General features: G+C 42.6%; 3 protein-coding genes across 6 annotated transcripts in view; all 3 read right to left on the bottom strand.

Annotated features, from left to right (window-relative positions):
* LOC121871785 (PRELI domain-containing protein 2-like) overlaps window positions 1–31119 on the bottom strand; it is a 41655-nt gene extending 10536 nt beyond the window's left edge. Inside the window, exons 1-6 of one of the 3 annotated variants that reach the window (XR_006089947.1) lie at window positions 31007–31119; window positions 21988–22200; window positions 17536–17696; window positions 15325–15405; window positions 10149–10266; window positions 4375–4540 (exon numbers count right to left, since the gene is read on the bottom strand). Coding sequence is in view for 2 of the 3 variants with exons in the window: in XM_042374265.1 (XP_042230199.1) it covers window positions 10158–10266; window positions 15325–15405; window positions 17536–17696; window positions 21988–22191 (555 nt within the window). In the remaining variant the exon portion in view is untranslated. The remainder of the gene's footprint in view (window positions 1–4374; window positions 4541–10148; window positions 10267–15324; window positions 15406–17535; window positions 17697–21987; window positions 22201–31006) is intronic. The other 2 variants (XM_042374265.1, XM_042374266.1) reach the window with 2 other exon arrangements.
* An 11566-nt stretch (window positions 31120–42685) lies between these two features.
* LOC121871784 lies at window positions 42686–78416 on the bottom strand. The gene is made up of 6 exons (XM_042374263.1): window positions 78394–78416; window positions 61559–61697; window positions 60864–60947; window positions 53324–53447; window positions 44120–44231; window positions 42686–43084 (listed from the first exon to the last, which is right to left on the bottom strand). Coding segments are annotated over exons 1-6 (603 nt in total). The 5' UTR covers window positions 78396–78416; the 3' UTR covers window positions 42686–42942.
* A 15744-nt stretch (window positions 78417–94160) lies between these two features.
* LOC121871783 (bile acid-CoA:amino acid N-acyltransferase-like) lies at window positions 94161–119502 on the bottom strand. Of its 2 annotated transcripts, none has more exons than XM_042374261.1 (5): window positions 119405–119502; window positions 105088–105266; window positions 101862–102038; window positions 101408–101633; window positions 94161–95538 (listed from the first exon to the last, which is right to left on the bottom strand). In XM_042374261.1, the coding sequence occupies exons 2-5, from the start codon at window positions 105262–105264 to the stop codon at window positions 94730–94732; spliced, it is 1389 nt and encodes a 462-aa protein (XP_042230195.1). In that variant the 5' UTR covers window positions 105265–105266; window positions 119405–119502; the 3' UTR covers window positions 94161–94729. The 2 variants fall into 2 exon arrangements, with proteins under 2 accessions (XP_042230195.1, XP_042230196.1); XM_042374262.1 differs by lacking the exon at window positions 119405–119502 and adding an exon at window positions 114029–114152.
* Window positions 119503–120727: the final 1225 nt, after the last annotated feature.

Below are 120727 nucleotides of genomic sequence, written 5' to 3'. Positions count from 1 at the left end.
TAATTGACATACTAATTCCTTGTAAGACCAGGAAGATTTTGAATAAATGTCATATATTTTGCAAAAAGATAACATATTTTCTCAGAGTAAACATTATATCTAAAATTTGTATGTCTAATAAAAATCTATGATGTTTATATTCAAAATAGTCACCAAGAATCTGTCATACCACCTCCCCTCTTCCAACCATGCGGTCCGTCCCAACCCTCCCCCCCACCCCCCACCAATCCTCCCTTCAAGAGATGTTGGGTGAAAAAACTAAATTTTAACATTTAGTATTAAATAATACCTCAGATTAAAGTTAGGATAATACAATTGACATTGCTGGATTCCTTGTAAGACCAGGAATATTTTGAATATAAATGTCATATATTTTGCACAAAAGATAACATATTTACTCAGAGTAAACATTGCATCTAAAATTTGTGTCTAATGCAAAATCTATGATGTTTATATTCAAAATGATCATCAAATTATAAGAATTCCAGCAATGTAAATCATATTCTGACCGGGTAATTCGTATGAATTTTATGAGCTAAAACAAATATCTTCAGTTAATAAAAAAAATATATATATTCTTCACACGGTAACAGATGGTCGGTCGGTCCCTCCCTCCCCCTCACCCCCCACCAACCCTCCCTACCAGATGTGTGGGAAAACCAGAATATTTACCTTTTTAGTAATAAATAATACCTCAAACTAAAGTTAGGATAATATAATTGACATTGCTGGATTCCTTGTAAGACCAGGAATATTTTGAATACAAACGTTATATATTTTGCACAAAAAATAACATATTTACTCAGAGTAAACATTATATCTAAAATTTGTATGTCTTCCGTATATCTCGGCTTATAAGACGGAATTTGAACATTAAAAAAATCTGCCAAAAGTTAGGGGGTCGTCTAAACCACCAAGTATAAAATTCTTACCTCTTAAATATTGTGGTTTAGTGTGTCAAGAGTGGTGATGGAAACATCGTAAGCTACTCACAAGGTCTTACCACTAATTATTTTATACTGAAACTTACGTTTGGCAAGCTGGATTCAAATTAAGATTACCGGTATATTAAAATAATAAAAATGTATTATAAACCTGTCTAACATACCGTAAAAGAGAATTATACCCCTGTAATAAACACAGCTATCATCACACACCCCTCCCCACTCCCCCCCCTCATTTGCCAGTGAGGAGACAAGAAAGGGAAAGTGACCGCGAGATTGGGCTATTTTTAGCCGTGGAGGTGGTCAGTAATGCATATCGGTATATTTACTGATAATAATACTTATCTCCTATAAATAATTAATTTAAAATTTATTTTTTTACAAGGAATATTCAGTAAATGACTGCATTAATTCTTGAAACTACCGACAGTTAAATACAGACGCTTAAGTGACGTCACTAGTGTTTACACTACACCAGCTGGTAACATTTGATGCCATTACTTGAAGTGAATTGGCCTTATTTTAAAAAACCAAGGATGGTTGGTAAAGGACTACTGAGTCAGTGGGTAAGTGTCACATTTGGGGTACTGGTCTTATACAGCAAATAGAGCTCAAAAGCTACTTCTTAAATGGAAATTTGGGGGGGCCGTCTTATGCACCCCGACGCCTTATAGGCCGAGATATACGGTAATGCAAAATCTATGATGTTTATATTCAAAATGATCATCATGTTGTAAGAATTCCAGCAATGTAAATTATATTCTGGCCGGGTAATTTGTATGAATTTTATGAGCTAAAACAAGCAGGCAGGCAGTCAGGCAGGGTGGGGCGAATCTAAAAATAGCTCTCGAGCCGGACACTCTGCGCGTATATGTGGAAAAAACCCGCGTTAAGTGAAAGTTCAGCTCTGGCGAGGCACCGCGTATACGTGAAATCGCGCTAAGCGAAACCGTGTTAAGCGGGGTGTATATATATATATATATATATATATATATATATATATATATATATATATATATATATATATATATATATATATATATATATATGTATATATGTATGTATGTATGTATGTATGTATGTATGTATGTATGTATGTATGTATGTATGTATGTGGTGTAAGTGTGTATGTATGTATGTATGTATGTATGTATGTATGCATGTGTGTATGTATGTATGTATGTATGTATGTATGTATGTATGTATGTATGTATGAATGTATGTATGTAGATGTGGCATACATACATATATATATATATATATATATATATATATATATATACATAGTTGGGTCTCACATTACGCGGTTAATGTAACCCGGAGGGTACCGCGGAAAGTGAGGAACGCGTAAAGTGAACAACATAACATATGGGATTAATTGAAATGGAGTCCAGGCCGATCCCCAAACTCCACTTTTTGACGACACACAACTATGTTGTAGTAAAAATATTATCTTAACTTTATGATGGCATGCACACACAATTAATAATTAAGAGAAATATCAATAATATTAGGTTTTTTAACACTTACATTAGTAGAAAAGATGGCTGGGCACACGGGGATGGGGGGTTGGTTCCGAGGCAGAGGGCAGATTATTGGCCCTCACCTGTATCACTGGTATCAATTGTATCACTATCCACCACAGAGGCTTGCAGGGCCTCTTTGTTAAACCCCTCAAAGTCCATATAAGTCCATATCCTCACTATAATTATCACTATCACTGACTTGGGCCGGTTGTGGTGGGTGGCGGGTAAAGAACTCGGTAATGTTTTGATGACTGGGCGACCTTGTGCGCACCATTTTCGCGCCTCTTACACAACATGGCGGATGGCGGGAGGTTTGGATCCAAAAATGGCGCGGCTTGCCAGCCGCTCTCCGCGTAATGGGGTTCACGACTGCGGAATGTGAGCATGTTAGGTTCTGGCAAGGCACCGCGTTAACGGTGAAACGCGGAATGCGGGACCGCGTAATGTGAGGATTGACTGTGTGTATATATATATATATATATATATATATATATATATATATATATATATATATATATATATATATATATATATATATATATATATATACACACACACACACACACACACACACACACACAGCAACTCCCCGACTTACGACCTACTCAACCTACAACCCCCCGCACTTACGCCCAGCATAACCCCGCGCTAAGCGACAACACTGTACAGTACACTTTAAACGCTACGTATTTAGTTTTCTCTTTTATTTAAAATTTTACAATTTACATATATACATGTAAACTGTAATTTACATATTATTCATATTATGCTACAGCGCCCACAAAATATGAGAAACGTTTGAGTCCCCCAGTAGAGATGTCCGTTCTCTATCCATTTCAGGATGTCTTAGTCCTCCGTTTTCTTTTTGTGTACTCACTCAGGGACTCAAGTATTTCTGTATATAACACAGGATGATAGGGGAATTTGAAATTATGAGTGAATGAATTTATTATACAGTGATCAATTAACATAGCTTTGATGTGTTTAAGTAGTATTTAGGCGCCTTCAGCCTAGTAATGTTACGACATTCGTATCACACACTCTAAACCACGAATTCCATCCATACAGAGAGAGAGAGTGAGAAAGAGAGAGAGAGGCCAAGCGCTCTGTTTACATCACACACACATAAATATTACATAAATTATTTCTGCAATTCTTCACAAACAAAACACATAAATCAATTGAACATGAGATGTCGAATGTGAACTGTAAACTGGAAACACTGTGTGTGATGTAAACGGAGTGCAGGTGTAAAACGCTATGTAATTTGTTTTTCTCTTTTATTTAAAATTTTACAATTTGCATATACTGTACAGGTATACTGTACAGTATACATAAATATTACATAAATTATTTCTGCAATTCTTCACAAACAAAACACATAACTCAATTGAACATGTGATGTCGAACGTGAACTGTAAACAATGCATAACCCCGCACCAAGCCACAACAACCGTTTGAGTGGAATCGCGTTAGAGCAAACGCATTCGCGTTTTACAAATATTGTTCCTCTATTCATCAATCGCGTTAGAGCCAATTCGCGTTGTCAAAACACGCGTTATAGCAGAACTCACTGTACCCTAAAGCCTTCTAACCCTACAGGCTAAGGCAAGAAGCCTTTTCGAAAGCCTGAAGGAGCAGGCAGGAGATGAGTGCGACCAAACCTTCACAGCAAGTGGTTTAACAGATTTAAGAACCGCTACAGTTTACATAATGTAAAGGTGAGGGGAGAGGCAGCTAGTGCTGATGTTGGTGCTGCCGAAGCTTTTAAGGAGGAGTTAGATCGTATCATCGTGGAGGGAAATTTCGTTAACCGAATCCATTTTTTCAACGAGATATTGGGTAATTGGTTCCAGCTCACAGAAAAGTACATACAAAGTAAAAATGCAGTTAAGTACACTTACTTTGAGGTATGTATGTAGAAGGTTCCTGGTTGATGATGATGATGGGAATTAGAAGTGGGGGTGGAGGAGAAGGGAGAAGAGAAGGAAGTGGGGATGGAGGAGAAATCACCTTTCAGGAAACCCATGCTTGATGGAGTCATTTCACCAAAAAAAATTTCAGTTCACTCTGTAATTGAAGATTATTTTATTTAAATCAACACTGCACTGCGCTTTATATTATCAATATGTTAACTAAATATCAGAATGACCAATAATTTTAATGTATAAATGCAAAAATATATAAGACACCAATAAAATCGATGTTCATTCCACTGTAAGCAAAGCCAAACTGACGCCTGATGGGTGAGTCAAGCGACTGATGGGCGCACAAAAAAATAGTTCCCTGTACTGCATATATTACCAATATGTTAAAAAAAATTTAAAATGACTAATAATTTTAATATAAAAAATGCAAAAATATTAAAAAGCACAACTTTCTTGATATTTACTCCACTGGAAGCAAATGTATATATAGAACAAATTACTGAATTAGCAGACTAGCCCATCAGCTGATCAGCTCTTGCTCACAACAAAATGTGTTTGTCATAAGGGAGGTAATTCGTTAACCGAAATTTCGTTAAACGAACCGTTCATTAACCGAGGGACCACTTATATATATATATATATATATATATATATATATATATATATATATATATATATATATATATATATATATATATATATATATATATATATATATATATATATATATATATATATATATATAGGAACTACATACCAAGTTCTTGATTTGGCCATAAAATGAGATACAGGTACACCACCGATTTTCCGGCAAAGGATGTAGCACCTCTTTTAATCCGGACAAAATTCCCGCGACCTCCAGATTAGTTTAGTAGGCTTCTCACAGATGGCGATATGTGTTAACCATGCTTACTTTGTTTGTTTACTCTGCGGATTACCCCAGGGGTTAGGTTACAATTTCCAATGTCAAACTAAAAATTTTCAAAACGTTTATGTCTAGTGCAAACTATAGTATGTTTATATTCAAATTAATCACTATCTTATAAGAAACCAATAAATGTAAATTATATTCTCCCAGGTCAGTTCAGTGACATTCTATAAGAGAAAAACTTAAAATCCTCTCTATGACAAATACAGTCATCCTTTGGTTATAGCGCACTTGGTTATCACGCCTCCATCAAAATCTGCACAGCTGCTGTTATAGCGCATTTTTCAGGCCGAGAATTTGGTTATCACGCATTTGCCTCCAGGTGTAATGTTACCCCCCTTGCTTCACCTACATCTATTGAAGATAAAATCTTTCACCTACAAATTGACAATAACACATTTGCTGTAATCAGACATATCTAGTTGCCTCAACAATTGCAACCCCAGTTGCAATTGGGGTTGCAATTTCAAATTCTGTGTCGTTACTAAGGAATAACGAAGTCTCTGGTGCACTCTAAGATTGAGAGAAAACGGAGGACTCAGGCATCCTGAAGCGAGAGAAAACGGACTCGTATGATGGGGGACTCAAATAAAGAAAGCATAGCTACCTTTTTCATCACTTTGTAATAAACCTAGCCATGCCTATGTGTGATTCTGACTTACCATAGCATTATATATATCTTTAGGCCGAGAATTTAGTTATGACATAGTTGCCTCGAGGTATATTGTTACCCCCTTGCTTCACCTACATCTATTGAGGATAAAATGTTTCACCTACAAATTGACAAATTTGATGGATGAAAATGGATGGAGGTAACAAAACTTGAAAGCGGTTGTACACTCGCACCAAAAAGTACCGGTGCAGGGTGAGATCGACAAATTCCGAAACAATACGTATACACTGTGATATGTCGGGAAGGTTGGTAAGTGTATCCTCATAACCCCCCCCCCCCACCCCCTCCACTAGGTGTTGCCATATGGTTAACAATTAGTGTGTTTGTTTCCTCTTTTCGGATTGTTGCTTTGTGTCGACTGAATGATGAGCGAGGGTTCAGTCTCAGTGAACGTGGGTATAAAACAGAGGCAATATGAAGCAGTAGAGATCTACACATGCCAGACGACATGGAAACCTCAGAGGGAACATGAGGAGCTATTATTGCCCTTCATAGCGAAGGGTTCGCATCACAGATATTAGCCCGCGGGTTGGTGTCCACAGGAACACTGCTGCACGATGGATTCGGCGATACCTCGAAACTGGTGCTACAGACGACAGGTCTCGGAGCGGCCGTCCACGCTGCACCACCCCTCAGGACGACCAGGTTGAGTGGTTTATTTGGTAGCATAATTTAATGTGGCAATATTCACAAGTATCACAAATTATTTTGTTAACAGGGAGCTCCTCATATTTCATACTGTTTATTTATCACTTCCCAACCTTATTTATAATGGTTTGTTTCACTTGACCAGGCAATAGTAGTAGCTCAGCAGGATTACAGGGCTGCCAACATAGGGCTGGAACAACTCGCTTTTCCCAATACCTATCATCACTGGTCTCAAATTGTTCACACTACAGTATGCACCGATACTTTTGTTGCGAGTGTACAAACACAAGCACTCACACATGCCACTCATACTGACAGACTTGACACTCACTTACTTGACAAGTTTTACCAACCATAAATACAGTTGAAGCTTTCAACATCACTCACAATGGATCTTGAATGTTCCAACTATAATCAGACATATCTAAGTTGCCTCAACAATTGCAATCCCAGTTGCAATTTCAAATTCTGTGTCATTACTAAGGAATAACGAAGTCTCTGGTGCACTCTAAGATTGAAAGAAAACGGAGGACTCAGGCGTCCTGAAGCGAGAGAAAACGGACTGCTATGATGGGGGACTCGAATAAAGAAGGCATAGCTACATGTTTTGTGGACTACAGTATTGAGCATACCCTTTTCATCACTTTGTAATAAACCTAGCCATGCCTATGTGTGTTTATGATATTTACTATAACATTATATATATATTTAGTGGGACTAAATGGTCGTAAAATGGGAAATTTGGGGTTGGGTCTTGGGTGCCTGGAACCAATTACAGTCAACCCTCAATTTACGCGGTTAATGTAACCCACAGGGTACCGCGGAAAGTGAGAAACGCGTTAAGTGAATAACATAACATATGGGATTAAATGAAATAGAGACCAGCTGACCCCCAAACTCCACTTTTTCCAACACAATACCTATGTTCTAGTAAAAATAACATCTTAATTTTATGATGGTACATGCACACAATTAATACTTAAGAGAAATAGAGAAATACAGTCGCCAAGTTAATGTCCATTCAAATAATGGACTCAACTCCCTCCCCCTCTTCTCACACTACACTTGCTGGCTCTTCCCTCTCAGAAATTTTGGGGGGAAAACCAGGTATAGTAATAAATAATACCTCAAACTAAAGTTAGGATAATATAATTGACATTGCTGGATTCCTTGTAAGACCAGGAATATTTTGAATATAAATGTCATATATTTTGCACAAAAGATAACATATTTACTCAGAGTAAACATTATATCTAAAATTTGTATGTCTAATGCAAAATCTATGATGTTTATATTCAAAATGATCATCAAATTGTAAGAATTCCAGCAATGTAAATTATATTCTGGCCGGGTAATTTGTATGAATTTTATGAGCTAAAACAAATATCTTCAGTTAATAAAAAAAAAATATTCTTCACGACACTATCTGTCAATCAAAGTACCCCACCTTGCCTCCCCCCTCTTCCAACCGGGCCAGATGGTCGGTCCGTCCCAACCCTCCCCCCACCCCCCACCAATCCTCCCTTCAAGAGAAAGTTGGGTGAAAAAACTAGATTTTAACATTTAGTATTAAATAATACCTCAGATTAAAGTTAGGATAATATAATTGACATTGCTGGATTCCTTGTAAAACCAGGAATATTTTGAATATAAATGTCATATATTTTGCACAAAAGATAACATATTTACTCAGAGTACACATTATATCTAAAATTTGTATGTCTAATGCAAAATATATGATGTTTACATTCAAAATGATCATCAAATTGTAAGAATTCCAGCAATGTAAATTATATTCTGGTCGGGTAATTTGTATGAATTTTATGAGCTAAAACAAATATCTTCAGTTAATAAAAAAAAATATATTCTTCACACTGCCAGGTGGTCGGTCGCCGGTCCCTTCCTCCCTCCCACCCCCCACCAACCCTCCCTACCAGATGAATGTGTGGGAATACCAGACTGTTTACCTTTTTAGTAATAAATAATAAATCAGACTAAAGTTAGGATAATATAATTGACATTGCTGGATTCCTTGTAAGACCAGGAATATTTTGAATATAAATGTCATATATTTTGCACAAAAGATAACATATTTACTCAGAGTAAACATTATATCTAAAATTTGTATGTCTAATGCAAAATCTATGATGTTTATATTCAAAATGATCATCAAATTGTAAGAATTCCAGCAATGTAAATTATATTCTGGCCGGATAATTTGTATGAATTTTATGAGCTAAATAAAAAATTATACTTCACCCGCGTAAAGAGGTACACTCACCGCGGAATGTGAGCATCCTGGGTTCTGGCAGGGCACCGTGTAAACATGGAAACGCGGAATGTGGGACCGCGTAAAGTGAGGGTTGACTGTACAATAAATCCCATAGGTTCTGCACTTTCATTATCGCATTTTTCGTTATCACGCACTCGGCGTGGTCCCAATTAGTCGTGATAACCAAGGGATGACTGTAAATAAATACGCACTGGGTAAACCTTGGCGCCGACTGTCAAAACACCTCACGTCTCCTCCACCTCCCGCCTCCCCAACCTCCCGGCTCCTGCCTCCACCATCCTCACAGAGAGAGGGTTTGGTGGTTTTAGCTTAAAGTTTTATCTTATATAATATCACAGACTAAAGTTAGGCGAACATAATTTGCATTGCTAGAATCCTTGCAGCACAGCGAATAATTTGAATATTGACATATATTTTGCACAAGAGATAAAAATTTATCACCTGTATCACATTACAGGAGTGATTTGTGAGTTCTAGTGTATGTATATATATATATGTATATATATATATATATATATGTATATATATATATATATATATATATATATGTATATATATATATATATATATATATATATATATATATATATATATATATATATATATATATATATATATATATATATATATATATATATATATATATATATATATATATATATATATATTGACTTAAAGGCGATTTATGAGTGGTGTAAAGCGTAAACAACAGTCCATATCGATACAAGATAAGGTGGAACTGTTGAGAAAACTTGACCGTGATGTTTCGGTGTGACAGGTGTGTGATCAGTAGGGTATTGGTTCGTCAACTGTGTATGATATAAAGAAGAAATGAGAAAAAGTACTGAGATTCTATGAAGAAAGTGATTCCAAGAAGCAAATGTGCATTAGAAAAACATTGAAAGACGGTAAGAGTACAGAACATATTTGTTTTTTCAAGCAGCCATGGTGCTTTAAAGATACCAGGAGGTGTATAGCTAGTGGGTCAGAGATGTATTGCTTAATTATTATATATGACCTTTGTTAATCCGGCAAAATGGATGGTATGGCAAGGCTCAGGAACCAAAGGTGCCGGAAATTCGGTGGTGAACCTACATCAGAATAAATTCTTCCTTTTTAAAAAAGGTATCAAGAAGTTAATTGAAGTAGACAATAAAATCAACTTACAGAAGATAGAACCTACAGTTTCTCATTTTCAGTTACAGTACCTGTCTCTGTTATGCAAAGAGGAATTCCGAATACCAAAACGATGTAATTCTTTTAGATCTTTCAGCCATGAGTTTTTCAGTAATGGTAATGCTACGCTGAGCTCCAACACTTAAAAATCTGTAAAAGACATATACATTACTAAAAATAGTAGTGCCTAGTAAAAATTACTTCTGTACAGATATACTCGTACACATACTGTACAGTACCAGTAGATTAGAAACTAATTTAATAGCAAGAAATAAAAAAGAAGATTTTTTGAAGCATATACTGCCAAGATGCATGGCAGCCAGAATCTGAAGCAAAAACACTCACTATTCACCAACCATTTATTCATTGTTACTCCTACAAATGAACTGTGTTCTTTGTGGGCAAGGGATCACTTACTCAAGGTTTCACATACTATGTTACATTAAAATATACAGAGCTGTCGAGAAATCAGTTTTAGCATTGTTAATGTTAAGAAGTAAATATTCATAGCCTTGATGGTTGAATGAGTGGTGAGAATTGTTTGACTAAACATTAACTAGATCCTTCAGGAAATGAAGATTCCTGTACAGTAATCTTAAAATTTTGCATTTCAATCCGTAGTGGACAAAATCCTAAAGAGAGTGTTAACTACATCTAAGAACATAAGAAAGTGGAGTTTGGAAAGACTTGCTCCTTATGCCCTGCAAAGATGATATTACATGCCAACATGATACAGTAAGCTTTCATCCTAAACTGTAATGCCTGGGTTTAAGATAAGGAAACATATTTGCTGATGAATCTACAGAAAACTAATTAAGGTACAGTAAACCCTCGCACTTCCAGACCTATCAGTCCGGATTTCAGTTGGTCCGGACCGACATCTGGAAGTGGTAAATTCCTATCCCATCTCTTTCTGTCAGTCCATATGCCTTGTTTACTCCCCTGCTGCTAAAACAAACCCAGTCCACATCATTTGCTGGGTCAAGTGTTATGGTTGTTTTTCAACTCGTATTTTCAGGTCGATATACGTAACTATCTTCATTTACTTTTATTCAGTTACACGTACACAACATCCGACATACATATTGTGAAAAAAGTAAAAAAATATAATTGTCCTAAGGGCAAGCACCTAAAAGGAATTTACATTTCTTTGCAGACGAGTTAGGGAGGGAGGGAGGGAAAGATGGTCACAGAGTGTAGGGAGGGGGGAGGCTTGCTAGGGAGTCAGCGTCCCAGCTGATCTTCATTACTATAGTGAAACAGGGAGTGCCTGCAAATAGCGACTGTGTTAAACTTTCATTTTGCTTTTATTTACTGGTTTGGTATTTTTTATTGTAACTTATTCATCACAATTAAAGTTAATTCAAAATAAAAAAAATAATAAAAATTTGCCTTCTGATGAAATATCCGCGTTAACGTGCGGGACACAGGTTCCCGAGAATTATCAATTGTTGTTTTGGGGAATATTATTTCATTCACTCTAGTAATGATACAATGTTTTTTATTATGTTATCGTAGGTAATTGCATGGTTTATATAATTTGTTTATCACTGTGCCTGTCACCGTTTTCAAATTAGACCACAAGATACTGCATGTATTTCTCCGATACGTACTGCATTTCGATTGTATGCCTGGCACTTGGAGCCTGGGAGCGTGTGAGTAACCACTAGTTACAGAGTCTCCTGTAGTTGTAACTCTCCTCCCCCTCTGCCATATTTCATTGGCTTTACTGTTATTATTAGTGTTTACTGATATAATAGTGCTTAATAGTGATTAATCATGGCATCGTAGCCAGGTTAAACTCGTCACTGGAACCACCAGGTTACTGGGCCAAGCTGCGGTTTTCTGGTTGTTTTTCAACTCCTATTTTTGGGTCGATATTCATAACTTTCTTCAATTATTTTTACTCATTTACATGCACACACTATCCATATTTTGCGGCAGAGAAGAAGTACTTTTTATTACAAAAATATACCTTGAAAATTACCATGCGTCTTCCACGACGCTAATTGATGGGTTGTAGCGGAGGGTTTCTTAGGGTCAACTGAAATCAGCCCCTTACAAAGACTGTTACCTCATTACTATAAAACAATTGTTTTAACTAATATTGTTGATATACTGTATAATACTGCGAAAAATACGATCATTTACTTACTCAGTTGGTAAAAAAAAAAAAACGGATGCAGCTACACAACCCTTGCTGGTTTACTAATGGCAGTGATGAGGCAGTGCCATCTATTGAGGAATTGCGAAAGGTTGTCTGCTGGTCTCAAAGCGCAGGAATTTTTGTTTCTTCACACTTAAGTGTCTAGAACTTTGTTCAATCACTACCAGGCCTTCACTGATGTCACAAGCTATTTTCATTCCTGCAAATTATCTCCCTCATCTATGGCAGGTGTATCAAGGAGACATAAATGTAATATTGCATTTAAACTTGAAGTAGTGCGATATGCCAAAGAACATGGAAACAGGGTAACAGAGAGAAACTTCAGACCACCACCTACTGAGAAGATGATTTGCCAGTGGAGGAAGCAGAAGGAAGAATTAAAAAAAGCGAATAAACAGAAGCATAATCTTCGTACAGTACCAGCAAAATGGCTATACGTAGAAGAAAACTTGAAAACATGGATATTAGACCAAAGAAACTTGGGTTTGGCGGTGACTACGAAACAAGAAGGTATGCAGCAAACACAGGGGTGGATGACTTCAAAGGAACTGCTTGATGGTGTTTTCGCTTCATGAAATGAAATGGCTTAAGTTTGCGAACAGGAACAAAGTTAGTAAGTATAAAAAGTTTTTTCCTAGAATTACGATACATTTCCAAAATCAGGGTGTGTCTTCCACGATGCAGTGTCTTCTACGCCGCAAAATACGGTGCATATTGTGAAAAAAGTAAGAGAAATAATTGTCCTAAGGGCAAACACATAATGGGATGAGAGCACAGAGTGAAGGAAGGCTGATCTTCATTACAATGGGGAAGCAGGGAATGTATGCAAATGGCAACTGTATTAAACTTTCATTTGGCTTTTATTTACTGGTTTGGCAACACAGTATTTTTTGTTGTAACTTATTTATTGGTATCATTTTTATTTATTCCTCGCATTTCCTGGTGCTGTATATATTATTTTAAGAAAACTATGGTTACAGTAGGAAAATGCATAAATATATTTTTTCCCTAAATACTCCCTGCTGTAAAATCCAGTACGTATTGCACTGTATTTTTGGTTTTCCTGTATTAACACCAAACTCCTATATAAATGATGTGTGTGTGTATGTGATGTCACAATAAGGGAGGGAGAGTTGGAGGTAGAGGGAGGGAGAGTTCCTCATGTCCTCAGTTATCAAGTGGCTCACATTACACCCACTCACACACAGCCATGTTCTTTATTTTTTCTTATTTTATAGTTTTATATTATATAATCTTTATTTCTAAGCCACATTAGAGTATTTTAATGCTTTTTCTACAACTTTTATAGCATTAATGCTCCAGAAATGGTTGTGAAATGTGGCACAGTGTGTGTGTGTGTGTCTACTGCGCTATATGTGATGTCACGAGACGCGACTGGAGTGGCGAGTCAGCCACTCACACAAACACCCATGTTCTTCATATGACTCAGTTTATAGTTTTATATAATATTTTATATTTCTTTAATATACAGTAAAAGTCCAAAAATCCGGATGCCAGGAATCCGGACCACCCGAGAATCCGGACTTTTCGAAAACTCAAACTTTTTAAATTTAGCGGGCTTTTGTGGGTTATGTGAATGAATGGAGTTGCTTTAAAAAATTAATTTACATAATTCTAATAATAAAAGTAATTGTAAATTATAGGTAGCTAATTTTGTTAGTTTTGTAATTAGCTTGAACTGAAATGTAAAATTTGAGGCACTATAAATCTTTTGTGTGTATGTGTGCATGCGTGAATGCCACAGCTGCACAGCGACAACAAACGACCACACGATCGCCACTTTAAAACAAGCAATCAAACTGTGACAACGTATGTAATTTTGAGTCCTACTCTTTCCATGTACAGAGTACAAGCCCATAATAATGGCCCCTAAAGTAGATAAACTTCGTTGTGTGAAGAGAAAGAAGAACACATTGAAATTTAGTGACAAACTTGAAATAATTAAGAAACTAGAATGTAATGTGAGCAATGCTGTTCTAATGGAAACATACAACATTGGAAAGTCTACAATTTATGATATAAAAAAGGCAAAGAATAAAATTCTAGAATTCACAGCTTCTTCTGAGCTTTACATTAAAATTGCTGAAAGAAAAAGTTTACATTGGCCCAAATTAGAAAATCTTGATGAAGTGTTGCACGAATGGTTTTTGTTAAAACGATCAGAAGGTATGGCAATTTCTGGGCCGATGCTTATTGCCAAAGCAAAGTATTTTAAGGAGCAAATGAACATTGAATCAGAGTGCGCATTTAGTGATGGATGGCTTAGGAATTTCAAGATTCGTCATGGTATTAGACAGTTTGTTTACATTTTTGTCTAGTGTTGACTTTATTTTTCTTTAAAACTGCTCGTTTTGATAAATGAAGCATGCTTTATTTGCTAATGAATAAACTATCAAAATGTACCTGTTCATCTCTTCTTAATTCCTCCTTAAATTTTAATTTTACAAGTACTGCCTGAGAATCCGGAAAATCCGAAAATCCGGACAGACCCAATCCCCAAGCAGTCCGGATTTTTGGACTTCTACTGTATTATCTTTATTTCTAACCCACATAAGAATATTGTAATGATTTTTCCAAAGCTTTTATAGCATTACTGTTGACTTTTAGTAGTTGTGGAACATATCCCAATTTTTCCCATAAGATTAAGTAAATGAGCATTTGTTCCCCGGTTCATCCGCACATTAGCGCTCATCCAGACACCCTTTCCCCCCCTAATCGTCCGGAAGTGCGAGGGTTTACTGTATAAGTGAACTGTGTGTGAAAGTAAAATACTATAACATGGAAATGAGAAATTTTCAGGCAAATCAAGCTGTGTAAAGAATTTACATAATTTTTTTTTACACTTTGTTACACTCATCATAAATTCAGAATAAATTGACAAACACAAACTCAAGTTTTACATTCTTTTTCTGACTGATAACTTGTTTATTAATTTAAACACTTGATTTTTAATCATGAGGCTTTTTGAAGCTGTTCCTCAACATGAATATGTAGATAGTGAAAATAAAACAGAACATTACCTCTTGCCAAACATCTCAATAAGGCAGCCAAGTCTTCCTAATCCATGAACAGTGATGGTTCCTTCCTGCTCAAAGTTTGTCCTGAAAAGTTAATCATTGTAAATTGTATCTTCTTGTGTTGATTACCCGGTAGTATTTTAAGATATTTTAATATGTATGTCTCTTCCTTGGCAAATGGCATAGTGTTGATACAAAAATTACTATTCCCATAATTGGTTACTAAACAATTCTATACATTTGAACCACTTTATGGGAGAGAGTACACATTAATAAGATGCTGCATTTCCAGGGAAGTAATTAACACAATCAATCAATCAATTAATAAAATGCTGTTTGGGTTCATGTCAGATTGGGGGACAACAGAGCCAATATCTATGGCCAGGCAACTACAAGAGAAATATCTAGGGAAGGAGAGAGATCTGTAATTTGTATTTGTAGACTTAGAGAAGGCATTTGACAGGGTGCCACATGAGCAATGAGAAAGTTAGGGATCAAGGAGTGTCCTGTTCAAATGGTTATGGCACTGTATGAGGGCCCAAGAATTGCTGTGAGAGTAAGCTAAGAATCTGAGGTAAAAGTAAGAGGTTCATCAAGGGTCTGTCTTGAGTCCCTTCAGTTTATCATGGTGCTTGTGGCACTATCATGGGAATGTGGAAGGTAGACACATAAAAGGTGCAGTGGTGTAAATGGCAGATAACAGAATGTTGCTGACTTTAGGTGCACTGTCTACACAGGCATTCATGTGGCCTTAGCAGGGCTGGAGAAACTCAACACTGGGGATACATCCCTGGACTGTGATGATGAGTTCTGCTATCTGGGTGATATGATCAATGCTGTAGGTGGTGATGAAGCTGGTAGTTCAATTGTAAAAGTCAGAAGTAACTGGGGGAAGTTTAGGGAGCTGCTGCCTTCATTGAAGGCAAATGGAAAGTGTCTTTGTGTGAAAGGAAAGGGCATGCATCCAACGTGAGAAATTTTGATGTTGTAAGGTAGTGGAATGTGGGTAGTTAAAGAGGATGCCATATGCAGGCTTGAGCAATCTGAAATGAGAATGCTGAGGTGGATGTGCATTATGACACTGAAAGAAAGGAAACCCTGTTCAGAGCTAAGGGGGTGGCTGGGTATTGATAGTACTGTACTGTGTTGGTGAAGCTTTGCGTAGAGACAGATTGACATAGTTCGGACAAGTGGAGAACTTGGGAGACCAATGGGGTAAAGAGATGCATGAGTTTGAATATGGAGGGGAGGAGAGTGAGAATAAGAATGACATGGGAAGAGGTTATAAGAAATGACCACAGAGATATGAACCTGATGAGAGAGGTTGCAAGACACTCATTTATCATGAGTTGGTTGAATCTTAAGTTAAGGAGGTAGTTGAGGCAGGTGATTGTAAGACACTCACAAAGTACATCACTAAAGATGAAGTAAAGATTATGTTTTCACTGCTAATTTCATTGATTGTCTATACTGTACACTATTTACATTTCTTAGACACTTCACTTAGGTGCTCCTCAGCAACTACCTCCAATTGCCTTGTCAGAGGCAGCTGTCGAGTTACCCTCCTGTGTTCCATCACAGTGGCAGCTCCAGCTTAAGCAAAATTTCTCCTATACTAACCAGATTTGGGTTGTGTTTTGCGGGAAGGGGATCCATGTGTCCGGAGCTGGACCCTAGTAATGTTTGCAAAGGAACCCAAAGTTAAAGGGAGTTTACTGTAACTGTATTTTTCTACAGCAAAAAATTTTAGGTCCATTATTTTTTATGCATATGGATGATGCAAGTTCTACACAATCTGTGGCAAACAGACTGAAGATGGACACTCATCCCATTTATGGACATTTCTGCCATGACTACCGATATAGTGCAATACAATACTGTATAGATATTTTGGGTCCTCTATATGGAAGAAAGTAATGGCAGACCCATTATGACCCAGTTGAGAGGAACAGCTGGAGTGAGAGCAATTCTATAATCCCATAATCCCACTCAATGATTGGTTTTGTCAAGTGGAAAGCAGAGACTGTGCATTACTGTGTAGCTCCATGGCTCCTTAACCCTTAGCTTTCAGTGGTACTGTAATTGTATTTACTCTTCAGATTAGCCTCAGCCATCTTTGCTTAGGTTTCCCTGAGTTCATTACAAAAAGACTATCAGGCATATACACCAGTTACTCTTGAAAGAAGTTAGGTCATAAAATTATAACACTCTTACCAATTTGGGTTCTGTTGATGAGGTGTATAAACAGAAGCTTCTCTCATGGTGATCCAATCAGAAACAGAAATGTTATGAGATCGAACACTTAATTTCCTGAGTCTTCTGTCGTACCAACTTTCCTCTTGCAATTCAAAATGATCTACTTGCAAACTTTTTACCTGAAAAACAATATTAAATAAATTCCTAACATACTGCATATTCACCACTGTTCTTTATTAAGGGAACTAAACACAGAATATAATGTCCACTTTCTCCTTCAGTCCAAGAAGCATTTATTTTTTTGTTAATGATAATTGACGTGTCCTCAAACTAATATTATACTGTAATTCTTTCAATTCCATAAATACTCATTCTATCACATATACTCTATCTCTGGCTGTCCGCTGTGTGAGTTAACGGACCATGTAATCTTTAGCTACTGCTTTAATAGACAGGCAGGAAATCTTTAATTGCCTCAGGGAGTTGCAACCCTGTCTTGCCAGCTAAGAGGACACTTGGCAATCATACATAAAATGGCCTGTTCTCACTATGTAAAAGTGGGTTGGCAATAGGGAGGGTAGCCAGCCATATAACTTGTTCAAAATTTGTGTGACAGCAACCATTACATCATGGTTAACCCACAGAAGCATGGAAAATGGACATAAAATGGTGATAATGATACAGGCCCCCCCCCAAGTTTGCGGATTTTTACTTCGCGGTTCTTGGTTATTCGCGGATGACACCCTGGATGTACCAAGAATGTCTGTGCGTAGTTTTAAAGTTGCTGGCATTTTCGCGGCTGGGACAGGGAGCCGTTCGTTCTAGAGACCGTAATTTTCTTTACCTTATTGTAAATATGTGTGTGTGTCTTAACATACACACACACACACACAAAATATATACAAATAAATAATACAGTAATGGGAAAATACTCTCACAAATAAACAGAAACAAATTTATTAAAAATGTGAGTCTACCCTCAAGTCCGTGCTCTATTACAGTACAGGTAACTCACGTTTTATGTGCATTTGATTTAAGCGTTTTTGGAACAACACGATTGTTCAATTAATACCAAAAGCTAATATACGCTCACCTATTTTCGAAATAACGCGCTCAAGACAGTTTAAATTTGCCGCTCGTATTCGCCAGGTCGCCTGGCAGTGGAGTCGCGTGTGATGCCTGGTGAGGTGCTTTTAAGTTATTACTATAAAGTCGCAGTCATATCAACATTAACGATTTTAATATTATTATTAATAATAATAATTATCATAATAATGTAATAATAAAGATTATAACTACTAATGATGAAGATAATGATGACACTGAAGTACTCTGTACAACAACTGTGACGACGTCCAGCAAGCTTCCTGCGTATCGCTTTCTAAGTTTACACCAGCACTACTTTCTTCTGTGCTCTCATTTGCATTGTGTGTTTATCACGTACCTCTTTAGTGTTAAACGCTGTTTTCCCCATTGAGCATGTCTGGAAAATGTCCTTCTGCCTCCTCTGGGGCGCCTAAAGCTAAAAAGGAACTAAAAACAATCGCAATGGACGTGAAATTAAATGTGATCACCCGCCTTCAGAGAGGAGAGCGTGTGTCAGAGGTTGGCCTCGTGCTTGGTGTAAGTGAGAGCACTGTTCATACCCTGTATGGTATATGATGGTTCCCCTAACCTGTACCATTTACATGTATTCTTATGGGAAAATTATGTTTTACACATTTTTTAATTAAGGGGTGGTTTTCAGGAACGAAACCCATGCGTAAAAGGAGAGGTGGGTGTACTTTACTAATAGGGCACAAACTTGAGGGTAGACTGCCACATTTTTTAAGAAATTTGTTTCTGATTAATTGTGAGAGGATTTTCCAATTATTATTTATTTGCATGTGTTTTGTATGTTTGTGTGTCTACACACACACATATACAATACTACAGGTAAAAGAAATAATTGTCATAAGGGCAAACACATAAACGGAATATACATTTATTTGTACTGTACACAAGTAAAAATGTACACCCCCCTCCCCCAGTCCGCAAATGTTATTGGCGGATTTGGAGATTCGCGGCCATTTTGAGAACCTAACCCCCGCGAATTTTGGGGGCCCCCTGTACTGATAATAAACCATGAGAATTACCAGCACATGAGGGTAAAACTACAAAGACTAACCCAGGGAATATTATAAGAAAGAAACAGATAGAGAAGAGTCATGGCAAAAATTTATAGAAATCCTTGAGGTAGCACTAATAGAATGTGTGCCTTAGATATCAGGAAGAGAGAAAGGAAGTACAGACCAGACGAATCACAAATCCAAGAAAGCCATCAAAAGAAAATACTGTTCACCACCGATTTTCCGGCACCCTTGGTTCCAAAGACTTGCCGGATTATCCGTTTTGCCGGACCAACTGAGGTCACGTAATAATAATTCAATAATACACCTCTGACCCACTAATTATACACCTCCTGTGCCTCTAAAGCACCATGGACTGCTAGAAACTTAAATTAAATAAATATTAAATCCAGGGTATAAATTAAATGTGAAAAAGCCATGATTTTGAGTAACATATTACTGTACTGTACACACTTTGTATTCAAATGTACAACACTAAAGGACCAAAGTTTTTATCTTTCGTGCAAACTATGTGAAGTTTATACTCAAATTAATCACTATCTTACAAGGATTCCAGCAATGCAAGTTATATGCTGCAGCTATGTTCTTTATACATTTCAAAATGTTGTAGTCCTTCCAAAACTCTCGGAGCGTTTTCTCACCTTCAGTAGCAGCAACAGCCTGAGAGAAGGTCGTACGTAAGTAATGCGCTTTAAAAGCAGCAATAGCACCTTGATCCATGGGTTGGATGATGGAGGTAGTGTTAGGTGGAATGTAGACTACCTTAACATCAGGGTGCAGGTCGTCCAGGTGTGGTAGGTGTCCCGGAGCATTATCCAAAATTAATAAAATCTTGAACGCAATCCCTTGTTGCAGACAATACTCCTTGGCTCGTGGAATGAAACAAGTCAGGAACCAATCCTCAAACAGTACGAGGGTCATCCATGCTTTCTTATTACTGCGATAAAACACTGGCAGTGTGTGCTTGCTGACATGTTTAAAAGCCCTTGGGTTCTCTGAATGATATATCATGAAGGGCTTTATATTGAAACCAGCTACATTCCCCCCCAACAGAAGTGTGATTCGGTCCTTGAAAGCCTTGAATCCCGGCATGGTTTTCTCCTCTTTGTGGATGTATGTCTGTTCTGGCATGCGCTTCCAGAATAAGCCAGTTTTATCCACATTAAATATTTGCTCAGGCAAATAATTTCCCTCCACGATGACACGATCTAGGTACTTGCTGCCTCTCCACTTACCTTTACACTATGCAAATTGTAATGGTTCTAAAACCTTTGGAACCACCCATGACTTGCTGTGAAGGTTTGGTCGCACTCATCTCCTGCCAGCACCTTCAGGCTTTCGAAAAGGCTTCTTGCCTTAGCCTGTATGGTAAGAAGGCTTAAGGGTACACGCTTTTGTATTTGATCTTCCATCCATATCACAAGTAATTTTTCCATCTCATGAATAGGATTGTGTCTTTTTTTCGTTATTATTGTACCCTTTATAGGTGCTGATCCTTTCACTACCTCACGAATTCGTTCCTTGTCCTTCAAAATTGTCGATATCGTCGAGTGAAAGAAGCCTAGGTCGCGTGAAATGGTTGCTACCGTTTTTCCATTTTCATATTGCATTATTATCTTCATTTTCATCTCAAAAGTAACTGACTGGCTCCTTTTCTTCTGAGCACCACCAGAACTCTCACTTCTATGCTTGCCAGTCATTCTAAAGTGAATTAGAAACGAAAATATTGTCAGTACACAGCGTGATCAATACCGACAACAACAACAGCCAAACACCAACTGAGCGCTCTACGGCGTGGATGCTGTAGCCACGAGGCGATCCAGCCCACGCGATGCTCTTGTACGGGACGGAAACGTTTCGTTCCTAGAAAATACGCACATCATTTGAAAAAATTTTGGTACTGACTGCAGCGGTCGTATGTGCGGGTGGTCATATGTCGAGTAGATTGGAAGTCGAGGAGTAGCTGTATACTGTACTTTCAAGATCAACTAGCTGGTAATTATTTAATCCACGTATCTCATGCATAGGGGAAAATTGAAATATACTAAGAATTTTATTGAAAATTTCATTATAAAGAAAAAAGGATGTGAATAGTATACAGTACAGGTAGATGTTTTTTATATGGCCTCACCACCCCTTACCAACCTTGCACCCCCCCCCCCCAATTTGGGAACCACTGGTATACAAACATGCTGAGCCGTGTGCCTGCATAGTTTATATGCTGTACATGGTAATCAAATTATAAACTTGCATGATGAATGTACTGAATATAATAGAAAATATATTAGAACATATTATCATCATCATCCATAACACTAAGGTTAAGTAAAATGGGACCTACCCTTCTAAAGATTGAAGGCAAAACATTTCGAACAGCAGCTACTCTCTTTGTGTATGTCTGTCCATCTCCGTCTATTTTTCTCTCTAAGACAGCACAGGAAAGGATATTTGGGTCATACTCATTTGGATATTTGCTAAGATGAGTAACTGCTACAACCTCCACTGGCTCCTGATACACATGTTCTGCTTTGACTGTCACTGTCATGACTCATCACTGAAACATTAAGAGAGTCATCAGTACAGTACAGCACACAGTGGTGGGTGGTCTATAGTAAACCTTTAACATAAATCTTTAAATAATCTAATAAAAGAGCCTGTTCTGTCAGTTAATATACCACTGTAGTCATATTAGTCACCAAACTTACCAAATCCATCATCAAACTCACTCTTTTAGTACAAAAACCTCTAATACATTACAGTATAGTCTCGTTTTACACTGTCAATTAAACCCATGGAGGTCCGCATAAAACGAGAAACGCGTAAACAAAATAACAGAACATATGGGATTAATTGAAATAGAGACTGAGCCGACCGCCATACTACCCTTTTTCCGACACAATACGTACGTTGTAGTAAAAATAACATCTTAATTTTATGATGGTATGCAAACAAAATTAATATTTAAGAGAAATATCAATAATATTAGGTTTTTTAACACTTACGTTAGTAGAAGTGGCTGGGCACACGGGGATGAGGGGTTGGTTTCGAGGCAGAGGGCAGATTATTGGCCCTCACCTGTATCACTATCCACCACAGAGGCTAGCAGGGCCTCTTTGTCAAACCCCTCAAAGTCCATATCCTCACTGTCACTATCACTGACTTGGGCTGGCTGTGGTGGGTGGCGGGTGAAGAACTCGGTAATGTTTTGTTGACTGGGTAACCTAGCGCGCACCCTGCCAGCGCCGCTTCCCGCGTAAATGATGGAATGTACCGCGTAACTAGTAATTGCCGCGTCTGACCAGGTGCCGCGTAAATGACCAACCGCGTAAAGGAAATCCGCGTAAATTGAGACTATACTGTATATATAAAATCCAAGACTGATTGGAGTCATTCCATTTTTCTGTACCAGACTTTGTTACTTAAGTGAAAGTATTGTTACATTAGCAAAATGTAACTGAAGTAGAAGTAGAAGTAAAAGTATCCAAAGTTCAATATACTCAATCAGAAGTAAAAAAAGCATCTCATTCATAAAGTACTCAGGTACTGAAAGTAAAATGAAACAACAAATTTTTTAATTGTCTCAAATACAGTGGTCCCTCGGTTAACGAACACAATTCGTTCCACAGAGTCGTTCGTCAACCAAAAATTTCGTTAACCGAATCCATTGTTTCAATGGGATATTGGGTACTGTAATTGGTTCCAGCTCACAGAAAAGTAAATACAAAGTAAAAAAAAAACGCAGTAAAGTACACTTACTTTGAGGTGTGTATGTAGAAGGTTCCTGGTTGATGATGATGAAGGGAATTAGAAGTGGGGGTGGAGGAGAAGGGAGAAGAGAAGGAAGTGGGAATGGAGGAGAAATCACCTTTCAGGGGACCCATGCTTGATGCAGTAATTTCACCAATAAAATTTTAAGTTCACTTGGTATAATTCAAGATTATTTTATTTAAATCAACACTGCACTGTGCTATATATTATCAATATGTTAACTAAATTTCAGAATGACCAATAATTTTAATGTAAAAATGCAAAATTATTCAAGACACCAACAAAATCGATGTTCACTCCACTGTAAACAAAGCCAAACTAACACCTAGTGGATGAGTCAAGGGGCTGATGGGGGCACAAAAAACTAGTTCCCTGTACTGCATATATTATGAATATGTTAACTAAATTTTAAAATGACTAATAATTTTAATATAAAAAATGCAAAAAATAATAAAAGAGTGCAACTTTCTTGATATTTACTCCACTGGAAACGAATGAAAACATAGAACAGATTACTGAATAGGCAGACTAGCCCATCAGCTGATGCTCACAACAAAACGTGTTTGTCGTAAGGATTACGTTAATCGAAGTTTTGTTCGTTAACCGAATTGAAGATCCTTATGGGAGGTAATTCGTTAACCGAAATTTTGTTAATCAAACCGTTCGTTAACCGAGGGACCACTGTATTAAAATAAATCCACAGTAAATTATAAAAAAAAACTATTTAACTAAAGATAAAAATAGAAGACACATATTTATTTGCAAATCTTTCTATTGAGATTAACACAGTATTACACATGTTTATTTACAAATCTTTCTATTGAGATTAACACAGTATTACACATGTTTATTTACAAATCTTTCTATTGAGATTAACACAGTATTACACATGTTTATTTACAAATCTTTCTATTGAGATTAACACAGTATTACACATGTTTATTTGCAAATCTTTCTATTGAGATTAACACAGTATTACACATGTTTATTTACAAATCCTTCTATTGAGATTAACACAGTATTACACATGTTTATTTACAAATCTTTCTATTGAGATTAACACATAGTATTACACATGTTTATTTGCAAATCTTTCTATTGAGATTAACACAGTATTACACATGTTTATTTACAAATCTTTCTATTGAGATTAACACAGTATTACACATGTTTATTTACAAATCTTTCTATTGAGATTAACACAGTATTACACATGTTTATTTACAAATCCTTCTATTGAGATTAACACAGTATTACACATGTTTATTTACAAATCTTTCTATTGAGATTAACACATAGTATTACACATGTTTATTTGCAAATCTTTCTATTGAGATTAACACAGTATTACACATGTTTATTTACAAATCTTTCTATTGAGATTAACACAGTATTACACATGTTTATTTACAAATCTTTCTATTGAGATTAACACAGTATTACACATGTTTATTTACAAATCCTTCTATTGAGATTAACACAGTATTACACATGTTTATTTACAAATCTTTCTATTGAGATGAATCAATAACTGATTCTCAAAATCATGGCTGTCCAATCAGGATCTTTTAGGTCTAAATATAAGGCCAGCATGACCTACCAGTAAAAGAATATGTTCAGCCGCTCTACTCCATACAATCCAATGCAGGGATAGTGAAAGGGCTGAAAATATATCCAACACTATGATCACTTTTTTCATTTTCCACACAAGCAGAGCCATCCCTAGGGTATGGAAACCGGTGCAACTGCCCCGGGCCCCACGCTACCCCGTTGCCCTTACCTCACCCAACACCAGAATTAGTGACAGCATTAAGCTGACCTCACCTTACCACCCAGATTCAGGAGACCACCTGAATGATTAATGACCAGCACAGTTAGGCAATGCATCTGGTGACTGAGAACAATGTCATTCTTTACTGTGTTCTCTGTCGAAGAGGAGTGAGGTCACCTGTCAGTGTTGTCCAAATTCTGAATCTCCAGTTGTCCGTGATTTGTGTTTTGTGAAATTGTTGATATACATTATTTTACTCTCGGACACAGCCTTCGTTTTTTATTATACCATGGCCAGCAGGGATAGAGACAGATACAGAAAATACATCTTGGGTGTAGAGGAAAATGCAGAAAAAAGGAAGAGAGAAGAAATCAAAATGTCAATGAAAGGTTCCCTAGAAAAATGTGTTTTCAGAAACACCAAAAACTAGTGCAAAAAAAGACCTGAGCGACTGTGATGGTGATAGTGTTGGTCATATTCAAGCCGAGGAAGAGGAAAGTACTAAAAAAATGCTAAGGCTTTTAAAATGGACAGTTCTACCTATGCTAACGGGCATGCTGATGAAGATCTATGTGATTCAGCCAACTGGCTACATTTACTGGACACCACGACAATCGATATTTTGGTAGAAAAGGGACCTGTTAAGGTATCTCGTGAAAATTATGTGTTTCCAAAAAATGGTGAAAACTGGCACATTTCAGAAGACTTTTACTTGCGAAGACTGCCAAATGGGGAAATATATGAAAGATGTTATAACATAGTAAATTACATAATACTTGGCATAGTAATACAGTTGTATGATTGGGGAATTAACAATACAGTATTTACTTCTTGATGATACCCAAATCTTTGTCTGGAAAGCAGAACACATTGGGCAAACCACTGAGGGATATTAAAACAAGGGTTTGTCCATACCTTGTCTCAAGCTTATGTATCAACCAGGAATAACTATATTCTGATTTACCATGTAAATATTGGTCCATTAACTTTTGAAGATCATACATAGAATACTGGCACACATTTTCTTGGTATACAGTATAGTTTTAGAACGGCTAGATTTTCCTCTCTATCTCCATAACTAAGATTAAGTTACCCCGGAACACATGGTAGATGCTGACCTTTTAAGAAATTTACACAACAATCTATGTGATATACAGCCACTGGCAGCAACACATACAGTAACACCCAAATAATTTGTACCCCCCAAATTCTAAATCACTAGTACTCAGGGGGTCCCCGGGTTACGAACAGGTTACATTCCTGAGGACGTTCTTGAGATGAAAATGTATGTTAGTCGAAACACCTTCTATGTGCATAATGTACTTAGAGAACAATGTTTAAAATCTCACTATATCATAGCGTAAGAATGGATAGAATTAGTTGTAGTGTGAAGTAAATCATTGATAAAAAGAAGGAAGAGAGTAGGTGAAAGAACAGAACCCTGTGGGACACCACTATTGGTAGAGAAAGAGAGAGAGAGAGATCCCTCGAAAACAACTGCCATGGATCGGTTCTCAAGGAAGCTAGAGATAAGGAAGCAAAGTGGGGGAGAGAAACCAAAAGCGGGAAGTTTAGAAAGCAAAAACTTGTGCCATACCCTGTCAAATGCTTTGGAGATGTCGAGGGCCACGACGTAAGTTTCCCCAGAATCCCTATGAGAGGATGACCAAAGATGCAGGGGTAGAAATTCACACACACCCGGCCACCTGAGGCGACCAAAATATCAGAAAGGTGAGTAGATCTTGGAAATTTACTGTTTTTTAATCGCCCGGCAGACGACTAGCATGTCAAATTTGCAGTGCCTAGGAGCTATGCAGTAGTTTTGAACAAAAATTTTTATTTTTGAGAATGCTTTACCATAAGGAAGTGTTTAGTGCCCAGTTTATAAAAAGCATTGCAAAAGCAAACATGTGTTGCAAGCGTGAAACCCGCGTATTTGGTCGTTGCGCCCACCTTGGTTGAGCCATTACTGCTCCCAGGAAGTCAGCGATCTCAGTGCAATTAATACCTCCATACAGTACTGACATGATGTTTAACTAACAGACATTATTATTAATCACCGTGAGTCGCCAAAGGGAATTGTTTGATATGTGGAAGAATATTAGTCCAACACCAAGCAAAAAACAAAAAAACAATGAAGAAAAGTTAGAGCAGCAGCGTCAATATGAACAATCAACAGTATATTAGATTCATATTATGGTGACACTTGGAGGAAGAAGCTTGTTGGTAGTGGTACAGATGGGGCCAGTGTTATTATGACAGGTTGCAAAAATGGCTTGAGAGCTCGGTTGAAAAGTGATTTAGAGCGGTCAGAGTTGGAAGGTATTCACCGCACTGCAAATAAACTTGAACTGGCTTACAAGGATGCAGTGAAGGATCTACCACTTGCCAAGAAGGTTGACCTACTGTTGCTAGGAATATACCTAATCTATGAAAATAGTTATCTCAACAGGAGCATGGTGAAGAGGGCTTGTGAAATATGTCAGCTACCATTTCTGGTTCCAACACGTGTGGGTGGTACAAGTTTTACAAAATTTACAAAAGAGTTACAAGGCTATTGTACTTCACATGCAGCAGATACAGAACCCTGCATACCACAAGGACTCATCCAGAAAAGCTAAGAACTATCCAATGCTTCTAACCAGTGCTGATGTAATCAAGTATATGTACATACACCTCCTCCTGGATATCTTGCGTTGCCTTGGGCGCCTTTCACAGCAGTTTCAACACAGACAAACAAATGTTTCTGCTATCATGAATGAAATTCAGGCCACAGTTGACTTACTCAATAAATATTTAACAAGCCCAGGAAGATTTTGGAAGGTGACACTACCATATTCCAAGGAGAAAAACTGGGTGATAGAAATAGTGCCTTCATGGCTGCAAGGCATGATATGCTGACATCTCTGATTTCAAGTTTAAAGAAAAAAATTATTGACATGGTCAGTACAGTTCTGCAAAATTCATGGATTCTGGATTTCAAGCTGTGGCCTGCAGAATACACAGGGAATGAAGGTTTCGGAGACACCGCTGTGGGAGAGCTGGCTCATACTCTTTGAGAAAACATAGAGGCAGAAGTGGATCCAACCAAGATGGAGGATGAATGGGCTGTACTCAAATGCTATCTCTACAAAATGAGTAAGATATCACCTGTTTCAAAACTGTCCTGGCAGCAAAGAAATGAATCATACAGAAAAAAGTGTGGCTCCTTTCTCCATTTCGTTGACCTGCTGTCCATTCCAACCAGTTCTGCTGATGCTGAACATGGCTTCAGTCAGGTCAAGCTCATCAAGATAGACTGGTGCAGTCGCCTCACCGATGACCACTTGAGAAATCTCCATGTGGTCCAGTTGCAGTCAGAATGTGTTAGCAACTTCAATCCAGAGCTAGCCATCAACAGATTTTTAACAACTTGGGCCACCCATGTTGATGGGTATAACCACACAGATGGCTGCAGCACAGAGGAAGTGCTGGACGATATCGAAGAATTGGACGAGGAGCATATACAGAAACTTATTGACCAAATCCAGTAAAGAAGAAAGCCCTCAATTACTTGCAGTTACATATACAAACAGTACAGTAGTGTTTTAAGAGGATCTAAAATTGTTTATAAATTTCAGCTAATGATACAAAGTAAACAAGAAAACAGATTATCCATATTATAATAATATGTTGTGCATGCCAGTACTGTATTTGCAATTTGAATTTAATTTACCTTTTGCTCTTAAGTTGAATAAAGAGTCAAAGTAAACAACTTTCTAGGAGGCCTACCCAGTATATGTCAACTATTGAAATTTGAATGTTTTTTAATGTCTCGTAAAATTTTGGAAGGGCTAGTAACTATACGGTTCTATTAGTCCGGCTGGATACCTGAAAAAAAGGCGAATTTCTACCCCTGAAGATGGGTGCAATAGGAGAGCAGATCACCAGTAAATCTCACCTGGCGAAAGCCATACTGGAGATCCGACAAAAGAGAATGACGTTCTATGATATTTTTGTCAGAAATTAAGGTTAGGTTAGGATGAATTAAGTTAGGTTGGGTTGGTTTTTGGTAATTTTCTATGATTGTTTGTTTTTTGCACAGAAAAGGGGTAGGTTAAGTTACTTCATAATACGTTACGTTGCATTTCTTTCGGTATTAGAAATATCATAGAAGAAAAATGTCTTAGAATTGTCTAAACATTAGGAAAAACATTTCTAACACTGAAGGAATGAACGGCGCCCTAATATAAAAAGACAGAAAGAACGGTGCACTACTATAAATTGACTTTTACAAGAGGCAACAACTTTTTATTTAAATTATAAGAATTTTTTTCTCTATCTACAATCATAAATCACCTATAGTGGGCTGGGCATGAAGGATGAGGGAAATTGTGGGGTAAAACAGTGCAAAACTGATCATATGACACTAAATAATCTCTATGTGCTTGGTACGTGAGGAAATTAATTATTTACTGTAAATACTTCTCCCCAAAATCTGCCATGTCATCGCTCGTTGTCGTCTGCTCAGTTTGTTTACAACCGATCCACTCGGTCCGAACATACTATAATGTCCACAAAAAATGTAAAATCACACCATGACACTTCAACAAAGTTGTTTTCATTTCTAACAGATATCAAGATACGTACTTTCTGATTAATATGGCAGGGGGTCTGCCCCCCACCCCCCCCAGTTAGAAAGTTAGGTAAAGTTATGTTGGTTTCTTTGGTTGGTTCTCAGGTTCTATTAGGTTCTAGTAAATGTTGCCTCTTTTAAAATACTGTACGGTACTGGTACTTTATGAAGAAAACTCTATCACCAGAAGATTAGTTCAATGTCGTTCATTTTTTTTCCACAGATGTTCTTACCATCATGGTAAGTATTTTAAGAGGCAACAACTTTTCATTTAATTATAAGTACTTTTTAATTTATTTGAATTTTTCTCAATCAACGATCATAAATCACCTGTAGTGAGCAGTGCATGAAGGATGAAGGAAATTGTGGGGTTACTATTTAGTAGTTGCTAACACCTACCCGGTACTTATATATTGAGTCTTATGTAAGGAGAAAGAGGAAAAACTAAAAATAATTTATTCCATAGCATTTCCATCGAAAATTAATATTCTTAGAGTATTTTAAAGAACAAAATTACCAACAATATTAGGTATTATTGCAGTTTCAGCTCCAACTCGGTTAGGTTAGGTTGGATTGGCTGTCTATTAGCCTCCGTTTTTGCTCTCCCCCACCCAAAACCCACGATATCCCACAGATCCGCAAAGATTGTTGGAGGGGATGGGGGAGGGGTGACAACTCAGTAACCACTCATTTAGGAAGGAAAGAAGGTCCAATTCGTATGAATCAGCCCAAATACCTTGGCAAAAACAAGAATTTATGGTGAAACAGTAGTTGGGGCTGAAAATGCAAATTTAACCAATATTAGTTGTTCAAAGTGGACAGGACTTTGGGTAATATTGCAGTAAACAGCAACCACAGAATTCCGGCAATTCACTACACTCAATCGATAGTTAGGTTAGGTTAGGTAACATCTTTTTATCAGATTCTTTGGTTGTTGTAATCTGCAATTTTACGGGCTTTGAAGTAAAGGGAAAATGTGGAGTAAAATTACTGTCGCCTCTTTTAAAATACTTACTATAATAATATGAACACGTGGAAAAAATGAACGAAGTCGAACCACTCCTGCTAGTGATTGTGGTGTTATCATACAAAAATACTTAACATAATGATGAGAATATGAGGAAAAAAATTCAGGAAATCGAATAACTACTTCCGGTGGCAGTACTGTTCATAGACAAGTGTTCAAGCATTACAACTCATACTTACAGAGACAGATAATTATGTTAAAATGTACTGGCTCCCTTTCAGCCGACCCGAGTACGTGCAGAGTATCACTACTGTACTGGCGAGAGTCATGCATGTCAGTGTTTACATTTGGCGTCCTAGCTCTCGGTTGTTCTCGCCTGAGTGTGAAAGTGCAAGAATTTTTTTAATGGATTTAATTTTGAATTTAGACTTCGACTAATTATTTCACATCTTTACAGTTTACTGGACATTCTGGCGGTTGGTCTGTTCTTTGTTATTTTTTTTATGAAATATATTGCCCAGTAATCACTTTACAAGTTGAATCGAAGTTATATACCTGAATTTCCCAGGCAAGACCTGTACACTCATTAAATAGATAAGACAGAGGTTATTTTCATCAACACCGGTGGAACGATGATGGATGAGTCTTATACTAGAAAAGTTAGAATTAAGAAACTTATTGTGTGGCTCTGTAAAACGTCCAATGTTTCTCCGGGTACATGTACTGTACTTCGTACTAACACTGGAAATGAAGGCTGTTAACAAAGCAAAAAAGAACAGACGAGTAAGGCGAGTAAGCTGATAAGTGGTGGAAATGATAAATAGTGATGTAAAATAAATATTGTATGTCGGAGTACTTAGATTTTACCAAGGCTTTTGACAGTGTACCCCATTAAAGGCTGAAAATTAAACTGGAAGGGTACGGGATTCCGTGAAATGTCCGAGCATGGGTAGAAGACTTTCTACATGACCGCAAGCAATGTGTGGTGGTACACCCAAATTGCTACCAAAGTACTTCCAATCCTAATCCCTGCCCTCCCACTCAGCATTACAAGCAATAGTTCTCTACCTTATCCACAGACTTCAAGTCAAGTCAAGAGGGCAGACAACATCAAGTTCTTAAGCAGAGAAGACCTCCTCTAAAGAAGCCCCTGTAGGGTTTCGTGATATAATGTTGTCTAGCACTCAGGATGGATGGAAACTCTAAGGTGGTGGTTTTCTTATATAATATAAGTTATATGGTAGACAGTCTGGTGCTGGAGATGCCGTGTGGTGAGGAGCTGCTCAGTAGACACGTTCGGTGAGTAGCGTGTTGAAGGAGGTAGATGTGCAGGAGCTTCGTTAGAGAAGATGTTGCCTGTTGCTGGCCTCCAGGTTGAATGAGAACGGGACAGCGAGGAGCTTGCTTGGAGGAGGTGTTGCGTGTTCAGGAACCGAGAGCAGAATAAGAGAGCTGGTTGGTGAGGACGCTCAGAGAAGGACAGCTGGTGGGTCGCCATGCTCGCCGGCGGGAGCGAGGACCGCCAGGCAGGCGGAGGAGAAGCGAGGGCCAGAATGAATCTCAATGGAGAGACAGAGTTTATATACACAGCAGCCGTGAGTCACCCGTGAGTCAACCGTGGGAAGCCGCCGGTCTTTTGACTCCGTTGCTAGGATACTGTGGCATCTGGTGACGCCCCCCCCCTTGTGCCGCTCGTTTGGTTGCTAGGGAAGACGTAGCAGGTGGCATGCGGCTACGCAGTTGTAGGGGAGACGTCCACTACACCCCTCTATAGCAACTCCTCTACTACGCAGCAAATTCCCAGCACTTGACTGCTCTGTACATATAATATATATAAAGAAAACGCCATTGTGAGTTTCCTTTCTCACCTCCATCCTGAATGCGAGATCTCCCTTATTGTACGTGTGTATATGACCATAACAAAGAGAATTGACATGCACAAAGATAAATTAGACAACTGGCCACATACAGTACACTACCCTACAATTGGTGACCCACGGAGTGACGCCCTCACACAAGAACGGATGAGAAACGAATCTCGCTTTCAATCTTCAACCACAACATTGAGGACTGGTTAATTCATGTGGAGGCAGCTCTCACCGGCTAAACAGCTAAAGGCGAGCAAAAGTACGTCGCCCTGGTCTGTTTCTTGCCCTCAGAAGTCGTCACGCAAGTCTCAGAAGTCATCACCAACCCTCCAGCTGACAACAAATTTGTAGCTCTAAGCTCTACGAGATGCTCTGAAGAGGCGATACCAGCGGCCTGGCGCCAGTCTGCTGCAAGACCTATCAAGTCTTGTCTTTGCCAACTCAACGCCTGCACGTCTCTGGGACGAGATGCGTAGTCTGAACTCCCGCCACACAGACAGGCTTCCTGACACTGCCCTGCGCCAGTTTCGCGCCCAGAAGCTCCCCGCAGAAGTTCGCCTCACTCTGTCCGCACTGGACTACTCTACAACCCCGGCGACCTACGCAGCCACGGCAGACAGAGTATTCCATGAATACACTGCTGTGCGCCATGGTGCCACGGACAACTCAGCGGCCACACCGTCACTTACCTCCGATCTTGTCAACTGGATCAACGCTCCTCAGACGAGCAACACCTCACAAGACATGACGGACCTGCTACAGTCTCTACACCGCAGAATGGACACCCTCGAGCAGCTCTGTTCCTCCATGCCTGCTGCTGCTCCTGCCCCGCGCACTATGTCCTACCAACCCCGACGTTTTCGTCCTGCATCGGACACCGCCGCCAGCTCCCAGCAGAGTGCACCTACCCTCTGCTGGTACCATCAACACGTCGGTGCTAACACAAGAGGGTCCGACTAATTACCCAAATGTACCCAAATGTAGCCGCAATGAAGTCAAATAATGGTCCTACATGAATAAATCGGGTTACCAATCACTTCTCGACTAGTATTTGGTGTCACAAAGTAAAAAAAAATGGAAAACGTAATTTAATTTGAATTAATAGATCGAGTGCATGTACCGAACCTAACCTAACCTAACCTAACCTCGACTAGTATTTGGTGTCACGAAGTCACAAAAAATTGGTAAACTTAATTTAAACTGAGTTAATAGATCAAGTGCATGTACCTAACCTAACCTAATCTAACCTAACCTGGCTTAACACAACTCAGATTAAATTAAGTTTACCAATTTTTGTGACTTTATGACACCAAATAATAATTGAGAAGTGATTCACAGCCCGATTTACGCTTGTACGACCATCATTTGACTTCATTGCGGCTACATTTGGCTACATTTGGGTAATTACTCGTTCCCTCGGTACATGCACACGATCTATTAACTCAGATGAAAGTAAGTTTTCCAATTTTTTGTGACTTTGTGACACCAAATACTGGTCGAGAAGTGATTAGCAGTCCGATTTATTCATGTAGGACCATTATTTGACTTCAGTGCGGCTACATTTTGCTACATTTGGGTAATTAGTCAGACCGAACACAAGACGTTGTGAGGCTCCCTGCAACTACTCGGGAAACGGCATCGACGGGGATTGGTAGACGCCACAACCTCCGTCACTTCAGGCGTCTCACCGCTGCATATCACCAACTACATCTCCGGCAGGAAATTCCTCGCTGACACAGGGGCATCGGTCAGCATCATCCCTCCCTCACTGCGAGACACATCGAAGCAACCCTCATATGACCTGTTCGCCGCCAACGGTGCCCCCATCACCTCCTACGGCGCACACATCCTCGCCTTAGACTTTGGTCTTCCCAAGACTCTGCGCTGGTCCTTCGTGGTGACAGACGTCTCGCAACCCATCCTTGTCTTCGACTTCCTCACCTTCCACAAGCTCGTCGGTGACCCAAGCAACCTCTGCCTTATCCATGAGCCTACTGCACACACGATCCGGGTGGGCTGACACTATCACCTGCCTCTCACCCTCCAACGAGTTCTCCTCCCTGTTCAAGGAGTTCAAGGAACTTTTCTTACCCCGAGTCTCTCCACCACCACTTACGTCGGGAATCAGCACCAATCACAGTAAACAACGAAGACATACAATACTCAAATGAAGGAAAAATACTGGGGCTAACAATAACAAGAACAGGAATAAATAAACACATAACAGAACGTAATAGAGTAACCCAAATACAGCTTACAAAACTAAGAAGATTCAGTAAAATTAAGAAAAAATATAACTACACCTATTTAAAGCACTAGTCCGCCCCCATCTAGAATACCATTAAACACGATCAGCCATACCAACCAATTAAAACTCCAGGCAACACAGAGCCTCCAAACAACGTCCCCCATGCACAACCAAAATAAAAGAGCTTCACGAAAAATACATCATTTTGCCATTAAACATAAGAACATACAAACAAGCACAGAGAGTATGGTGTAGTATCTTACATGATTTAATTAAGACTCAGTATGTGGCTTCTCATTCTCCCATTGAATCATGTAAGATACTACACTGGCGACGAGGATGGGATTCACAAAGTGTTGGTGAAGTCCTTGAAGAGAAGATAGTGACCACTGAAGGGAAGGCTACTCTGAACATGGAGAATTTAAGTGAAGAGAGCAACCATGGCTGGCGTCAGTGGATACATCTGACAAGTGGGGGAGTATGATGCAGACAAGGAGAACTTCACATCGGAGGTGATGCTCAGAAGAAGAAAGTCCTTGAAGAGAAAAGGAAAGCAATCTTTTTGACAGAGGTAGGAGCTAATGTTTATTCTACTCTGGTCAATCTGCTTGTTCCAGACAAACCAAAAGACTTCTCACTGATTCAGATTACCAAGATTCTGAATCAACAATTTGATCCTGCTCCACTTGAGATCGTTGAAAGTTACAAATTTGGCACAAGAAGTTATCCATTCACTGTAACTTTGGACAGTTCTTGAACCGAGCTCTAAGAGACAGGTTTGTGATAGGTCTGAATTATGAAAAAAATACAATATAAGTTAATGAACACCACTAACTTAACTTTTTAAAAAGCATGTCAAATAGCTACAAGCATGGAATTAGCAGAGAAAAACACCAGACAATGTGTTCCCAATGCCGGTAGTGAAACAGTTGGCAGTAGTGGCTCAGTGTGTAAAGTAACTGGAGCTAAAAGAAAGAGTTATGCCACAAAACAAGGAACATATGCTGATTTGAAATGTAAGAGATGCCGAGGGAAACATGAAAGCTTTCAGTGTAAGTTAACAAATTCAAGATGTTACAATTGTCAGCGTATTGGATATATTGCTCCTGAATGTGAGAAAGAAATTACAGCCCCTGCCAGAAGTGATAAAGGTAGAGTATATGTCGTTGAAAGTGATTAGAAGGAAATGAAAAACAGTATTCATGAGAGTGCCCATGTGTTTACTATTTACACCAGTCATGAAAAGAAAGTTAAACATAGGTATAATGTGGACTTGTGCATTAATGACACAACTGTAACTATGGAAGTGGATACTGTATGTATATTCTGTATGCTGTATTCATATTATGTATGTATTTTATGTATGTGCTCCATTTATGTACTATTTATTCAGCCTAGCTAGTAGCGTGTGGCAATATATTTAAGATGTCCCACATGCCTAATTAATGTGCCTGGCGACGTATGGAAGCTGTTAATGTATCACTTGCCATACGTCGTCTATAGAGCAGTTGACCAGCAGACAGGTTGAAGAGTGCTACTTCCCTTGTGTACATATCTCTTATCCAGTAAATCGAACCTACAAATTATACAGGTGTTTGTGTTCGCTCCTGTATATAGAACTTATTACCCAGAACACGAACAGATACTGCAGCTGATTTCTCCATAATGAGTAGAGATATGTATGAGAAGCCACATGCTGAGTCTTACGCCCGGCGTTTCTTGTTGTTCTTATGTACCACGTGCCTAACACATTCGTGATTATACAGGCCTAAACACATTCTATCTTTGGTAAGAAGTAACATAATATATAACATATGGTACAAACTAGAAGTCATGGAAGACGAAATATATACTCAACTAAAAACCTAAAAGCCTTCTCTATAACCCTCAAGAGCCAGAACTACTGTACTGTAGTGGATCTCTCCCCTACAACTGCGTATCCGCATTCCAATGCGACAGTATCCTACCAACCAGCCAGCTGCTCACGGGGTGGTCACCACCTGCTACGTCTACCCTAGCAATGGAGTCAAGAAACCAGCGAGTACCCACGGGCTTACTTCCGGCTGCTGTGTATATAAGCTCTATCTCTCCATTGAGATTTATTCTACCCTGAACACGCAACACCTCCTCCAAGCAAGCTCCTCGCTGTCCAGCTCTCATTCAACCTGGAGGCCAGCAACATGCAACATCTCCTCTAACGAAGCTCCTGCACAGATACCTCCTCAAGCACGCTACTCACTGAACGTGTCTCTTGAGCAATCTTAACACCACACGGCATCTCCAGCACCAGAATGTCTTGTATATAATATATTTTATATAAGAAAACCACCACCTAGAGTTTCCATCAATCCCATCCTGAGTGCTAGACAACATAACATCACCAAACCCTACAGTACACTAAACAAAAAACAAATAACACATCCTTATCTACACCTCCTTTTGACCAACACTAACAAGCACCCAAGAACCAGATCCTTTATACACCACATCATAAATAACTTCTTAACGCCAGTCACGCCTTATTTCCAATCATAATATTAAAAATAAGAGATGAGTGTTCTACTAGTTACAAAAGGACCTAGTAGACCTCTCCAACTAACACAATAACAAATATCTCCTTGCTAGCTAACTTAGCCCCCCCCCCTCTCCCCTTTGAGCTCGGGTGACCTCTTGGTGCGGCCATCACCACAGCCAATCAAATCGTCTCAGCTAGGTGGATAGCCCACTTGCTCTTATTTTTTATTACCTACTTTACTTCCAGTTTTATAACTTTCTTTCTATCTTTCCTCTTCTCTCCCTTCCCATGGCAAACCATTGCCATTTTATCTCCATTATCATCATCATCAGGGGTAGTTAGTTGCTCGCCCCTGTTCCTAGTATAAATACTAATAAGCTTAGCAGAACAACTGAAGGCAATTGTTGTGAAAGTATTGTGGAATTGTTGTGATTAATATAAAGTGAGAAGACTAAGGAATCGTAAACTGGTAGTGTGCTGACTATATATTTGAAGTGCGGAGTTAAACTGTGAAGGAATATCCCATTCGGCACTCAGATTTTGGTGGTTTGTTGTTGGGTTGTTTATCCGCCCATCGTCGAGCTGCTCTTTGAAAGCATGTTCTACCCCTTGATCTTCCAGTCGCTTTGTGTTAAAACCACTTTGGAGGCTTGTTATCTTCACCGTTTTTGGGAGACGTGAAGGGAGAGTTTAGCTCTGATGAGCCGATGACATGTGTCACAGAGGTCTGAGCCATATATGTCTCTGGTAATGAGGACATCTCTGCGATCTGTTTCTCTGACAATGATGTAGTCAATGAGATGCCAATGTTTGGATCGTGGGTGTTCCCAAGAACCTTAGAACTTGTCGGCCTGCCTAAACAAGGTGTTGGTGATAATGAGGTTGTTGTTCAGCACACTTGATGAGGAGAAATAGACTGCTGGTATTACACTTGCCCACTCCGTTTCTCCCTATGGTTCCCTGCCAGAAGTCAGCTGCTAACTCTGGCATTGAAGTCACCTAGGAGCACAACCTTATCTTCTCTGGGATAGAGATTATCACTCGGTCAAGTTCGATGTAAAAAGCTTCCTTGATGTCATCCTCTACATCGAAGTGTCATGAAAACTGTGAGGGCAAACTTTTTCGGAGTGAGAGTTGTGAACTCTTGGAAGAATCTGCCAGAAAGTGTTGTGACGGCACATAAGATAAGCTCTTTCAATACCAGACTTGACCAACACTGCAGCAGGTTCAGGTACATTCAGGAGCTGGTACATGCCCAGGACTTGCCAACAGTGTGTAAGGCCGGGCATCCATTTGACCGTGATCTGTATCCGCATCCGTGTCAATGAAAAATCGAGTATATGAGAAAAGGTTGAGAAGCATCCATTGATCATTTCCGTGTCCGTGTCCACATCCGCGAGGAATTCGTGTAGAGCGATTTTTCACGGACACGTACGGAACACGGAAGCTGTTGTGGGGGCTACGTGACCTTTCTTAAACTCGCGAGACCTATTTTATAATTAGTTTACCACAGTATCCACCATGCCCAAAAGCAAGGACTCCAGTAGACTGAACAACCAAGAAGTTTGTGAGGCCTTGGTAAAACTGGTCAGACAAAACCCGGGCAGTTTACCTTCTATTGCTGTGACTTTCTGGGAAAAAAGCACACCTCACATACGTAGTTTTCACGGATATATGGATGTTTACCTCACGGATATACTGACAAGGATACGGATGCGGACACGGACCACGGACAAATGGATGCCCGGCCCAACAGAGACTTTTACTTACTTTTACTTTTATCCTCTTCGCCACTGATCGGCTCTTTAGCCGCTTGGGCGATCGGTCACGTCTCTGTTACTTTTCTTTTTCTTTTATCCTCTTCACCAAATGATCGGCTCGTTAGCAGCTTGAGCGATCGGTCACGTCTCTGCTACGCACTGTTGGCAAGTACTGGGCATGCACCGTCTCCTGAATGTACCTGAACCTGCTTCAGTGTTGGTCAAATCTGGTCTTGAAAGAGCTCACACTCGGTGCCGTCACAACACTTTCTGGTAGATTCTTCCAAGAGTTCACAACTCGCACTCCGAAAAAGTTTGTCCTCACAGTTTTCTGGACTTGCGGCTTCGTGACCGATCGCCCAAGCGGCTAACGAGCCGATCAGTGGTGAAGAGGATAAAAGAAAAAAGAATGAGTTGCTCGATAACCCAAACAGGCATCTCAGTTAGCCTATGCAGGATGGATTGGTGAATGGCAAAGCCAACTCCATAAATGAGGTTTCTCTCCGCAGCAGGCTTACCCTTCCAAAAGAAGGTATAGCCGGACCCCCGTTCTGTGAGTCGACCCTCGTCTGGGAGCCGGGACTAACTAATGGCTACTATGTCGATGTTATACATAGACAGCTCTTTTGCCAAAAAGGCGGTTCTTCTTTCAGGATGCTCATTTGTGCCAGTATCCAGATGGGACTTGACATTCCATGCAGTGACCATACGAGGTTGCATAGTTTGTTTTTGTTTTAGATTGTTAGGATGCTTTTTACTGCATTTGGATGATCTTCTTGGGTGCGGTTGCCTAGTCAAGTGAGTTTTTAGGCAGGCTATGTTTAGGGCACCCTTTCTCGCCCCCTCCCCTTGTGGGGTGAGCAGAATGATGTTTGGTAACTTGTTTCATTCATCCACTACTCTATTTCCAAACCAATGTTTACCTATATCGCGCTAAATCTAAATTTGTCTAATTTAAAGCCATTGTTACGAGTTCGCTCCTGGTTGGATAGTTTGGGTACTTTTGTTATATCACCTTCGTTAGCCCTGACTCCCAATTATACACCTCTATCATATCACCCCTCACTCTACGTCTCTCGAGGGAGTGCAAATTAAGATGCTTTAACCTGTCTCTATACTCAGGGTTCCTGATGCCCGGGATTATTCTTGATTCTATACCCATTCTGTAATACGGTGACCAGAATTGAACTGAGTAATCCAAGTGAGGTCTCACAAGCGCAAGATATAGTTTTAGGATAACCTCTCTAGTGTTGTAACTAACACTCCTTTGTATGAACCCAAGTACTTTATTAGCCTTGCTTCGAGCAAATACACATTGTTTATTTGGCTAAAGATTCCTACTTATCATTACTCCTAAATATTTCTCACATTTGGATTTCTCTATAACATCGTTGTTCATCTGATATCTGGTTTCTCTGTTTACATCTCCTAGACTAAGTACCTTACAGTACATTTGTCCACATTGAATTCATCTGCCATTTTTCAGACCATTCGAAAAATTTGTTTAGATCTTCCTGTAGTTTTGCGGATTCCTCGTCAGATTTAATTATACGGCCTATTTTAGTGTCATCAGCAAATTCACTTATGTTGCTGTCTATGCCGATATCTATGTCGTTTATGTACAGAATAAATAATAATGGTCCAAGTACTGAGCCTTGGGGTACTCCACTAGTGACGTTACTCCAATCGGATTTAGTGCCGTTTATGCTCACTCGGTGTTTCCAGTCCTGTGACCACGTACTAATCCATTTTAGAATATCTCCTCCAACGCCATGAGCCTCCACTTTTCTTATTAGTCTTTCGTGTGGGACTCTGTAACCGGATTACGCTGGGTGCTGCTTTTAGACGAGTCTTACCAGACCTTGCCATCCCACTGACTCCCCAGGCACAGTGTAAACTGATCACATCACAGCCTACACCCGTGTTTATCCTCCCTAGTTGGGAAGCCTGGATTAGTCCATTTCAGCGTTCTAGCTATGTACAGCTCGTAAACACAGAGTCTCTATGTATAACCATTGAGTAATAAGATAATAATTATTTTGTAAATATCATGTAGTGTAATTTATATTGAATTAGAAGGTAATGTATTTTATTCTCGGTTTCTGAATGAAATGAAAAATTATTTTAGGTCTCTTTTCATGCAATAATTGTTACAATTCATCATGATAGTCATTAATTTGATCAACATCATTATGTATATGTACCATATAGTGGATCTTTTCATCCTCAATATAGTCAGATAAACATAGGGTAAAAACAAACACGTCCATTAAATTTTTTCACTATATAATATATATATATATATATATATATATATATATATATATATATATATATATATATATATATATATATATATATTTCATGTAGATCCACAATGAAAACGTGGATAAGATAAATCTTGATAAAATCACACGGGAAAAGGGGTGCTCCGTTGTTTCCCTTTTCCCGTGTGATTTTATCAAGATATATATATATATATATATGCAAGTAAATCACTGTAGGTGCGCGTGATCTAGGTATATGCTGATAACCACAAGGAAAGAAGAAAACACGAAGTTCCCAAGCGCTTTCGTGTAATTCACATCTTCAGGGGTGAGTACAGACTAGAGAGAGTAATACAAATCAAGGTGTATATATACAGAGGAGGATGAGACCAGGTCCACAATGGTCAGGTATTAGGTAATGACCCTACTAATCTTTAAATAGCACACAACGGTTGGTGGTCAGGTCAGATGGTCAAGTGACCCGGCCTTCTCACCTGATCACAAATCTTCTTAATTACAAAATTGTCCAGCTTGTACATGCCGTTACTCAAATTCATGTTGAATGCTTCGGTATGTTTAATAAGACTAGATTCTATGATGTTCCTACTATCAATTGAATTACATGGTAATATTGAGGAGGCATTATCCCAGTCAATGCAATGCTTGTTATCCCTCAAATGAACAAACAGAGCATTGGATTCCTGGCCTGTCCTAACACTGTATTTGTGTTGTTTAATTCTAGTTGCAAGATCTTTACCTGTCTGGCCTAAGTAAAACATATTACATTCCTTGCAAGGAACTTTATAAATGCAACCAATTGTGTTGTTGGGGAGTTCTTGATTAACATTTGTTTAACAGTGCATGAGTTCTTTCCTTTGTGCATATATATATATATATATATATATATATATATATATATATATATATATATATATATATATATATATATATATATATATATATATATATATATATATATATATATATATATATATATGCGCGCAGATGTGTGTGTGTGTGTGGGGTAATGTTGTTACAGGGTAGACTACTAGAAGTTGGATCTTCCCGCCAGTTCGCCTCTTCCTACAAACCAACTACTGACGATGACAATTTTGCAATAATCAAATCTAGGTGTGTCACACACACACACACACACACACAAATATATATATATATATATATATATATATATATATATATATATATATATATATATATATATATATATATATATATATATATATATATATATATATATATATATATAGGAATTGCCTCTTTATAGCTGGCTTCGTCAGACTTTGTTAAATATGGTCAAAGTGAACCTTAAATAATCTACATTCTATAATTCCTCGTTTGCTTGAAGCCCAGTCACTGACGTGCGTGACCTTTTCTCTGTTTGAGTGTATCCTATTAAATGCTATTCATGTTTGGCGACTCCACAATTCTCCAGGCGTCTGACGGTCCTGGCGGGGCTGGAACCTTTCCCAGACGGTGCTCTCTACGTCCAGGGTTCTTCAAGCCAACACAGAGGTCACTGGGGCCGTGAGGGCATCACAGCCCTCGTGCTGGATCAGGGTCATAGCTTGACTGGTCCTTCGTACTTGGAAATGGTCGAGGACGACCCTCACGTCATCCTCGGGAATGCTGGGGACTGTTCTGGAGATGTGGAGATTATTGTTAGTGCGGTAACACTACAGACTGATAGTCATACGATAATTCATTTCTATGTCGTCTACTTCCATTATGTCTATTGTGCTCTCAGAATGGCTACTATTCCCATGGTGTCTACTCTGCACACAAAGTAGTAATACACCATAAAGGACAAGATTATAAATAAAATAAATGAAAAGCTTAAATCATAACTAAACAGAACATAACTACTAAAGAACAGTGTTCCTTACTTTATAATACCTTGTGTCTCTGACCCAGATGGAAGATACTGTCACTTGTATGTAATGTGTATATATATACCATTATTGTATATAAATTCAATATTATTGTATATGCTTACTATTACCGTATATTGTATACGGTATGTATACTATTGCTGGATATTGTGCATGTATACTATTATTCTATATTGTGTATTTTAAGCGCGCTCATGTCGATAAATAATGCAATACACATATACGAAGATTTAGAAAAAAAGTTAAGACTGACCTACCATGGGTGTGGGAACTTTGACCAAGCCATCCCAAGTCAACAATAACGTCAGAGTTCACTCTAGGGATGAGCAGGTCAGGATTGTGTCGACTTGTTTAAGAAAGTTTGAACACACTTTGCATTATGGGGTTATCTCTGTCTATTTGTCTTTCTCTCTGTTTTTTAGTATAGTCGATTACTATTGCAATGCTAACTAAAATAATTAACCAATTATGATAACTACTACTTCAACTAGTGCTATCGATGGTAATTGCAGATTACGGTTACCCCCATGTCTGGACAGTCGACAGTTAATGAATAGATAAATAGGGAATGGAGAAACTGGGCATAAACTGCTTTTATTGCTTTTGTTTCTCTATAATGATGCACACAACCTACTTTGCCGCATTCATGATATGACTGATGTGACTCATGGCGATTCAGGAAATACCTGTTTCCAGTATTGGTATATTTTCCTGTGGTAAATTAATGCTATGCTTGATTTGAATTATCTTCGTAGCTTCAACACACACACACACACATACATACCTGGCCAGGACGGTGATGAGGGGCACGGGTGCCCATAAAATCGGGTTACACTGCACCAGTAACAGTTTGTCGCCATTTACACCCACGTCCACACGTCCTCTATACAGCAATCCTGTGGGAACAAGTGACACTTACCCAATAGCATAAATACCATTTCATGATATCAGTGAAGGCGCTACTGGTCTTGGAATCAACCAACCAGACGGAGCGTGCACCCTCACTGAAGTATAGAGTTAAATATTTGGAATTCCTCCACAAGAATGGTTATTGTATAGATATGTACATACCAAGATATGTGAACACGCCTGACGCCAAGACTCTGTTACCATTCATTGTACCATTTATTCACATGTCTGTATTACTACATATTATTATAGCATGTCTGATATCTATGCTTATGTCTAATGCCTATGTTCATTTACTATGTCCCGATGTACTATGTCTGTACCGCGCTAGTCGAGTAATTAGAAGACCTCATTTATTGTCCTAGTAATGTCTAGCAACTCTCCTTGCCTAGCTAGCTAATTTCCCTCAGATCGGCTTCGGCCTGCCTACGACGAGGAGTTCCTTGTGCTGGCTCCTGTTCCTGTACCGGTTGGCTATCACGCCAAGTCTTGTACCACTTGTTGAATATATCTACTGCTCGTGCCCTGGAGTTTCAAGAACCTTGTCTAGGATTACATCCACTACATGGCGCAGTTTGAGTAGCTCCAACATGACAGTTTACAAGCCTCAAGAGCCGGCCCCGTCTGTTTCCCGCCCAGAAGATATACTCCACAGTGCCCCTGGATTTAAAGTGCTTTGTGACCTTGTGAAGTGCCCTAAGTGAAGTGCAGTGCCTTTTATGTCTCTTTGCTATGTTTCTGCGGCCCTACAGGTAGCAGACACGCCTTCAGCCCAGTTTCCAAGACAGCACTTCCGGCATACCTCCTCCATCTACGCCGGCCCACAGGCCACTGCCTGCGTCCCCCTTCGACTGAGCCACCGCCGCCAGCTCGCCCGCGCGCGGAGGAATACAGGGACCAGCACCGCCAGCCGCCAGCCGCCTCCTCTCACTTCACAAATATTACAGTCAGTACTCTTTTACTTGCCCGCCAGTTCCTGCACTTAAGCAAGTCCATTTTCGAAAACATAGCACTTCACCTTATTCTCCTTGTCTTTCCCATCGCAACCATACCAAACACGAGATGTCTGACCACGACGATTTGCCGGGAAATTTAGATGAGGATTATGAGGTAGACGAAGCCTCACAGACCCCCCCACCCCCCCTCACGCCTCACACGCCGGGCGCGCCAAATTCAAAGGATGGGAGCCAGGATATACGTCGGTTAATCCACTTCCTACAAGTTTCTCAAGAGAAGGAAGCCCAAAGACGTCAATTAGAGGAGGAAAAACGACGTCAAGAGGAATGGTCAAGACGTCAAGAGGAATTGTCAAGACAGTCAGAGGCATCAGCTTACCGCCTTCAACTTCAACAACAACACCAAGCTGATAACCACAAACTCCTGCGACTATTGGAATTGCTGGCAACGAGGACGACTTCACCAGCTGCCACAACCAATTCGCCAGCTTCAGCCTCTTCATCTATCCTTCAGACAACGCCCCCTCACACGTCACCTATCCCCCTTGGGTATACCTCAGTGCCCTCTCAACCACCTGCTCCAGTCTCAACTCTCGTCGACCTCTCCGTGCCTCCTCCACCGCCTGCCGTCTCGAGTAAAACCCCTGCACAGCAAGTCTTCAGTTCCCAGTCCCCCACCTCTTCAACCTGATGCAACATATCAACTATACCGTCAATGGCGACGTCGTTTCGAAGACTTTGCTGTCATGTCTGACCTCAACCGAATGCCCCCTCATAAACAACTCATCCAATTAAGATCGTGCATTTCCCTCGATGTTCAACGCCTCCTAGAGCACACGCTAGCCATCCCCCCTGACTCCCCCAGGTCAGTGACAGAGGTTTTAAACGCCTTGCAGAGTCATTTCCGTGGCCTCGGCAATGAAGCTCTGCGTCGTAGGGAACTGCTATCCTGCAAACAAGCTCCTGGGGAATCATTCTCAGACTTCTATGCACGACTTAAGGACCTAACAGCCGAGGTGGACCTATGTACAGGCGATCCTGTAACCTGTGCTGAGATCCAGCTCAAGATGATCTTGCTGATGGGTGTACGTGACGAGGACCTGCTTCAGAAACTCCTCACTCTCGACGCCGCCTCTTCCCTCACCGACTTCGTCACCTGTTGCAGGTCGTATGAGGCCACAAGAGAGGCTGCCTCAGCTATACACTCATCGCCATCTCAAGTCCACGCCGTCTCCACCTACAAGAGGAATCAACGCCAGATGCAGACGGCGTCCTCTCCACAGCCCCCGTCACAGTCACCAGTTTCTTCTCCCGAATCCTGCAGAAGCTGTCAGCGCCAGCACGGTCCAGGTAAGTGCCCTGCGGCTGATAGTACATGTCGAAACTGCGGGTTTCAAGGCCATTGGCCCCGCACACCTCGATGTCCTGCCAACAAGGTCTCATGCAACGCTTGCAACAAGCAAGGACACTTCGCCAAGTGTTGCAGGTCCACCAAGAAGCCTCCATCTCCAGGTCAAAACGTCTCTTCACAGCCCGACAGAACGTCCACACCACCGTCTCCCAAGAACAACAAAGGATGCCGACGCGTGGATGATACCTCGAGTGACAGGTCCCCCAAGCCCGTCAATGTTCGTCTGTCCTACGGTACCAACTCTTCCAACCTCCTGATGATACCTGACACGGGCGCGGACATCACGGTGATTGGACCAACACACCTGGACGCCCTCAACATTCCCAGGAGTAGCCTGTCACCCACAGCCATGAACGACGTGCTCACAGCGGACGGGTCCCCGATGTCTCCACCTTTGGGTTGCTTCAAGGCAACACTACAGCTCGGTCCCAAGTCTTGCCTTGCCACAGTCCACGTCCATGAGGGCATCCAAACCCCTCTCTTGTCATGTGGCCATTGTCAGGACTTGGCCATCGTCTCATCCGAGTTCCCAAAGCCCATCCTCGCCGTGACACACCTCAACAGGTGTGCAGAGATACCTGTTTCAGCCATGACCACACCTGCTGCCGCCCGGGAGTTCTTTTTTCGTCAGTTCAGCGACGTCCTTGTCTCCAAGCCCGACCTCCAGAAGACGCCGCTCAAGAAGATGACAGGCCCCCCGATGAGAATCCACCTCAAGCCTGGCGCGACGCCTTTCGCCATCCACACACCCAGGCCTATCCCCTTTGCCATACGGGACAAGGTGAAGGCGGAGCTCGATTCTCTGGTGCAGCAGGGGATCATCAGACACGCCGGTGAGGAGCCCTCCGAGTGGTGCCACCCTATGGTCTTGGCACCCAAGCCTGTAGGTGTTCGCATCACAGTGGACCTCACCCATCTCAACTCGCAGGTCTCCCGTCCCGCCCATCCATCGCCTACGCCCATCCAAGCAGTCCGCAGCGTCACCCCGTCTGCAAAGTTCTTTACCACGGCGGATGCACTACATGGGTACTGGCAAGTCGACCTGGCGGAAGAAGATCGCCACCTCACTACATTCATCACGCCCTACGGCCGCTTCCAACACTGCCGCGGACCCATGGGCTTCGCAGCAACGGGGGATGCGTACTGCCTCCGTGGGGATATGGCTCTGCAGGGTGTCACCAACTGCGTGAAGGTCGTAGATGACATCCTGCTCTTCGACGATGATCTCCCGGCCCACTTGAACCGAGTTCATCTGATGCTCACAAGATGTCGTGCCCATGGTATCACCCTGAACAAAGATAAATTTGTGGTCGCCGCCCCCCAAGTTAACTACTGCGGCTACAACATCTCGCCAGAGGGGATCTCAGCTGATGAGGAGAAGGTCAAGGCCATCAGGGACTTCCCTACTCCAGCGAACCTGACCGACCTTCGCTCATTCATGGGCCTGGTAAATCAGCTGGCCGACTTCTCCCCTAAAATCGCCACATCAGCCCAACCTCTACGCCCCCTCATGAGCCCCAAGCGCTCTTTCCTCTGGACTCCTGACCACGACCTAGCGTTCAGGAATGTTAAGAAGGCGTTGCTGTCACCACCAGTCCTGGCACCCTTCGACCCGTCCTTACCAGTGGTCCTCCAGACCGACGCCTCCCGTCTATACGGCCTCGGATATGCCCTCCTTCAAGACCACGGCCAGGGTAGACTGCGCTTAGTTCAGTGTGGCTCCAGGTTTTTGACGGACACGGAGACCAGATACGCCACCATCGAACTAGAGATGCTGGCAGTCGCCTGGGCTATGGCCAAGTGCCGCCTTTACCTGTTCGGCCTTGGGCATTTCACCCTCATGACGGACCATCGCCCGCTCATACCCATCCTCAATCACTACACGTTGGACGCCATCGAAAATCCTCGCCTCCAACGTCTCAAAGAGAAGACCGCCCCTTACGTCTTTACAGCTGTGTGGCGCGCCGGGAAGCTTCTGTGCATACCAGACGCCCTCTCCCGAGCCCCTGTTAGTCGCCCCACACCTGAAGATGAAGTCGACTGTACCACGGCCGCTGCTCACGTTCGGTCTTTAGTGACACACACAGCCACTTCTCTTGCTGACAAGACGACGACGACGCCCTCCATCGAAGACGATAGGACTCTCCAGGAGCTTCGCATCGCCGCCGCTCAAGACCCGGCATACGTCCAACTCCTCGACTACGTCTCCGCTGGATTCCCCACCAACCGCTACGACATTCACGCCTCCGCCCTCCCCTTCTGGAAGCTAAGGGATAGCCTCTATGCGGACGGAGAGCTGGTGTTGTACGGCCCCAGGATCGTCGTTCCCGCTGCCCTCCGCCGGCGCACCTTATCCCGCCTCCATGACAGCCACCGCGGCGTTGAAGCCACCAGGCGCAGAGCCCGTCAGACCGTCTTCTGGCCTGGTATTGACGCCGATATTAAGAGCACGGTTGAGGCCTGTGAGCCTTGCCAGCAACTCCAGCCCAGCCAGCAACAAGAGCCGTACCTGTGCAATGACCTCCCAAAGCGGCCCTTTGAGTCCGTGTCCGCCGACTTCTTTAATGTGGCCGGAAAGTCTTTCCTGGTGGTCGCCGACAGGCTCTCTGGATGGCCCGTGGTAGTTCCCTGTGGTCGGGACACCACCTCTTCCAGGGTCATCCGGATGTTTTGTTGCTTCTTCCGGGAAGTCGGAGTGCCTCTCCGCCTCCGAACCGACGGTGGGCCCCCGTTCAATAGCCACGAGTTCAAGAGCTTCGCCGAACGCTGGGGCGTCCACCACATCGTCACCTCCCCTCATTACCCGCAGGCGAATGGCCACGCCGAGGCAGCGGTAAAGTCCGTAAAATACCTCATCCTCAAGACAGCACCAATGGGAAACCTGGACTGCGAGGAGTTCGACAGGGGCCTACTGGAACTCCGTAACACCCCTACCCCTGCCGGACGCTCTCCTGCCCAGGTGTTGTATGGCCGCCCCCTTCGTACTTGTGTGCCTGCCCACCCCCAGTCCTTCTTAGATGAATGGCAGATCAAGGCGGACGAGTGTGACCGCCGTGAGGCTGCCCGGATGGCCCAAGTGACAAGCCACTATGACGCCCAAGCCCGCCCCCTTCCCAGGTTGGCCGTCGGCCAGCAAGTACGAATCCAGGACCCGACGTCACACCGCTGGGACAAGGTCGGGGTCGTCATGGGCCGTGGCGAGTCTCGTTCGTACCAAGTCCGCCTCCCCAGTGGTCGTGTGTGGTGGCGAAACAGACGCCACCTCCGCCCAGTGCCATCCTCTAGTGACGAACCTTCCTCCCCGTCCCCTGTGTCCCCTTGCCCAGACCAGGAACGAAGGTCGTCAGTTGATCCTCCCATTGTCCCTCGCCGCTCCCCCCGACTCATGGAAAAAGAGTCCGTAGCCGCTCGAGATTGCACTACGAGCGTAAAGGGGGAGGGAGGTGTATAGATATGTACATACCAAGATATGTGAACACGCCTGACGCCAAGACTCTGTTACCATTCATTGTACCATTTATTCACATGTCTGTATTACTACATATTATTATAGCATGTCTGATATCTATGCTTATGTCTAATGCCTATGTTCATTTACTATGTCCCGATGTACTATGTCTGTACCGCGCTAGTCGAGTAATTAGAAGACCTTATTTATTGTCCTAGTAATGTCTAGCAACTCTCCTTGCCTAGCTAGCTAATTTCCCTCAGATCGGCTTCGGCCTGCCTACGACGAGGAGTTCCTTGTGCTGGCTCCTGTTCCTGTACCGGTTGGCTATCACGCCAAGTCTTGTACCACTTGTTGAATATATCTACTGCTCGTGCCCTGGAGTTTCAAGAACCTTGTCTAGGATTACATCCACTACAGTTATCACTTGCTCTGAAGTTATTAAATAAAGTAGTTGTCATCACACTGCAATTCCGTAAATAGTTTTTACTTGCTGAAGATCTCGTAATAATTTGCAACTGATTTCGAAGGTCAGCCCGTCTGAGAGCTGTAGTGAATGATTCTTACCTGCTTTTTCAGAATGTTTCGATATGAAGACAAGACACGTTTGTTTATTACAAAAGTTTTTTGTGAGGCTATAAAGATTATTTTTTAAGGTGAGCCAACACCTTTCTACACCATTTGACCTTTGACTGACCGACTAACGCATTCACTGTCTCTCACGGATGACAAGTTTTTTCTCTCTATGACAGGCTGAGATCACCTCACCGATGGAGAAAAATATTATAATATTTTACTCTGGTCCAGCATTGCCCTCGTACATTCACTCTTGTTATTGATTACTTAATATCGTGTTATTAATACACTACTGCATGATATGGCCTCCTTGTCTAGCTGTCCATCCTTTCCTACATTAAAATTATCACCGTCCTTCTTAAGGGATTCTGTGCTGTACTTCCAAATTTTAACCAGACATGAAATTATTATGGCATACATGTTTATTGCAGACGCTTAACCTTGGCCTATTTCTCAAGGTCATATGGTTAGTTGATCCTAAGAATATCATCACAGTATTTCGTGAGATAAAGTGCCGAAAACAAGAGCACTTGTTTCTCAGCTCTTTCGTTTTCCAATTAACATCGATCGAAACTGGTTTACTGAATGTTTAGGCAAACCTCATAGTGATTTCTTGTCGTTTTACTTTAAATCTTATTCTAGTGAAGAATACAGTCGGGGCGATGCTTTGTACCCCATAATTTCAATTGATTTAATTTTGTTTTTATTCTTCACGTTCGTGGGATAAATAGCACGAAGCTACTATTAAAATGCAGGAAGAGGACCGATTTTTATCACAACACAGTTTGTCTTTGTGTGGTAAGTAACTTCTTTGTTGAATGCTGGCAAGTATTGTGTCAAGTAATCAAGATAAATAGACTATTAACTATTAAGAAACCTGATATATGTTAAAGCATTAGGTAAAAAAGTACGAGAGAAGATTATTTTGATGAAATTAAAAATTCATTATCCATTTTATATATTATATAATGTTGGAGGTTATATATGATATAGGAAACACTGTTGGAGGTTAAGTAGAAACCTATTTCATATTCAAAATTAGAGACCCACTCAGGAATTTTGACTAGCTGAGTGAGGAGAAAGATGTGGTGAAATAATGATAATGGTTGCCCCTCGTGTAACGAGGATGGCCGGCCCAAGGGCCACCTAGGCGTGACTTTGTTTAAGGTGTAGAAGTTGTCGCCACAACAACAACCACATCCTAAGTTAACGAGTTGCATGACTCAGTGTCAAGGAATAGTCCGAGAAGACCAGACAACTCGCCAACTGCACTGGCTAACCATTACCCCGGAACACGGTCCGCAAATCGATTAACATCCAGGTCCCCAATTACTGCTGGGTAGACAAAGGGGAATGGTGTAAAGAAACTTGCCCATAGTTTCACCCTGCATGCTGACCATTACACCACAGGTCACCATTGTGGTGAAATATTCCCCCTTCCACAACAAGCATATATCACCAACAAAAACCACTGTTGTGAGTTCAGGGGATTGAATGTTTTGAATATTGAAAGGAATGGTGAATAAGACACTAGGTTGTTATGCATGGCGTAATGCACAGTAATGCATTGGTGTTAGGGTTGGGATGTACAGTATGTATGTAAAATATTTTGAATAATTATTTATGAGCAAAACTGGTACTTGATACCTAAAAATTTTCCTAAAATGTATGCATGTAAGTTTAACTATTTTTGCAGCTTAATGTAGGAGTTGTTTTATATTAGTGCTGTTAGGATTGCAGTCCACCGGTACACAGTGTTTAGTCAGTCAACCGCTGGGCATTGCAAGTGAGTTTACGTCTGAGTTTGTCAGTGGTGGATACCCTTTCTAATATGGTTTAGTTGAGTATTATATATTCAGTGCTGCTCTATTATTATGTATTGTGTGTATAGTGCAATCAATTATTGTGTTGTAAGGTAGTTTACGGTTTATATACTGTGACACATTAGTTGTTTACTAAGGATGGCAAACCAAATGCAGTTTAACTTTGTAAGAAGTCATTGTCAAGATGTTTTGTCCTATGTTAAATATTTTCAAAGTCAGTGATCATATATATTATTTATTATCTTGATTTAATTTATCCGTTCATTATATAACCTACACATTTATTATGGTAAACTTGTTATTAAATTTTATTTAAATCTTTCGTGATGTGTATAATTCCAAACCTTCACTCCTGAACAGTTGTGATATAGTAAGAGGTTGTGATCGAAGCCATGACGCACAATTTCATCCTTATTCGTTTGTAACTTTTGCATTTAACATTGTTTGTCGTGTATTGAAGTAACATTAATTTTAAGTGATAAATATTGAGGACTAAGTTGTGCTGAATTGCCAATTTGTTTTCTTGTGCCATATGTGCCCTCATTATTATATTCATCTTTAACGTAATTCAAGTTACTTGGTTATGGCATAACAAGGTGCAAAATTGGACTTTAGAAAACGAAATGTAGAAACAACAGACGTGTTTGACAGTAAAGTGAGTTTGTAAAAGATATCAAAATGAAGTGAAGAAACGTGAGAAGTTATATTTAGAGCAAACTCGGAAGTTTTTGGAGCAGCAAAGACACCAGTATACAGTGCATACGAGATTTAATATGATTTATTGTCAGTGAGGCAGAAAATATATACAGCAAATGCAAAAAGGAAGAAGAGTACTGGGATAAGACTGAGATATCTGGCAGCTCACCGTCAAAGCCGTGCTGGATAACTTCCAAGTGATTCCCACTGACGACCACCCTGTCAGTGACACTGTAGTTCCACGCCTTTGTCGCCCAACCTGGCACCTTCCACTCTTCCTCCAGCCGCAATGTCTGTATCAAGCACGTAAAGCTTTAGTAAAACACAATTTAACGATGCTACTACTACTACTACTAATAATAATAATAACCCCCAGTACTTTTAAATAATTAATTAGCAATAGAAACACTGCAAAGTCAAGGACCAGAGTATAAAAAAATAAATACTCCAAAAAAGGTCACAAAAAGTGACAGCTCAACTTATATCATTCGGATATCCTTAAGTTGAAACACTTCCTAGACTATAATTCTCCATCACTTCTTCAAGATTATAAGCTCTTTAAAAAAAAGGTCTTAATGTGTTTCTTAAAGGCCTCCACAGAAGTCATCTGCTTCATGGATACAGGAAAAGAATCGGGCAGCAAAATAAAACATTCCCATACTGCTATAGGCTCCTCAAGGCATGAGAGATCTGTCAAAAATTAACATAGTAAATCGGAAAAAAAAATAATTAGTGAAACAATTTCACCCCACTGTAATTTTCCATAAGCTGTGAGCTGCCATGAGCTGTTCACGCGAGGGGAAATTCCTCTATCAGTAGGCCGACCTTGAGAATGTAGGGTTAGCCGGGCCTCTTTTCTTCAGAGGCAACTCTCCTCCCAGGACCAGTCCTCACTTGAAGCTCATGAGAATCGGTTGGGTGATCTAACTCAGTCAAGCTGAGCCCCCGTCCTTAACTAACACTCACAACTTACAGTGTTAATTACGGTGCATCTACTAATAGACTATGACCAATATAGTTTTACCAATAAAAGGAGAAAAGACCATTTTGGGTTTGTAACTTAACCCCTCAACTTATTAAATATATGAGCTAAATTAAAGGGAACTCTACCCAAAGCTTATATATGTTTCTTATCATTGGGTTTCGTTTTGTTTGGGGTTATATTATGTTAGTAATTTTCATTGTTCCCTTCACTTACTAGAATATTCTTTTGTTCTCTTCCAGATGCCATACTACCCTTGGTCAGTTATATGAACAGTAAAGCCTAGAAAAAGGTCGACTCCAGTCTTCTTTTGCCACAATTTATTGTTCATAACTGAAACTGAGTCATAATGGAGAAGTTCCTGAGGCCGGAACGACTGGATGCTACGCCGAACTCTCCCACCGCTTTAAAGGATTGGCGCCACTGGTTCCGGACCTTCAACACGTTCCTCACCTCCATTTCTGCTCTCGAGCCCGACAAGCTAGCCACTCTCTGCAACTTCGTCTCCCCATCTGTGTACGAATTCATAGCCAACCGTGTCTCGTACGACGCCGCCATCCAGATTCTGCAGGACTTGTACGTAAAGCCGAAGAACGAAGTGTTCGCCCATCATCTACATGCTACCAGGAGGCAACACTCGGGCGAGAGTTTGGACGAATATTTACAGGAACTTCATTAGCCCAGCAAGGACTGCAACTTCAAAGCTGTTACAGCAGAGGCGAACAGAGACGAGTATATCCGCGACGCTTTGATCAATGGTCTCTTAGAAAACAAGACTCTTGATTTGGCTACTGCGTTCGACCAGGCTCGCGCCCTCGATCTGGCTCAAAGAAACTCCGAGTTCTATCTTCGGTCTCAGGCGCCTGTGAACGCTGCCACTGTTCCTTCACCTGATAAAATCGACAGCTATGACTCTCCCCTCTTAGCTGCCACTCAACAACCGAAGTGTTTTTTCTGTGGTGGGGCACGGCATAACCGACCTCAGTGTCCTGCGTGCGATTCAGCTTGCCACAAATGCAAAAAGAAAGGCCATTTTGCGAAAGTATGCAGATCATTTCGTTATTAACCTTCTACTTCATCTTCCACTTGTGGGGTATTACACTCTCCTTCTTTGGCTACAATATCTGCGACATCCCCTGGTTGTCTCGCTCGATCTACCATGTATGTGTTTGTTAATGACGATACAACTACAGCCCTCGTTGATACAGGGAGCTAAAAATCGTTTATATCAAACCGCTATATCCAGCAGCATCTCTGAGATGTCATCCAGGGTCAGGTCACGTGTCTACGGCCTCGTCTTCCCTATCGTCGCCAGTACTAGGTCACTGTACTGTAGACATTACCCTCAAGGGTAAACTCTATCCAGTTACTTCAACAGACTGTTCTTCCCGACTTATGCAGTCACGTTATTCTTGGTCAAGATTTCATGAGCCTACATAGTGGCGTTACAATTGATTTCGGTGGGCCTAAAGAGCACCTCATCATGGAATATAATACAGCTGCTTGTAGCCTAACATTTGCTTTGGTCGATCCACCATATCACTTCTCTAATCTGACCTCCACCTGTAAACCTATTGCGACGAAGTCAAGACGATTTGGTCAAGCGGGCAGGGTTTTCATCTAAGGTGAAGTCGATAAGGTGTTGTCGGAAGGAATAATCGAACCCAGCACGTCACCGTGGAGGGCGCAAGTCCTCATCACTACTATTGAGCGGCAGAAAGAGCGGCTTGTTGTCGACTACAGCCAAACCATCAACAGGTACACCCAGCTGGATGCTTATCCCTTGCCTCGGTTAGACGACTTGGTGACTAACCTATCTCGTTACAAGATATTCAACACTCGAACTAAAGATTGCGTGCCATTCACTGCCTTTGAGGCGGACGGTAAATTGTACCAGTTCTGTAGGGTCCCATTCGGAGTGACGAACGGCGTGGCTTGTTTCCAACGAACCATCGATGAATTCATACGTAGAAACGAACTGCTGGGAACTTTCGCGTACATTGACACCACCATCGCCGGTTCGTCTCAACAGGAGCACGATAAAAATCTGTCCAGATTTCTTAAGGCAGCAAAGAAGTCAAAATTCACCCTCAATGAAAATAAATCCGTCTTCTCAGCAACGTCGATTGATTTGCTGGGCTACACCATATCGCAAGGCACTCTCAAGTCAGACACAGATCGCTTGCGTCCTCTGAAGGAATTATCACATTTGAAAGACTTACCTGCTCTACGACGCATGATAGGACTCTTTTCATACTACTCTCAGTGGATCTCGCACTTTTCCGATAAGGTCAGACCTTTGGTCAAGGCTCAGACATTCCCTTTCCAAGGGGAAGCAGAATCCGCCTTCGAAAATCTTAAAAAAGGAACTAGCAAGTGCGGTAGTCAGCTCGATTGACGAGACGATTCTATTCGTAGTAGAAACTGACGATTCCGACTCTTCTATCGCTGCTTCCCTGAACCAAGCCGGTAGACCAGTTGCATTCTTCTCGAGAACACTCTCAGACAGTGAGTTGGTTGGGGCAGGAGGTGTAGCGATGCCCGGTGTTTCCACACTTGGAGCACACATCCCCCTGAGCCTTGCACTTGGTGGTGGCGTGTTCGTAACGCTGGCATTTATAGCAGAAGGGCTTCACTGGCATGGCACGGTTGAGACGTTTTGAGTAACGTTTCATGGTGTCCTACAAGGGCAGTTGTTTCTGACAGCTTTTTCAGACAGCAGAGTTGTCCCTTGAGAAGTTCGCTGATTTCTTCTGAGTCCATAAATGCTATTTCAGGGTGGGAGATCACTCTCAGCTTCAAGTTGTCCCCCTGGTGGACAATCCTTTCCACTTGTATGCCGTTGATGTCGACGAATTGTGTCAGTTGAAGGAATTGGCCATATTCAGCGAAGGTGATTTTTAAGGTCACCGTTCACCTTGATGATTCCCTCGATCTCTTCAGAGTTAAAAAACTCTTTAAGGACGAGGAAGTTGAGTAGTTTTGGCCAGGTTTCTTCAACCGGGCGCTAACGGCTCACCTTGACGTCTTCGTAGAACACCATGGCTGTGGAGTATTCAACTTCCAACGCCGATCAGCCCGTGGTAGTTCGATGCCAACCTGGCTCTCCTCTCGTGAACCAGTCTTGCTACAAAGACACGTCAGGAATAGACCACTGGTATACACTGTAAACAGAAGTGGTCCCAAAACTTATCCCTGTGGGACTCCAAACTGCAAAGGGATCGGGTCTGGAATGGTTTCGCCAACACTCACACATCGAGATTGCTCTGACAAATAAGACTCAAGCAGTGAGAGAGCATTCTCATGACACTAAAAGACCAAAGATCTTGAAACAACAGATATGATCTACTGTGTCAAAAGCTGCAGACAGATCCAGAAAGACCAGGAGGGAAGACTTTCCTGTGCAAATGTTTATTACCAAATCGTTATGACTCTAACATAAGGCAGTTTCAGTTCAATGATGCTTTCTATAAGAAGAATCACTCCATTTCTCTCTTACAGAGGAAGCAATTGATTTAGCAAAGCACGCTCTATGATCTTTGATAAGATGAGAGATTAGAGAACGGACTATAATTTTAGCATATTTTCAGTATGAAGACCAGGTTTCTTAAAAAAAGTGGAAGCAATAAAGCCTGTTTCACAGATCGTACAAAATTGCCCTCTGCAAAGCAGTTATTTATGATTCTACGAATAAAGTCTGCCGCATGTTCATAAGCAAGTGGTATAGTTGCAGAAATGTGCTCCTATCCCCCCTGTGGTAACCTGTGTCTCCAAACGGCCAACCTATTTGACCTATAGCAAACCTATCCACCAATCACGTCCGTCGTTACACGACCAATACCAATTCATTCATAAACAGTGATACTACTACTGCTACATTGCCGTTTGGAGACATGGGTTACCACAGGGGGTGTAGGAACAGATTTCTGCAACTGTACCTTACATACATTTGCAGGATCAAGACGGCAAAATATCTCCGAGTCCTTGATATAACGCAGAATGTTGTTCACCCCTACAGGACAAAACGATGAAGGAGTGAGGACTGGCGTAACTCAGTTGAAATTCAACCGAAAATTCCTCATTTAAAGAAACACGATTATGTTCACTTCTTATATGTGATATCTGTCATAATAAAGAAGAAAAATATGAAGAAGGCATAGTAGTTCCAAACCTCTGGCCCAGCAGCCCATTCACAACTGCATAATATTTTTTTCTTATCACTACCATAAATGGCTATTTGAGTTCTGTAGTGTTCAACTTCTCATGACCTAGCTAAGCAAACAGCCCTACATGCAGCCATATGTACACTGATCTGGTACAGTCTGTTCACCACCTATGTCATTCTCATTCACGACTTCTACAATCCCTACGAAGAAAACTTATACGCGAGTCATACCATGGAGAGTCATCTCATAATGTAACACTCTTCGTGACCTCTGGAAAATAACGGCCTGAACTGGACTGGAGGACATTATTATATAACTTGACCATCTCCTCTGACTACAAAACAGAGATTGATCGACTTCCTGATCAATCATGGTCTGGTCAATATTTCTATAGTTCCTGAAAGTAATTGTTTTACAGTAAGAAGGGGGTCTTGGGACATTGAAACCAAAAGTAACCAAAGCATGGTGGATCGATCAGGTCAACTGTAACGTCTAATATACGATCAGAGTCAGCAGAAGATAAAACTAGGTCGAGAGTGTGCCCAGAAAGATACTGTATGTTCGACATGATTGACAAAATTGTTTAGATCGAGAATTTCAAAGAACGCAGAGGGTAAAGGGTTTCAGAGATGGTTTGTCAACCCAATAATCAAAGTCAGCACAGATCAACCATTGCTCAATCTTTCCTGAGAAAGTCTCAAGAAGCAAGCCAAATTCATCCTATGAACTCTGTATCTGCACCTGGGTGACCAGGTCGATACACAAAAGTAATTCTAATAACTTGGCAATTAAGATTTATTTATTCCTCCATAAATTCAAAGGAGGAAATCACAGTCACTACTAATCAGTTTAATGGTGAGCCCCAGGGCCACAGGATAGATCAGTGCCATTCCGCCTCCTGGAGCTTCGGCAGCAGGTGTGGGAACATGAACAAGAGAAGGAGTCTTGGGAAGAACATTACGGATAAAGTTAATTTCTCATTTATACAACCACGTTTCAGTTACACAGGGGATATCCAAACTAAATTCCCCCAGAAATTCATTAACGTGACACATTTTGTTTCGGATTGCACGAATATTAAGCAGACCCACTTTTTAATAGGCTCAAGGAGAGCACTAAGCGCTTTTTGAACAAGTAAAGTCAGTTTTTTCAATTACTTTTTTACGATGGGAAGTTATCATCGGGCAATATTTACTTGATGCAAAATGTCGATTGACTTGGGTGGCACTGTAAAAATGGAACAACAAGCACTGCAGGATGGGGTCTTATTTGAACATGTCCTGGACTCTTTAACAGCTTGCATAGAAGGTACAAACTGGAGAATCAGACAGAATCAGACTTCCTGGGACAGCCAAATTTTTGGCAGTGGTTGCATTGAGTAACCCAAAACCTGTCATAAGCTTTACATCTGTTCAGTCCAACTTAAACATACCCTGAAACTTCTCAATGGAATTTCGTACTTCATGTGACATCGTCATGACTGCGAGTTTACATTCTTTTATCTATGTGAAAACAAGGGTAACTTGGAGCCTTTATAATAAAGGCTGCAAGTTAAATAAAGGCTTTATCTAGCCGTTCTTGCAATTCATTATTCTTCTTTTCAGCAATGCCCGAGACTATTTCATCAGGAAATGTAGTAGGAATACTTACAATTGTCATTTTCGGCATAATCTTTCTTAGTTCGGACATCATGAAGTCTGAGTGTGTACCAAAGCAGGAACTAATTGCCCCACTAGCCTTCTAGTTTACCTTCTCGATCTAATAGCAAGGGGGCCGGTTCTTGTCTCCCTGCAGCTATCAACAGGAATGGACTACAGTGCTCTCTCAACACTTCCTCCAGCAGCAGCAGCAGCAGCAGCAGCAGCAACAGCAGTACCTGCTGGGTGTGGACTGTCTTATCCCTGCTCAAATCATTTATCTTGACACTCACCCCTTTAGTACTACCCTGATTTTTGTTTTAACTCCTTCAGTTCCTTAATGATTGAGGAGACACGTGGGAGGCCACTCCGAAGCATCGATCATGTCCTTTAATGATATCAGCCTCCCATTCACACCCTGCTCAAAAGTCCGTAGAGCACTTGTCATGAGCGACACTACCTTGTTAAATACTTCAACTTCCAGATTTGATTCGGACGCACTTCAGATGTTATTCATTACGTCTTCAAAACCTGCACAGTACCATCGGAAGCCAGGTTCTTTTTTGGATATACTGTTGTAATCCTCTTCGTCAAGGTTAACATAAGCAGTGTGGTAACAGGCACTGCAATACCAACACCTTAGAGCCTGATCTATCTTGGCTACTGTTTCCCTGCACAAAAATGAACAAGCAAAGGAAAATAAGGAAACACTAACAAACTGCGGCAACACCAAGAAACAAAACCAGTCAAAAGAAGACAGTTGAAAGAGATAGACCAGAAAAAAAAAACAAGAATAAGAGTTAGGGTAAGAAAAACCTTGTTTGTAGGCTATAAAAAAAAAACTATTATTGTCAACATTCTGTTGGTCTATCAATTTTAGTTTTATTAAAAGTTGATGAGGCAGTAGGAGGCAGTAGTACTCACAGAGTTAGATTCCATGTGGCCGTGTAGGATGTGGCAAGGCATCACCCTCCTGGTGCTGGCCAACGTCACCCACTTCCCGCTCAGCTGTCACAACAACACATACCAATTGTGATTAATGACATATTCTTTAATTCAGGGGTTTTAATCTAAACTATCCCCACCCCATGCCTCCCACATCCCCACCCTATACCTCCCATATGCTGGTTTCGTTAGTGTACATGTGTTGAAAAACATCGCTGGTAAATATACTGTCCAGTCACTGTTCAATTGTGTATGTGTTACAGTATGTGATCATGATGAGATAACGATGATGATTAGAAAGAGTTGATAGTGTATCAAAACAGAGTGATCACACCTCTATCACCACTGGATCGAATGTTGTTAGATCTCACCAATAGTTACCACCAGTGTGACCTCCTCACACCAGTTGTCACCAGTATTTCGCAGGTGTGGCCAGATCACACCAGCAGTTATCAGTACAATACTGTAACTTGTAAATTGTTATCATTCCTTGAAGTATATACTCCTTTATTATTATTGTTTATTCAAACAAGTACTTTCATCTAGCTAGCACTAGACTCCCATCCACACCAAACCCGTCCACACCACCATATCCTTACAATCCCTCACCACACCATACATTACATCACTATCCCACCACCACTAACATTGAATATGTTATTCATAATTCTCACCACAGAAAGATCAATCTCATTTGGAAAGTTGAAGTATTCGCTGCAGATGGCGTCGTTGAGATGCAGGTGCACAATTAGCAACAGGCTCACCAACCATGCCCACTCAGCCCATGACCGCGAAACCATCTTGGACACACGCCTGTAAGTAAAGGTAATGAATGGTCATGATGGTGTGTGGTACTAAAGGTGTGGTGGTGATGTTGTGAGGTACTGGAGGAGTGGTGATGATGGATGGTGTGTGGTACTGGAGGTGTTGTGGTGATGGTGTGTGGTACTGGAGGTTTGGTGGTGATGGTGTGTGGTACTAGAGGTGTGGTGATAATGCTGTGAGGTACTGGAGGAATGGTGATGATGGTGTGTGGTACTGGAGGTGTGGTGGTGATGGTGTGTGGTACTGGAGGTGTGGTGGTGATGGTGTGTGGTGCTGGAGGAGTGGTGATGATGGTGTGTGGTACTGGAGGTGTGGTGGTGATAGCAGCGGCTACTTTATTGTGCACCCCACTCTCATCCTGTGAGCGGTAGCGCAAAAGGATTACAGAGTAGGGTTTACAAAGGGTCATAATAATTAACCCCCGTTGTCAGGATATTATGGCACTGAATGTTACACAGTATTTCATTTACATTATTTGTTTAGTTCTATACATAAAGGGTAACTTATTCACAAATGCGTGAGTACAGGCGTGTGAGGCAGTATGTCTGGCCTCACACTTTGTTATTCACATTTACGTGAGAGGTATTCAAGCACATTGCGTATTTGGTTCTGTACATGAGAATTGATATAGTTACTAAGTGCAAAAAAGTGGATACAATCTTAATATGTCGGCTATCTTGCCATTAGAGATGAAGTGTTGTGCCATTTCACACACAGTGTGCTTGGACCTGTCCCTAAAAGGTTCTATCTTCACACAGTCGAGGACGTAGTGTTCAAGTGTGTGGCCATATGTATGGCCACACACTTTACATTTAGTTTTGTTTACATCTGCTTGAGGAACATACTGCCAAAGGTACTTATATCCTAACCTTAATCTAGCGGTTACAACATCTTGTAATCTAGTGATCTTGTTACTTGCTCCATATACATGTTTCACTTGATACATCTCATCATGGTAACCTATGGATCGACTAGTGCCTATTTGCACTTGTCTACTTGCGTCAAACTCATCAATAAGTTCTTTCCTAATTACAGTTTTAAGGGTTCTTTTTGACAGACCCAAATTGTATTCAACGGTGTCTTTGTTAGACGCGAGTTTGGCGAGGGCATCAACTCTGTCATGTTTTATGAGGCCTATGTGAGAGGGGATCCACAACAGTTTGACCCTGACACCCCGGTCAACAAGGCAAGCATATTTGTGTCTGGCTTCAGAGACAAGATAGTGTGGTACTGGAGGTGTGGTGGTGATAGTGTGACCTCAGTTACAAGGGTGTGGAGTGAATCACTGACCTGTGGAGATTAGATAGGTGTATGCCCTCTCTCTCCGCTGCTCTTAATATTACTCCCGAATGTGTTCTTCACTTGCAGTTCTTAAAGATTTTTTCAGTATCAAATATTATTTACGTGAACAATGTAATGTTGGCAATACAAGAATAACAAGAAAATGGTCATCTGCTGCTGGGGAAAACTTATGTACGCCAGTAAGTTAGTGACATTACTGACTAACGAAAGTAATAATACAGGATATAATTTGTACAAATACGCGTTGAGGAATCTTCATGCATAACTTTGATCGATAAAAAGGTAAATACTGTGTTCAGTAGAATCGTCATACAAATTTGCACCCGATTTATTTTTCATATTAACAATGCAGCTTTGACTATACAGGTGTTCAACCAGTGTACATTGAGTGTACACTCAATCGTGAACAGTAAGGCAACTATAGCAAGGATAGCCAACATTGTTTCAATATGTATTCACGTTATTGATAAAAAAAATACACAAAAAAACGAGGACATTTTCTTTTTGTTGATGGCCAAAAAAAAAGAAGAGTATATAATCACCGCTCAAGGTTACATCTGTAACTGAACAGTCATGTTCTGATCTAGGATCTTTTTCATTTTTCACTATTGTATTTCGTTCACTTCTTTCAGAATAATGAGAGTCGTAATCTTCCAATATTATTTTTCTTTATCATTATCTCCGTATTAGTAGTAGCCCAATAACAATTTTCTTTACATATACAGGTATTGCCAAAGTACCAAGTTCATATGCTGCACTTTTAAGTTTGCCGAATCATGGTCGCTTTATAATTCGTTAATAATCATACAAAACTGGTGGACTTTCATGTGGTATTTAAAGAAGATATTTCCTATTGTAAACATATTTTTAGGACCAACACTTGCTAACTTCTTCATTCACAGTGTTGATGACATACTGTGCAGTAGAAGAGTTTGAAAGACAACAGGTGACTTGTGGGCCTGGTGGCTTGCCGGTGACCCACTGAAAGATTTTCTGTAAAGAGCAGTCACTGGTGAAGGACTGTATTCCGGTGATAACAGGTCATGTTTGGAGACAAGGATGTTTACTGAAAATGAATCTGTCATTTACTGATTACCGCATCGTTGCAGTTATTGCCAGGGTAAAATATAGAATTCAATAAAAAAATATGGCCTGTTATCTTCGGAAATTTATCCCTCGCTATTGCAATAATAGGGCGTTCGTTACTGTTATGTTTTCAAGTTATCAACTTTGTTTTCCTAGAGTAATTCAAGAATGGAAAGAACAACCATGTTCTATTGATATTTGATACATAGATCCATTACAACAACCCCAAGAGCTGTTGTGATTTTGTAATAACAAGGTAAAGATTGAAAGTGTTACCTTCCTAGCATTGAAAAAGCTCCGCCTAACGTGAGTCGACCATTCGCTTCAGCGTAATCAATCGTGTAGTGGCGAGTGTTACACAGTGGCGCCTCTACACCGAGTGGCATTTTGAAGGATAACGAGAAGTTGTTGGGGAAAAGCCACTGTTTAAAGAATTTCACAGTACCACCAGCTGCATGACACACAACCTCGTACAACATAGAACCACCGCCCCACATCTAAATAGTGATATATATTTTTTAGAATCTATCATTTTTTAGAACGGTTGCGGTGGCTGTGTCCTAGTGGTCGCTGAATCTCATCCGAGGCAACTCCAGCTGTGAATGGCTGCATCACCGGCACACTGCCACCATGTGTACTCAAGGATTATTTTTAACGGGACGTCAAGCCTCTGGGAAAACCTTCACTTACTTCAAAGACACATCTAATATGGTGAGGAGTTTTGGATCATTTATCATTGAGCAACAAAGGGCAAATTAATATGCTTCCGTGAAGTGCATTTCTCGAAGGTAAACTAGTTTTTCATAAGTTTCTTGACATTACCCAATTCCCTGCAACTCAACCAGCCGCCAAAGTTGTTCTGTGTCTGTCTGTCTGTCTGTCTGTCTGTCTGTCTAAATATAACCCATTCCGTGTGTGAGCTCAGCCTCAATCTTTAGGTTTTACAGAATAACACTGATCTTAGAAATTTTGGTTGAGTGCTGGAATCCGAATATTGAAGGTGGTGTCACATTCCTTCGACATTTTTTTTACTATGATCCGGTTGCACTAAATTTAATTCACTCTTAATATCGGAAAAAAAAGTACACGTGAAGAAAAAAAATGTGATAAGCTTAGTTAGTGAGGAGTGCGTGACGTGTGTGGGTGAGAGGGCAGCAACAACTTATGCTGGGTATATTAGGAGCTAAGAGCGTGGTAGAAAAAATGTCTAGGTTGATAAGTTTGTCAGTTAATATACAACAACGTTCATAGAGTTGACTAAATCAGGTACAAACGTTTATAAGATATAATTTTTACTTATATCCAGAGCTCCAGAAAACTCGTAGTGACTAACTGTAAACAACGACAGGGCTTGTATTTAAGTATAATCTTGCATTTCCGTAGTGCAAGAGTCAATTCCGTTTGCGCTTTTTTTCCACACACTTCAAGAGATCTTTAATGGAAGTTTTTCCGTACTTAAGGTTCACGAGAAACTCGTTTTTTAGTCAAGGTTGCTCCATCCTAGACGAGCCAGTCTACAGTCCAAAGCACAACACTTTTTATAAAGCCTTATCTTAAGGTTGCATGATGAACGTAAAACTATACCAGAGGTAGAGGAACACATTCCTTGTCTTGATCCCGGTAGTGCTTTTTTTACACTTTGATGTGTTTGATGATTATGTTAAGGACTGGTGGTAAAATTGCAGTCTATGATTTGATATCCTTACAGTCTTACATCAAGCTGTATGTTGTTAATTTTTAAATGTTTGCATAATCATTTTTGCAGCCCCTTTCCTGTTAAATCTTAAGGTGGCTAGAATCAAGAGCAACACAGACTCTTCCCTCACTTACTGTTTTTCATCCTCTCTTGCAAGATGTTTTCTGCTCGGGGCTCTATGTCAATTCAATCCCTGGTCAACCCAACCTCTGTCAACTCAAAACCTGTCAACTCAACTCTGGTTAATTCGTTTCAAGATCAACTCAACCCCTGGCCAACTCAAAGTCCCAGTCAACTCGACCCCCGGTCAACTCATTCCCCAGTCAACTGAAAACATGTCAACTCAACCCCTTACAACTCAACCACTCATAAATTCAACTAATATGTATTTCTGTTTAACCGTAAATAAATTTATTTATATTACCAATTTCCTTGTATTGGATGCCACCAGCCCTTCAGTGCTTGGAGTCAGTGTGTTGCAAAGACTTTTTTAAGTCGTTGGGTTTGATTCCGTAGGTTAACGTGAGCACAGCTGGTGCCGTTCCGTGTTCATTATTCTCATGTTTCACAAATACTAACCTAACATAACCTATTATCAAAATCTTAAAAAGATATCCAGTACTACTTTACAAGAAGTGCACAGGTTAACTTTTCAATAGAATAAGACTTCTTTCTTTCTCAAGAACATCCCAAAAATGGCAGAGGAATAAATTTTTGCCAAACCTAACTTATTCATAAAAGAAAACAAAACAAAAGAACCTCATGAACCAAACCAAATGACTCTTATATAACAGGATACGTGACTTATCCAACCTAATATAACATCTCGCCTATGTAGCCTCTAGTCTGCCCAGCTGGGAATTTCCAGCTAAGTAGCAACTGCCAATTTTGCGTGGTATTTTTCATCTTTTTTTTATATTTTGTTATATGTCAAAAACCGCTTAAATTATTGCATACTAGCAGAATCGCCGCCCTCCGGGCGGCTCATCTGCTAGGCCACGGTAGGACGCCACCCTCCCGGAGGCTCCACATTGTCTCACTGTTCAGTCCCCAAAACTTCTTTTTCCATCAATAGTTCATTAACGGTGTATGTAAGTTCCACCATGTTTTTCACTACAACGGTACAGCAAAGTATAATTTTTTTAGCATTAAACTGTTATTATTTTATTGTCTAATCATCACTACACATAACACCACCCATTATCACTACATATAACATCATCCATCATCACTACATATAACATCATCCATCATCACTACGTATAACACCTTCCATCATCACTATATATAACAACATCCATCATCCCTACATATAACATCATCTATCATCACTACATATAACACCATCTATCATCACTACATATAACACCACGCATCATCACTACAGATCGGTAAAGTAGTTTTCGAGATTTTCGTGCTGACACACAAACAAATAAACAAACAAACAGACAGACTTCTTTGTTTTATATATATATATATATATATATATATATATATATATATATATATATATATATATATATATATATATATTGTTTCGAACCATGCCATCAATTGTCATGATCTACCTACCCAGCACTACGAACCACGCCATCTATTGTCATGATCTACCTACCCAACACCATGGGCAACGCCATCTAGGGACGAAACCCGAGTATGACTAGTCTTAGTTACCACTCCGGGGTTTCCCTTCTCCATATCCTGGTTGTTGCGTCACCTCCTCCAAGTCTTCCTCATCAGCTGCAGGTCGAGGAGAGTTCAGTTCACTCTGGGAAGTGACCACACTAGGATCACCTATCCTGGAAACCTACGGCACAGTGACTACCTACCATCTTTTTCAATACTCAGCCTTACTCGTCAGCCATCTCAGCTCCGCACTTAAGTAATTGTTATCCTATATTGCCTCCCCACGTCCACTTGCTTCAAAATGTTGTATGTTGTATAAATATGTATATACTGTTAAGCCAATGTTGCGTATGTTTAGGTTAAGTATGGTTAAGGGTAAATTATAGAAAGCTGTATATTTTGTTAAGGAATTTATGGTACTCTATTATACACAACAAAAACGCGCATCCTTTGTCTACCCTTTTATAGTCCGATTGTCTTTATATTTTTATTGTTGTTGCCTGTTGGGATCTGGGTAGACTTTTAACTATATTCTAAATCCCCAACTCTTAACAAATGGCGACCGTGACAGGACACGACCTTAAGTGCCATATTTCTTCCCCCCTTGTTACTCCTTGTTAATTATTATTCCTCCCAGTCACTTCTGTTCACAATTGCTTTACTGTGGTTTAAAGTTCCTTCATATGTGTGGGCCCATTACCAAAGACTAAGAAGGGAAATCAATTCCTGCTCACAGTTATGGATACCAGTACACGTTATCCTGAGGCTTTTCCCCTTAAAAGCATCACTTCAAAAAATGCAATCAAACCTCTTTTGCACCTTTTCACTTCAGTGGGCATTCCTAAAGAGATTCAATCCGATCAGGGCACCAATTTTACAAGCAATCTTTTCAAACAGGTGATGAAAGACCTCAGTGTGGACCATTGTACATCTTCGGCTTACCACCCACAATCCCAAGGTTGCTTGGAATGGTTCCATCAAACTGCTAAATAAACTATCTCCCCTCAACTATATAGTCCATACTCCTTGAAGGTTCCAAGTGTTCCCTGAAGAAAGCAGTGATGGGTAGGGAAACACCGGGTAACACTGAAGTCCATTTATTCGGATAGGAGAAATACAAGTGGTGACTAGTGTGTGCCATGCACGGCTCACGAAGTAGACTGAGACTGCCTTGCCATATGGCAGCCTCGGGGCAATGTTGCCACATAACACGTGCAGTGTTGCCACGTAATTATATACATAGATGCTACTCGGCACAGTAGCTTATATACAAGGTTGCTACTCGGCACAGTAGCTTAGATACATAACCTACATCTCCCTCACCCCCTCACGCTCATAGTCTTTGTCTTGAGCGGACTTCTTAGTCCTAAGTCGCTCCGAGCGTCGAGGTGTACTGTGGGACGGATCCTCGTGAGGTGTAGGGGACTCGTCCTCGGTCAGGGGGCCAGCAGCAGGGGGTGGGATTGGCTGGAGGAAGCGGCGGTCCCTCCACCAGACACGGCCGCTCGGCATCCTGACCTTGTAGTCCCGCGACCGGCCGACGCCCATCACTATGCCCACTTTGTCCCAACGTGTCGTCGTCGGTTCCTGGACACGGACAAGGGCACCAATCTCCAGTGGCTGAAGAGGGCGGGCACGGTCGTCATACCGAGCCTTGGCGTCCTGGGCACGTGTAGCGGCGCGGCGGTCGCAGCTCTCGGCTCTGGTCTGCCACTCCTTCGTGAAGGCCTTGGCGTGTGCAGGAACGCAAGAGCGGAGAGGGTGACCATACAGGATCTGGGCAGGGGAGCGTCCTGTGTGGGTGGGAGTGGACGCGGGTTCTGGGCAGCTCTGTGCGGTAGCGCCAGAAGCGTCGCTCGTTGACTCACGCACCCTGCTGGCGGTGTACCAAGCAGCTGGGATCTGCTCGGGAAAGTCTCTGAGCACCACACCTAACTCCTTGCAGTGCTCCCACGACAACAAGGATGTAGCGAGAGTAGACTGCACGTCGATCCATCCGTGACACGACCTGTCGCCGTAAGTGATCTCCGCTTGAAAGGACCCCACAGCGTCCGGCATCTGGGAACCGTCCGCATTGTAGTACTGCAGCTGCGGCGGTGGTCCCAGGCCGCGTTTGGTAGTATCAGCGCCGGTGTCCGGTATCACCTCGATGTGGCCCGACACATCACCGTGTGTGACGGCGACGCGGATGGTAGGGGAAGGGGTAGCCCTGGGGCGTGTGGTCGATTTCACCCTCCTGAAGTGACTCAGCTGCTGCTTGGGCCTGCGTGGGCCATCTGGAGGGGGCTGCGTGCGAACCACTCCGAGGGAAGTGCGCTGCTTTCCTCCTCGTCTCGGGCTTTTGGGTTTGGGTTGGCAGCAGCACTTGTCGTAGTGTCCATACCGACCGCAGGCCTGACACTTGTGGCCTCGTGCAGGTCACCTGTCTGTGTTAGACCAGTGGCCCTTACGGTCACATCCACGACACAGTGCGTCGGCGGCCGGGCATGTCTTGGGGCCATGCTGCTTTCCACAGCTGCCACAGGAAGCAGTAGGCGGAGGCATGTAAGAACGTGCGGCCGCCTTCTTACCCTTCTTGTCTTGTGAGATAGCTCTCACAGCAGGTGGGGTCCGTAAGGCAGAGGTGGCAGACTTGGTGGCCTCGTATGACCGACATTCAGTCACTACCACCTGGAGTGTGGAGGAAGCGTCCAGGGGAATGAGTCGCTGCACCAACTCTTCGTGCCTGACACCTGTCAAGATCCCGTGCTTGATCCAGGCTTCCTCACATTCCCGGCTGTGCGCCTTACAGACGTCGATCTCCTCTGACAAACTCTTTAAATGTACGAAAAAGTCGTCAAAGGATTCATTCTCCGCCTGCTTGCAGCTGGTGAAGGCGCGGCGACGCAAAGCCTCGTTATTCCGACCCTTAACGTGCTCCTGCAAAAGGTCGAGCACATCCGTCACTGAAGATGTAGAATCGGGAGGCACTTGCAACGTGTGCTCCAAAACTCTCTGGGTCTCCAGCGACAAACACATCCGCAGTTGGATGAGCTGTTTGTTTGGAGGCATGCTGTCAAGGTCCACCATCGTGAAGTAATCTGTCCAACGCCACCTCCACTCACGAAAAAGCTGAAACGTGACGTCTGGTGAGAGGGCGGGTGGGGGTTGAACAGATGCCTTGGGAGCTGTTGGAGTAGCAAGAGTACCTGGAGGACGCTGGTGTGGTGGAGGAGGGAGGGTACTGGCGCCTTGGTGCGCGAGTGAGGGAGGGTGGGTTAGCACCAGGGTCGCCAATATTGCATCAAAGCGCGCCTTTTCCTCCTCTCTTCGTGTCTCCTCCCTCTGAAGTTCCATCTCTCGGCGTCGCTCGTCTCTGTGATCCATCCACCTCAGAATTGTTGCAATGTTCGTCGCTGTAGGTGAAGGATGAGGGGCGGTGGGCGAAGCTCCATCTGTGCCCGGTTGAGGAGAAGATGGTGGGGAGTCGTGTCTCCCATCTTGACGTTGACCCTTCTTAAAGCCCATCTTTTTATGCGTGGACTGCGCTGTTTAGTATATAAAGTGGCGCCTCATCAGCTCGAACCACATATATATGATATAAACAGCGCAGAAATAATGCATAGAGTCCACTGTTCTGTCCGTGAGTGAGTGAGTGCATGTGTGTGTGTGTGTGTGTGTGTCTGAGACAGCAGATGCACTTCGTGGTAGCCTTAATGCCGGTGGCTAGAGCCGCCGCGGGGGTGAGAACGTTCGTGCCTCCCCGGATGTCACACGAGAAGGGTGTACATCTGCGTGCTCCGTGGGAACCACAAAAAATAGGCCAATTCTCAACTCTCAGCTCTAGCCACACTAATACACTGACACTAACACTGCCACCGTCACTAGAACGCACTGTGACGGCGCAACACTGCACATCGCTGCGAAACACAACACAACACACTAGTCGACGCACACATCGCCGGCAGTCGCACATCGCCGGCTAACTGTCCATTGTTCACACACTTGTAAGTCCACAGATCCTACTCACTGTGCCATGAAGGTTCCAAGTGTTCCCTGAAGAAAGCAGTGATGGGTAGGGAAACACCGGGTAACACTGAAGTCCATTTATTCGGATAGGAGAAATACAAGTGGTGACTAGCGTGTGCCATGCACGGCTCACGCAGTCAGACTGAGACTGCCTTGCCATATGGCAGCCTCGGGGCATTGTTGCCACATAACACGTGCAGTGTTGCCACATAATTATATACGTAGATGCTACTCGGCACAGTAGCTTAGATACATAACCTACACTCCTGATCGCAGAAAAGATTCACAACTTGTTCACATTACTCTCATGAAACTTTACCATTCCAGGCAGTCAGAGGAAGACATCCCAGAGGCTATAAGCCTACCTGTATTGCATACGGCTTTGTCAGGGCCGGAGCCGGAGACAGATGACATGGACCTATTGGAGAATTTAGACTTCCCTCTACATAAAGAAAACCTTGCTAACAGTCACATACTCAACAACTTGGATGAGTATCTTTCTGTTCTGAATTCATCTCAAGCAAAAGATCTCACTAAGTTATTATCAACATTTCCTAAAGTCACGTCAGACCTCCCAGGGTTTTGCAATATACTTAAACATGATATTAAGCTAATCTCAGATGATGTACAACCCATTAGGCAATCAGCATTTCGGTTAAATTCACAAAAAAGAGAGATTATGAAAAAGGAGGTAGATTTTTTGTTAAAACATAACTTAGCTGAGCTTAGTACCTCCCCCTGGGCTTCACCTTGCCTTCTCATTCCAAAACCCGATAGCAGTTTTCGTTTCTGTACCGATTATCGTAAAGTGAACCAGGTCACTGTCTCAGACTCCTACCCTTTACCTTTAATTGAAGATATAATAGACAGCATAGGCTGTGCAAAATTTATTACTATGGTGGACATGTTGAAAGGATATTATCAAGTGGGACTCACGGATAGGGCAAAAATAATCTCAGCATTTATAACTCCATTTGGTCTTTTTCAATATTTGGTTATGGCGTTTGGCTTTTCTAATGCTCCGGACACATTCCAGAGGGCAATCAATTACCTGATTCAGGACCTAGTTGGGACGTTCGCCTACCTCGTTGACCTGGTGGTGGTGTCGGACGGCTGGGACGAACATCTGGTGCGTTTGGAGATACTATTTGCACGACTGCAAGAGACTGGATTCACCATAAGCCTTGCTAAATCTGCTTTTGGCCTGGCCTCAGTGACTTACCTGGGACATATCGTTGGGCATGGTATGGTGAGACCCAAGGACGCAAACGTTAAAGCCATCTTGTCCTTCCCCACTCCAAGGACGAGGAAGGAACACATGCGCTTCCTGGGGATGTGCGGCTACTACCGTCGGTTCTGCAGTAACTTCTCTAGCGTGGCCGGACCCCTCACACACCTTACCAGTTCTGCGGTCTCTTACATCTGGAACCAGAGGTGCGACCAGTCTTTCCATCGCCGCAAAGCCTTCCTTGCCTCCAAGCCTGTAGTCCACCCCCCTGACTACACCTTGCCCTTCCATCTGCAAATCGACGCTAGCGGTGTCGGAGTGGGGGCTGTGCTCCTACAACCCAACCCAACCACTGATGTCCTTCACCCTGTGGCATACTATTCCGCCACGTTGAAAAAACATCAGACCAACTACCCGACCATAGAGAAGGAGGCCCTGGCTCTGGTGTTGGCAATAAAGAAGTTTGAATGTTACCTCCAATCTTGCCCACAAACCACCCTAGTCTTCATCGACCATAACCCGCTCACGTTCATCTAAACCAACAAGACCTCCAACCAGCGAATCCTCCGCTGGGCTCTCCTCACCCAGCCCTATAATCTACAAGCCCGGCACATAAAGGGGGTGGACAACCTGATTGCGGACTCCTTATCCCGAGCTCCAGTGGAAATGCAGCAGCTACTCTCCAGGCGCACCAGGTGATCACCTCCGTCGCGCCCGCGCTACGGAGGTCTTTGGAGGGGGGGTGTGTTACGAACCACGCCATCAATTGTCATGATCTACCTACCCAGCACTACGAACCACGCCATCTATTGTCATGATCTACCTACCCAGCACCATGAGCAACGCCATCTAGGGACGAAACCCGAGTATGACTAGTCTTAGTTACCACTCCGGGGTTTCCCTTCTCCATATCCTGGTTGTTGCGTCACCTCCTCCAAGTCTTCCTCATCAGCTCCAGATCGAGGAGGGTTCAGTTCACTCTCGGAAGTGACCACACTAGGATCACCTATCCTGGAAACCTACAGCATAGTGACTACCTACCATCTTCTTCAATACTCCGCCTTACTCATCAGCCATCTCAGCTCCGCACTTAAGTATTTGTTATCCTATATTGCCTCCCCACGTCCACTTGCTTCAAAATGTTGTATGTTGTATAAATATGTATATACTGTTAAGCCAATGTTGCGTATGTTTAGGTTAAGTATGGTTAAGGGTAAATTATAGAAAGCTGAATATTTTGTTAAGGAATTTATGGTACTTTATTATACACAACAAAAACTCGCATCCTTCGTCTACCCTTTTATAGTCCGATTGTCTTAGTTTTTTATTGTTGTTGCCTGTTGGGATCTGTGTAGACTTTTAACTATATTCTAAATCCCCAACTCGTAACAATATATATATATATATATATATATATATATATATATATATATATATATATATATATATATATATATATATATATATATATATATATATATATATATATAACCGGTCGGAATTTACTGGACTTTGACTTGGGGTTTATTAAAGATTATTAGATGGTAATGCAGTGGAAGCGCCCCTTTGAGAAAAATCCCGAACCAGCACAAGAACACTTAAATCTACTAAACAAAATGAATTGTCCGTGACCCGTGGAAGGATAGCGTCTGTGACTGGGATGAATGAGACACACTGTAAAATTTAGACACTTATATTCCCTCCAACACTACAAACACAATCAAATAATGGTACACCAATATGCACACCTCTTAACTTGAACTTAAAACACTACTCTGGGGAATAAAAGTTATACATGATATTGAAATTATTAGAAACTCAGGCAACAATAAATTTGAAGTATTAAGAAATGTTGCTTGCACACATGAAACAGGCCTTAAGGGCTTTCACAGAATAATATCCACCACTGCGGAAGTGGTATAAAAATAAGAAATTATTAATTCCACCATGAATAGGCCTAAAGGGCACTCAATATAATTATGTTACACCAACAGATGCAGGCCTTAAGGGTTTTCAACAAAATAATATGAGTCACTGAGGAAATGGTATTAAAAAATAAGAAATTAAATACTCTACAATGAATAGGCCTTAAGGGCACTCAATATAATTATGTTACACCAACAGATGCACACCTCCTAACCTAACTTAAACACTATTCTGGGGAACAAAGGTTATATCTGAGGTTGAAACTATAAAGAAATTTTAAATGCACACAGCATACATTAGTAACTGAAAAAATAGTATTAACTACACACAAAAATATTGTCACTATTATAAAGACGTTACTGAGTCCAATACCCGTGAACCATGCTCCCTAACCTAACACACACACAGATTCCACCTGCACTCCGTAGTCGTTTAAGGCACAACCAACAGGCACCCGTAGTTGAAGGCCCAAATCAGCCTTTCGCCACCTTGGAAAGTGTACCTCTAAACTCCACTGACTCTTGGCCCCAGTGTGCGACCCTGTATCACTCAGCTAGCTTCACTTTACCCCCGGTACATCCATAAAGCGGAAGGGAGTGAGCCAATCAGACCTTGTACAGTTGAGAGAAGCTTTAGCTTCCCGTTAGCAAGAGGGTTTCACTAAGCTGCTTGAAACATGTGGTATTGTGAGCCGAGGTAGAGGAGAGCTGATGACCCCAACGATCGTCCCGTCTTCAGCTGGGCACCCAGACGGCTAGATTCACTCAAGAGATTCTTTGATACCCCGCTAAACAGTGACAGGCCTACACTGATCGGTCAAATGGCGACAATCGCCACCCTCAATCATCAACGGCAGTCTCAAACGGCAGTCAATCTCTCGCAGTCAAGTGGGTTCTGACGGAAACCTTGTTATACTGCAATAGCGCAGCACAGGTGACTAGACCACGTGACCATTTCTGTGGACGGACTCGCAGGGACGTCCTGTAGGTCCAATCGCTTTCACGTGACTGAGGACCAGCCAGCGTCGCGTCTCTCCAAGGCGCTAGCTTAGGCCTACATGACATATTTTCCGCCAAACTAATAACTGCTTGGGACACCAGTGACATTATTCAGACTGATAAACGATCTATAATAATTTCAAATTCAATAATAGTCCCTTAACTTCATGAATCGCATCATTATTAATTCGGCAAATTACATTTAATATCACTTAGGCCTAGTTCCACAACCTCTCGCTATGTGCAGCGCTCTCTTCCCTCAGACGACCTTGAAAGCTCAGTATCGCCAATGGCGCGGCATTTGACATTACTCTGAAATTTCTGAATATTACAATCGACCCTCCTAAAAAATGACAGCACTGTCCTCATGTGCTGAGAAAAACATGCATACGACCCCCCTAAAAAATTGTTCTAAGAAACTGCATCTTACCCCTTTAACGTGCTAAACGCAGCATTCCCGTCTTCTCCACTTCTCTCTCCCGCTAACATATATATATATATATATATATATATATATATATATATATATATATATATATATATATATATATAGATATAGATGAGCAATTGCTCTAAGATATCGAAAGTTTTCTGGTTCATTATTATAGTTTACAAATTTTGCAGAAAGGCTATTGGATAGTTTATGTACTTGTTTCCAATGGCATGTATTTCTAAGAAGCAAGATAAGTATTCAATCAACCGAGTACCGTCCTCATATCTGAGGGTTGGTGACCAGTTCCTGCCGCTTGAAAAATTAAAATCTCTTCCTCCAGTACACAACATTCGATTTGCAATAGACTCTTCCACCCTCTTGCAGGGTAAAATAATATGCCACTGCCAGACACTTGTATATTAACCCAACTTTTTCTCAAATGTAAGTAAATAAGATTCAAATCGATCTAAAATGCAATGAAAAACACCCTGATGCTGGAATTTCCCCTCGATAATATTTGTTGTCATCACTGAGTAGAATTCCTTTTGTTAGAAATTTGGGTATCGGAAGCACAGTGTACTTCCCAGTTATCCCTCCTCAGCATTACCAAATCAATCATAATTATATTCATAACTGTAAATTCACAAGCCAGATTAAAAAAATCGAATGTTTCGAATAATCTAGATATTTCACGTTACTTTAGCCGTAACTCACACAAATTAATTTATTTCATTGGGAATAAATTTAAAAGAAGTTATAATGTACAGAGGGTTGCTAATTGTCTAACGAAAACTTGATCCAAATGCTTCATCCATGTCAGAAATGAAGGTTAAAGATGAACTGAAGTAACTATTATTTAATTATCGAACCCTTTTGTTGTTTCACAATTTTTGGCGCCACCACTTGTTTCTTTGTCTCCCAAAGTTCTGAACTTAAGCATTTTGTACTTAGAGTCTTTAGACAACTATATAGAGTGTACACAGGGGTTGATTAGACAAGGGTGAGTTGACAGGGGTTAAGTTCACAAGGGTTAAGTTGACAGGGGTTAGGTTGAGTTGGCAGGTGTTGAGTTAACCGGGGTTCAGTTGACAGGAGTCGAGTTGACCAGGGGATTGAGTTGACAGGAATTGAGTTGACCTGTGGTTTGAGTTGACCAGAGCATGAATTGACTGGAGGTTTAGTTTATAGGGGTTGAGTTGACAGAAGTTGATTTTACAGGGGTTGAATTGACAGGGGTTAAGTTGACAGGGGTTAAGTTGACAGGGGTTAGGTTGACGGGTTGAGTTGACCAGGGGTTGAGTTGACCAGGGGTTGAGTTGACCAGGGGTTGAGTTGACCAGGAGTTGGGTTTAACAGAGGTTGGGTTGACCAGGGGTTGAGTTTACCAGGGGTTGGGTTGACCAGGGGTTGGGTTGACCAGGGGTTGGGTTGACCAGGGGTTGGGTTGACCAGGGGTTGGGTTGACCAGGGGTTGAGTTGACCAAGGGTTGGGTTGACCAGGGGTTGGGTTTAACAGAGGTTGGGTTGACCAGGGGTTGAGTTTACCAGGGGTTGGGTTGACCAGGGGTTGGGTTGACCAGGGGTTGGGTTGACCAGGGGTTGAGTTGACCAAGGGTTGGGTTGACCAGGGGTTGGGTTGACCAGGGGTTGAGTTGACCGACCATCCTGCTGAGATCTTTCCCCTTCCACAACATTACCCTATCCATGTAGTACACACCCACAGCAACACAGCAATCACTAAAACCTCTCGACGTCATGCTCTCTGGATGACCTTTCTTAACACTTTATTCTTCTTTCAACCCATTTTCCACCTCCTTTGTTGGTTACTCCATCTTCCCTCGCGTACACATCACTTTTGAGCGCTAAACTACTTTTTTTTTCAAATCTCTTGCTTCCCCATCCCTCAATATTTAATAAAGTACTGTTGAATTATTTCGATATACAAACTTAATTGACGTGATCAAATATCTCTCATAAGTAGGTTATTCCTTTCTATGTTTATGTTGACAGTCAGTCAAATTATACATAATTCTTGCAATTCGAGTAGAAAATAACAGATAATAAATACCATAACTTGTAATGGTAGTATGAAAAAAAAGTAAAATTGAGTTGTATAAAAGTCTGGTGGCTCTATTCTTTCTCTGTTACAGCATCTTTTGAAGCACCTACTAAAAGCTCCTTACTTTTACGACCACTTACAAACTGACGACACTCTCTGTTATGTACGAATAACACTTAAAAACAGGCACAGTACATCCCGTAATAAACAGGTACAGTACATCAGCTAATATAGAGGTACAGTACATCCACTAATAACCAGGCACAGTACATCCCGTAATAAACAGGTACAGTACATCAGCTAATAAACATGTACTCCGTACATCGACAAATACAAATCAAAAGGGTCCAATATTCACACTGTCTGCTAAGCTGGAGGAGGAGAAATACTGGCAGTGGTCTAGCCGACACTGAGGCAACACACACACTCCTTCACAGCACTGCACTGGCCGTCTTCCTCGTTCGCCTCCTCCTCCTCACCTGCCCCCCTCCCCCAAGACCTAGTGGTGTCACCCTCACCCCTCCTTTAACTAGTCGTCCCTCCCACCTTAGCCCTGTATCCTCGCCGCCCGCATCTTGTCCCCCAAAAAACAATTTAATTCTTGTACAACCATCTTCTATCAATATTCACCCCCTCCCACTGTCCTCTCCCTTATTTGTTACTCCTTTCTGTCGTCCATTCACAGTTACCAACACTACGATCTGATGGAGTTTCTTTTTTCAGCAAGAGTAGCGATAATTTTATATTGAGATTCATACGGAAACAGTTTATTTAATCACAATTTTACAGACAAAAAGTGAAAAATAATAGTAATATTGACATGCCTGATATCTTAAGAGCTTCTTCTATATTGAGAGGCACCCTGTAAATAGAGATGCTTACCCCCCAAAATTAATGTGTTTAGATGGGCCTCTGCCTGAAACTGGAGACTTAGTCACACCTTTTGTGTCTCATTTATTTATCCGTTCTTACATTTGTTTTCCTTCTTTTAATTCCCTCCTCCTTCCCCTTCTTGCCTTTTCCTCTTTCTTTATTATCATCTTCTTGTCGTTCCTCCGCCAACATTTATTATAGAAGATACCGAGACACACAGGGACCTCCACACAGCTTCTTGGGGTACACAAAGGTAGCTGCAATGAACTGAATATATTTTCTCAATACGTCCCATGTTTCAGGCCACTATCGAGATTAAGGAGCACAATATTATAGTCTCAATGTTGACTCAGAATTCTTACAATAAGTACGGATTGAAATATAGAAGAGTGGAGGTACAATAACTCCAAGTATGGTGATAAATCATGAAGGGTATTTAGGATTGAATAGAGATCTATATAAAACCTACCCAACAGCTTTAGAACACAGTGAAGACGTTTTGTGTGTGTCTATTTCTATGTCCTTTCTATTTTTTATTTTCTCATTCTACCGTAATTGTTTAATTTTCCTTCTGATAGTGCTTTCCTTCTTCCTTGTTTCCTTCTATTTTCTTATCCCTATTCCATTTCTTTTTATATTTACTTTTTCTCTTCAATCATAGGCTTTTCTTTTTAGTTTTACCACTTTCTTACTTACTTTTTCTCTCATATCATTCTACTTCTTGTCCTGCTTTCCTCCTTTCTTCTTCCTTTCGCCTCCCCCCCCCCCCAACTTCTTTTATCTGTCATCCATGTATCATTCCTTTCTTCTTTTCCCTATTCTCTTCTTTTTGTCTCAACCTTACTGCCTTCTCTGCTTTATCAATTTTTTTCTTTTTCTTTATCTTTTTTTTTATTTTTTTCTTCATCATTTATATTTATATCATTCATATTCTCTTTTTCAACCATTTTCTGTCTCCTTACCTCGTTCCTGCATCTGCTTTCACTTCCTCTCTTTGACTGAATTACTCAGAATAGGCAAACTGTACTCCAAGCTTTGTCAATAAATTTGTTAAACTTAAAAAAAAACTCTTTCACGATGCTTTACTCCCTAGAAGGAAGGCGGATCACTGACTGCGGTTCTTGTTGCGGTGGTCGTGACGTTTTTCTGTTTTTGTTGACACAGTATTGAACAAAAACTTCCTTGTTCAGTTGTGTGGTCATCCGGGTGTGTGTATGTGTGTGTGCACGGGGTGGTGTAATGCATCTAGTGTGGCAGCATTATATTAGTGTTAAGGTATGAAGCAGGAAGCCCTCTGCTTACCAACCGTCTCCACTCTTTTCTGGAAAATATATAAGAAAAAGAGGAAATCCCCCCAATTCTTAAAGATGCCCCCATCGTCAATATTTATAAGAACAAGGGAGACCGGTCAGACTGAGACAACTATCGCAGGATCTCCCTGCTGTCCATAGCTGGCAGGATTATCGCCCAAGTTCACCTAAACAGACTTCTTCCTGAGGCGGAAAACTTCCTCCCAGAATCTCACTGTGGCTTTAGACCATCACGAAGCACCACTGACATGATCTTTGCTGCCCGCCAGATCCAGGAAAAGTGCAGAGAACAGCGTTGTGACCTGTACATGACCTTCCTCAACCTTACCAAGGCCTTTGACTCAGTCAGCAGGAAAGCCCTCTGGCGGACCCTAAGCCGTTTTGGCTGCCCACCATAATTCATGGCCATTATGAGTCAACTCCACGAAGGTATGAACCTCAGTGTCCTGTACAATGGCACCCAGTTTGAGTTCTTCCCCAACCAAACGGGGGTAAAGCAAGGATATGTACTACCAACTCCCCTTTCCATTTTCTTGGCTGCCTTCCTTACTCGTGTCAATGTCAATTTATCCGGCGGGGTGGACATCCAATACCGTATGGAGGGACTCAGGGACTCACCCTCGTCCCTCACACTGAACGCGACCTATAGAAGATCCTAAACGCCTACGGAAATGCGTATGCATGTCGGCCTTGAGGTGAATGTACTGGCACAAAATCTCTTTTCTATTTTCGTGGCTGCCTTCCTTACTAGTGCCAGTCCCAATTTAGCCAGCTGGGTGGACACCGAGTACCGGATGAAGGGTCTTTTTAACATAAGACGACTCGAGGCAGGAACAAAGGTATCGGCAAAGGTATCGGTAGCTTTCATGACTGAACTACATTATGCAGACTACCTCGCCCTTGTCGCTCACAATGAAAGCGACCTACAGGAGACCAAGAATACCTACGCAGATGCTTATGCACACTTCGGCCTTAAGGTGAATGTACACAAGACTCAAATTCTCTTTCAGCACGCCCTTGATTCAACCACACTTCCTCCATCCATCCACCTTAACGGTACTACCCTCGCTAATGTTACCCATTTTCTGTATCATGGCTCCCACCTGTCCACCACCACCATTGGATCAAATGTGCAGCTCAAGCCGTTGGCAGACTCCGTACCCGTGTCTTCAGTGACAAGGAGCTTAAATTATCTACAAAGTTGCGGGTATATCGAGCAGTGGTCCTCCTCATCCTCGTGTCTGGCAGCAAGACGTGGCTCACATACAGAAGGCACCTCAAGGCACTTGAAAACTTTTACCAACGTAGTTTACGTTCCATCCTCCGAGTTCGCTGGGAAGACAAGAAAACAAATGCCAGTATTCTCTCTGACACCAAATGTAGGAGCATTGAGGCTACCATTATCCATGCTGTTTAAAGTACTTAAACCTATAGTTCCCAGATGACCAAAACCAAAATAATACCAATATTGTTTGGAATGTTTACTATGAAATTTGTAGTAAGGGCAGCTAATATCCATTGAATTAGTTTATATGCTTTGTAATATTTATATATTCAAAATAGTATTACTGAGTTGCACAGTAAAGAAAAATTAATTATCTAATGATATTTATTTACAGAGCCGATCAGCCGTGGAGTGATGGTCCAGCAGGCATCACGGAAGCGTTGTGTGTGGGGACATCTTAGGAGGTAGTGGATAAGGGTGCGGCTGTCGGGTCTTCTGCATAATGCATAAGAGCGTTGCTCAGGGGATGCGGGGATACCAATCTCCCAAGCAAAGTCATACCAAATGATGATACGGGCAGCAATCACGTCCCTTTTCAGCGACCCTTTCCCATAGACATACGAGAGGTCAGGAAGTTTACGGAGGACATCGTACCAGGTGGGCGGGGAGTCCTAAGCTGTAAAAGTGTTCGAGGATCAACGTAGTCAGGTGTGGCCTTGATGCAGCCAGTCTTGGCAAGGCCATCTGCTGCCTCGTTCCCCAAGATACCGACATGACTGGGTATCCATAGGAATGTCACAGAACGGCCTGCATCCTGAAGTGTGGATGTTAACCCTCGTATTCGGAAGATGAGGTCCTTATTTTCCCCTGATCCAAATGCGATCCCGTTGAGAGCAGACCTGGAATCGCAGCAGACAAGCAAGGGGCAGAAACCATCTGCTTCTTCCTCAGCGAGAAGGGCAGCAAGGAGGGCTATTAGTTCAGCCTAAGTGGAGGATGCCCCGTCAGAAACTCTGAGAGACAGTTTGATAGGCTCAGGGGCATCGGGACGGGAGATGTAGACACCAGCCCCGGCCCGACCTGTAGCGGGGTCAACAGAACCATCAGTGTAGAGGACGACCCAGCCTGGGGACCAGTGGGCGATCTTGGAGAGGTGGTATTTGCAGAGAATAACGGGGTTCACGTGGGATTTCGGGAGCGGTCCACCGAGGGCAAACACTTCAGGTTGAAAATGCAGCCAGGGAGAAGGAGACGAACCAACAGCAGGGGTGACAACAATATCAGGCAGGAGGTCGTGTTCCTGAAGAGCTCGGATGAGTGACCCTCGCCACTGTCTTCTAAATGGAGGTCGGCCTCGGACAACAGGAGTCAAGTAGGCTTGGACATAGTTGCCCCGAGGATCCTGTAGAATGGAAACGGTAGTTTTTAGGTAAAACTCCTGGACACGATCCTGTAAGGGGGAAAGACCAAGTTCGGTATATAGAGAAGTAGAGCGTGTCCACTGAGGAGCCCCAAGGATGATACGAGCAGCTTTCCTCTGGATAACTTCGAGACAGTTGACAGCAGTCCGACTAATGTTGACGAGGGCATGGGCGGCGTAGTCGACACAGGAACGGACAAAGGACTTGTACATGATGAGAAGTACAGGGATGGTGGCACCAAGGGAATCCCTGCACATGGTAGAGAGGGGAGCGAGACGCCGAAAGCATATGTCTCGAAGATAGCGGACTTCAGGTATCTGACAACGTGTGCGAGTTACATACACACCCAGGTATTTTGTCTCATTAACCCAGTCCAAGAGCGTTCCTGATAAGAGAAGGGGTGGAGGTACAACACGACCGTGCCACATGGCTTTTGTTTTCGCAGTTGAAAGAAGGAAACCAAGTGAATCACACTCTCTGGAGATCAGATCAAGGGCTTCCTGCATGCTAAGGTAGTCAGGGGCTTGGAGGAGGACATCGTCTGCATAGCCTGAGTGGACAACTTCTGTCGGCCACGGGAGAGATGCAATGGAGTGCATGAGAGTGTTAAACAAGGTGGGACTCAGGACTCCATCTTGAAAGGTGCCGAGGTTCATTTCTTGAACAGGAGATATAGAGCCTTCAACGCGAACCTGGGCCTGACGTCCAGTGAGGTAAGAGGCGATCCATTGAAGAAGTCTCCTTTTAACCCCTAACCGCGCAAGTTCAGCTAAAATGAGGGCAGGCTGAGCCATATCAAAGGCTCCCTTGATATCAAGGAAGACGGAGACGCGGGCAGTCTGATTGCAATGAAAGGAAGCAATTGAGTGTGCTGTGCTGTGATGTTGTATGAAACCATTGAGGGAATTGTGGAAGCCGCCTATGGTGTGAAGAAGACGACGATGGAGTATCCTCTCCATCATCTTGCAAACACAGGAGGTAAGACTAGTGGGTGGATATTTCTCAGGATCTCCCGGCTTAGGGATGGCGATAATAGTGACATTTTTCCAGTTACACGGGAGAGCCCTATGTTCATAAGACATATTGTTGAGAGCAAGCAAGGGGCCGTTAGGAATATTTGTACAGGCGTTGAGGACGGAGTAGGTTATCTGATCATCCCCAGGAGAGGTGTCTTTTCTAGAGCGACGAGCACTGTCAAGCTCGAACTGTGTGATGGGATGATCAGTGGGGGCAGGGGAGGTAAGAGCAGCACGAACAACAGGCTCAGACGCATCGATGCGAGCCTGCACTGCCTCCTGCATTGGATCTGGAAGTGCCTCAAGGGAGGAAGCTCGTGCCGAGTCCTGAATTAAAGAGCAGGCAAGGGAGGCGGGGTCAGGGTGGGGAGGAGGCCTCCGTCGAGTACCCCGTATAGCATTAATCCGATTCCATACATAAGAGGGTGACGACTGGAACGATAGAGACCCCGTGAAGGATGGATAGCCAGTCCGCCTCACGAATCCGACGACGCTCCTGAATTGCAAAGGAGCACCAATTTTTGAAGTCTTCCCCGTCCTCTGGAGAGCGAGACCTCCGTATGGCAGAGTGGAGATCACGGGTTACCTGCCGGAGATGTCTCTTGGCAGGGATACGATACCAGTAGTTGGTGGCACTTCTGGGGTGACGGGGAGGGCGTGGAGGGGTAGCGCGATTGACAGAGTCATACACGGCATCAACAAAATCAGCGCTGTAAGAGTCAAGGGACTGGGGGACAAAATAGGAATCCGCCCAGGTAGAAAGTTATTGGGTAAAGGAAGGAACAGCATCTTGTGTGAGACGAAGGCAAGGGGATCGATAAGGAGCTGATATCGGGGCAGAGAAGGAGAGCCCGAGATGGGTAGTAACGGCAAGATGGTCACTATACAGAGCAGGCTCGGTGCAGACGGTAGGATGAAAGGAGGTATGACCGTTCAATAGTAAGCCAACATCAAAGAAACTTTGGGGGAGGCGAGTAGGATCGTCAGGACAAAGAAAGCGAATATCATCAACCCCATTACGAACTGTGAGAGATGTGATCCGTTAAGGGTACATAGCGTGGGATGATCCGGAGTAAGAGTGGGATGGCGGGCATTAAAGTCGCCAAGAACAATAGTGAGAACCCCATCATGGAGGTCGTGAAGAACCTGGGGGTCCAGAGAATCACTTTTGAAATGAACATTGACTACACGAAGGGTCCGGTCACCAAGAGTAAGGGAGACAGAAAGTAATTCAGACGGGGGTCCATGTGAGTCAGGTGAAGAGAGACGAACAGATGGAATGGTGTTACGCACAAGGGTGAGGAGGCCACGAGCTTGCACCACGGTACCGAGGCAGGGTGTAAACAGTATAGCCAGAAAGGCTGAGTGGAGTAACATCATCTGTGATGGTTTCCTAAAGTAGAGCAACATCTACTTGATGGGAGAGCACAAACTGGGCGAGGTCTGTCCAGCGAGGTCTAAGTCCCTGGATGTTCCATTGTAAGAAGAGGCGGGAACGGCCTCCGGTGTGAGATGAGTCGGTGGGGCTAGACAGGGCTCCAGAGGAGGTACCAAATTCTGTTGAGAAAAATGGAGAGGGAGGAGTGGGAGAGCGAGGGATGGACCCTCCATCTCGGGAGACGGAAGGAGGCGGGCCACCAGGGCTTGCAAAGTGCGCCCCTGTTGGGTCAGGGTGTCCAGAATGAGTTGTTATTGCCTCTGCAATATTGCAATTGTTTTCACAAACGAGTCGAGTTGGGCAGAGAGAAGGTTGATTTGCTTGGAGTGGCGATCCAGACGGAGAGTGATTGTTTCCATAGAACCAACTTGGTGTACCTGTGCAGGAGCTGGAGGTGGCGGCGAGGATTGCCGAGGGCCCGACTGGGCAGGTGGTGGTGGTAGGGACGGAGAGGGACGGTGAGGGTTCAGGTGAGTAAGAGGTGGTGGTGCTGGTGAGAGACAGCGGGGGTCCAGGTGGGCAGGAGGCTGGTGGTGACGGGGAGGAAAGGTGAGGGCTCAGGTGAGCAAGAGGTGGTGGTGCTGGTGGAGGACAGCGGGGGTTCAGGTGGGCAGGAGGTGGTGGTGACTGTGTGGCAGGGCCGGCAATGACCTTGTTCCAAGAACGGTAGAGAGAGAGGGGGAGGGGAGAAAGGATGGGTGGTAGGGGTGATAGGGGGATGGTCGAGGAAAGGAGATCAATGGGAAATCCTTGGTGGATGGAAGAGGCGGTGGTGGATAGGAGTGAGGTTTGGTTGAGAGGGGCTTCGTCAGAGACGAGGGCAGTGGTACAAGGTAAGTTTTCCCCGGGCGAGTGCCAGGATGCTGTAGGCAATTGGCATTCCAGGCGTGGTGACTGCCATGGCAATTGACACACCGTGGAATAACTGGGATTTTGTTCTGAATTTTCGATTCGCATTCCACTGTGTCGTGAGGACCTGCACAGAAACCGCAGGCGACCATCCTCGTGCACTCCCAGGTGCGGTGTTTCCACGATTGGCAACTACCACAGATTTTCGGGGTTCCGATAAATCGGTCGAGAGGACAGTTGTGAATTGGTCCTACATTCAGCTTCGGAGGGAGGGAGCCCACTCACCAGCCGATGAGTTCGTTGGATAGACGTTTGGAGACCGGGTTGATGCGGAGTTCCATGTCCAGTAGTTGTGGGAGAAGAGGGCGAAGATCGTCGATAGGGATCTCCCAGGGTACGTGGCGAACCATTACCTTGGTACGACGAGTTTCTGGGGTGATGGTGGTGAACTTCGCATCACCTCCCCCTGGGGAGCAGGAAAGCCCACCTGAGTGAGCAGGCTTACCGTCTCGTCCATTTGTGTGGTGACTATTACGGCTGTAGGACCTCGGCGGAGGCGAAGTGTTGAGTCCCGAAGTGGAGAGCAGTGACGGAAGAACTAGGTCGCCCTTGTGCTCAGAGGCAAGTCCTGAGGAAAGGCGAGTCGACGAAGGTGCAACGGGGCAGGGAGACAAAGGGAATCCCCTATGTCCCACTCTACTCCACGCTCCTGAACCAAGAAGACCTCTCAACAAGCTCTACTGCTGGACCCGAAACTGTGAAGACCGCCCTCTCTCTGCTGCCATTGTTGGCCATCTTTCCTGACCGGACCATCCACCACTGACATCGTGGACAACATCTTACGAGCGTTTTCGGTTTATCGAGCATTAGCTTGCCCTCCCCACTGGTGGTGTGAGTAACCCACACTCCAGCTGGAGAGCAGCTGTAGCGTGACATTCCCGACGTGGTTTGAGCTCTTTTCCTTCTACTGCTATTTTTCCTTTTTTCGCTCTGGCCTAGGGACCTGCACCCTCAAAAGTGTATTCGTCCTGCGGTCCCCCCTTGTAACTGTTCACCTCCCTCCCAGGAGATTGTGAACACGAAAGGGGGTTGGAGCAAGAACCCATCCCAGCTGAGTCTTTCCAAGAAAACCGTGATCGTGCGGGTCCACCTGGAAAGAGGGTAGCAATCCTCATCCTTCCCCAATAGGCACACTTAGCTCACGTCTATAAGTGAGCAGTCACATACATTAGGTAGTAGGTTTCCCCAACGGGGCTCCGGGAGAGATACTCAGGAACCACTCTACGACCACCCGGCCATCAAGTGCCTGTGGGGAGTGTTGAAATTCCTCTGCTACTTACTCAACCGGAATAGGTAGGCTCTGAAAAAAAAAAAACGCCACCACCTAACCACAGGTTATGGAGTGCGTACGCCCTCCTAACCGCGACCCCCTCCTGAACCGCCAACCCAACGACCCGAACCACGACAGGCTCCGCACAGAGAAAGCGGGCCAGCTGCGGGCCTTCCACGAAGCCCTAAAAAGCAAGAACAACGTCATCCACTCCACTGCCACCGCCTCCAACAACTCCACCACCACTGTTACCGCCACTGAGGACGACAACTGGACGAAGGTTGAAAACAAAAAATGCCGACATGCTTTTTCGGGAAACGAATGTCGTCAAGCAGCCCAAAAGGCACCCATCACCACCACCAGCTCACCCCCAACGACACTGCCAAAATTACGGATCTCGAAAACGGACACGAAAACGACATATGCCACCATCACAGAGATGGAGAAACTAAATCCACTGGCCAACTTCTCAGTGCGGCCCAACCTAAAGGGGGAGATGATTATTCACCCCAAAGACAAGGACTCCGCCACCACCCTCGACACTTACCTGAAAAACACCACCACCGTTGCATCAACCAAGCTGGACCCCGCCCAGAAACTGATGAAGTCGGTAGTCCTCCGGTACCCAAAGGAACTACCTCTCGAACCCCTGGAGAACCACCCGAAGATCTTAAAAGCGGAGAGATGCTCTCCCCCGTCTGACAAGACGGCCACCACAAAACAGGTGCTCATAACGCACTACGGTCCACCCCCCAGCACCATAGACCTCAAAACCTGGGGGATCTACGAAGTGAGGCCCTTCGTCCCGGAGCCCCTGCAGTGCTTCAGATACCAGAAATACGGGCACCATCAGACGAGGTGCACGTACAAGGAAATCTGCGCAGTCTGCGCGCAGAAGCACGGCACACACTCCTGCCTCACCAAGTTGAAAAATGGGGAAAAAATTGCCCCCAAGTGTGTCAACTGCGGGGGCAAACACCACGCCTGGAACCCTGGATGCTGTGAGAGGACAAAGAGGGTCCAGGCAAACCGACCAGCAGCAAGACCGGCCCCCACCGCCTGCACACCAGCCCCACCAAGTACCTTCTTGTGGGGATCCCAAAGGCAAAAACAACAAAGCCAACCTCCTCAGCCGGTCAACACCCAAAGTGCAGCCCAGTTTCCTGGCCTCACTACGGCCACACTTCAGCCACCCAAGCAGCAGACAACGACATCTACGAAAAAGACAAAACAAGCACACACCAAGGCACCAGAAGGAATGATACATGTATCAGACCTAGCCAAGGTACTGACAACCTTCGCGGAGGGCCTAGCCGGACTACTGGGCTACAAGATCTAGCCCACACAGCTCCAAATACTCATGGGGAGCGTCCACAGGCAAGTCGCCAGCTCCAGCCACCTCAGTGGAGGACGCCATGCCGGTCCCCACACGAGTGACAGCCGAGGTACACTCTACACCGAAAAAAGCCACCTGGGAACCAAAGATACCGACAGCTCCCAGAAAGAAATTGGACGTTTCAACTCCCCTGAACCGAACCACGGCCCAGAAGGCAAAAACAACCACAGAACAAGAATATATGAACCTGATCCAGTCGGAATCGGACCTGAACATATCTATCGAGGACCACCAGAAGTCCCCGATGAAACAGTGGTGGAAAACATCAGCACCCTGAACATCCTTACATGGAATGGTCAGGGCATCAAAAACAAGAAACACTTCCTGCAAGAAGCAGCAGCCAAGTACAAGCTTGACATTATACTGCTACAAGAAACACTTCTACAAGAACACCACTGTTTCAAATTCAGTGGTTACAAGACATACAGGAGGCATTTCAAGAAGGCGTCAACAAGAGGATGTATGATCTTGGTCAAGTCGAGCATACCCTCCTCCGAGGTCATGCAGCAATTTCCATGTGGGGACAACATTGAGACACAGGCCGTCAAAGTAACCCTCCAAGAACGAGAATTAACTGTTCACAACATCTACAAGAACCCAAGGGGCTCACTGTAGGTTACTCAATTATTCGCTTCAGCCGCTGACCACGCCACACACATAGGAGGGGATTTCAATGCACATCATCCCTTCCTAAGCTCGGTAAGCCCACAAATGAAGACGGCCTACACCTATACACCACCTTTCAAGACACACCCGAGATCAGCCTCCTGAACACCGGAGAGCCCACCAAAATTAGGGGAGGAAGGCTAGATCTAACCTTCGTCTCCAGTGCACTACAGCCTTCGGCCTCCTGGCAGCTACACCCCACGCTGACTAATGACCACTTTGCCACCCTAACAACACTGAAGGTGAACAAACTGGGAATTCTACAAGAAACACCTGTCTAAGTGGCGCGCAAAATCACAGCCGGCCGGTGCAGTACCCGTGGACGAGACAACCCTCCACCAACAATTGGTCGAGGCGTTTCACCAAGCGGCAGAAGAGGCTATTCCAAAAACAAAACCCACATCAAGACAGTGCAAGGACTACTGGTACTACTGTCCTAGAGTGAAAGAACTCAACCACAGAGTGAACATGGCCCGAAGAAACTACAGGAGACATCCCACGGAAACAAACAGACATCTCGTGCAAGTCATGGTTAAGGATACCAGGGAAGAGAAGGAAGAAATCGAAAGCGTAAGCTGGCTCAAGTGGTGCTCCGAACTGAACGAGCACACCTCCCTCGGCAAAATGTGGGCCCAGATCCGAAGGGCATCTGGGAAGGCAACACCACCACCACCAACCCATCCCAACCCAGAAGAGGTAGCCGAGAGACTTCCAAAACTGTTCTCTGACCGAGCAGCAACGAAAAACCTCCCGAGACATGCGGAGGAGACACAACGGCGTCTGCGACAGGCCAGACTCCAGATGATCGAAGAGGCCTGCAACAGTGAAGATGACACCGATAGACCTTTCAACCAGCAAGAACTCCAGAAGTCGATAAAACGAAGCAAGGACACAGCACCAGGGGCCGACAGGATAACCTACTCCATGCTTTCCCATGCCGGAAAAGCCGGGCACGAGGCTTTGCTACAAGTCATCAATGCCTCGTGGACAGCACAAACACTTCCACCGGAATGGAAGAAGGCAGATATACAGCCCATTCCGAAGCCCAGAGAACCAGACAAACCGAGACCCATCTCCCTTTTCAGCTGCATAGCAAAGACGGGAGAAAGAATGGCTCTCAACAGACTCAAGTGGAAAGTAGGCAGCCCACACCCTCACATTTTTGCACAGGCAACAACATCGCCGAGATACTCAGCACAGTGGACAATAAACCAGCTTTGGTGGTCTTCCTCGACCTAGAGAAGGCCTTCGAACTAGCAAATCCACTGGCCATTATAACGACGCTCGCTGAAAAAGGCGTCAAAGGAAGGTTGCTGGGGTGGATCCAAAACTACCTCACACAGAGAGAAGCAAGAGTACGCTTTCAGGGAGCAACCTCAAGCTACAGGGTCCATGAAAACGGAACCCCACAAGGAGGCATCCTCAGTCCAACGCTGTTCAATGTCCTGATGAAAAATCTTGTCAGACTTCCTTTCAGACAAACAGCCATGCTCCTATGCTATGCAGACGACTTACAGCTCATAGTAAGAAGAGCAAACAGACTAGCCAACACGCAACACGCACTCCAACTTATAGAAGAGGAGTGCAACAGACTTGGACTCAAGATAAATCCAGCCAAGTCGAAAGCGATGGCCATCTGCACAGACACACCAGACAAGATAATCTCCATACAAAACACGCCGGTCGTCTGGACCAACACCGACCAGTGTCTTGGAATCTGGTTCGACCAGAAACTCACTTTCAAGCCGCCACTCGAGTTTCTCAGGCACAGGACGAAGAGCAGACACAATATAATGAGGTCGCTCACCAGCACAACCGCAGGAGCGAACATACATGTGCTCAAAGCCTACTACACGGCCGCCATCAGATCGCTGGTAGATTACAGTGCTCCAGCACTCACTGGACTGAGAGAAGACCAGATAGCTAAGCTAGAAGTTATCCAAAATAATGCTCTCAGGACCATGCTTGGAGCATCCAGTGGACCAGAATTTGCAATTTGCAAATGGAAACTGAACTACCACCCCTGGCAGGATGAGTCAAGCAGGTGACAGCCGGTCTCCTCGCCAAAATCTGTAGATCAGATAAGCCCACAGCTGCCAAAACGCGAATCAGTGCCTCCCTCCACCTCAACCACAGAGTGCGAGGGGCCACCTGGTCGCACGAGGCAAGCGAGGTCATCCGACACCTGCCAGCAAAAACACTCGTCAAGAACAATCAAGACATACGAGACAATGTTTACGTAGTTCCTCCACTATGGAGCCCTCCTTCAGCCACATTCAAAATTACCGAACTAGGTGATAGCAAAGCCAACCTCCAGAAGGAGGACCTCAAAAGAATAACTCTGGAAGCCATAGCCACCGAGACACCGGCTGATGCAGCATCATACTTCACAGACGGCTCGGTGGACCCAAAACATCATACATCCGGAGCGGCCTTCTACACCCAAGGTCAGACCCTCCGATGGAGACTTTCTAATAAATGCTCCACCCTACAAACAGAGTTGGTAGCAATCTCAAAGGCCTTGCAACACGCTGCAACACAACACAACAAGTCCATCATAATTCACACGGACTCGAAAACGGCCATGCAGGCGCTGCAACACAGTCAACCAAGAGACAACGTCCACATCATAACCTCGATCCTCACACAGCTACAGGACTTCCAAAGACAAAACCGCCCAGTCGTCTTACACTGGATTCCCAGTTATGTAGGGATCCGGGGAAACGACGTAGCAGACGAAGCAGCCAAGGCAGCCACACGTTCTAGAAGCGTACACATTCAAGTTCCAGCAAGCGTGCAACAGATCAAGAATCACCTCAGAAAGACTACCAAGCTCCACATCCAAAAGAACTTCCTTCGCGCATTCAACGCTGGTTCCCAATCAGCCAAATGGTACCTGGCGGCTACAAGAGGGGAACCACCTTTCGGGGACAAGAAAACACCAAGACAAACCCAAGTTAGCCTTCATCGACTACGACTAGGGTACAAGTGCTCTTGGCAGACGATCGGAAATGTCGTCATGGAATGCACCTACTGTCAGGAGCCAACAGCCAACCCACTTGAACACTATCTCCTCGACTGCGAAGTCACACAAAGTCTCCGAAACAGAATTGAAAACTTCCAAGAACACACAACACCAGCGGCCACTCAAACCCGAAAGACCCAAACAAACCACATTCACCACCTTCTCCGGGTCATCACACGTTCCCACCACCCAGATAGCTTAGGAAGTATCCTCCCTCAGCAAGTGCGGACCCCAGTTCGGGGGGCGCGCCACTCCTAAACTGACCACGTCCAACAGTGGGGGTTGGTGGTAAGCGTCCACTGATCGAGGGTCCGTTCACACTTGCAACCTGCAGTATCCTTTCATATCTGCAGGTAGGACAACCTCCAATCCCAAATCCGGTCTGGCTGCTCCAGGAGCTCCAGCCGGAACCACCAAACGGGCCGCCTATAGGCAAAGGCCCGTGTCGGACTACGGTCCGACAATCTCAACAACAAAACAACCCTATGTCCATCGTCGGCAGAGGGTCGGTCATTGAGCCACATGTAAGCTCACTTGGGGACCCCCGATTACAGGAGGAGGCCACCCTCTACAGCCCCAGCCGGGGTGCGAGGTGGAGCCGTAGCCTCTGCTGGAGACCCTGACTTCTGAGGTTTCTGCTTCTTTGACTTGTCTTCAAGAAGAAAGTCGTCAGCATCACTGTCACCTACTGCCGCCGTTTCCAACGAACGGGAGCGTTTAACGGCGGGCATACGGCGCGTTGGTAACACTGCAGTCAGGTAGAGTGGTAATGACGTCACTGCTACGTCACACTATCACATTGTGCATGCGCAAACTTGAAAAACTTTGCCCAGAGGGATCGGGTGGTAGGACCAGATGTTTTTATCCCCAAAAAATGACAGTCCAAAAGTAAAAAAAAAAATAGATGCCACTGTGCTGATAACTGGGTCTTACTATAATTGTCTGCACAAGCTGGGATTGGTAGACTCGCTGAATTCGTCAGAAATACGACTTTTAAGGAGCAGTCTCTTACAAACTTTGTTGACACTACAGCACACATGCGCGTTCCCTCGACAAAGTTAACATCTTTTCCCAGTAGTGACAAGTTTGCTCATCTGATTCTTCCTCCTTCTTCTATAGTTTTTATTATGAATTGGTATTTCTAATTGCTATTATAACTCTTCATAAGGATTTTCAGTTGTATTTACCTTTGATGTCACATTATCGGTACAAAAGAAAGATATATGAAAAGAGTTCATTAGAAAGCGAATTTCATCCCTGACTTCCTCTCTGAAGTGCTAATATCTTGAAATCATTTGCATTTTGACAGCTTAGTTATTTAATATTACTTAGAGAATAACAGGATCTTCTTACCAATTGTAAACATAATTTGAATAAATGAACAGCCACACAAAAATTCTATGAACCAATCAGCAATTTGTAGCTATAGACAAGGGGAGTGGGTTACGGGCCAGGATAGCGTGGAAATACTATACAGTAGTTCCTTATCTCTCTTACTACACTATAGTGATCTTCTCTCAGTAACCAAAAAACAAAACAATTCATTCTTACGAAGCTTTTATTTTGATTTCCCCATAAATTTGAAATAAAATTTACAGTGCCAGACATCAGATATCCTCATCTCTTTACTGTTCAATGCCAGTAAAAGAAAAAAAATAGCAAGAAGACTTTGAGCAATTTAACATGTTTTTAACAACCCCATACAGTAGAATCCCATATATCTCTGCTGTCATTCCCTACTATAATTAATTTGTATCTTAGACTAACACTTTGTGTAATTCCCTGCCACGAAAAGTTTTCCTATACTGTACCAAACAATCCTCAACTCTTCAAAATTCCAAGATTCAATTTTATTTAATGTTTGAACAGGGGAGCATAGTGAATAAGAACATTGACACTAGTCTAATCTCCTGCATCAAATTGCTTTTGAAAAATAATCGTAATGTTTTCATTGTGGTATCTGAATTACTTCTAAAGTAAATGTACAATACACATGCATATGGAATTCTTCAAATCAATCAATATAGCCGTCTCCTGTATAGGGCCGGTGGTTCCCACTTAAAATAATTCGGTGAGAAACTCGGATCAAAGACCTGATTTTAGTAACACTTAAGTCTCATTTTCCTTTCTGCAGCTTTCCTCCAGAAAATTCTGATACCAGTGACTCTGGTCACGGACGTGGAGTTCGAAGAAGCTCCGAGCCTGCTGCCATAAGTCCTCCTGAGCCTTGCAGAATCCTACAGCATTTCCTGCCCAGTATGATGCTACCATTTCTTCTTTGGTGGAACCTGGGAGTTTCACGTTATTATAGCTGTGCTCCGGGAAGGTATTATATGGCATTTCTATTATGTGACCGACCCCTGGGTACACTATAGTTCGACACTGATTTTCCCGTCCATGCAGTTTCATGCGGTGAGCCATCGCTTGGACGCTGTATTCCGTGCGAGTCGTATCTTCGTCGCCAGCAACGAACAAGAAGTATGTGTCGTCTGGGGCTGTCTCGCACGGTAATATAAACGAGTTACCATCGCGGAAAAAGTCCTGCATAACTTTGTCAACAAAAATTATACCCTGGTTCTTAGAGTCATATGTTACAAATTTCTCTAAGCCATTGTGTAAGCCCTTCCAAAGTTCCTTCCCTCGGTAAGTCATTGTCGTTAACATGGGAGCCACACTGCCACAAACACTGAAGACTGCTTTTACTTTTTCCAGGTGTATTGCCATGGTGAGACTTATTTCTGCTGCTTTACTTGAGCAGAACAAGGCACAGCGGTCAGGGATGATTCTAGGCTGAGATAGAAGAAACTCTACTGCTTCTTCAAAGTAGTCCAGTTCATAAATGTCATGTTTTTTGGGTAAGTCTTCATAACTGAAGAAAGGGAGAGCCAAGGAAGCGAAGCCTCTGGATGCGAAAATCGCTGTAAATAAACATTAATCTATATTAAACAGGTGATTCATTATTGTCAATAGGTAATCTATATTCGAAGTAAAATAAAAATAAAAATCTAAAAAGTCCCCTCCCATCCTGAGTTTGGGTCATACAGCTCGTTTGGGTGTTCGTTGTGTTGGCAACAGCATCTATTCTGTAAAAATTGTAGGGCTTATAAGAAGGGTATTTTAGGCAAAAAAGGTATATTTACTGCAAAATAACCCATGATAATTATGTAGAATACCCCATTTTTGACATGCTCGGTTATATTGGTGTCTATAATACTCTTTATGTTGCAGTTGGTTCTTACGTTATCCCTTGCTTTTTTCTCTCTCTAGATATCTTCGATTCATTCTTTGTAAAATACTCTGAATATAACACGGAGTGTGCACTGAAAAATCAATAACCATAAATTTTCCTTGAAATGACCTAAAGGCTTAAATAGTATTTCATTAAAATACAATTAGTTTCATTGTGACATATGACCTAACTGCTTATTAAAGTTGCCAGATACACTTCCGTCCCTCCAAGAGTTTTGAGGACACGACACACTGCCTTTCCTAATCTACTTTGTAAATTAATGAGCTGAAAAAAAATATATATATTTTGGATTGAAAATTATTCCTGATTAATCACATATGCTACTTGGGTAATATTGTCAGAATATAATCATGATAATGTGTGACGAAGAGGAGAGGGAGGTAAAGTTGGTAATTTGATGACTCAATATGTAACATCCAATCTTAAAGATCCTGTTTCACCTAAGTAACTCCACTGTACATGAGGAGGAGGGGAGAAAATGAAGTAAGAGAAAAAGAAAGATATATGGTATAAGAGAAAGTATCAGAGTTGTAAAAGATACCGGACTCTATTAACTAAAAGTATTTTTACATTGGCAAAATGTTACTCAAGTAGAAGTAAAAGTATCCAAAGTTCAATGTAATTCAACACTATCATCACTTCTTCCTTATCCACACAAGTATCGTCGACGTGGACTTATGCTCCGCAGACATAATGTTGTCTCCGCTCGCATTTGATTAGGAAAGACCTATCTGGCATGTACCTCTTCCTGTAAACTCTGTGACTGTCCCACTGTCAGGGACCTCCTTCCACAGTAAGAGTCACTAACCACTATACTGTATGTCACCACTTACTTATTCATAATAAATTAGATTTAATTCTTGTACGCTACCCACGCTTTAGTGGGTGCAAACTCCCATTGTCCTTAAATCATATTAATATTGTCTCCATATCACAAGTCATAACGTGTCCTGCGAGACACGAGTACCAATGTATGTCTGACCGCATGGTCTTGGGACTAGGCTTGTCGCCCCATGCGGTGTAATAAAATAATTAATTAACAAGCCCAGTATGACTCTACAGACACTCACAAGCATCAGATGCAGGTAATGGGGGTGTTAAGCTTGAGAGATAAATCACATTATGTCGGGAAAGGCCTCAGTAGCTCCATTCCATCACCTGGACAACTGCACTGGTTAACCATTACCCCGGATTGTTTTTTTATTTATTTTTTTTTAATTGGGCACCCCCCTACATCCTTGTGTAAGGTGAAGCACAGAAGCGTTTACAGCGCCGAACAGGGAAGCATGCTAAGTTCATGCTTGCCTTATGTCTCATGAGTTAAGGGCGTAGAAGCCTGAAGAGTTATTGGAAGTTCCAACACTTGTCCCTGAATACGAATTCGCAACTTTCGACTTACAGCAGGTACCTTCTTTGCTGCTAGGTGAACAGGGACGAAGGGGACTAGGAAGAGTGTCCAAACAACTTCCGCCGGCCCAGGAATCGAACCCGTGACATCTTGCTTGCGAGACAAGAACGGTACCGCTCTACCACCAGCTCCCCCTATTACCCGGGAATACGATCCGCAAATCGATTAACATCCAGGTTCCCAATTATTGCTGGGTAGACAGTGGCAAATGGCATAATCGAACTCGCCCATAGTTTCACCCTGCCCTGGGATCGAACCCAGGCTCGCTTGCTTGTGAGGCAAGCATGCTGACCAATACACCACAGGTCGCCAGCTGATATCCTATGGGAAGACCAAGCCCCTGAAGGAAAGGTTGGGGAGAAGAGAGGGGGGTAGGCTAGGTGAGGTGGGTGGTTAAGGTACTAATGGACACAAGAAGATCAAAGGGAAATTCCACTGTCATAGCCACTGTCACCCAATCTGACCTGAGCTCATTAGACCTCTAGGTATGTGGCCGCTAGGTGTCTCCCAACACCACACTACTACTAGTACTTTGCTGCCACTCGGAATCGATTATGACGATCATCCAGCTCTGATAAAATGATATGAATTATTAAGGATGCCACCTTCGTTCGTGAGTTCTGAGGGGACTATAGAGGCCGATACGGGACCGGCAGAGTCGTTCACAGATGTTGCACATGTTTAGGGCTACATCTAGTGCGGGAGGGGCGGCAGTAGCATATTTCCAGTGCTGGCGCTTGTCTTCCTTGGTTTGCAGTAAGGCTAGCTCGAAAGTAATGACACCTTCTCGTGTGGTGATCCTCCAAGCGCTATGGTGTGGAGTAATCTTCTCCTAGGTATCAGCTTCGGTTTGAGACAGAGGGTTGCTCTGCCCATCAGTTAAAGCAGCACGTTTATCTTTGATGAGTACATTGATTTCTGGGTCATTTTCATCAAACTAGTCCTGGTGTATTCTTTTGATCTGGCCAAGGGTTTCTCTGCAGGTTTTTGTCATGACAGTGTCGAGAATATCCCATTAGGCAATGGGATTTGGGTTATTTGTTGTTGGGTTGTTTATCATCCCATGTTCGAGCTGCTCTCTGAAGGCATGGGCTACCACTGGATCCTCCAAACGCTTTGTGTTAAAACCTCTTCTGGAAAATTGTTGGTTTCGCCGTTTTGGGGCAAAGTGTAGCGAGAGCTTGGTTCTAACGAGCCGATGATCAGTGTTACAGTGGTCTGAGCCACTCATGGCTTGGGTAATGAAGACATCTCGGCGATCTTTTCCTCTGACAAATGATGTAGTTAATGAGATGCCAGTGTTTGAATAGTGGGTGTTGCCACGAAATCTTGAACGTATCAGCTTTGTAATGATTATTTATCAGACCATAGCTTACAGCCCAGAAGAAACAGCATATATAAGAGTAAGTGGATGAATAGGTGTACACCCACGCAAGTTGACACACCCTACGGTGAGATTAAGACCTGACCCAGGAAAGGTCATGGACACAAGGTACCTGAGTTAACCCAGCCTTACGACCGTGTTAGAGAAACTACACCTGCAAGACACACCTGGGTGGTAATAGTTAGGAAGCATTACCGACCGGCGACATGAACGTGTTTCTCAAGAAGCTACCCTCAAGGCTGAACACCTGTCACCTGACCAGACACACCCAGATTAGTGACGACATCTTCCGGCTGGAGATCTCCAATATAAGGGCCCTGCAGCTCATTGGCATTCTGATTATTATTGTAACAGGGAAGGGGCCGACAGCTCCTTCCCAGACGGAGACTTCCCTCCACAGCACCGAGTCTCCAACTAGGTGAGTCTCCTATAGGAGATATAGTCCAGTAGCACCTGCAGCTTCCCCAGCCGTTGGGCCTCCCTCAGGTCACACATGAGTCATTGTCAGAGCAATCCATTAGGGTGAGTTACTTACGGTGGGAAGTGTATCCATTTCATGTTTGTTGTCCGAGTCATTGTATAGTAACGTAAATGTAATGATCTATTAGTGTGTCTGTGTGTTACGAGTTGGGGATTTAGAATATAGTAAAAAGTCTACCCAGATCCCAACAGGTAACAACAATAAAAAAAACAAAGACAATCGGACTATAAAAGGGTAGACAAAGGATGAGAGTTTTTGTTAGGTATAATAGAGTACCATAAATCCCTTAACAAAATATTCAGCTTATAAATTACCCTTAACCAAACTTAACCTAAACATTAACAGTATATACATATTAATACAACATAAAACAATTTTGAAGCAAGTGGACGTGGGGGAGGCAATACAAGATTACAAATACTTAAGTGAGGAGCTGAGATGGCTGACGAGTAAGGCTGAGTATTGTAGAAGACGGTAGGTAGTCACTGCGCCGTAGGTTTAGAGGATAGATGATCCTGTGGTCACTTCCCAGAGCCAAGTGCTCTCTCCTCGAATTGGAGCTCACAAAGAAGACTTGGAGGAAGTGACGCAACAACCAGGATATGAAGAAGGGAAACCCCGGAGTGTTAACTAAGACGAGTCATACTCGTGTCTCGTCCCTAGATGGCGTTGCTCGAGGTGCTGGGTAGGTAGATCAGGACAATAGATGGCGTGGTTCGTAGTGCTGGGTGGATGGGTTCGTAACACTGTGTCATTCAGTTAACTAATAAATAGCTGTACTTAGAGTTGGTGTTTAGAGAACCCCCCCCCCCAAAAAAAAATAATATCAAGTGAAAGTAACGATTCGGCCACGCTAGTAAGGTCGTTATATATTTATTAATGTGTTTCATTACAGCTTGCCTAAACAAGGAATTGGTGATAGTGAAAGTCTATGCAGCACACTTGCTGAGGTTACACTTGTATAGTCCATTTCTCCCCATGATTCCCTGCCAAATATCAGCATATCAACTCTGGTTTGAATTCACCAAGGAGCACAACCTTATCATCTATTGGGATAGAAGTTAGCACTCTGTAAAAGTCGGCGTAAAAGGCCTTCTGCATCCAGTGTTGGGGCATATGCACTGATGAAGAAGGCATGGCATGAGTGATTCAGTGGGACTCGAAGCGGCATGAGGAGTGGATGCATTGCCGGATGGCAAAGCCAACTCCATGAATGCTGTTTCTCTCTGCAGCAGGCTTACCCTTCCAAAAGAAGGTATAGTGGGACCCCCGTTCTATGAGTCGATCCTCCTCTGGCAGCCGGGACTCACTATTGGCTGCTATGTCGATGTTATATCTAGCCAGCTCTTTTGCCACAAGGGCAGTTCTTCTTTCAGGACGCTCATTTGTGCCAGTATCTACAAGGGTCTTGACATTCCAAGGAGCGACCATAAAAGGTTGCATGTATAGTTTTTTTGGGGGGGTCTGTGATTATGATTGTTTTTTTCGACCACATAAGGATGACGTTACTGGGTGCAGTTGCCCAGTCAGGTTGGTTCTTTGGGCAGGCTCTGTTTAGGGCACGTTTTCTAGCCATCTCCCCATGTGGGGTGAGCAGAGTGGGTCCTCGAGAGGGCTGCTCAGTTGCATAGACAGGACTGGATTGCACTGCTGCCTAAATCCCAGTGCATAAACAACCATCTTATATTTGCCACCCAAGTGCAGAGTTGTGACTAGAGACTCCTGGTAGTCATCTCTGCCTGTCTCCGTCGCCACTCGTCTGTCGCCATAGTACTTTTGGGGATCTAGGGGTTTTGATGATGATGATGAGAAGTATGAGCTTGATGATGACCGCGCGTGAGTTTATTTATGTGGTGAGGCAGGAGCGCAGGCTACAACCACACATCTTTACTCTCCCTTTTCCTGATCCAATGGTGCAAGTGCTGCAACACAAGCACAAACACACACACACACACACACACACACACACACACACACACGCGCACACACACACACGACATGGAGCACCAGTCAGCAGGGACAGTGGGCACAGCTACAGTAAGTATGGAGAGAGCGTAACCCACTGAATACTAAGCCTCGGTGCAAAAGGAGGTAATGTCACTAACACCACACCCAATCAACTTCACTCCCCCAACTAAAGTTAAGCAGCTGTACCCATTCTCAGCTAGACCGATATCCAGGGTGCGAACTACCAACCCTGAGGACAGGATGCGATCACTGAAACCATTCAGCCGGTACCATTAAAGAATGTGACACTTTTTAACCTGCTCTGTACTGTCGAATGCCACCAAAGCCTCCAAAGATGTCGATGATGCCAGGGAAGGGGCCCGGGCCTTGGGGCATGAAGAGATACCCTCGCACTTTGCCATGATGGACACGAACACGGGTCACTCCGGGACCCATCAGGTGGCGCTCCATCATTGTTGACACCACATTCACCTTCTGCTCTTCCTGTTGTGTCACATGACCCTCACATGCCGTCACCTTCACCTATACATGTGGAATATACTTTAGCACCGTTGTAAGAGGATGTTAATCTATACTACATATTCTACATCTTTTAAGTTTATGAAAAGAGAATTTTATGCAAAGATAGAGAAAGGGTTTAATATCCTATCCCATCGCAGGTTCGGCAAATGCTGACTTTCAGAAGATATGATTTTTTTTTATAAGATTAATAATTTTTACATACAAGCAGTTAAAAGAAACTTTGAATACCTTCCAGGGTGTCGTGGGGTCTTCCTTATATAATCTGACTCGTGCATTGGTCACTCCTTTAAGAGTTGACAGAAGACCTGCAGGAAAAACTCCCTTGTAGGACCCGCCCACTGATTCACTGTTACGAACATCCACAGTCCCCTTCTCATCACTGATGTAGTGGGCGTGAGAACTGAACTGTTGATACAGAACATGTAGTAGGGAATAATGCAGTAGCCGCAATACACGTAATGAAGAAGTCGACACTGTTCTTTGTCTGTAAGTATTGCTTTATCTTAGAAGCTGTTATTATTGAGTGCGTTACATATTAGGATCAATAGATTATCTAAGAGAAGAAAGTAAGTACGTGGATACAGGAGATGGAGATGGAACTTTGTAAGTGATATTTCACAATTTACAATACTGTAAACAGTTTGTGGAAAAACATGTGAAACTTTTAGTAAAATGGGTTTAAATCGAGTCACCTTGAGTCTACCAAAATGTCAGTTTTTTCTACTATGTCTTTGATATGTTTGTGTATTTGTAACCTTGACGAGAAGAATTGCAACACATTCAGTTCATTGCACAAAAACTTGGGTACCCTTCATTGTTTGTTGATCGTTGTCTTAAAGGGGCTAAAAAATCCTTTAATTTACTCCAACTAGACAAGTTCCTACACTTAAGATTTTTTGACTCTACTCTATCGCAATGAAATTGTTCCGTTAGTTCAACCCCTTAATTATTAAACATTAATGTTGTTTTTAAGTATGGCTCAACTATTAATAATATGTTAATTAAGAACAGCCCAACCTTGAATGTAAATAGAATTGTTTACTGCATTCCATGTAGGACTTGTAATGGAAAATATGTAGGTCAGACTGGGAAAGCATTGCAACCTTGAATAAAACAGCACAAGTATAATATTTGAACAGCATCTGAAAGCTGTGCACTTTTCGTTCATATAAGGAACAGTAATCATCCCATGAATTGGGAAAACAGCATAGAAGTGTATAAATAAACATGTGTCACAGAAAGACTTCTGGTTGAAGCATGTTTGATAAGGGAAATTAATTCTATAAACCTTAGTGATGGTCAGTACAAAACTGATATGTTCCATAAATTTATTTGTCAGTGACCCAAGGTTAAAAATGCTTTGAAAGCATTTGAGTTAGATGTAGGGTAGATGATTAGTGGGTCTCATATTTTTTACCTGACTTAACATGACTTGTTACATCACCCATTTTTATAATCTCTTCTTTCGTGTGCGGTGGAGGTGGTGTGTGGATTAGTGGATCCCATGCTATTGACCTGACCTGATGTTTTTTAAGGTCACCCTTTGTATATAAGCCTCTCTCAGTTCCTGTAAATTCAAGATAATACCTATAGCCAAGATTAAAACAAGTCCAGTAATAGTCGACCAGAAACTATACCCATACGACACTGAAGGTAGGATGCTTGGATTAAAACTAACAAAAAGAGGATATATAACATACTTAAAAGATAAAGAACGACAGGCAAGAATAAGATTATCAAAAATAAAACGCTTTAAGAACCTTAGCATTAATAACAAAAGAAAGATTTATATTGCCCTTGTTAAATCAATTATGGACTACCCACCCATCCCATTGAACACCCTTAGTAAAACGTGCATTAAAAGGTTACAAACAGTACAAAATATAGCCCTCAGATTTATATATAACATAAAATATACAGACCACATCAATAATGAACAGTTACACAAGAGAGCAAACCTCTTAGCAATCAATGTAGATATACACAACAAAGCTGTAAATATTTGGAAAAAAGTGACTGAACTTAACACAGAAACATATAAAAACTGGATAAATAATATAGACAACGAAGAATTCCAAGAACACAGTTGGTTTAAATCAGCCAGGAAGAAAGTAATTGAACCATCTCCTGCCCCAATATACATATAAAACATTAATAGAGAGAATAAAAGATGAGAGTGACCTACCAGCTCCACAAGAACCTGGCAGGCCTCTCCATACAGTGTACCTTTAGACTAACATAACTAATATTTAACATTTAACATTTAACATTGAACTAACATCTTAGTAAAAAAAAATAAATAAATAAATAAATAAATAAATAAATAAATGTGACTACCCTCCCAGTTACACAAGGACCTGGGCGGGCTCACTAACTCCAACAATAACAAATAATAATAATAAGCAGCATTATATAAATAAACCAATATTAATACAAAGGTCTGACGACCCAAGGGAGCAGAACAAAGACAAAACACCAATAAGAAAGATGAAGCGATCTGGTTGAGCCCAGATTCTTTCTACTCCTACTGTATTTCAGTTTCACCACTTTTCCTTCAACTCCTAATAATCTTCTTTCACCTCTAAACTAAAGACTTCGTATCGTATCGTAAATTCAGTTGCCTCTGAAGATGTCTTGAATAAAGACGAAAGCTAGATTGCTCCATTGTTTCCCTTTTTCCTGTGTGATTTTGTCAAGATTTATCTTATCCACGTTTCCATAGTGGATCTACATGATATATATATATATATATATATATATATATATATATATATATATATATATATATATATATATATATATATATATATATATATATATATATATATATATATATATAATTTTTTTTTACCAGTCCCTGTAAATGTGAGAATCTGGGATGAAGACTTTTTTGGGAATAAAAACGAAGTAACTATCAAAGGCGTGTTTATAAATTCATGTGGGCGTAAACTCCAAGAGGAAGATGATGGAGTTACAGAAGCAACAGAAGGAGTTTTCTTGCGAGAAAAAGTTAAACAGTCAGTTTATGTGGCAGTTAATGTTACAAGGTTAGTATTCTCAGCTTCTGAAGGCTGTGAGGTTTGTGAAGAGTGGATGTCATATCTAGACATTGTACAGACAGACGGCTAAAGACATGATGAGTAATGATAGTAATTAATCTGATGCAATGTCTATGCATTTATAAGCAATCTGTGATGCAAAACAAAAGTAAAGCCGACTTATATTTAAATCTTAACAATAAAAACAGTTGTTTTTCACTCGTATTTACGTGTTTATGAAAAAAAATATGCAAGATGAAGCATATTATAAATTAGGATAAATTAATAGATAATGGAAGTAAATGTGCAGCAAGAGATCCTGCAGTGTACTCATTAACCACCATGGAAATCATATAATCAATTACTAACTTTTGATAAAGCACGATAGAAGAGACCAATCCAGCGGCAATTATTACCTTATCGCCACCATCAGTGTACGTGTCAGCTCGCAGGGTGATGGGGCTGTGAGGATCCACACCAGTCACACGGATGATGGTAGACACATCATGTAAACACACGCGGGGCTCCACCTGCAACACCAGGCCTCCACCACGTCCCTCTACCCGTCCACTCTTATTTGTTACATCTGCCATACCTAGAAAAGGATGAAATTAAAACTGAACAAATACAGATACCAATGCTAACGATACCTAACCAAAGTATCCCCTATGTAAATATAGCCCAGGATATAATGCACCTTGGTTCATTATTTGGTGAAACATGAGGTATGGGGTCCTCGACTACCCTAGTCTTATCACCAAGTCGACCAGCTTATCATGTGCTGCCTAGATTTAAGGTCACATTATCAGATTGGCTATAGTGTACATGGCTTCAGTCGGTGGAATAATGAAGTTGTCTACTTTACACACAAAACACTAAATCTCCTTGTTCATCCTAACACATGAAACCATATTGTCCATTTACTGGGAAGATGATGTACGGACATTATTGATGTCTTCTCTTTCTAATATCGAGGACGTTTTATTTGTATGAGTTTATTTGGAAATATGTATTATTGACAAATTTATGCACCATAAATGTTAGAGTAATAATGACAAATATTCAACGATTTCATTACGCACAGCCCAGTACGATTGGATCAATTTAAGTTATGTAAGACTGGCAACACACATTTAGCATTTTCATTAAAGGATTAGTCATCTCCAGAAACCTAAGATATTTTTCTGGGATTCTTATCTACTGTACATGAACTCTAAAATAAGGGTCATTAGATGTAAGTGGGTAATACTATGTGTCACTGTGGACTACTCTGTATAACAATTAAAGCATAAGGCAAGATATTACTTGTGTAAGAGACAATAAAGAATAGTTGCAGGTGAGCAAACGGGAGACTAGACAAGAAAGAGGATGACAGATATTTTAGTTTTTCACTTACGTGGGGGACATCACCCGCCCTACACACTACTACTACTACGTTATTTTTTTTTTTTACGTGGCCTCCAACCTCCCCCAAAAGCCACACCTTCGCCGCCATTTTATTACCTTAAAATTAAATATCCTAATACATAAGTAACTACCCTAGCTGTGTTGAGTTAGTTGAGCCGCAGATCTATACGGCATTCAGTGACTGTTGCCTCATAGTCAATATCTGCAATTCAACATCTCATCCAGGCTGTATCATAACTTCTGGGCCGCTGCTTCTGTTCGGATAGCACCTCCGCGAGTCTGGCGTAGAAGCATCTTGCACTTGGTCCCATCCCACCAGAGGTTGTGAACACCAGAAGAGTGAAGCTGCCTTGATCAACGTTCTGAATTTTCTCCCCATATGCCCTAATCTTGTCATTCTCGTTCCTCCTGTGTGCAGCATCGAGAGCTAAGTTACGGTGACATGCGGCCATGGGATAAAAAATCCTTATGTCAAAGAAGGCTCGCTGTCCCAGCGTTCAGAATCCTCGAGCACTGATGTCAAAACGGGCTTCGTTGGATGTGTTTGAAGTCCTATGTCGGAAATTCTCACCATCCAATGGAAGGAGGGTCGGTTCTACCCTGACATCATGACAGATTTCCTTCAACATATTTGCTGTGAGATCCCTTACTTCGTCATGCCTCATGCATATGAAACCCCCTTTCTTGCACACCATGGCGTGATCGAAGTCATAGGAAGAGCCACACACGAACTGGGAGGGTAAACCTTGTACTGGCATACCGTACCTTAGAGCAGTGGCATCTGTAAATTCTTGTTTATTGAGACTGAAACCATTTGCCCTTTTCAGTAACGTAGTTAACCAGTTCGAGGCGTCCACCTCCTGCACTATAGCTACTTTTTAAAAAAAATTCTGGTACTTGCAGCATCAGTTGCTGCAACTTATCACTTTGGCCGTGCTGCCGTTCTGTCGTAATGGACCATCGAATCTTGTTTACTTCGCTGGTATCAACCTAACCTGTTGCGTTCTGAGCTATTATGTGGTCAGTGAGGGCTGCCGTGAGCTTAACTGAGTTTTGATGTTCGGTGGTAGCAATCTCCTCTGGATTGGTCAATCCCATTCCTCCCGGTCTCGGTGGTAGTGCAAGGGGTGATCTTTCTGCTGGGGTTAAGTAAAGATGTTTCACTAATTTGGGAATGAAATTGATGCTGATAGCTTCTTCCAGAGGGTGGAGGAGGGGTCCGATATCAGGGATAGTGCGCATCAGGTAGTTCCAGCGATGCTTGACTCCACGGGTGAATGCCGCAAAAGCCACGTGTGGCTCTGTGTTAGCAATATCAGACAGAGCTTGGTTTTCCCTAACCCATTCATTCATCTTTCCCGTTACGTACTCGGTCTTGAAGTCCGTCGTGCTGATTACTGCTCCTAGGTATCTTTGGCCATCCTTTGTTATTTTGACCTCACTTCCACTGAACACCTCCATTGCCCCTTCATAATGTTCTGGCTTCACAATGAGGAAGGACTTGCTGGCATTTGGGTGGTATCCTATTTGTGGACCATTTGATGTTATCAGGTCCCACCACTTTTTGATGTCCTCCACTTTTTCTGCTCCTGTAAGGTCGTCAGCATACGCCACTTGCTTGACCTCGGTTGTTTCAAATTTGATTGTGTGTTGGAGCACGGATAGGCCTATTGCGTACATTGCCATTGCAACAGGGTCCCCCTGCATTGTTCCCTCAGTGGTGTAAAATTAAATTAAAGGGAGGAGACTTACTTATTGTTGGGTGTATCTACAGATCCCCAAACTGTAGCTTACTAAATCAAAGGAACTTAAGAGCCTTAATAGACATTACAGCGATGCTTAACCCTAGCCACCTCCTTATCATGGGGGACTTTAAGTAAGGCGACATCGACTGGAGAAATGAGTTCACGCCAAATGACTTAAATAACCCCGCTACTCTTTTCGTAGAAACTCTGAGATAGTTTTCTGTTCCAACATGTTAAAGACCCGACATATTACAGAGGGAAGCAAACACCCAAGCCACTGGAGCTCATCATAACAAACGAGGAGGGTATGGTAGCCAAACTGGAACATTTAGCCCCAGTTGGCACCAGTCACCATGTAATGTTGTTATTCATATTTAATTGTTTAGTTCACGACAAAACCAGGCCAAGGTGCAACTATTTCCATGGAAATTACGATGGGATGAGGGAAGAGATGAGGGGTATCCACTGGCCTGACTCACTAAGGCATAAGAATGCAGACACTGTGCTGAATATCATAGCTAAAAAAGTGAACCACTTGATCGATAAATATATACCCAAGACCAAACCCAGTGCCTTGAGGAATACGAGGCACATGAAACATGCGGCGGTCGACAAAGTTAAGAAGAAAACCCAGATCTTCAAGACGTGGGTTACGTCAAACAATGAGCAGGACAGGAGGTTGTATGCAAGAACCAGGGACCAAGCAAAGTCAGAGTGTAGAAGGGCTGAAAAGGAGTTCCAGAGGCTGGTTGCAAGCGAGGTCAAGTCAAACCCAGAGGCGTTTTACCGCTATTAAAAGGCGAAATTATAAACGCGAGTAGGAGTATAGGACCTGACGCTTGAAGATGGTAGCTACGCAGATTCTGACCAAGACAAAGCTGAGGCATTGAACAGCTTCTTTTCCTCGGTGTTCACAAGAGAGGATGCGATTAACCTACCTGCGTTTGAGGACAGATGGTTCGACACAGCACTGATACACATTGTGTTCACAGAAGAGGTTATAAGAAATAACTGACAAAGCTAAAGGTTCATAAGAGTTCCGGCCCTGACATGGTGCATCCTAGAGTGCTAAGAGAGTTGTGTAACGAGCTTGCCGAGCCCCTGAAGATCTTGTTCTGTAAATGCCTGGATGAACAAAAGGTCCCCTGTGAATGGAAAATGGCTTATGTGAGTCTTATCTTCAAAAAGGGCGATCGTCACTCCACGAACAACTATAAACCGGTGTGCTTGACCAGTATAGTATGTAAAGTGCTTAAGAGCATTATCAGAGATGCCACGATGGAACATCTACTACGAAACAACCTTGTAAAGGATTGCCAACACGGATTTATGCCGGGGCGCTCCTGCTTAACAAAATTACTCAAGGTACTGGATATTTGGATTCATATTCTGGAACAGGCTTTCGACAGTGTACCCCATGAAAGGCTGAAAATTAAACTAGATGGTTTCTACATGACCACAAGCAGGGTGTGGTGATTAATGGCACGAAATCACCATGTGTACCCGTCACAAGCGGGGTACCACAGGTCAGTGTATTGGGCCCGCTGTTGTTTGTTTGCTTCATAAATGACATGCCTGACTCTGTACATTCCTCCATACAAATGTTTGCGGATGAAGCCAAGTTCTTTCCGGAAACTAAGAACCAGGCAGACTGTGAAGAGCTGCAGAAGGATCTCTGTAAGCTCCAAGAATGGTCCAAGAAATGGCTGCTAAGATTTAATGTCACTAAGTGTAAGAGGATGCACCTGGGACGTAGCAACGGTAAGGAGGTGTATCATATGCCCAAACGGGATGAAGAAACTGCATTAATTGAGACTGACTGTGAAGAGGACCTAGGTGTGTATGTTGACAAAGGAACCTAGGTGTGTATGTTGACAAAAGAACCTAGGTGTGTATGTTGACAATGAGCTGAAGTTCTCGGGCCATTGCGAGAAGAAAGTAAATCAGGCAAATGAATTATTAGGTCATATAAGAAAGTCGTAACGATCTTCAAGAGTGATGTGCTTCCCCATCTTTAGTACTGTCACCCCGCATGGTCCCCCAGATATGCTAGGGACTGTCAGTTGATTGAAAATTTCCAAAGGAGGGCCACTAGACTGGTGCTTGTACCTCAGCTACCCTGAGAGACTGGTGCGATTGAACTTGCCTAGCTTATACTACAGACAGGCAAGGGGAGACCTAATTGAGGTGCATAAGCATCTCAAAGAGCAGTACTCAGTCGAGTGTCCTTACCTGGAGCAGGCGGACGCTCGCCCCACAAGGGGTCACAGATCAAGGTTGAAGAAGCTGCAAGCCCAGAAAACTGTGAGGTGTAACTTTTTTGGAGAGAGAGTTGAAAACTCTTGGAACAATCTGCCAGAGTGTGTTGTGACGGCACTGCGTGTGAGCTCTTTCAAGACCAGACTTGACAAGCACTGAAGCAGGTTTATCATCTACAGAGACTGGATCATCATTTGGTGCATGTACAATCTCTGCTTTTTTTGGTAACGTATTTTAAAAGACCTTTGATACAAGTAACATGTGGAAAGCAGCACTGACAACAAGATGCCCACGGACAGCCCTGGCAATTGCCTAACCACTGAGGATGTATGGTACAGCATTACTGGCATAGAGTTTGTAACAACTCCTGAAGTCCAAACTCTGACATTATGTGAACAATACATCCACGGTAGCTCAACACAAAACAAAGAAATATGTTGATGAAATCAGCCTCCATTAAGTATAACTCGGTTATTTGATGGCCATTTTCAATTTATGCATTTTAGACTGTATTCCCATTTTCTTTTCAGTTATACTTTTACTATTTTATTTGAGTCATGTGTTCAAGTTGAATAACGTTAAAATAATTAGTATTGCAATTTGTTCTGGGTCTTTCAATATTTTCCCTAGTCTAGTTTGTCTTAAGACTATTCTTATACCTTTTCCGTTGTCCGCCACCGTTACGTTAACATTCGTTATTTGGCTAAAGTAGATCCTTTGGCAGTCTGCTGTCCTCCATGCCGGTAACATAGCAAGTCCAACGTAGTTGTTTATGGATAATGGTAGCCTCGATGCTCCTAGAGTTAGTGTCAGCGAGAATACTGGCATTTGTTTTCTTGTCTTCCCAGCCAAAGGCTTGAGATGCACATCTGACCTGATGTTGAATCTCTTCATCGACGTCCGCGGTGGTGGACAGGTGGGAGCCAAGGTACTAGAAATGAGTGACATTAGTGAGAGTAGTGCCGTTAAGTGGGATGGATAGTGGAGGTGTGATTGAACAAGGCCGAAGAGTGCATACACATCTGTGTAGGTGTTTAGGATCTCTTGTAAGTTACGTTCAGTGTGAGGGACGGGGGTGAGGTCGTTTGCATACTGAAGTTCAGTGATTGAAGCGGCTGACACAATTATTCCTGCCTGGAGTCGTCTATGTTAAAATGAGTCTTCATCCGGTGCTGGACGTCCACCCCGCCGGGTAAATTGAAACTGGCATGAGTAAGGAAGGCAGCCAAGAAAGCCGGAAAGAGAGTTGGTGCCAGTAGACATCCTTGTTTTACCCCCGTTTGGATGGGGAAGAACTCAGATTGGGTGCCATTGCACAGGACACTGCCCCTGATGCCACCGGGCAGTTGCCTCACAATAGCAATGAATTTTGGTGGGCAGCCAAAACGACTGAGGGTTCACCAGAGGGCTTCCCTGTTGATCAAGTTGAAGACCTTAGTAAGGTCAATGAAAGCCATGTACAAGTCATGACGCTGTTCACTGCACTTTTCTTGTTTCTGGCGGGCAGAAAAGATCATGTCAGTGCTACCACGTGATAGTCTAAAGAAACATTTAGATTCTGGGAGGAAGTTTTCTGCCTTATGAAGAAGTCTGTTTAGGAGGACTCGGGCGATAATCTTGCCAGCTACGGACGACAGTGAGATCCCTCTATAGTTACCACAATCTGACCAGTCTCCTTTGTTCTCCCATATATTGTCCAGGAGAGAGTGGGGACGGCTGGTAAGCGGAGGTCCTCCTGCTTTATACACCTCGACTGTAATTCCATCAGGCCCTGTGGTTTTGTAATTTTTCATCTGCTTGATGGCAGTAGCTACCTAATCCAGGGATGGAGGATAGCCGAGGTGGGTCAGCTCTGGGTGCTGAGGGACCTGCTGGGTAGTCAGCACAGCCACATCAGTGTTTCGGTTGAATAGCAAATGGTAGAGCTCTTTCCAGTGCTGACGGATGCCTTCTTCGTCTCTAATTAAAGAGTTACCGTTGGATGAGCGGAGGGAGTCACGCCATGAGTGGTTGGGCCATTCATTGTTTTAGTGCAATTGAAAAATTAACGCATCTTGTGTTGATCTGCAATTTTTTGCAATTCACACGCTCTAATTTTCCACCAATTCTTAATTAGTTTGCGAAGTTCGCTTTCTACTCGTAAAAGGTATCAGCTTTGGTCCAAGTCTTAGAATTGGTCTATCAGTCAGAGAAAGCAGCACTTATACCATCGACGAGTACTATGATTTTCGGGTCGTTTTCATTAAAACCAACCCCTGTGTTTTCTTTTAATCTGGCAGAGGGTCTCGTCCCAGGTTTTTTGTAATGACAGCTTTAATGGGACCCCATTTGGCACTCGGATTTTGGTTGTTTGATATTGGGTTGTTTATCAGCTCATCGTTGAGCTGTTCTCTGAAAGCATGTGCTACCACTGGATATTCCAGGCGATTAGTGTTAAAGTCTCTTCTAGAGGCTTGTTGCCTTCGTCGTTTAGAGGCGACGTGAGGGGAGAGTTTGGCTCTGACGAGCCGATGATCAATGTCACAGTGCTCTGACCCACGCATGGCTCATGGCTCGGGTGATGAGGAGATCTCGGCGATCTCTTTCTATAACGATGATATAGTCAATGAGATACCAATGTTTGGGTCGTGAGTGCTTGCCAAGAACCCTTAACTTGTCGGCCTGCCTAAACAAGGTGATGGTGATAGTGAGGTTATGTTCAACATACTTGCTGAGGAAGAGTAGACCGTTGGGATTACACTTGCCTACTCCACTTCTTCCTATGGTTCCTTGCCATATGTCAGCATTTCTGCCAACTCTGACTTTAAAGTCACCTAGGAGCACAATCTTATCTTCTTTGAGGATAGAGGTTAGCATTCTTTCAAGGTCGGCATAAGAAGCCTCCACTGCATCCAGTGTTGGGACGTATGTACTTATGAAGAAGGCATGACGCGAGTGATTCAGTGGGACTCGAAGAGTCATAAGGCAATCTGTTGATCTCAACAGGCATTTCAGTTAGCCTATGTAGGGTGCATTAGCGGATGGCAAAGCCAACATCATAAATGCGGTTTCTCTCCACAGCAGGCTTACCCTCAATCTGTGAGTCGATCCTAGTCTGGGAGTCGGGACTCACTAATGGCTGCTCTGTCGATGTTATAACCTAGCCAGCTCTTTTGCCACTAGGGCAGTTCTTCTTTCAGGATGCTCATTTGTGCCAGTATGCAGAAGGGTTCCGACATTCCATGTATTGACCATTAAAGGTCGTTTTGTTTGTTTGTGCTTTGATCTGTGATTGTGATTATGTTTTCAACCGCATAAGGATGACCTTACTGGGTGCGATTGCCCAGGCAAGCTGGCTCTTTAGGCAAGCTATGTTTAGGGCACCTTTTCTAATCCCTTTGTGTTAAGCTGCTCAATCGCACAAACAGGACCGGATTGCACTTCTGCCTAGATCCCAGTGCATAAACGACCATCTTATGTATGCTGCCCATTTGCAAAGTTGTGACTAGACACTCCCGGCAGTCGTCTCTGCCTGTCACCGTCCCCAATCATCTGTCGCCATAGGACTTTTGTGGAGATAAGTGCTTTGATGTTGAAAAGAAGTATGGTGAGCTGGATGTTGGCTGCACGTGAGTTGATTTATGTGGTGAGGCAGGAGCGCACACTGCAACCATACATCTTAGCTCTCCCCTTTCCTGATCCAGTGGTGCAGGTAGTTGCAACGACTGGGGAGAGGGAGAGATGGAATATACTGCTGATAACCCAGTTTGTTGGATTTTGCCTTGTTATCCTGTCCATCTTGCATTGCCTTCATCCGCTTGTGTAGTCGTTGGGTTTTCCTGTTGGTCACCTTTTCCGCAAATACCGCCGTTGGGGTCTTATTAGAGCTCTGTATGCAAGTCTGACTGATGCGGGGCTTCATCGCAAATTTTTCGTTTGGAAATTATTCCCGTATCCTTATACCTACCAAGGTTAATCCGCAACTCAGCAGGGCAGTGGTTGATAGGCGCCACTGCGTGTCCACATGCCAGTGGGCCAATGCGCCCGCGTCCCTCTGGGGCCCGCTGCTGCTCCGAGATCCCCTGCTGGTCTGGATTGGGGCGGCGTGGCACCCAGTTACCGTGTGTTGCCATGAGGAGGCACAGCAGGAATCTTGATAGTGAAGAGGCTGTGTACTGGCAGGGGAAGACTTATGCAAGGTTGCTTCCCTGTTCACCACGAGGGCTAGCCAGGGGCAGTAGCTGAAAGCAAGAGGAAGCAAGCAGTGCCTGTACCTTAACACTAACATAATGCTCCCAGCCTCCCACATTAGACGCATTACACCACCCTGTGCACGCACACACACACACACACGCACACACACACACACACACACACACACACACACACACACACTCAAGGCAAGACATCTTGATATAGTGATAAGATAGAATAAAATAGTGGTGCACCACAATGTATCTGTTGCCCTCCGTCCTTCACTTGAGATAAACTGTATAAACCTGGCCCTGACTTCAGGTTGGATATGATTATGCATGTTCTTAATTAATGCCGCTTTCACTTCTCTTGGGCTTTCATCACAATCGTAAATTCTGTGTTTTCTACTACATTTTAAAGAGACGGAGAGCAAGGTCGATAAATCTGGAATCTGAGTTTATTGTAGCTGTTGACCACTGTGAGGAGTATTACATCTTTGGCTCCTTAAAATTATGCTTAAAGTATTATAACTATAAGACATTATGGAGCTGGAAGTGTTTACAGTAGGTTTATTCTTTTCCAATTGACTTAAATACTGACATATTTACAAGGGTGAACGCAGCTTAGGTTTGTGTCAGTTATCACGGAAAGGAATACCCTACATCACCACGTTATCAGTGATTACAGCATTATGGTGCTCACGAATGTGGTTCTTCTTGTTGGCCAAGTTTGAGCTGAATTTAATTCGGTCTTGAAAGAGTTTACAAACATTTAATTGGGCCTAAGAATAACTAGGTCATCATTTGGTTACCGCAATACATTCTTGTCGTTGAAACAAAATTTGAAATTTTAGTGGCAAATAATTTCAGCTATGTCACGCAACCCTTGTAATCGAAGCTGACTTGACCCAAAGTAAGACCCAGAATGTCTTGTGATAAACAAACGGTGACATAGTTAAGGGAGGTCTATTCCTTATCCAATTTATGAACACCACTCACACTTCCATGCAGGAAAACCATGTAAGGTAAGCAGGAAAAATTCCATATTCTTCCATATTATAAAAATTCACACAACGGGGAGTTCCAATGTTATGTTTGGGTCATCGAATTCCGGTTTATATTTCCTCGCCAGATTGAATGTTGTCGCAGTTTAAAAGAGATACAAATAGTGAAGCTATAATTTATATCGATGGAGTCTATAAGTGGTAATAGAAACGATAATGAATTAAGGAACTTAATTAGAATAATCGTTCATTCATATTCCCAATGACATTATCGCATCGTTTGACTCACGAAACTAAGCGTAGCATTTCACGGAGAAAACTTTTTTCCAATATGAATGTCCTCCTCTTGTAACCACGCTTTGGTATCTGCCTGAGCCAACGATTACACTGCCCTGCATAGTTTTTGAGGTTTGTGTATTATTAAGCTTTTCTGGGTGTATTTTGCATGCTGATCTCAAAAATGTTATCCATTTTGCTCAATCAGGTCAGAATTTTGTGCTATAGCATTTTAAGCGGAGATTCAGGTAAAATATTGGCATTTTTCGCTCAAAATGGGGTCCTCAGCCATCAAACCAGTTCCTCACGGACCAGGAATACCAATTCCAACTCCACCAGAAAACTATAGGGACATGATACTCGATGACGATCATGATATCGATGAAGACATAGAAGAGACTGACGCTTCTAGTACATACTTGCCCACAGCTTCTGCAAAAGAGCCCATACCCTTCAGTCAAGCTGAGTTGAATGATTTAACAAGAGACTTGTGCTTGTCTAAGGAGTCAGCTCAACTACTAGGATCACGGCTTGCGAACACAATGTCTTAGCACCAGGAACAACATTTGCCTGGTACCGTAACCGTGACAAGGAATTTCGCAAGTTCTTCAGTTTTGACAAGGAAACTTCATTGGTGTATTGCAACAATATTAGTGGACTCATTGCAGCTATGGGAATATCATACAATATATCAGAGTGGCGGCTCTTCATTGACTCATCAAAAAGAAGCTTGAAAGCTGTGTTGTTGTTCAATGGAAACCAGGTCGCGTCTGTTCCGGTGGGGCATTCAGTGCAGATGGATGAGAACTACAACAACATGGAGTATCTGTTAACTGCTCTGAAGTATAAAGACCACAATTGGAAGATCTGTGGAGACATGAAGGTAATTTGATACACCAAAAACAGTTGCTTTCAAAAATTGATATTTTGTCGACAGTTTTTCTAATAGGTAATTATGTCTGCCGACATACTGTCATATTATGAAGTGTTAATATTTTTTAATAATAAAACTATTCAGCTAAACATATTTTTAATCTGTTTTTTCCACAGGTTGTGTCCATGGTGCTGGGCCTACAAGGTGGTTACACCAAGTTTCCATGTTTCTCTGTCTGTGGGATAGTCGAGCAGACAAGCAGCACTACATGCAACGTGACTGGCCTGCAAGAAGTGGACTTACTCCAGGTTCTCACAATGTTGTTGCCCATGCTCTGGTGAATCGGCAGAACATTCTTCTTCCGCTACTGCACATCAAGCTCGGTCTGTTCAAAAACTTTGTAAAGGCACTGGACAAAAAAAGCCAGGCTTTCAATTTTCTGAAAGAAAAATTTCCAAAAGTCAGTGAGGCAAAGCTGAATGCAGGGATTTTTGATGGCCCTCAGATCAGAGAGCTTTTCAAAGATCCCAAGTTTGATTGCAGCATGGATGTAAATGAGAAGAAAGCCTGGCATGCCTTTAAGTCTATTGTCTCCAATTTTCTTGGCAACTACAGAAGTCCAGAGTATGGACGAGTTGTTGAGGACCTACTTCTGAGCTACAAAGTTCTTGGTGCACGCATGTCCATCAAGATGCACTTCCTCAGCTCCCACTTGGACTACTTTCCAGAGAACTGTGGTGATGTGAGTGAGGAACAAGGAGAACGCTTCCATCAAGATATCCGTGTAATGGAGGAGCGGTACCAGGGTCGCTGGGATATCAACATGCTCGCCGACTACTGTTGGTGTCTGAAACGGGACGCCCCAGACACCAACCACCAAAGAAATTCTCTGCGACAGCCATTTATGCATGTCTAACTGTAAAGGCATCTATGTAGTTGACATATTTTGGTCCTATGTGTTGTGGTTACATTCCTTATGATATATTTTGCATAAAAATTTGACATCATATTTAAGAATTTCGATTTTTTCCTAATTCCCATAGCATAAAAATCTGACCTGATTGGGCAAAATGAATGGCATTTTTGGAATCAGCACGCAAAATACATAAAGAGTCAGCTAAGAAACCCAGTACCTCATGATTTTTTTTTTCAAATGCAGCCCAGTGTTATCTACTTCATTTCAGTATTTCACCTATGACGCCTTGTTCCGTGCAAGTGGAACTTGTCAAACTCCGAACCTAAGTCAACAGAGTTTGTAAATGTTTTTAAGTAATGCGAGTAAATTTTTAAGACGAGATATTATTCTTTCAATAAAACCATGTTGTGATACACTAATGAGTCTGTTAGGTCAGGTGTTGGATGATGACGCACCTCAAACTTTTCTCAGAGTTTGCAAATATGATATGTTAAGCTGATTTTCTGCCGCCCTCTATTTACCTTTCTTGAATATTGTGGGTAACGTTGGCTAAAATCTATCCCTGGGATTTTCTGACTAAGAGTCGTAGTATAGTGATCATCTCTCTCGCCACATTCTTTACCACTTTGTTATGTGCTCTGTCCGCTTCACCACTTTTTGATGCCTTCAGGCTGTTTATCTTTTCCATGATGATTTCATCAGTGATTGCCATTGTTATTGGCACGTTATCAAGAGTGTCCTGTATGAACACTAATATGAAATATAATTTAGGGTATCTGTTGCCTCATTATCGTCATTCAGTCAAGCCTTAGGCCAGTGATTTTCAACCTTTTTCATCTCACGGCACAGTGAGCCAGGCACTAAAATGGTAGAGGCACACCATCAGTACTTAAGGATAGATTTGATCATTTAAAAGAAAATGAATGATAAGAATTAGTTCATAATTTTAAAAAAACTAATAATTTATTAATTCTATTGCCAAAAGTATATTGTTGATAATAGTTTTCAAATTAATTTGAAAGTTTTGTGCATATTTGTTATTACTACTGTACACATTGAAAAAAGATGTCATTGAGAAAGATGCCATTCATTAAAAAATATTATAATACTTTCAGATATAGATTGTATTCAAATACAAACATGAGTAAAAGTAAAAGGCCATTGCTTACATAAAATTATCAGTGGGAAACCTGTGCTTGGTGTTGTCTCATGATGTTCCTTGTCCGAGGTCGAATGGTTGACAGGCATGCCCTCAAGTCCTCCTCCAGTGTTTGAAGCCGGGACCTGTTCTTGCTTTTCATTGTGTTCATAGCAGAGAAGCCAGCTTCACACAGATACGATGTTGAGAAAGGAAGAAGTGCTTCAATTGCCTTCTTTGTAATGATGGGGTATTCCTCTCGAAGGGACAACCAGAATGAAGTCATAACTGTTGATAGGTGCTTCAGTTTCAGTCCTCTGTCGTTTCTGATTTCCGTCAGCTCATCCTCTTCGGCAACAGTTAATCCTGCAGACTCGCACGCACTTACCACAAACGGATCTCTATTTAAGCTCCCGTGGCACACCCTCGGATGCTTCGCGGCACAACGGTTGAAAATCGCTGCCTTAGGCTATAATGGGCCAATATCTTTAATCTTCATTTTGCTTCTAGTTTCCGTCAACAAGCTAGTCACGAGACAAACGATGATGACATGATCCCAAAACGTTAGAGACTAAAACGACTTACATTTGTAAATAAGGGAAATACTGAAAAAGAGTCACCCGTATCATTAAACAACATCTTCTTTTGAAGAGGATAGTCGTGTTTCAACCAGAGTTTTAAACTAAATGAGTCCTGATCACCGCAGTACAGTACTTAACGGGGTGGTGTGGCGGTAAAATTAACTAATTCCAATATTATAAATTAATTTTATTGAAATTAGTTAATTTTACTGCCACACCACCCCGTTAAGTACAGTACTGCGGTGTCCCTAAGAACTCATTTAGTTTAAAATTCGGGTTGAAACACGACGAACCTCTTCAAGGGAAGATGTTGTTTAATAATACGGGAGTGAGAATGTTTTAAAAATCTTATTTTCCTTACCTGTCCTTCTGCTCCTACTTGGGCCAGTGTTGTAATGCGAAAGGCCGCTCAGCGCGGTGGGGTGTGAGTGTTGTGTTTGGGTGGCGAGTTGCCAGCTCTAGTTTTTCACTCATTCAGTTGCATCAAAATTCATTATCAAATGTACTATAGCGTTGCATTACCATGTTTTAATGAATTCTTAGAACTGGGTGTCGAATCCCACAGAGCAGTCATTGTCATCTCCTTCCTCTTTGGTTGTATGGTCGTACATATTAACAAAACTTATTTATCATTTTGTCTGATTTGTGTATCAGTACAGCACTCTCCTGTCATGGTAAGCGTGGTACGTGTTTGCTCAATAGCTTCCAGCATCAACGTCAATTGGTTATATAGTTAAGTTTTGACCACTTTCACTTCATTCAATACCAAATTTAAAAATACCACTTGGCAAGGTGGTGACGCGCTCTTATAATTCCTCACCTGATTGAGGTACCCATATCAACGTGAGGAGCCAATTCGTCCTCATTCAGCCTGGCAGTTGTCCATACCTCTTTACGCTGGTTCACAGACACCAGGGACAAGATGCATATCGAGGCTTGTAGATGTTGATTTTATAACTTACTACCAAACTTCATTTCAAAATACCTTAAGTGTCACAGGGAGAATCAGTGGACGAGTGTCCTTCATTATCGAGGGAGTGCACTCATGATTACGTTATCAGCTCATACCTCTCGTTTAACTACCAATAGGTATCCAAGAATTAAGGTATGAAATATAATGGTAATTTTATTAGTTGAAGTAATGAAATTTGAATAAAGGCAGCAATTGATGGTGGAGTGGACATTGAACTACTAATATTAGTTTTCTCCAGTAACGAAGGAGAACTTCCTCTCTATATCTCACACTTTCTAGTTACCGCTGGACTCATGTAACTATACTAACCTTCTCATCCAAAAAGGGGTTAATAAAAACATAAGTTAATACAGAACACTAATTGAAAGCTGGTAACTGAGAGTGTTCCATCCTGAGTCCCGCATTTTAATTATTTGCCTGTGGCTTCACAATCTTCATTTACCTGTATATTAGAATAATTATACAGTAGAATAAATTCATCTCCTTATTGCTGATAACTGCTTTTGAAATACTGGATGATTAACAGAGTTGTAACATATACATTGGCAAAATGTTACTCATGCAGAAGTAAAAAGTATATCATTCATTAAGTATTCAAGTACTGAAAGTAAAATGTAACAAAATTATTCATCGTCTCAATTATTAAAATAAATGCCCAGTAAATTAAAAAAAATAGTTAACTAAAGATAAAAATAAAAGACACATGTTCAT

Source organism: Homarus americanus, unplaced genomic scaffold (genome assembly GCF_018991925.1).
Source record: "Homarus americanus isolate GMGI-L3 unplaced genomic scaffold, GMGI_Hamer_2.0 scaffold39675, whole genome shotgun sequence".
Classification (NCBI taxonomy): domain Eukaryota; kingdom Metazoa; phylum Arthropoda; class Malacostraca; order Decapoda; family Nephropidae; genus Homarus; species Homarus americanus.
Note: the sequence above shows the minus strand (reverse complement) of the source record. Positions and strands in the feature narration are given on the sequence as shown.

Excerpts from the sequence above, each read along its gene's own strand:
- LOC121871784 (XM_042374263.1), bottom strand. Across the intron at positions 60,948-61,558 it reads ATGAGATTGATCTTTCTGTG|CTGAGCGGGAAGTGGGTGAC; the intron begins GTGAGAATTATG and ends TTGTTGTGACAG. Across the intron at positions 53,448-60,863 it reads GCCACATGGAATCTAACTCT|ACATTGCGGCTGGAGGAAGA; the intron begins GTGAGTACTACT and ends TGCTTGATACAG.
- LOC121871783 (XM_042374261.1), bottom strand. The coding sequence starts at position 105,264 with ATGGCAGATGTAACAAATAAGAGTGGACGGGTAGAGGGACGTGGTGGA. Across the intron at positions 101,634-101,861 it reads ACCCCACGACACCCTGGAAG|GTGAAGGTGACGGCATGTGA; the intron begins GTATTCAAAGTT and ends CCACATGTATAG. Across the intron at positions 95,539-101,407 it reads CATTCGACAGTACAGAGCAG|CGATTTTCGCATCCAGAGGC; the intron begins GTTAAAAAGTGT and ends GTTTATTTACAG.